Source organism: Harpia harpyja, chromosome 7, assembly GCF_026419915.1.
Source record: "Harpia harpyja isolate bHarHar1 chromosome 7, bHarHar1 primary haplotype, whole genome shotgun sequence".
Taxonomy (NCBI): Eukaryota; Metazoa; Chordata; class Aves; order Accipitriformes; family Accipitridae; genus Harpia; species Harpia harpyja.
The window spans coordinates 16,029,110-16,130,792 of NC_068946.1; the positions used below are offsets into that span (position 1 = coordinate 16,029,110).

At 45.0% G+C, this 101,683-nt stretch overlaps 1 protein-coding gene and 1 long non-coding RNA gene across 2 annotated transcripts; both read left to right on the forward strand.

The window, feature by feature from the left end:
* Window positions 1-46,511: 46,511 nt before the first annotated feature.
* LOC128144584 (uncharacterized) lies at window positions 46,512-55,805 on the forward strand. Its single transcript, XR_008236123.1, has 3 exons — window positions 46,512-46,657; window positions 54,889-54,996; window positions 55,698-55,805. It is a non-coding gene; the product is annotated as an uncharacterized LOC128144584 (long non-coding RNA).
* A 7,503-nt stretch (window positions 55,806-63,308) lies between these two features.
* On the forward strand, window positions 63,309-75,037 carry COPS8 (COP9 signalosome subunit 8). Its single transcript, XM_052792784.1, has 8 exons — window positions 63,309-63,490; window positions 66,164-66,234; window positions 67,754-67,802; window positions 69,334-69,466; window positions 70,414-70,521; window positions 71,008-71,070; window positions 72,233-72,274; window positions 73,582-75,037. Exons 1-8 carry the CDS (start codon window positions 63,413-63,415, stop codon window positions 73,659-73,661), a joined length of 624 nt encoding a protein of 207 aa, XP_052648744.1. The 5' UTR covers window positions 63,309-63,412; the 3' UTR covers window positions 73,662-75,037.
* Window positions 75,038-101,683: the final 26,646 nt, after the last annotated feature.

Genomic DNA, 101,683 nt, shown 5'->3' on the forward strand with positions numbered 1-101,683 from the left:
GAGCTTCATACACCTGACACCTAAGCAATTGCATCCCTGGCATTTTGCCACTCCATTCTCAAGGGCCAAATTTTGAAGGAGAACATTGATGCATCAACTTTGCTGCAGTGATGCTGCTTTCCCTTGTGTGGGATGTGCCCCGCTTCTCTATGAGGGAGCAGAGAAACCCTGAGGCGAAGCAATCTGTAACATCCACAGCCATGGCAGGACACCCACCAAATCAGTGCAATCCTTCCCCCTCTTTCAGTGGCTGGTCAAAGAGGAGAAACTCTGGTCCAGGCTGAGCAGAAAAAACACTTTTTGGTCTTGGTGGAGGTTTGAAGGAGATGCTTGTGCCAGGGACAGTGATGCCAGCTCAGGGGGACAGGGGAAGGTAAGCTGGGAAGTGATGTTCTCCGTGTCCCGTGGAGGGGCAGTAAAACATGGCACTGAAACTACAGTGGCAAATGTGTCAGAGGCTTTTTTCTCTTTTACAGAGATTGTCCACCTTCTTGGGCCCTTTTGGGTTGGAAAAGTGGTATAATCAGAGGGTTTCTGTAATAAAGGCTGTTGGAGACCTCTCCAGCACCACTGCATATCCTAAAAAGAAAAGGAGGGATGAATTTTTTTCACTAATCAAATCCATGGCTCTTCTGGGCAGTTTCCTGCAGGGGGGAGCAAGAGGAGTTGGGGGCCATTTATCCCCAGAGCCTCCATCAGCCCCCCTCCTGGGGGGGCACCTGCTTTGCCACGGGGAAGTTCAGCCCTTGGGACACAGTGGTGGCTCTTTCCACCTGGCAAGGGGCCCTGAGTCCCAGAGGGTTTTCCAGGCATGACACTTGAAAAACACATCCCAGGGCTGGATTAACCCTGTCCAACATGGAGATGCTTTATAAGCAGTTTTCATAAACCAGGGAAGTTTTATAACTAGCCAACGAGCTGATGGGACAGCTCTGGACAAAGCAAACAAATAGCATCATCAGACAAATTTAAGTGATTTTGGCCAGACTCTTCTCCTGGACAAAACCAGGTTGGGTCTGTTTATTCTGGTCCTGATTTTCACCCGTTTCAATGAGGGGAGAAACAGAGGTTTCCACTAAACCATTAAGAAAGTGGTGATTTCAAAACAGCCAGGCAGATCTGACCATGCTCATTTCAATGGGCTTTTAGTAACCTTCAGAGACTGGCAATTCGGGTGGTAAACCGACTTTATGATCTGTTATTACCTGTGCTCTGCTCAGAGGCAGCAAAACTCATTACGGACGTAAACAGCCAGAGCGCTCCCGTGTACCCGTGCAGGCAACCTTTAATGCTCTCCCTTTTCCAGCTTCTCAGCGATAAAAATACATTATTGGTAAAAAACAAAAGCCGCAGACTTAGCTGCCGGTTTGCTTAGTGGTCAGGTTTCCGTGCTTGAGGTTTTATTTCGTTGCTGATGTCTTATGGATGACTGTAGAAAATGCACTTACTTTTTAGGAAGTCAGCCAGTATGGTACGCTTTCTGTTTTTTATTTAACTGCACATTAAATGTTCCCCTTTGCCCCGGGTTTTATTAAGGAGAAATTAAAGAAAGCCTCGTTAAGCCAGAAACACAGAAGGAAAGCAGTCCATCCCGCTGGGCCAAAGAAACAGCCTCAGGATCAGCCCTATAACATTAGCCCAATTCTCCAGACCCGATATAATTATGAACATTGCAGTCTGCAAAGGGCAGAGGAACTGCAGACATTCCCCTTGCAGAAAATTGGGGAGAAATGAAGGCTGAAGGGGACCTCGGAGTTCATCAAAACTCACAGCTGGTGGATGTCGGTGCAAGCTGGTAACATTGGGTGATGGAGATCCCTCCACAGCCCTGCGCAACCTCTCCCTGGTATTACAACATTTGCCCTCAAATAGAAAACGTTTCATATCTCTAGCAAGCAGAAATACCAAAGTCCACCAATGTCCCAGCCAGCTCTCTTGGCCATGGTGTACCACTCCAGAAAAACTCAAGAAACTGGTCCTGTAGAGGAGGCCTTCAAGAAACGATGCACCAGAGGGTTTCCAATGGGCTCACAGGTCCATTAGCATATGGTATGTTGTCTCCTGAGTGTCAGGGCATGCTCACATTCCCCACTGACTTTACTTCTCCCATCTCTCCCAGTGTTTTGGCTCAACACCATGGTGCAGCCAAAGGGCCATGTGTTGCATTTGGGCTTGAAGGTGCATGGTAGCACCCGTAACCCACCATCGCCTCCAGATGCTTCAAAAACATGTTTCTGGTTTTTGGACCACGTTATGCCTGGGATGAAGTCACGCAATCTGGCTGGTGCTCTAGGAAAGCACAGAAATCTGTTGCTCTCGGTGGTGTTTCTCCACACCCCACCTGTGCTGGAGTTTCTTGGTGGAAGGAAAAGGCGCAGATTAATTCAGTATTAACTAATACCGAGAGCACCATCTGGTGGGCTGCGGGGCTGGAGAATGTGGACGGTCAGAGCTGAGGATGGGCTTGGGGCCTGAAAGCAACCCAGAAGTGCATCTGGTTGGGGCCATCAAGTGGCTGCAGTCCACCTGGTCCAGCTTCCTGTAGACATCAGCTGGTAGCCTCGAGGAGAAGGTGGAAATAATCCCCATGGTGGTGATTAACAAAAAACATTTCTTCCTGCCTTTGGATGGACGGAGCTTGACGTGCTCCTTGAAGTGTGGATAAATCCCTAGCTGGGATGACTAAGGTCTTACCACAAATATCCATCCTTTCTTTGAATATGGATAAAATCTAAAAATATTGTGGCAATGAGTTCCATAGGTCTGTGATTTTATATATATATTTGTATATATATACATTTCTCTTCCATGTATATATAAAAATATATATCCATTTTAAGTTGGCTGATAGTCAGTGTTACCATCTGTAGCCTTCCCCTGTGAAAGAGGGGCTTAGCAGGGCCCGAGTTACTTGGACCAGCCACAATATTGCTGGTCCTCATGATTTTGTCCAGAGCCCTGTGATAGCCTATTAACTCTTACAAAGACCTTCAATTTCCTGTGCTGAACAAAACCCTCAGAAAACAGACCAACCCCATGCACATCATGCACCATTTTTAAAACCTCAATCTTTTCATTGACATTTCAGCATAACCCCCAAGCTCTGCATGCTTTGGGGTGGGAGACACCCTCCCAAGACATGGCTTTTGGCAGGCAGCTGATCCTCCTTTTACCCGTATGAAAGCAAGTCAAAGATGCTCCTTAGCATTGGAGCTCCTTCGTCTGTCCCGTTTGCTGCTAGCCATGAGTCTGACCGAGAGGTCCCTCTTTACTGTATCCACCACGATGAAGGATGAACTATTCCAGGCTTTTTTTTTGTGCTATTATCGCTTTGATGGATCAATATTTATACATTTCCTATATGCAAGCTGTCAGGGAACATGTCTTTCTGTGTGCTTGTGCAATTTGGTGCAAATTGGGGGCCTCAGCTTGAGGGGGGCATTCAAGCAGGGCTGCAATATGAAGGGTATGATAACAAAGATTTTGTGAGGTCTAGAGCTGTCGCCAGCCTCAGGGGGGAGAAGCTCTTGCTTCTCTGAGCTGAACTCCTGTCCCCAGACTCAGCCCATCTGATTTCCATTAAAATATCCTCCTAGCAAAGGTGAAAACAATCAGACTTAATAAGCAATTTTAGCCCAGCCTCAGCTTCCTTCTTCCCTCGCCTGTGGGGTGAATTGTTGGGCTGGCAGTGATGGGTGGGTGATGGCAGGTTTTTTTAGAAAATAAACAAAGACGTTTGCTGTGGTCTGCTCTGCTCCTGCACCTGCAAAAGGTGAAGGAGATGTTGGCAGAAGTTTGACTGGAGACATAAGTGGATATAACCCACAAATTTGTTATATCTTAATGGGATGGCATTGCTGAGCATGCACTGTGACTGTCTTTGGGGCTCTGCAGAAAAAGTTGGGTGATGTTCTGTAACACGCTTACAGTGAATTTTATTGTCATTACTTGTGTTTCTACACAGCCATCAGATACTACATGAAATCATAATTCATGTGAATTATTCGATAGTGGGGGTAGCACCTCAGCATCGGTGCTGTTTTTTGTTGCAATGAGCTTAGATCAAACATAAAGAGAAAAATTAGTACCAAGGGAGTTTGCAGCCGTGCCTCTCCAGGATACTTTCCTGTCAGTTCTCTGTGCTGGTTGGTTCCCAGGGCTTGCTGCTCCATCCTCTGTTCGTGTCCTTCTCAGCGCTTACCCTCTGTACACTCTTCTCTCGGCTGAGGCAGCATGGGACCAGTTCCCACATTTTCTCAAAAGAAAAATCTCATAAGAAAACACATGAGATTTTTCTCATAGTTTTCATAGCATAGCAGGTGGAAACGTGCAAGCAGTGTGGAAAAAAAGCCAGCTGGGTGGATCCAACTCTGTTGTCAAAGTGTCAAAAGCTAGTTAATGAACTCCTACTGTTGCTCTTCTTGAGTAAACACTCCCAAGGGCTTTGCTGCCGATAGCAAACAAGTCACGCTCGAGAAACACTTGTTAGCGGGAGCCTTGGGCAGGTTTCCCAACCAGAAGGTAGATGTGGGCTTTCCCCTTTGGGTTGAGAGTCATGGGAAGTGCTAAAAGTGCCTTGTGGAGATTTTCAAGTCTTTCCCCTCTTGCAAGCAAGGACTTGGTGGAGTCCTAACCCCTTGCACAACCCACCCCTGTGTTTGCTTTTCCAAGTGTGAGCAACTATGCAAACTTTTTCTTAGAGGTGTACCAAGGTCCTCTGTAGGACAGGGGCAAATCTCCACCTCTCCTCCTTTTCCCCAAACCCATGCCAGTGTGCTTGGGCTGCCAGCACTGTTGTAGTTGTTCTGTCCTCAAAGGCTGTGCAAAAGCTCCATGTGCATAGTGCTATCACCATATTTTCCGAGCATTAAGGCCCCATTAAGGTAAAGTGTCCCTATGCAGCCACGCTGCTGCAGATGCTGCTCAGCAGCATTCAGGTGTGCTTGCTGCAGCAGGGTGTTGACCCCGCTGTGTTTTGAAATGAATGGAGGAAATCGGAGTTGTGCTCCACACCAGTATCTCGGCCACAACCCCTTATTTTCTTCCATGCCAACAGTTTGGTATCATCAGAGATGTATGTGGCAAAATGGATGCTTTGGTTAAAATTGCTGGCTATTGATGCCAACCTGTTGCAGTTGAAGCAGGCTTTGACTTCTGATGGTGTGCCTGGGCAATGCTTCCCAGCAGTTAACGTGCCACCCTCATGGAGGAAACTAGGAATGTGGACACAACACTGCTGCGCTGCAATTTAATGAGCCAAAATAGTAAAAATCCCTCATGCAGATGAATTTTTCCCTGTGGCGTTCCCCTTCCCCCCATCTTCTGCCCTTTTCTGCAGGCTCTGAATCGCAGCACCTGCTTGTTTCAGCTGCTGTGACTAAAACTGGAAAAGAAAACGATCAGTGAGGCTTGCTTTCTTCTCCCCAAACAATACCCAAAATCTCCTGAAACTGGCATGCTCCGTACAAAAACCTCTGCATTAATAAGTGCGCCTTTGGACCCTAAGAAATGTCTTTTGTGTGGGGTTCTCCCTGCATTTTAATAAGCCTGCCTTTTTACAAAGACACCCCCCCCCCAAAAAAAAGAAAGAGACACGTGCACAAAGACAAATTTCATTAGGGTCTAATCTCCTTTCTGATGAATGTGCTCCTGCCGATCTCTAAGCCCTTTCAGCCCAGCAATGCTTTTTTTTTTAATCTTGTTGTTGTTTTGTTCCCCACCAAGATAAAACTTGTCCTGGGAGGGGACCCTGGTGCAAAACACCAGGTACCAGCATTAAGCGCAGTGATGGTGAAATGGATAATACCACTTTTTTTCCTTCTAAAAGGTGTGAAGTTGTTAATGAGGTGTCCCACATGCTAGAAACCCAACAAATCCTTTGATTAAAACCAGTCCAAGTGGTGGAGGCTGAATTATTTGTACTTGGTCCCTTTGAGGGATGGTAGTGGCGGTGGTTGAGGAGAGAGGAGAAAAAGATGAGAACATATGCTGGGCAGCGGGTTTGCTTAATTTGGCAGTGCAGTTTAAGATAATGTCAAGAAAAGGGAGGGCATTGTTAAATGGCATCAGTGCTTGATACTGTATAAATAGAGATGCTGGCAGGAGGATTTGCTTTGAAATGCAGCATTTTGGGGGGGGGGTGGGACATACACATTTAGCAGAAGATCTTAGGTTGGCATTATAGCAGCAGGATTGTGCTGCTTTCTGGCAGGACAGATTTTCTGTCAGGAAGGAGGGAGATCAGGGTGATAATCCCCACATCTGTACATTGCCTTAAGTGGTACCTCCTCCCTTGCTGCGGGTGTCCAGCAAGCACTCAGTCGCTCAGTCGTACGCGCTGCCGTGATGGGGCTGATGTGAATTCCCTCAGGAAATTGCTCCCGATGGCGCTCAGGGTCCCACCTTTGAGCTCAGATCCTGAGAGCTAAGGGTTTGGTTTTCTGTTGTCGTCTTCTATTTCAGTTAGGTCCCCAAATCCTGTGTTTTCCCAAGCTCTGAAGACTTTGGCTGTAAGGTCCCATACCTATGGTCACACCAAGGAGCAAAGGAGGGCTGAGCTTTCCCTTGGTCTCTGCTTTGCATTTGCTCACCTGCACAATACAAGCTCTTTAACTCTGTTTTATTCTCACTTTGATCACTGGCAATATGGGTCCATCACATGCATATAGGAACTGCAAAGAAGGGATGAGCACGCTTGGACTACTGAGGTGCAGAACTGAGGCAAAACCAGCATGAAAAAGAGAAATTGCAATGGAAGGAGCAAACCACCCTATTCAAACTACCTAGCACCGCATTGCCGGAGGAGTTCACGTTTTTGGCTGGCAGCCCACTGGAGCATTCCTGGCATAGCTGCTCTGGCCCGGGGGGTATTTAGTTGCTTTTGGGTCCAGGCATTTTGGCTGGCTGTGCCGGGCTCCTCTGCTTGCAAGGTCCAGGGCAGGGGGAGAAGCCAGGTTGTGGGTGTCCGGGCACTTTTGTGGGAGGCAAGATGCTCTGATCTTGAAGGCTGATGAAGAGTCGGTACCCTGTCTGGAAGGAAGTGCCAGCTGGGCACCCCGGAGCAGGCAGGGGACCATATACCCCACGCAGCTGCCAGCCTGAGACGGTCCGCGGGGATGGAGCCAGGGGAAGGAGCTAGCAATGACCAGCTGTCCAATGGGAGCAGCCAGGAAAGAAAAACAGCCCCTATTTTTCTCGCCTTTGGCTGTCGAGACTCAAACACTCTTAGCAAGTTTCCAAGCCTTAGCGGAGCTGCGGCGGGTGCCGGCAGCTGCCTGTGCTCGCGTCTCCCCCCTCGCCCACTGCATGTCAGGCTGACAAAAGCTTTCACAGGGAGCAGCAAAGGGCATGCAGGCAGACGGCTGGCAAGCAGCAACTCATCCGGCTGCCGCAGCGTCGACACTCCCATGGGTAATTGGGTGTAGCTCCGGGGTCCCCCTGGCTTGAACCCCAGCGGCTTCAGCTCCGTGTGGATAATATGGCATGTAAAGGCTATCGCGTCAGCCCTCTCTGGAGCCCAGCCATCAAAAAAAGCAGCCCCCCAGCCAGGGGAGGACAGGAAACATCGCAGCTCCAGTCCCCCCCTGCCAGGGCTGGCGTCTGTGGTCCCCAGGGTTTGGCGGAAAATGGTTTTCATGCCCTGCAAAAATATTGTAATTGCAGACAGTCTGCCCAACTCATGAGGAATTCATGGTCTGAAAAATACCCGCAACCTCTCCTGCCCAAAATGAGAGGAAAAGCGTGTCAAGGATGCACACCCCGGAGGCTGCATCGGTGCCGGGCTCCGAGCTGGCATGGCCACGAAGAGCCTGAGCGATGCCGGGGACAATAGCCGGCTGCCTGAAAAGCTGAGCAGCCGGGACGGGTGCTCAGTTCCTTTGCCATGGAGGTTAAAGCACATCTGTAGCCCCATGGGACCTTTAAATGGAGCCAAGAGCTACGCAGAGGCAGATGCTGGTTATTCCCCACTTTGATGGCATTATTCTCCTGATTAGAGAGCTGAGGGGCATAAAAACAACCAGCTTTTTGCAGTGCTTAGGAAAACAACCCTCATCGATTCACACACTGGAAAGAAACCCCCTGCACAGGGGGAGCAGGACGGCCAAGCTGCCCACCACCCTATCAGCTCTCCTCTGCACTGCCATTTTACACTCCCTCTAGCCCTGATGGAAAGGTGCAGCAAGGCTCTATCTGACCCCAAGTTACTTTTAGCATTGATTTATTTACATTAAAAAAAAAAGAAAAAGAAAAACCCAACTAGGACTGTGAGATTCCCCTGTCCTTGGGGGACAGGTTCGGAGCAGAATTGTGGGGTCCTACACCTCTTTGTGCCTCCCGGTCCGTGTCCGGAGGATGCTCCAGGCCATTCGGCAGGAGGGGAACACAGCTGCGGCTCTGCGAGGTCTTCCCAGAGGAAACTTTTTGACTACTCATGTAGAGAAAAGTTGGGAAAAAGTCTGATAATTTCAAGTATATTTGAGTGGGAACTTTTTGGGGGGAGTTTCATTGCTGCAGTAAATATTTGGTCACCTAAGAGATTTCCTGCACATAGTTTGTCTTCTGATTGAATACTCTGGCTTCGTTCCATAGCTGTTAGTACACACAGCCAGTTTTCCCTTCTGGGTCAAAAAGGCATAAAACCAGCCATGCACCTTAATATTTCTGTGCCATCTTAGAGGTGGGCTTCTGCACAAATGAAATACATCAGGACATGCAGTGAGGGGAGAGCTCTTAAAATTTGCCCCATTTGCCATAGTAGAGACTCCTTCCAATGTGACAACCGACTGCTAGCAAAAATCTTGTCTGAAATCACTTAATCACTGCAAGCAGTGTAAAGCTTGAAGGGGAACCCCCCCCCCCCCCAACCAAATAATCCAGTGATCTTTGGGCGAACAGTCAGACAGAAGACTTGCAGAAGGACTTTGGCGCTTGAAAGCTCATCTGGTTATTTTACCTAGTGACATCATTTGGGCTAATGAAAGATGTACCCCTCTCTGTAAACACTCAACGCTCAGCTATTCAGGCTATAATAACGCTGCTTTAAATGTGGAAGATAGCAAAGACTTCCAAGGAGATTATAGTGAATGCATTTGAAAAATTGCCCATTGCTTACAAACCCAAAATCTACTCTTGAGTCATCTTTAAAAAGAGAAGAAAAGCTGTTAGATACCTTCTTCCCCTCTCTGCAACCTGATAGCGTTCTCTCCTTCATGCTATACACAGCAATAGCAAATCTGTAAAATGTGAATTAAACATCCGAAATATTTTGGGAGAAAAATCCCAGCACCAAACATCTGTTCCTGGGTTTCCCGTGGCCAGAAGGGATAGGTCAGGCTTAGCTGGAGTCAAAGTGCCTTTTGCATCCTGCTCCTCCACGCAGCTCTGCACAAGCTCAGCTTTGAGCGGGCAGATAATCTGCGCTCTTCAAATTAAACACACGCAGGAGCTCTGCCAGGATCCGTGCGCAGGGGTTTGAGCTAAAGCAAATGATGGATTCTGGACCAGACCTCAAAAAGTGAATAAATAAGCTTCTGCTTTGACGGCTGTCTTTATATTTAAGGTGAAGACAATGTGCAGGAATGGCACATTACTGTGCACAACCATTGCTATCAGGAGAAAATAACTACCTGTCCTTACCCAGCTACCAGGCTCAGTTTTAATGGAGCCTCTGTGGGGAGGTCAAAGACTCCCCATCAGAGAGATTATTACAGAATAAATCAGAGCAGCTCCAAGCGATCAGCTTTTTTCCATTAGCCAGGGCACAGCAGAGAGATCAGGTATCAGGCGCTACGTCCTGCCTCGCCTGCAAGGGAGAGTGGAGGAAGAGTGCACCAAAACATGTGTCTGCTCTGGAAAACTGTAGTGGACACAGAGTTAAAAAAAAAAAAAAAAAAATTCAGCTAGATTGAAGGGAATGATTTACTGGAAAATGGGCACTGGATGTAAACTTCTCTCCCGCCCGCCCTGTCTCTAAAGTGATCTTTCACATGCTCATGTTTGGGAAGGTTTTATGAGAATATATTGCAGCCTGGGCTTTGTTCAAAAGTCCTTCACTGCAGGGCTTATCAGCATCCCTTCCTCCTCAAGAAATTCAGGGGGAAGAGAAACAACAGTTTCTCGGTCCCTGGAGAAGCTGGGGCTGTGCTGTACGTCAGTCCTAGCCCTGTGGCATTGCAGGCATTGGCAGCCCCTTTTTGAGGGGGAGCAAGGGCAGGCTGGGGTATCCTAGACAAAGCATCATGCTCAAGTGGATAGATGCCTTTTATCTTGGGGTGAATTATCCACTTTAAGGGGTCGTTTAGGCTGTGATTCAGGCAAGAGTGGATGCACTTCACTTTAGGCAGGACCGAGGTGGTCTGGTTGAAGCTGCAAAACTGGTTGCTGCTGCTGAGAGGTGCTGGTTTCCCTGGGAAATGTGGGTTTATGCCACAGTCCTTGGAAAATGTAACCTAAATTGGAAGAGGAATAAACTGGAAGAACAATAAAAGCGAGGGAACAGAGCGAAGGGTAAACAGCAAGGATCATGTGTAATGTTTCTCTGAATCTGGGTCTGAAAGGCATCTAAATATAACAAATATTGCAAACTTTAATCCCGTCCAGTATAAACAACAACAAAGTTTTTTGGTTTTTTTTCCTGCCTGGCAGAGAAATAGGAAAAAATTCCTTTTGGATCCCACAGGCAAACTGAGGACAGGACGAAACCCTGCCCCACGCGGTGGCACGGCCCTTCTTAACCTTTCAGGATGCTCGGGGCGGAAGCTGGACACGGCCTCATTGAGGTCGGCTTCCCAGTTCACACTGGTTCGCCTGGGATGCATCTGGCAACATCTGAGCATCTGCAAAACTGCTCTTGCCAACATGGCCTTGAAGAAGCACAGAACCAAACCCACCCTATATCTTTATCAGACTCTTTTACGGCTGCAGCTCAAGCCAGAGTTTTCCCCTTACTGAAGGAGCATGGGGCTGAGGAAATTTGCAGCAATAACATCTGGCTGCTCTGACCAGCTGCAAGATTTTTTAACTGTGTGTGGTTGTCCATGAGAACTGGAAGGACCCTGCCCCAAACTGCATCGGTTATAAATAAGGCTGGTTTTTTTTGGTATCTTGAGGAGAATAGTTCAAGTACAGCAGGGACCAGGAAGGGCAGCCGAAACCATGGAGGGGATGGAGCCCTTCCAGGAGGGACTGAAATGCCGGGGCTGCTCAGACTGGAGGGGATGATGGAGGTTTGCAAAATTGTGACGGCAGTGGGAAAAGTGAATGGGGGAATATTGCTTCCCTGACGGATGCAAGCAGGAGCTGGGGCTGCTGGAGGCATCCAAGGGGAAGGGCAGCAGAGAGAAGGGGGGCTCATGGACCACCCAAACTAGCATCTCCTATTGGCATGGCTGGGCTAGGTGGGCCCTTGGCCTGGCAGGGACCGGTAGGATATTTCCCATGTTGTTAAGTTCTCAAGCCTGAGACGGCCTCTATCTTTTTGATTGCTGAAGGTCAGAGGTCTTAGCACTCATTTTCCAAACTTTGCTGGTTCTTCGCGTTTCTTCATGTTTTAAAAGCCCACCATGAAGCCCTGCAAGGTATTCGTAGTACCATGCCGTGGCCAGTTAATCTCCCAGTATTATATGTGGGGAGACAGAGACAGAGGCTTTCCCAGGCCCTAATTCCCCTGAACAAAGCCTTTCTCTGCATACCCCCACTGACCCAGCTCACTAATTTTAGTAGGTCATTGGCTGGCAAAATGCCTCCCAGCCTTCATCCTCTTCCTCATCCCACCACCCCTGAGGCATTGAGCTGTTTAGTCCCAAACTCTCTGCTTTGGGGCTGGGCTCTGTGACCCCAGTCAATAACTGGGTGTAGGTCCTCCTCACGCGATCGATGACTTTGGGTACCAACGTGCAACATGTTGCCCATCTGCAGAGGGTCTGGCTGGGCAGATCCCCACGGCTGAGCCTGGTTGACTCGTGGTAAATGCAGAGGAGAGGGGGTGATTTGCAGGGAGGAATTCAGCATACAGCTAGCCCACAGTAAACATTAAACTCCTCATGCTGTGTGGTTAATAAAAACTCCCTTGATAGAGGCAATGCTTAAAAAATGAACCGGATTAGATCGCAAAGACCAAGAGCTAATGCAATACAGCAGAAATGTGGGGGTTGAGAAGAAGCTCCTAGCTGGTAAAAATGGGGGTGGAATAATAACAGTTTATACCTGAAATCTCTTTCTCCTCTCAGCAAAAAAGTTTTGGCTTTTGCAGTGGCCTTCCTCCTCTAAAGTCAAGGGTATGTGAAAGAAGGAGCTGCCAGCAGAAGCCTCTGACCTGCTGTGGACTCAGCTGGGTAAAGAAATACCTAAAACATGAATGCAGGAATTCAAGGGTCTTCTCATGTCATCTATTTCTGATGTCCCAGAGCTGATGGTGGGAACGCTACCTTGATATTTCCGGCATATCTGGAGTGGGGAGGAAAGTGTTTAGGAACAGATGAACTGCTGCTGTAAAATACAGAACATCATGAATGAATCATGTTTGTGTGGCTGTTGGCATGTTAATAATGCTGGAAGAAATTTATAATGCATGTGAACTCCTCATTCCAGTAGGATGAATTCAGGCTTGGAATAAACTACCAGGTAGAGATAAACAGCTGACAGCCAAATGGAGGCTGATCTTTGCTGTGCAATGCACAGTTAGACTGCAGATTTGTCCTGCAGTGGGCTGCATTTCAGCAGGTTGGTCGCTTAAAGTAGATTTGGCTCCTTGGTAGGAGAGAAATTCCCGCTTGCAGGCAAGAGCTAAAAGCAAGCTCCTAGGCATCAGGAAGAAACCTTCCTGGAAGAGTGGCATAAGTTGGTTTGTACCCCAAAAGTACTCATCCCCTTAGGTCCTGGTCTGAAGGAGCTGCTACTGGTGATGGTTAGAGGCAAGGGGTTTGCAGTGGCACATTTTGGGGGGAACAAAAGAGCGGTAGATGGGTGGCAAAGTGGGAGTTTTTCCAAATATGTGGCCAAGACACTAAGGATAAACAGTGTTAACAAAGCAGTGCATAAACAAAGGATGTCAATATGACCTGATTTCTATCAGTATTCACCAGTATTGAGTCAGTTCCCTGCCACGTGGCCATGGTTTCCTGTTTATACACCGCCTGCAGAAGAGATAGTCACAACAAAAACTGTAGCAATTGGCGCCTGTAATTTATCTTATTTCTAGAGCTAAAACCAGCCTCCATTTCTGCAGGTGTGATGGAGTGGTGGAGCTCTCACCGCCTGCTGTGATCGAGCATGGGTGATCGGGCTTCAGTTCTGATTCCCAGGTCCTGTCATCTAGTCACATCTTGCTAGGATCTGAAATCATTCAGTTAATCTAAACAAGGGAGTAAGTGTCATATGCTTGCAAGAAAAAAGACAAGAAATTAATTCTCTGTAATTTTTGTTGCTTCTTGTTTGACATCCGATGACAGGCGTCTCTGGAGTCAATCTTAGGAACATATGTACAAAGCTGTTTAAGGGGAAATTCTGCCTTATCATCTGTAATAATTTATACTCCCAAGGCTGCTTATCTTGTGCTGACTGGTGGGACCCCTGTGTGCAAGCTGGGCTTCTGTAATTAACCTTCTTCCAGAAGGCGGATACTTTTGGTACCTCCTTTGGTGTTCTTGACAGGAGAAACGTAGATCAACCAGTCATCGCTCCCCTCTCCCGGCACTGCATGAGGGAATCTGCACAGGTCTTTGAATTTCCCTGCGGAAAGAAAGTGAAAACCTCACGTAGTTTTGGCAGAGGAGACTTAAAAGAAAGAAAGAAGAGAGTCTTTGTGGGATTATGGTGATGTGAGGTCTCTCAGAAACACCCAGCCCCAGTCTATGCTACCCCTGCCAAGGTTGGTAGGACTTGTGGGGATGACCATGAAGGGGTGATGTTGCTTTTAAGGCATTATCCCACAAAAACATCTGCTCCGGGTCTGGTAGTTGCTCTGTATTTACTAACCCTCAGCAGAGTCCTCGTTGCATGAACCTGTCCAGACTTCACAGCGTGACCACCATGCATTGGAAGTGTTTAGTGCTGAGAGATGCAATGGGACATGTGGAGTTAGATGTTCCCCGGACGCCTCCCGGCTCTGCGGCCCGTCCGTCTTCTCCATCTGCCATTGTGCAATCCCTCCCGGTCACACCTTCCTGGGGCAGGAATGGCCAGGAGATGATTATGTGCTTATGGCTCCTCTTTTTGGCTTTTAATTTCTGGAAACTGAATGACATAGGTGATGAACCAAAGATGTTACAGAAAGGGAGTGGTCACAAAACTTGCTTTTTAAAAAAGTAAGAAGAGATTTTTGTATGGGTCCCTTTCTTGAAAATGAGAACGGCCACAAAGTTTGGCGAAGCTTTCATTGGAGGAATGAAGGGCAAAATAAGGAAAGATGAATCTTTTTTAGTTAAAAAGAATCGAGTTATTTCCATGTTTTGTTTACCTTTGTGTCAATCTAGTGAGGATTTTGACTCTATTTTAGTGGCATATAAAGAATTTCCTGTTTGTTCCTATTTTAAGGAACTTGATGAGTATTTCCATATAAAGAAGAAGGTCTGAAAGAAAGGATTTATCTCAGGAAGGAGAATGGCTTCCATTTTCCAGGGTGCCCTGAGACGATGCTATGCACTCAACCACAGAGACGTTGGCTTGTGGAAGCGCTGGTGGCCAGATATGGAGGCAGGCCAAGTGATGCTCGTTCTGCTGAAGCATCCACACTGCTGTTCATCTGAACACAAAAAGTCAAACCTTATCCCTGCCAAGTGGCTTTAATACGGTATCATCAATCCATACTGCAAACAATTAGCATTGTGGCATTGCGAGGCGTAGCTTTGACAGGGTCATTTATGAAAGTCTAAATCCAGAGAGAGGAAAGCAGCGGAGCTGTCAAGCCACCCCAGTTCCTGTTTGTTCCACAATGAGAGCCAAGGTTATGGCTTGAACAATGGATTAACTAATATATTACAGACACAGAAAGCCCTGAAAAAATGAGGGAGGAAGAGGTTTCCCTCCCACCTTAGGAACATCTGAAGTGGACCTGCTGGGCAAGGCAAGATAGGCAGAAGTCACCTTCGCCAAGGAAGGCTTTAAAAAATTGAGGAGAGCTTGTAGGAAGGCTCAACGAGAGAAAAGAAGAGCTGGAGGGATTCTCATCCTCAGCCTCGGCTGCTTTGAGAGTCACCGGTCCGTGCAGTCAGTAGGTCAAACCAAGTTCAGCAGTTAATGCCTGAACTCTTCCCAAAGTGACTCCTTGTTCTTGTGTACACGTTGGCTTATGATAATCATTTCAGTTTGGTTTTATATGGTGTAATTACTTTGCTCTGCGGAAACACGCCTGAAACAACTGCAAAAGTGCTGGAGTTAAGGTGTTTCTGGAGAGGGGGTTTCTCAATCATCTCAATAATCCCTGAATCCCAAGAGATGCACTTAGTTTTTGAGGCTCGTTCTGCTTTTGGCCCCAGGTAAGGATAACACTCAAATCCATCCCTGCTTCTGGCCCCTCAGCCAGAATCACTGCTGCATTTCACCTTGCTGAGACCAGATGCAATGGTGGGGCAAGCCTGAAAGCCAGAGCACTGCTATGAGTTAAGCTTGGGCTTAGCATCCTTGCAGCCACAAGGCTGAAGTTCAAAGGTCTCTTTCTTTGTTTGGTGTATGCTGTGTTAATTTGTCAAGTTTTATCTATTTCTGCTACCCCAGCAGCTGCAGTGTGTGTAAAATACTCCTGGCTCCGCCAGCCTTGGGCTGGAAAAGCAACAAAAGCTGAGGCCTGCAGCCTTTTTCATGTAAATGTTTGTTCGGGGCATGATTGTCTCACAAACCCAACTGAAGGCACTTAAATTGGTTTAAAGGTTTGCAGTTACATGCCTTTGACAGCTCCAGCCATACCCAGCTTGTTCTGGCATTCGTGGGCTCGTCACATGGATTTTTACTGTCAAATGGAGCTTTTTTTTTTATCACATCAGTTAATAGGCACTTAAGATGAAGTAATTTCCTTTTAATTTTCTTACTTGGTCTCTGCTGATCAATGTGGGATGAGATCACCTGAATTTTATTTGGGGGGCCAAAGGAAAAATTGGCAACATCTACCTAGGGCTTTTTCTTTTTCCCCTTCTCCTTTGAACAGGGTGGGATTTCTGCAGAACAAGTAACGTTCATTTGCTAAGTGGTTTTGCAAGCATGTTTACGAGAAATGCAAATACCCCAGGACTATGGTGGGTTTGTTTTCTACCCTTCACCTAACTTTAGCTCCTGATCCTGCAGGATTCATGTACATGTTTAAGTCTCAGCTCATGCTAAGGCAATTGAAAGACTGCATGCATGAAGCTGAATGTATCTGCAAACCTGTCTAAGGTGGAAGTGCTAAGATATAAGAGATCTCAAGCTTTTTGAAAATGCTGTTGTATCACAGCTTAAAAATAGAGGCTGTTTAGATCTCTGAAGGTGTTGTGCAAGGAAATTTTGGTTGGAGGCAAGGAGCTTGAAAATGTCACCGTCCCGATGGATAAAGTGGGTCTCTGATGTTAGCCTTCCACTAAGATAACCCAAGGAAGCTGACGCCTCTAGTACTGTATTGTTTCACATCAAACCGTCTGCTGGCAGAGCAAAGGCGATAGCAGGGGTGTTGATTTATGAAGTGGTGGCTGAGTTCCCAACCAGAAGCAGCAGAAACGTTTTTCATTTGAAATACGAAGGCTTGGAGGCATGCGGTCTGCCTGGGGTCGGTACGTGTCTTGGGTTTCTTAAGCCTGGTGAAAGTCACCCACTGATTTGGGGACATTGAATGGGTTTCTCTTGCCTCTCCCCAGCTGCCTAGTTTTTGTGTAACTTGTAGGCACAGAGTGGCACCAAGACCTCTCTCCTTCTGTTGGGTTTTGCATGAAGTTGGCCAAGACATTCAGTAATGATTAAGGGAGGACAGGCAAGTGTACATATGCTTTCCCTAGGAAATGAAGCTAAAAATGGAATTGCTCCTTCCCAACCATTTAATGACTTCAAAGAGCAAACCCGATTGAGGGCTTGAGCCATGCAGAAGATTGGCAAAGGATGGTGAGAAGGGATAAATTTAGCAGGGTGGGACAAGCCAACCTGAAGACCCCCTCCCACATCATGAATATAGCCCCTTGGGGGCATTCACTGGGAAAGTCTCTGCTTAATTGCAGCCTAATTGCTGCTCTGGGTGCAGTTCTCAGGCCTTTTGAAGATGTCTTGAGACTGGCCAGTGGAAAACTGCTTTAAAACATGTTTTTTTAAGATATCAGGCCAAGCCAAATGAAATATGCCAGGGAATCATGGGTATGATTGGAGCCTATCAAGATGTAGGGATGAGGAAATGCATATCTTGTTCTCTCAAGTGGGAAGAATTAACTGCATGTGAACATGGGTATTGCGAGTCCTGGAAATAGTCATGGGGACAGCAGCAGCAGCAAACACAGATATAATTTAACCCTTCTCCTTGTATCCTTCATACTTCAGAGCAAAGGAACTTCTGCTGCAGGGCTCACCAAGTCAGAGGCGGAATACTGGAGTAGTTTAGGAATGACCTTTCATAATACTAAAAAATATTGTTTGAAAATTAAATATTAGAAGAATATGATGCAGAAATTAGGATTTAATGCGCAGTTTTAAACTTGATACAAATGAAAAACTCATCCAGGGGACCTGGAAGAAATGATAGCTAATAATTAAATAAGAATTATGGTGGATAACTGCTTTAGCAAATCAGTGTGTCCAAAGGGAACATACAGGAGGTGGGTGAAGGCATCTTTAGTTAGTGGTTGACTCTCTGGCTTGTGGAGAAAGAGGTTCAAAGGGGGGGAGCAGCCAGGGCTACCCAAGGGAAGGGGCAAGAGGATCCCACCACGACCGCCCAAAGCACCATGTGGCCCCAGCCAGGGCTGAGGATATCGCAGCCACCGCGTGCAAGGCAACAGCTCGGGCTCCAGAGTTGGTGCATTAATAAAATCACCCTTGTTCAAGGTTACGGCATGAGTTGATTGCTTCTGATTAGGGATTTGTATTCAGTTGTGACATCCTGCAATTTTTATTACCTTTATGGTAATAATTGCAAATAATAAAATGACAAACTATTGTAATTAAACTTTAATTAATTACAAATCCATTACTTTTAAGTTTATTCATGGTAGGAACAATGATACTGAAAACAATTCATTAAAGCACTTGATATGTAAATTGTGAAGTAAAGCACTAATATCAGGGAGCTCATGTATTCACTTCCTGCGTAGCAGTAGAGATTTTTTGTTTAAGGAAAGGCAGCTCCCCTGGATGATTTTAACTGCTTGCTTTAGGGAGCAGAGAAATACTGGATACTCTCAAGCTGAAATTATTCCCAAAGTCAGGTTCTGCATCCTCTAAAGCAAAATGCTAAGCAAGCAAAAAAAGAGAGATCCCTGCCCAGGCTTGCTACTGTGCTTGGCTAATCACTTTAACAGCCATGGGGAGACGTGGCAATCCTGTAGAGAAGTGGGGAGGAGGGCAGTCCTCTTCTCCCAGTCCACATGTTTTACTCCTAATGGGTAAACCTACATAAGCAGTGCTCAGGGAGAGGGTCAGCATTGCTCTTGTAACACCAGGCAAGAAATGCGCACTTTGCTTCAGCTACAAACACCTCCCTGCCTTCACTGAAAACACTAACTTTCTATCCTACCAACCCGGTGCTTCTCCAGCAGGGCAGCAAACCAGGCTCTCTAAACTGAAATAATCTCATTTGCGATGGTGTATTTGTCTTCAGATCTTGCTGACTTAATTCAATGTAATGAGCCGAGCTGGACTCTGCTTTCCCTGGATAACCTGAGCAGAGATCGCTGCATGTCACCGCAGTAAAAAATGGTCCATGTCGGGTACAGGATGCTACTCACATGCCTGTATCATGCCGTTCACGCTCAGAAAACCTTGTCCTTGGCCCTAGAGGAGCATCTTCTGCAGCAAAAGTGCCTGATGCAACATCTCCATGGTGGCTCCTTATCCCCCGGCAATGGGGACGAGCTGTTGCTGCTGGGTCAGGCCACGTGCTGCAATCAAATGGCGCATGGGTATTTTATTCACCTTCTCTGCTCCGTGGGAATCAGCTGCAGTCCTAACACAGAAAAGTAAAAGGATTGAGAAATGCCCAGAAAAATGCCCAGGGCCAGCCAGCCCTGGAAGGTGCAGGCTGCAAAATGCAAGGTGTGCCAGAGGGATGCGTTTCTGCTGAGAGCATCCTTTCCTGGTATTGCTTTTTTTTCCACCATCTCTCACATTTAGCAGCTTTGACCACCTCCTTCCAACAGCCTGGGGCACACTGGCCTGGTGAAGGTCAGCACAAAGTGTTTTATTTTTTTCCTCTAATGCTATTTTCAGGTAGAGGCATCAGTGCTGTGCTGGGAAGCACAAAATATTTGCCTTCTGCTGAAGGGAGCCGGCATTTTACTGCAGCACCCTCTGTGCTCCCAGTTGTCTGCAGTCCATGTGTAATTTTATCTCGCTTTTGCAAGCTAGTGAAAGAAGCAGCTTTTCTGTCAAGGGGGAAGGCATGAATAAAGGGGAGACATGATCAGACAGAAAGGCACCTCCAGCTCGGACAAGGAGAGCCTAAAGCAGGGAGGCACACCCAAGGTTAATAACATGTTGCTCCACCAGCTTCTATCTAATCTTGGAAAACGTCCTCTGCTGCAAAGAAAAATGGGAAAGTGATTATGTGACTTGAAATAAGGTCTTGCTCTACTGTCTAGACAGCTTTAAAAAACATCAAGCTAGGGTGTTCCTATTTATGAAAAATGCAGCTGTACTTCTGCCTTCCTCAAGCAAGAGAAGAAAGCGGTGCACTTGAGGTCATTTGGCTGCAATGCACTCACTGAGCCTGTCCATGGGAATTTATTCCTCTCTCTTTCTTTCTTTATTTGTTTTATTCCTCTTGCTGCACGGCTTGTGCTTCCAACCTGCCATCTCCAGCCCTCTCAGCCACTGGGGTCTGTCCTCAAAGGGGCCAAGGGGGGCTGCCTGTACCCCGCTGCCAGCCCAGCGGGGCTGCCTCTACCCTGCTGCCAGCCCAGCTGGGCTGCCTGCACTGGGACAGCCTGCCGAACGAGCATTCCTGCAAGGGTCCACAAGCCAGAATGGCTGCTGGGTGCTAAGCTGGGCTTTTTTGTTACCATAATATTGCAGTAGGGATGACTGCCCAGAGCAAAACCGCAGGCAGCCTCCAGGTCCTTAATAGAGTCTCTTATAGACTCTCTCTTAAATTGGAAGAATTTCTTTTGCCCTAAATGCAACCTTGGCAATTCCCTTCTCCTTGATTTTTTCCATAGTAAATTATTCATAAGGTTTGACCTTTCTTTCTGGTGGAATCTAGGCAGGTGGAATCTGATGCCCAAATCGGCTGGGCAGGATTTTCAGCAGTGCCCAGCACCAGCAGGAGCCCCACTGCTCAGCATTCCCTGCTAATCAGACACAGCACCACATCGCTGCTAAGGTTCAACCCTGGATGGTCTGAAAAAAACCCCTATTGATCATGGGGTTGTGTCCTACAAAAGGGAGAAATGGGTCAGCAGATATGTTAATCCCAGCTTGATCTAAAGTCTTCGGGACAGGTGGCAACCTTCATTTAATGGAACAATGAGATCATTAGGAATTCGTAATGAACTGTACCGCAGCCATGAAAGTAAGTAGGTCACCCTTACCCCAGGAACACTTCAAAATGAGTCTGTCCCCATTCATGTGCAGCAGCAGAGATGGCCAGGGGCAGACTGACAGCTCTATCTTGGGATTTGCTAACCAGATGATTTTAGGAACAAAAGGAAGCAAACGCTATGGACATAAAATGAGTTATAATATTCCAAGTAATAAGATGACTTAAAAAGGGGGCTGATTCAGTTTTAGGCATCGAGTCTCACTGGCCACTGGCTGTAGCCCTTCTGTCCTGGATGAGCCAGGAGGGTGGTCGGTTTGGGAAGAACCAGAGTCCCAGGCCAGGAATGGTTTTCACCTGGGTGGAAAAGGGAGGAGATCCTTCCCCAGTCCTCAAGGGAAGCTTTGTCCACCTCTGGACATCACATAGGTAATCCTATTTCCATGTCCTGAGAGCTGCTTAAAAGGTCTCTCCTCCCTGTGGCACTCTCCAGCTAGAGATGGTACCTTCATCACTGAGCTTGAGCCTTTCGAATGCTTTCTTTGCTACCTTCAGGGCTGAAGTTTGGATGCTTCTGGGGTTGATGTGGTACTTCTCCCATGTTGGGACAACTGTGTAGCTAGCCCAGACCCAAGGTAAAAAAGAAATGACCCCTTGGCCCTTCTGTTATGATGTCCAACCCAATCCCAACACAGACCTGGCTGATAACTGGCAGAGTTACAGAAAGCAGAGGTCTCCTGTGCTCAGGACACCCAGAGCAACCCTTCAGTCCTGCCCAAGGCCCCAAGCCTTGCAAGTCAAATATGCTGCATGTCAGTAAACTGCCAATGAACTTTTTCCTTCTCCCATTGACCCCTGTGGATGAAAACTAAGTGCTCATGACAGGACTACAGATTTGAAAAGTTTCTTTTCTTCCCTCCACCTACTTTTGCCTCCAAATCCTGACATTCCTGCAGTCCTATGTAACTTCATCAACCACCAAGCAAGCTGCTGCCCTGCAGGAGGAGAACAGGCAGGCTGGGGTACGGGGAGGAGGAAGGTTTGCTTAGCTAGTGAAAGCCCCAGGGCTGAAGATAGGAAAGGTTAAGAAAATATTTTGCTAAAGATGCAATAAGTGGTAGTGGGGTTTGGAAAGTTATTTAATTTTAATTTTTTTTTAAAAGGGGTATTTGAAGCAAGCATTTTATAAATATTTATACACAAGAAACTGTGCTAAAATAACACCTAGGGGCTGGTTTGAACCCCTCCAGGAAATTGAGGCAGTGCACAGTCACCATGTGGACCTCGTGTTGCTACCAAGGATCCTTATGTTGTGCTGCATTTCCAGAAACAGGGTTCAGCCGTTGTCCATATTAACTACAGCTTTTGCCATTGCACGACCATGGTTGTGTGATGCTGGGTGGTGGTGGGTGCTTGAGTGACCAGCCTTCCCCAGCTCTGCCCAGTGTGCCCCGGGCACCTGGTGGGCTGCTCACCCCGACCTGCCCAACCCATCAGTGCTTCCCAGCATGGACCTTTAGGCAGGGCTCTGTGCAACATGCTGGGACACCCTGAAAATGCAGCAAAAATCCCTCTTTTCCATGCACACCAGCACTGCCAGTTCATGCCCAGTCCAGAGCACAATAGGGAGAGGAGCTGACAAGTGCCTGCATTAGTAAGCATTGCTTACAGGGAGAGGGGACCTAATGATCCTGACATTCCCCCTAATTCAGGAAAGAGCAGCCTATTTCCCCTCCTAATTGTTTTTTCAGATTCACTATTTCCGCTCCAGCTTGTCTGCACCTGAGATGTTAGTCCCATAAATTTAGCAGAAGGCCCCGTAGTCTTGACTCGCAGCCCCACAAGAGGCTATTTAAAAACCAACCCACACCACTGAAGACTGTCATCACTCCCTGTGAGCACATCAAGGGACCAGGCATGCCATGACTGGCCACTGAGCCAAAAGAACAGGTCTCCTTCCGTTCCCCTGCACTGGGAAATGCTCCACAAACCCTCCCTTCCCTCCACAGCTGGAGGTCGTTTTCTATGTCCTCTCCTGGGCACAGGTGTCCGTAGTCTTTGTCAACGCATGGAGCTTCAGCAGCCAGGAGGGGAGGGCTCCTTCCTCTCCCCTCCCGTTTTTGCTGTTTTCACTCATATTTTTCATGCCTCTCCTCTTCTGCACACAGCTCTAGGCTTTCTTTCTGTACGTGCTCCGGCGTTATCTGAGTTTCTTCACGAGGACTTTCTGTTCACACCCTGCCAGATGTAATCTGGAGATAATTTGCTGGAGGAATGGGAAATAAACCAGCAAATGCTTCAGGTCATCTTCTCCCCTTCCACCTCCCTGCAAAAATCAGCTCTAGAGGATGACCTTGTGGAGGACCACAAAGATCTGTGGTCCTAGTGGGGCTTGGTGAGGGGGAGCATCTCTTGAGAAGGTAAGCAGAGGGGCTGAACCAGTCCACCAGCGGCATACCCAGCCAGGCTCTCTTATCTCGAGTGAGCTGGCTTTGGGGGGAAAAAGGGGCACTGGCTGGTAAAATGTTCTGGGGTAACATATGGGGATGAAAAGGAAAATGAGTTTGGGAACTGTTAAAGAGGGAGGGATGCAATTCCCCTCATTAGAATGGCCTGATTTCTTTGTATTACTTGGGAAGGGGCGGCCTGAATGGGTACCCAGTCCAGCCATGGTTCCTGTGTGGCTGAGTTACTAAAAAAAAAGTCTTTCTTTTGGAGAAGTCTAGAGAAGCTCCCGTGTGTGTGTTCTTGGCTGTGGCCAAGGAAGGAAGACTGCCCTGTGATAATGCCGGTCCTTTGGCCCCAGTCCTTCCTCTCCACTCTCACAGTTTTGAGGACTTAAAATGCAATATCCATCTTGCTACGTAATGCAAACATTACACCATGCCAGGCAGCTGATAAGAAATCACCTCTTACTTCTAATGAGGAAACTTGACATAACCTTGCAGAGTGTGCAGGAAAAAGGAAAACATTTCAAAGAGTGCCTGCAATGGAACATTTCTGGTACTTGAAAAGGCACAAAGCAAGTATGGTTCATGTCAGTAAATGTTTTCAGCTTCCTTTAAAATAAAAAGTGTAACAACTGTAAAAATTAAAGCAAAAGATAAAAACTTTCTGTAAATCTACAATGACTTAAAGAGCGGTTTGGTCTTGAAAAAAGTTTTTGTCCACTTTACCAGCAAAGCAAGAGTAAGGTTTTGGAGTTTTTCCCTCATGATTTAGCTTTATATATCCTGAGTGATCAAAAGCAACAAGCCCTCAGTAGTGTTTCACCCGGTCCAAGGAGAGCTGGTGACATTGCAGTGGTTCTTTGAGGGCCAGCCAGAAATGCAGGTTCTGATGTTTGATGGACTTCAGCTGGATGCTAGTCATGCTTCAAGTCAACCCTTGTATTGTTGGATTCTTTCCCACTTTTTTCAACAAACTGTGTGCCCTGCTAGGACAACAGCATTGTTGGATTGTTTAGAGATCTTCTCTTGAATTTCTGATGTCTAAATGGAGATTTTTATTGAAAGGAGAGATTAAAACGCCTGCTCTGGCACCAGAATACCAGGGTTTCATGGGAGCTCTCCAAGGTCTTCCTTGAGAGATTGGGTCCAATTTTTTACCACCTCTTAGAATCATAGAATGGTTTGGGTTGGAAGGGACCTTTAAAGGTCGTCTAGTCCAGCCATGAGGTTGGACTTGATCACGAGGCCTGAGAGCCTCACTGGTGCCTCTCGAATACACGAAGAGCTTATAGCTAATAGCAGTAGAACGATGCCAGTGTGCTATTCTTAGCTTTAAAATTGTGTTTTTAAAAAGGAAATAAAACTGGAGGATATTTTTACAAATATGATAAATATACAGCATTGATTCCCTGTGCCTTTCTGCCAGAGTCTTCAGAAACATCTGATTTTTGTCCTATCCTGGTAATAGTGTCTCACAGTGATAAACCTTACACCTCCAGGGAGTCAAACAGATCGTGGTGGCCTTGTTGGTGGATCAGAAGGTCTGGATTCGTATCACACCCTGCTAGAAACCTCCTGTGTGGTCCTCAGGAGAAATCTCTTACCTTCCTCTTGCTTTCTTCACCCGGACAGACAAATTAGTGTTGCTTCATTTTCAGTGAGGATCCCCAAGACACACGGAGGAGACAAGCTGTTGTTCCACAGCTTTGCCACTCATGGTGGTTGGAAAGATGATAAAACCCCAGTCATACAAAACTTGAGTAAGGTGGGAAGAGTTTTCTAACAGACAATGCTGATATGTGTAGTGCTAAAGCTGCTTCCAAAACATGCATAGAGGAGGGTAACTCTGCTTATTTATCTTATGTGAAATTGGCAGGTTCTTAGTATTGTTGCTGAAGTGTGTTTCCTCTTTGCAGGCACACAGAGACTTTGAGCGATGCTATCTTACCTTCTTTTGCATTCTGGCAGTTCTCCTGCTACCTCAGCCGCTTTATAAAGATAAAAATTGGCAGCAAACTCCAACAGCTAGTATGCTGGTATGGCAAGTGTGGGGGTTCGAGGCTGTGTTTTCTCATTCCTGTTTGGTTGCCTCAGACTTAGTGTAACCCCCTGCAATCACTTGGACTCTCTCCTCTGACTTGAGAGGGTGTTGTGTTATGCCCATTTTCCTTGATCTAAATGGTTTCCTATTGTTTATCTCAGTCATTTATTCTAATGTTAATTATGGGTAAAACCCCTCTTCATGGGAAGAACTGTAGGAGGTGTTGGCAGAGCTGAACTTAGCATTCACTGGAGAGATGGATGTAGTGGACCACCTGGGTAGGTGGCCAAGCCAAACTGGAAATTCCTTGGTTTCTTTGCAAGAAAAGGAGAAAGACAAGAACCTTTCCTTTAAGTAAGTCACTCAAAACATCTGTGCAACCTGGAGTAAACAATTTTCCTTTGATGTTAGGGTTAATTAGTCCTTCCTTTTGAGTTTTATTTTAATAGTATGTCAGTTTGGGAAGAAAAAAGACTTTTGAAAAAATAACCAATAGTGTTTCCACTTCCCCGAGAATGTGTTTCCCTTGGTCACAAATAACTGGTTGACAATTTCAACTCAAATGCATAAATAGATTCCATCTCCAAAGCAGAATTTTCCAGCAAAGTTACCATTTTCTGAAAATAACTTGCCTTATGCCTTATTTTTCACATAGGCTATATATTTCAGAAGCCAGCTTCTCCAATAGCCTCTAGATTTCATCAGGCACTGAGCAGTGTACTATATGTTCTGGCAGTAGATCCTGGTTATATTTCTGCACAGATAGCAGGGAGATTTAATATAAATTCATACTTTATAGGACAGACAGATAGGACATTTTGTGGTTCTGTTCAGTGCTTTTGATGTTAGTGGGAATTCTTCCTCCATGGGCATTCTGGATGAAAATCTTAAAAAAAATGCATTTTTAAAAAAAGTATTTCTAAATCTTTACATCTGGGGACATGTAGTCAAATCTAGCTTAGATGCATGTTTTATTAACCAGATGGTAACGTCTTATTTACATTTCCCATATAAAACCATCTGTGCTTGAACGGGGGAGATGCTGTCTCTTGCTACAGTTGGGAGTTTGGCTGCAGGGGGTGTAGCGTTGCTTTTGTTAGTTTCCTCTCTCATCAGAACTGAATATGTAACACTAGTTTTATTTAACCTTGTTTTAATTAAAGGGTTACAGAACTGCAGTTCACTCTTTCTGTATCAGTTAGCTGGCACTCTGGATTTTGCTGCCTTTGAACAAAACTGAAATTTCTTGCCTTGTTTTCCCTTGATACTGAACTTGCAGTCTACCTCCTCTATTTTCATCCCACGGGTCCTGCATCTAGCCTTCTCCACCACTAAATGATTCCTCTTCCTCCTTCGTGTGAAGGAGGCTGGCTCCACTGAAGTCAATGAAAGACTTGACATCAGCATCAACAAGGTCAGGATTTCTCCCTGGGTGTTTATTTTCTTTAAGCACTCATAGCCTGTTACTCTGTCCAACCTTTCCTTGAGCCAAGTTCAACACCTCCATCTCCACCATCTCTGTCGCTCTTCTATGAACTCCCTCCAAATTATAGTGTTGGGTGCCCAGAAAAGACCATGCTATTTCAGGTGTTGTCTAACCAGTAACCTCATGGAAATACTATATTTTTGCTATTAGCATCACTAGTTTTTTTGGTTTGTTCGTTGGTTGTTTTGTTTTTTTGGTTTTTTTTACTCTTTTTTCCTTGTTTTACTGGCATATCGTGTTGCATTTTCATGTCATTAATAAAGATGTAAAAAAATATCAGACCTAACACTGACCTCCCGATGGAATCCACCAGCTCTGCCAACAGTATACTCTGTTGGTTGCCTTTTTGCTTTTTCTCCCATCTAGCTCTTAGCCTTCACGGACTGTTCCCATCCAAGCCAATTTGAATTAATCTTGTGTGATGTGAAGAGACACCATACTGAAGGCTTCATCATGGTAAAAATCAGATACATGTGGGAACCAGATGTTGTCTTCTATGAAAATTTTCATAATTTGAAAAGGAATTTGAAGGAAAACTAAGGACTATGAAATTTGCCCACAAAATGATTTTTTTTTTCAATGAGAAAAAATCATTCACTGATTAAAAATTATCTGAACTACATTTTTATGTTAATTTGAATTATCTAAGCTTATGCAAAACTTAAATACTTAAAAGGTAAAATACTCGGATAAAATCAAGCCCGTAAACTCTGATAAAATCAAGCAGTATTGCACAGTGCTCTCAAAAAGCAAGGTAGCTCCACAGAACATCATTTCCCAGCAGAAAACTTTCTGATGAGAACAATATTGACTAGCATCGGTAGCCTACGATATGTAAATTCTTCCCTCAACCCAACGAGTACTTCTCATTTCCTGGAAAAAACATGTTTGCAGAGTTGTGTAGCATTTCTCATCTTAAGGATTTTGTTCTTTTCAAGACTGCTACAGAAAATATGAGTGTCTTCAGGAAGGAGGGGGTACAAACCCGGCTACAGCTGTCTGATGATCAACACAGAGCATGCTTTCTTGGGGCTTTCCCATCTCATGGACTTTATTTGTATTTCAGCATAATTCAAGGTTCATCAGGGCTTGCTTGGAGAGGGTTGTGCTGGGAATCTCAGTCGGGGTCAAAGCAGCCCGTTTGCTTTGGCAAGCGTGGCGTGAATGTAGTTAGATGAGCAGCTGACCACAGCCTTCGCTCCGTGTATGGACAGTCCTGGCCATTTACCTTGGATGATGGCCAGCAGTTCCTGCTAGACTCATGTTACAGGGCCATGTTTGAACTCATCTCCGTCATCCCAGGCATCCATATGTGTGACAGACACACACATGCACCATGCTACAGATGCTCTATATTGACTGCAGCTGAGATAAATATTATTTCTATATCATGATGAGGATGAAATAATATCTCTGGAAGATTTGGAAGAGAGATGGAGGAGACCCAGTTTGCGTGGTCTGCCCTTGGGCTCCTTTTCTTTTTTCTTTCCTGAAAACAGAAGAAAACCCAGCCTGCTAACAAAGAGGATTTCGACTCTCACTCGGACACTGGTCAGGAAAACAGAGTACATTGTTTGTGATGGCAGTCTCCACCAAAACGGCTTAGGGGCCAAGTTAAGGCTAAGGAGGAAATGCAGCCTCTCCAAAGATGAAAGGTCTGCATGCTTTCTTCCCTTGCCTCTGCTGGTTCCCATGCATGCCTTGCTCTGCTTGCTGCGGCCACATCATCTGCAATGCAAGGAGAGGTTCCAGGGCTGGTCACCATCAGTGGTTTGGTAATGAGCTGTTTAGTACTGATGACAAAATGTCCTTTAGTGGACACGCAGGTTGGGTATGTGTTTTGGTGAGTGCTCCCAAGGAGAGGACCTAACATGGGACGTGACAAGGCTGAGCGAGGTATGAGCCCAGAGAGATGTGAGGAAGCTGGTCAGTGGTGCTGATGACCACAGAGCTGCTCTGAGGAGTGGTTTGCCAGGCTGGGTGGCATGGGGCAGAGGGACAGAGAACATGAAGATAAATTGGAGCCATCAACAGTGGACCTTGGGAGGGCTGGGCTTGGATCGGCTTTGCAGCCCAGGCATCTTTGCAGGCCCTGAGCCTTATTCAACATGGCAAAGTGATAGCAGCACAGCCGTGATGCTTTAATTCAGCCAGTGTGGGGAACCCCTACTTTAGTGACCAAAAAGCCTGTGACGTACGTGATGCGAACTCTTGTTCCCTCTGCTAGGAAACAAAAACCAGGCTGAGCACGTGACCATGTTATAGTCACTTTTGCTGGCCAAGCAGGTAGGTGCATCCCCTGCCTCTCTGTCTCTCTCTGCTGCGATGGTCCCTTCAGGACAGCACAGTCACCAAACAGCTTAAGGTCTGGGGAAGAGGGAGGGAAGCAGGCAGGGATGCTGTTTCTCAGCAGCCAGCTTAAGACACACTCCTCCAGCTCTTGGAGCCTGCATAGCCCTGTGTCAGCTCAAGTCAATGGCCCTGTGTATTACCTGAATTACCTGTCTCCCTACCCTGCAACCTTTGAAAAGCACCCCAGCATTATCCCCTCAGGAGGACGTGGGACTGCAGGCACCCCAGGCGCTTACAGGAGAGGCAAGTAGCTACTTGTGCACCAAAGCTCGTTCTTGAATCCTACCCAGCTGCTAATCCCCCCAGCTCCAAACTGGGATAACATTTCCCTTCTCTCACCCTTTACTTCCCTTCACTATTAGGACGGCTGCTTACCCCGCTTCACGGAGTTTACAGCCTCTCAGCCGCAGTTTACACAGAGCCTGACACCGGGGGTCCTCAGCCTGGAGGAGAGAGCAGGAAAATACAGACTAATTTAATTGGTAAAACCCCTTCCCTAAATTAAAAGTTCAGGTTCTCAGCTCATGTTTTTAAACTCTAAGTACATCTGGTTTCTCTGCTAAAGAGTCTCGCTCTAGTAGGAGATCTATAATAATGTCAAAATCCTATTTAATATGGAAAAAAAGAGAACACGTGGCAGAAGCGAGGTAGGTTTTGATCATATTTCTTGCCCTGTACCTGGCACCATGTGATGTCAAACCACACTGCAGGAAGGCAATGCTGCCAGGCTCCCCGTCGCTGCTCTTGGATTGCCCATTGCCCCCAGCTCTGCCCAGCGCACAATTGCCCTCTGCCCCATACACAGCCTGGGGCATCCCAGCCCTGTGGTCATGGGCAAGATGACATGTCGTAGCGTAGATGGTGAAGGATCGATACCCACTGCAATGACTGTGCTGGCAGGCTCCCTTCCACTCTCCTTCCTTCGTGTAAACGTAGTAAATTATGTGTGACATCCTACACCAGGTTTGTAAATAGGGTTTTCTGAAAAAGAGAGGGAGGTTTACCATGCAGCAAAGGCAGCCAGGGTGGAGGGGTGGGTGTTTTGTGGTTTCCCCCAGCCAGATGCGCTCTTCTCCTCTTTCCAGTGTGTCCCTTCTGTGTTAAGTTACCAGGGGTGAGTAATACTACTCCTCACCCACAGCTTTCCAGAAAAAAAAGAAAAGAAACCTTCCTAGGCTGCTCCTAGACATGCCTGCCCTTTAAATAAAGGAAGAGCAAGTCAAATCGCTGTGCTTTGACTCCTTGCTCCTATTTACATCCATACTACTGAAGCTGGGGTGTTTAGTGCCAAATGTCTTTCCCAGTCCAGGTGGTAAAGCATCCTTGCTTGCACCCTCTCTTTCCTAAACCTCTAATGCACAGGGGAGGCTTTTCCATACCATTTCCCAGGAGTGACAGCTTTGTGCTTCAGGGAGGAAGCATTTCTTTGGAGACTTTCCCTTCCAGCAAGATTAAGTTTTTATGATGAGCTGGCAAAGCTCGACACGCTGCGTACTCGTGCAGGTGGGCAAGCGGTGCTCGGTGGGACCCTCTCCCAACCCCTCTCATCTGATGGCTTGATATACATTTTTTTATTTGAAAATATTCTGTTTTGGGGAACTTTTCCATTCTTCTATTTGAAAGCTTGCACAAGTCTTGAAAGAGCTCAAAAATCAGTTTCAAAACTGAGCTGGAAACCCCCTTTTTGGGCAGATATGGTTCCCAGCTTGTTTACTAAAGTTAATCTGTGCTTTGCTAGCCCTGATCTTAAAACCTCAGGCAATTTGAGATATCATGTTTCAACATGAACCCAAACTGGAAATGGAAGTAACCAGGCACTTCCCATCAAAATGATGGCTGCTGGAAAAATTTCACTGTCATAATATTCTGCCTGTAAATGTTGTTTTTCCCTTTTTAGGTCCCATACCCCTTTCTGTTTCAAAGGGGTTGGTAGTACAAACAGTCTCTCATCCTCAAAGTGAACATCTCAAGGGCTGGAAGGCTGAAAAGCCCTTCTCTGAACTGTGAGGGCATCCTATCTAGCTTGGGAATTGCTCACAGGCAAAGCGATTTTCCCTGCGTCCATCAGAAAACCAAATGCAGACTAGATGTCCTAAATGCTGCTTAGGGATAAGGCAGCAACAGGCAGAAATCAGCTTCAGTGGGCAGGGTCCTGGGAGCTGCTATGATGTCCCACCCCAGAGAAACCAGCAGAGCCACCCCCGTGAGGTCCCCTCCAGCTCTGAGATCATCTATTTTGCTGGCGTCCAAAGCTGACTCAGTGCTAACACGTGCTGCTTCTTGGCCTTATTTATTACTGTTACATGATATCCAAAATAAACAATGCCTGAGGTCCTTCTACCCCTTACCCTGCATGGTGCTTCAAATAGGAGCTGTGCTTGTGCCTGGGGGGACTTATACTCCCCAGGCCCCATAGATGATGATAAATCACCTGGCATGGGCAATGTCTTTCAGCTGAGCCCTAACCTGGTTGGCAGCTCCGGTTTAAACACTGTGACCGAGGCGTCCCCCATCCTCCTCCGCCAATAAATCACAGTTCAAAGGAGCTGGCGTCGCAGCAGCTGGGATATTCGACCAGAGGACGGGCGTGTGTTTCCAACCCATCCCTCACCCCTCTTAAAACACAGAAGGGGAGCGGAGAAGCCATCATAAGTGGGTCTCAGCCCTGGGTGGGTGTAGGGCAGGGCTCGCCTGGCAGCCATGGGTGCAGGGGGATGGAGGAAAGGCAGGAATAGGAAAAGCCATGGGACCACGACTCCAGTTTGCTGGGTTTTATGTCACAAATCTATCCCAAAGGGCAGCTTGATAGATTTCATTTATGGCTATTCCTGCCCTACATAATCTCTGAGAAGTGCCACTTTCAGTTTGTATATGTCTTTCACTGACATGTATATTTAGCACTCATTAACCACTTCGCTTGGGCTAATAACTCAACTTTTGTTCCAAACTCCAAATTTCCTCATTTCCGTGAGTTCTTGGAGCCAAAGAGAACATTTATGAAAGTTTCATTTTAACTTTGTCTGAAGGTTCGCTATAGCCTTTTAGTTTATTTGAACAATATTTTCCATGGTCTTTTTAAAAGACATAGAAGTCATAGTGAAAACATCTCATTGCTTTAAACCTGTAAACGATGCTTACTCATTTCAGGTAAAAGCAAATTCAGAACACTGGTTGCTTTTTACAAGGAAAAAAAAAAGAATCATTATATCTAGGTGTTTAGCCAAGCTGACTGCAATTAACATTGCTGTTTCTGACCAAATTCTTTCCTGCTCTGATTTCTAGGTGCTTTCATTGTTTTGTTCTAGAGTCAATGGCCTGATGGTTTATTTTCCATCTATTTAACCTTTGTCAGCACATAAACTCCCACAATTGACAGGACCTGGAATGTGTAGTCCTTGCACAATATCTTTTTTTTGTTATTGCTTTAACTCAAGAGCACTTAAGCACACACTTAAACCTGACTTCAGTGTGATCTAAGCCTGTGTGTCAATTAAATGCAGACAGGATTAGGACTGTTTCCTGCAAAAGCACCTGAGACAGGAGGGGTTATGAGCGTGGCGCAGTCGTGGTGGGGAATACCCAAGCATCCGTGTTCAACTCTGCTTCGCCATGATTTCCTGCCTACGCAGAAACTAAAATTGATGCAACGAGTCAAAGCAAATGCAGACTGAACCACTGGGGTTTTCCCCCCAATAAACGGAAAATTAATTCAAAGAGGATCACAGCCAAACAACCTGGTTCTCAGCTGAACCCAAACCAGAACCAACCTTTGAAGCACAGTAGTTAAAAAAGAGTTTAAATTGCTTCACAGTGCCAAGATCTGGTGCAGTCCCCAGATCTCCTTGGATGAGAAGCCACAGAGCTCATGACATGCACGGTCCCCAGGAGGGGACCTGGCATCTCCCCTTCTTGGCTGCTGGGCAGGTGCCACCAGGTCATTTGGGCAGGAATCTGCCTGGGCTCTGTCAAAGTTTCATCATCCCACCTTGGGGGAATGTTTTGATTTCAGCAGATCAGCAAATTTCTCCAAGAAGTGCTTTGCTGTTGGGTTTAGTGGTTGGGGTTTTTTATTGTTATTATTTCTGCTGTTCAGCTGTAGAATGAGGGATGTTGCACATGTACAAGAAATCCTCCATGGACTGCAGGAAAACAATAAGCAGCCCAGGCTGAGTAGGAAGTGGGTGGAAACCCAACCCAGAAAAATGAGAAGTGAAGCATTCAGCCTTGGCTTGATGCTGCGCCCAGTGATGCTGATAGCTGGGCTGTCACCAACTGCAGCAGGCTTAAGCCAGTCCTGGGAGCTTCTGAGAAACCCAGTCCTAGAGCAATGCAGGGCTTATTCAAGCCCTTTCCTCCCACCCCCCATTTTTTTTTCATTAACCCCATTTTTTTCCAGGCAAATTCCACCCGTAATGTCACATAACTCCCATTTTAAATAGCTGTGCCTGTGCCTCCAACCAAGGACTTCTCATACAGTTCAAAGGCTTTTTGACCTCCTTTACTAGGATCTCAGTGGCATACAAGAACATCCCAAAGGCATGGGATGAAGATCTTTTCAAAGTCATCAGATGCAATAAAAATAACAAAAATATTTTTATTTTGTCTATGCAGCAGTGGAACATAACACAGCGCTGGAGCAAGTGAAGGAGGAGGGAAGATTTCTCCCTCTGGTGTAGGTTATTGCCTTTGGCAGAGCCGGCACAGGGGAGGAGAAAAGCTGGAAGCAAAGCTCCCCAACCTCTGGGACTGGAGACACTCAGAATCAGCTTGCTGGGCTGCTCCGCTCCAGCTTCTGCTGCAAAGCTCACCCCCAGGCTGCACGAACACTGCTACCGCCGGGATCCTGCCTGTAGAGCGTGTTTTCGAGTTGTGTCGTGCTAATTTGTGGTTTTCAGGAGAAACTGCTGGAAAAGAGAGTAGCAGCATGAATCCAAGCCAAACTTGCTAATTTTGGCTGGTCTTCCTTTTTCTGGATTCCAATTGCTGTTACATTTTTGGTATTTTCACTTAAAAACACGGAAACTCAGAAATAAGAAAAAACTGAATTAGATTATGAAGATTTCCATTCACTACTATGACTGAATTTAATTCAGTATTGCATAGCTCTGCAAGGACAGGATACCCCCCTCCTCCTTGCATTTTTTCTGATACTGAATTATGTATCATAGTGATACTGGATTGAAGAGTAAAAATAAAACCTGAGTATTGGACACCTCAAAATTTTAGTTTAGTCAAATTAAGCCTAAGACTAGTTTCACATTTTACATGTTCAAAAGCAACCTCTACCTGAGGTCAGCTGCCTCCTCACAGGAGAAACCTCAGCATTTTTAAACTCACTTTACATTGACACAGGGCAGGAAAATATTATTTTTTATTTTTGGTGTTGATATAGCCCCTGTTAAATATAATAATGGCAATCCTCGTAAGCTTTGAGGTGTTTATGAGAGCTGGGGAACTCATGCTCGACCCATCCTTTTTTTGGATATAAGTTACTGATTTTGGTGCAGACTCAGATGCAAAGCTTCCCTTGCCTGGAGCATGGACTGCTGGATGGATGTCCCAGGTGGTAGGCACCTTGGCCAAGCCGTGGTGGGTAGATACCCATGGTGTGGTGCCCAGTGGCACAGGCACCAAGACACAAGCTCTGCTGCAAAAACACAGCAGCTGAGTGTAGCATTTGATGGACTCGAGGTTAAGGCTGCATCTGCTCACTGAAAACAGATTTAAGAAGCAGATGAAGGATGCAGTGAGGTGGCAGGAATATCAAATCTGTTTGCTCAGGGAAGGGTCATTTTCCATAACACCTGCTTGTTATTGTCTTCTGCTCAGCGTGGAGTCCTTTTACGACCTTGCGTTTAGGGAGCTTGGCTGGGCTGCCAAAAAAAACAGAGGGAATCACTCTTTTATGAGCCATCCCTTCCTCCCTTTTATGTTGTTAGGAATTTCCCCGTGTGTCTCTCTTTCACAAATTCCTTTTAATTATGTTGCATCCAAGCGAAAGTAATCCATCCCAGTTTGGCTTCTCCAACGCTAAGCAAATGGAGATCTTGGTCTCCTCTTCTCTCTCGTCTTCCTTTTAGGGTTTCCAATACATCAGCCCAATGGCCTGCAGAAGAAAAATGATCTCAGGCGGGAATCAATTATCACCGCTGCCCGTTCTGGCTGGAAGGAAATGTTTACCTTGAATTCCACTTAGTCGTGGGGTTTCGATTAGGAAACAGCAGCACATCTGCTGAAACTCGCACATGACAACATGGGTGAAGTGTTATTGCACCCAGCCTAGGTTAAAGACCATCTTCACAGCTAAGGCAGCAGGGATGTAGGTCTACGGGTAAGATAAGGGGTCAACCCAGCAGTGACTTGAAAGTATAACCCTGGCATCTCAGCACTGTGTTGCTGCATCTGAGATTGCAGTAAACGCAGAGCTGAGGAAAAAAAGAAGTGGTTGCACGCTTTCCAAGGGAATGATTTCCTCCCCTCCCTGTGGTAAACTCCCCTTTGTCAAAATGAAAACTTTCCAGGAGAAAAATCAGCTTACAAAGATTTTGGTCGAGTCTTTCATTTGTTTGTTTCCAAATGTCTTTTTAATGAAGTCGTAGTGCCATATCAGATTTTGTAAAAGTCAGAATGAAAACAAGATGTATCCATTTCACCATTAAAAACAGAGCTGGAAAAGAAGATTATACAGCCCATTCCCCTGACCGTACACGGGATTGAATATTTTCAGGATATGGACAAACCACGAAATGTTGACGTTCCTTTTGCTTTGCTTTCATCCCCTTCCCCAAACTGCAATCTCCCTTTTCACATCAATTTGCTACTGCACATTACATGCCCTTTGCTCCCTCTGGATTTTAGCTGACCTGAATTAGCACGATTATAAATCTGCATTAGAGTATCCCATCCCGGAGCACAGCCCCTTGCACAAGATACCATCCCATGGTTTTCCCTTGGTCCCTGCCCGGCCTCCTGCCCTGCTCCGGTCCTGATTCCATGCAAGATCCTGCCACGACCTTCCCCTGTCCTCTTTGTCACCCCCTTTCTAACCAGGGAGTGCCAGTCGACCTAGGATGTATTCTACAGCAATGCTGGAGAAACTCCTTTGTATCTATTAGATGTTCAAACCAAACCCACACTGCTGCTACTATTGGATCTGGCCAAAAATGGCAATTTAATGAAATCCAAACATTCTGGGACAATGTATCAATTTCACCTACAGTTTCAACAGGAAATTATGGAAACATTTCCATCCCATATAGTCAAAATGTTTCCTTTTGACCACTGCATTGGCTGTTTTTCTACCACGACTATAACAGGCAGAGAAGTTGATGTTCAGGTTTCTATCTGATGTTTTTCAGTGTGAAAGTCAAACCAAATCAAACATTTCAGCTTCATTAGTAATTTGCTCTCATTTGTATTTGGAAAAAAGAAAGTCACATATCCAAATGCTTGCTTCCGTCAAGACAAATGCTTTTGAGAGTGCTTTTTCCTAACTTTAAAAGTGTCAAGGAAATCTGAGTCACTTGCCTGCTTTGAATTGTAAAGAATAAATGGACTTCTCAACCCCTTGGGCTGTTTCAAAATCCCAGCCAGAGGTCTCTATTAATAACCCGGCAAGCTCTTGTATGACACTTTCTTATCCCCACCTCGCAGATGGGAACACAGCGTGAAGGCGATTCTCCAAGGTCACCCAACAGCAGCCGTGGCCAGAGCCCAGTCCTTCTTCTGCTGCCCATTGACCTACTTGAACCAGATAAAATGCATCATCCTCTTACACAACAGCTTTTCCATTAACACACATCCGAAAACTAGGGATTTTTTCAACGAAATTTCCATGGGAAACCCTCACTTTCCTGGTCAGAAGTTTCTGTCTTGGGAAATCCTGCTTTTTCTGTAAGGAAGTTTGAAAATGCAGGGCAGTGGGGGTTACCTTCCAGTTCTCCTCCTCCCCCACATTTCCCAGTTAGAGAGGAAATCTGTACAAGCAGAGCTAACCATGCAGCTCCAGCAATTTGATAATAGATGATTTCTGCAAATATATGAGCCAAGGCTCAAGACTTATTTGCATGCTGGCAGCACGGACTAATGCTAGCTGTGCCAAGGGAGTGCTAGTAAAATCTTCAGGCTACACCCAATTATCATGTGTTGTTGCAAATGCCATGGCAAGTCCTGCTTCATGGTTTGAGAATTACAAAAAGCCCAATGAAGTCATCCTTTCAAACAACCCTGCCTGAGAAGTCTGGCACATTAGCCTTCACAGACCCAGTCCCCAAAGTCACAGAGGCATAACGAAGAAAACATCATCATCATCACGCTTGAGAAACAAAGAGCTCCAAACCCCTTTCTGATCTATCATGATCAGATTTATGTCTGATTTCTCTCTGTTGGCTGTTGGAAGATGCAAGTTTGCAATGTGGTGGTGAGTGCTACCTGATTCATAGGGAAGGTGGGAGGGAGATGACTCTGAAGGATTTCTGTTACTGCTTTTTGAGCAGCTGCTTTGGGTGTGCTGTGTTGGACTGAGCAGCTGGGGTGGCAAATAGGACCAGCCCGTTACTGATCAAGCCCCGTTTTGGCTGCGTGTTTGATCTCATTAACCCAACATGAGGGTGGTACCAGCTCACAGTCTCTCTGCAGAGCTGAGCATGGCCAATGCAAAGGCCATGGGTCAAGAGAGCTGTAGGGAAAAGGTGGAAGCTGGATAGAGAGTCGAAGGGAAAGCCTGGCTTTTCAGAGCACCAGGACAGCCTCATGGCTATTGAATTATTATTAATTAAAGGAAGAAATCTCATTCTTCCAATGTGTGCATTTTGCAGTGACAGCAGATGCAACAAACCCAGTGGGCCAGTGACACTGGTGTGACTGTGGCCTCTGAGTGTGATGGGACCCCATGAACAGGGACATTCTTGCTTCTTTCCAGCTGACCAGTCTCTTGGTGGCCATGAAAGGACTTTGTTTCATGGAGCAGAAAGCAGTGGCAAAAGCAACAAAAAGACAGTTGTGAATGTGCTTGAGCATAAGACTGCCAAACAAGCCCCTGGGAGACCGGTGATAGCTGTCCTGTAGAAACTCTGGCATGAGCAGGGCTCTTAGGTGGCTGTCTGACTCAGCAAACCCTATGACAGCAGCAAGGGAAGAGGTGGCTGCACCTCACCCAGGTGCTCAGCATGAAGGCAGGGCTGGGCAGACCCAATTAGGCAGCAGCAGCTGCCTATTAAAGCCTGGCTGGGCAGACAAGATGGCTGGCTGGTTGGATAAACAAGTGGGCAAGGAGGTCGGTCGGTCAAGCTCAGAGCAGTGATTTTCTACTGGATTTTCTGCCATTCTGTTTTATGAAAAACTGCTAGGCAGGATGCTGGCCTGAGCTGAGGCTTGACCAGGTGAGGGTACTTTTCTACTGGCAGAGCTTTTTGGGACCTTGCAACACATGCTTAGGGTGGTGAGCCTCCTGGGGGTGGTTGGAGGCTATTTAATGTATAGGCTGCTTACTGCTACTTAGTAACTGAGCAGGCAGCCTGTGCTGTGGGCTAGTAGTTAGTGAGGTATCTTCTGGTGTGAATGGAAAAAGCCTGCTCTTGATGCAAAGTGCTGTCTCATCACTTCTTCAGCAAATGTGAAGAATAGAGCGGTCTTTTCCAGGGAGCAGGTAGGACTTTGGTCTCTTGCATTAGGGATATAAACTAGAAGGGAGAGCACTTTTTCTGTGTTTTAAAGAGTTAAACCTGAGTGAGTGATAGGTCGGGTGCTGACCTGAGCTTGATTTTGCAGAAGATGGGAGGGAAACAAGTGGTGATCAAAACAGGCATGTTACCTTATATCATTGGTGCTGGACACCCAGGGATGGTCCCTGGGCTATGAATCAGTGTAGCATATTTTCCTCACCAAAAGTAGACCTCTTTCCTCTGTTATGCTGGTAGCTAACCCAGGCATATTGCATGAGTGGAGTCCCACAGGGGAATGCTCATTCCAGGATAGGAATAGGGACCTATTTTAAACTCCTCCAAACTGAGATCATCTGTATGAAAATAGGTACTTGTACACCAGGATAAAAGTGTCCATGTGGCAAGTTACACTAGTACATGCGGATGACCAAGAACTTGCATCCTAGATCCATTTAGCTAATCCATATAGACAACTACACAGAGATGACACCCCATGCACTCTGTTGTACATTGAGTGAGGCTACCTGTATTTGAAAAACAATGTCTTATGGCTCCTCTTCTTGTTACTGGTTGCTTATATCGTTCTAAATAACAGTAATACCCTACTTGGCAGCCTGTGGGACCAATGTATGATTCTTACAGTGTTGCCATCAAGTGATCTACATAGTCTTCTCAAGGCTGTGGGTCTAGTTAAATAATATAAAACAGTCTCTGTTCCAAGACTCCCATGGTTTTTTGCTCCTTGCATCACATCTTGTCTTTCTGTGTCATTTAGCAATTAGGAAATTGGGAGCCTCAGGGCCATTGCTCAGGGTTTAATAGGCTCCTTTGTATCCCCAGGCTGTAGCAGTGAAGGGCTTGCAAACCTGACTAAATATCCCCTATACCTCAGATTCCTGGGATATACTGTGTTTGTCCTAATTCATGAGCACCCCAGGTAAACAGGGCTATGGAAGTTATCATGGGAAATGAACCCAACCTGAATAACAGCTCATGAATGGCACCACAGCAAAATTTTTGCAGATTCTGGTTAATGCCAAATGGATGAAACTTGGCATCTCGGTTCAACTTCACAAGCTGTGGGGCTTTTATCCCAAGGAAACTGAACTGAAATTAAATATTGCTTGGCTTGTGGGGTTTTTTGTTGTTTGCTCCCAAGGGAAAAAGGACTCTCCAAAATGGTTTCCCCGCAGAAAATTCAAAGTTTGCAGAAATTGTACTTGCCTGCCCGAAAGAGCTATTTCAGTGGAAAACTCTCAGCCAGCTCTGAAGCTCAGTTATTTAGGGGCGAGCCTATGTAGAGATGTCAGCGATGCAGCCAACTATTAGCTAAGTTAGCTGCAGAATTTGATCTCTTACATGTTTCTCTTTAATAGAAACAGAACCAGGGGTTATTTGTGTTTCAGATAACTGCCCTCCGTTTGGGGAAAACCATCGTTGTTCCCTTATGCCCAAGGAATGATTTCTTTAATGCAATAATCTCTCCATCTGATAACAACCATAAAATAATCTGTTGAGGTGGCAGGGGCTGTATCTGTGTCTTATGAGCCCTCTCCTCACTGTGCTGTGGGACGCAGCCCTAAATCATGGCTGTTTGGGCACAGCATGGGGCAGGACGTGGACAGCCACCCACCCATGCTGTCCAGGCTGCTCTCCTGCCCCCATGCTGCCTCTCCTCAAATTCCCCAGTGATGAACTTACCGAAGCTATTTCCATGCCTTTAAATCACCTTGCCCGTGTGAGGTGATGCTGTTAATTATGTCATGCGAAGACAAATTTACAACGTGGAGCAACAGTAAAAAATATTCCTACTTGAAGTGATGTGACATCTACACTCAGCGGGCTGTCTATAAATCACAGCCAGCTCCATGCACTGGGCTGATGGGCTCTTCCCACCCACCAGCAAACTTGTGGTTATTGGTGCTGATGGGCCAGAAGTGAGTGCTCAGCCCCTGCGAGCCAGAGCCTGAAAACTAACCTACGTCGCTCCAAGTGGATGAAAAAAGCCTGTTTGTAGATACCAAAGTGTTGAGCGACCTGATTTTCTATGTTGGTGGCACCGTAGTTTCTGGTGGGGAAAAAAGTGATCTTCTGCTAGCACCTGAAAACATTACTTGTCTGGGAGGGAATTTGCCTGGGATGCATTGGCTGGGGATAGACCAATGACTTGGGTGCACAGTGGTCTCTAGCTCACCATCCGTGTCCCTCTGCTCCTCCAGGTTTTCGTCTGCCTTTAGTCATCCCTTGTCTGGAGAGGACCAGGACAAGTGCCAAGGCCAAGTGCCGGGTCCTGCACTTTGGTCACGGCAACTCCATGCAGCGCTACAGGCTTGGGGAAGAGTGGCTGGAAAGCTGCCTGGCAGAGAAAGACCGGGGGGTGCTGGTTGACAGCCGGCTGAATATGAGTCAGCAGTGTGCCCAGGTGGCCAAGAAGGCCAATCGCATCCTGGCCTGTATCAGGAACAGTGTGGCCAGCAGGTGCAGGGAGGTGGTTGTTCCCCTGTACTCGGCACTGGTGAGGCCGCACCTCGAGTACTGTGTTCAGTTTTGGGCCCCTCACTACAGGAAGGACATGGAGGTGCTGGAGCGTGTCCAGAGAAGGGCAACCAAATTGGTGAGGGGCCTGGAGCACAAGTCTTATGAGGAGCGGCTGAGGGATCTGGGGTTGTTCAGTCTAGAAAAGAGGAGGCTGAGGGGAGACCTTATCGCTCTCTACAACTACCTGAAAGGGGGTTGTAGTGAGGTGGGTGTTGGTCTCCTCTGTCAGGTGTCTGGAGATAGGACAAGAGGAAATGGCCTCAAGTTGAGGCAAGGGAGATTTAGGTTAGATATTAGAAAAAATTTTTTTACTGAGAGGGTTGTCAAACATTGGAATGGGCTGCCCAGGGAAGTGGTTGATTCACCATCCCTGGAGGTATTCAAAAAGCGAGTGGACAGGGTACTCCAGGGCATGGTTTAGGGGGCATGGTTAATGGTTGGACTTGATGATCTTGAAGGTCTTTTCCAACCGAAATGATTCTATGATTAAGTGATGGTGCTGTGGCTCAGACACCTGTGGGTCACCCCAGAGCTATTTAACACTGAGCCAGAGTATTTCAGCCTGCATTTCCCATACCAGTCTCATTTCTTTCCAAAGAAAAGGCAGACTGACCTGACAGATCTCCTAGGGCATCACCAGAGCTGAGCTGGATTATCACTGTTTCCAGCTATTGGCTTTCCCCTCCCTGTTCCTACCACTGACCTTTGCAGTTTGGCTAGAAGAAAAGCCAAAGCAAAGTTTCCAGCTGAGGCGATGTCAGCCACATGCAGGGGCATCCTGCTGGGTCATGCCCAGTAGTTGGGCTACCCTTGCCCCGAGGAGGAAAGTCCAAGTTCAGCTGTCCAGGAGCTTCTTATGTCTAAGAGACACTCAGTGTGAGCTCCCACGCTGAAATTTGGGAACATCTTCAGCCCTTTCTGTAAACATCTTTTGCAATCAATGCTCTCAGTAAGCAGTAAGTCTGGGTTGGGTGCCAGGGAAGTGCTGCTAAAGCAAAACCAACAGTTCATGAATGATAGGTTTAAACAACAAACAAGTGAAATGCCCACCTTGGCATACAGTCATTTTTCCATTTCCTGGCTTTCCAGTAATTTCCAAGGCTGTTGCTGTGTAAATCCACTGAGCAAACATCTCATGTTACCACCCACTTGCTCACTGTGTGGCGTCCAGGAGTCTGGACATCCAGCTCTGCTGGCTAACCCACCTATATGGATTTTCAGTACAGAGTAAGCATCCCTCACAAAAATTTATGGCAATTCATCTGTTGGCTGTATTCAGTGTAGTCCTATGTTTTTCTCAGGACAGGAAAGAGCATCCATGACACCCACAGGCAGCACACCAGTGGGCAAAAGGCATGCCAGAAAGGGCTGATCCTTTTTCTCTTCTCCTTCATCTCCCTGAGAAATTGTGGCAGTGCTTACTAACGTGAGCCTCCTTCCACTGGTCTCTTGCTAAAACTATTTCTAGCTGACTCGGTTGACTTTCAGCACAAGAATTTCACTGCTTTTTCCAGGTGACCAAAAAAAGCTGGGTCTGCTTCAGTGGGGCTATCTGCCTTACCGTATGGTGCTGCTGGGTGGGCATTCTTTCAGCAAAGTGCTGTGCCCTTGCTGCAGAGCAAGGGCAGGTTTCATGGCCAGGAGGTGGTGGGGACATGTTGGGGACCACCGCTTCCAGGTCAGAGGAGCCCAAAGGACTTGCCTGCATGCAGCAGTTGCTCCTGGAGCTGCTTTGTAGGTGGAAACCTTTGGCTTTGGAGGGCTCCCATGGCTTCTCCAAGGCAGGGCAAGTCCAGAGAGTGGTCAAAGCCCTTGTCACCATAATAAAACTTGCTCTGACAACCCCAGGGCAGTCAGGCAAATGCCTGGAGCCATGCTTGGTGCTTTCATGGCAGCTGTGGACTGTGCAGGCTCCAAAACCCTCTGGGTGCTGAGGGCATCCCTTCTTTGCTGTGGATGCACATGATGCCCCCAAGTGTGGTCCCACAGGTGGTGGGAGGACCTGCTGTGTCCCAAGTCCTCACACACCCCCTGTCTCACTGCTTTGCCAGGGTATGGCATCCCCAAAATCAGAGCTGCCTGACATCAGCTTGGCCATGGTGGGCTCTTGTGACTATCTCCCTTCTTGTGCTCCTTTGCATGCCCGATGAGACAGCCCCAGTTAAAATTACCCTGGTATAATGCCTTGGGGCTTTTATTTTTTGACACTGCATATGGAAGGCAGCTGTCAATTAGCAGCTGAAAAAATAGCCTACAGTGCTAATGAGAGCAAATCTAATAGAGACCTCTTCCAAATTGTTTCCATCCATTTTTCAGGGCTTTTAATTGCTGTCATATTAGAAGGATGCCAGAAGGAAAAACACAAGGGAAAAGCCCCATTCGGAGGTAGATTCCTCTCTGCCAGGATTGACTCAGAGGCAGCTTTATTCCCTGAATTTCATTTGCAGGAGTTTCTCAAGTCATTTCCAAAGTTACATTTGGAGCTGGGCCCCGGCCAGCTCCTGCAATCCCTTTTTCCCCGCAGCGAGGACAGGACTGGGATGTTATACCAGCCGCCACAGCCGGATTGAAGGCTGGGGCAAGATGCTGTCTCCCACCCACCCGCGGTGCTTGATTTTTGACCTTTTTTTTTTTTTTGAAGAAATGTAGTCAAAAAGGGAATATTAGGTACTGAAACAACAATGGTAACATGCTTAATATTTCTAAATTCTTTCCAAAGAAAAGGCTTCCTAATTATTATTATGTTGGTGAAGGCAGCGCTGGAGCTGCACTGCAGGCAGAAAGTGAGAGGAAAACAAGGCAATGAATGAAACATGGAGAGGGCAGCAAGAACAAGGAAACAAAGTGATTTATGAAACTTTTACATATAGACAGAGAGACTTACCTTTAATCCCTACATGTATTTACACATATCCAGCTGTCCATTTCTGGCAGTGGATATATTTACCTGAGGGGCTTTTCTTAGGCTCACCCTTTGAAATGAGGGATGAATGGCTGCTGTCTCACGGTTACAGCTGCTTTTTTTGTGGTGGGATTGGTGCTCCTTAGGATGTGGGCAGCCTAAGATGTATTGTGTCACCCAGCGTTCACTTTCTTCCTCTCAAAAACTTGTGGCTCTGTAAATATTATTATCTATCTGCTTTTCTACCTGCATCACCATCCTGGTTCAAAGGTATCTGTCATCTGAGGATCTGCTCCTGCAGTGTCTGGCCTTGTACAGTTGTTTGCTTCTGTATCTGAGCTGTGGTGGATGCGCTTTGTCCAGCCCTTAGCTAATACAAATGCTACAGGACCGTGGAGGGCAGAAAAACATAGGCACTTGACGATACTCAAGAAATAAGGATGCTACATGGAGATAAGGGTTGTACTCACTCCTGGTGTTACACTCGGTAGGCTGTAGGAGGTGCTCGACTTGGTAAATAGGTTGGTTAAAAGACAAATAATGCAGGGGCTGTCAGAGAAGGCACCTGGCTGGCCTTTTGGGCTGATACCTGCTTGTTCTTATTAGTCTTTTGCACAGTTAATAAGGTACCCAAGAGTTTGGTATAGGCACACTTGAGGAGAGGACCAAGGCTTTGTCTGGATGAAGCCCTATGCACAGGGTTTATAAATATATGCCACCAATAAAATCTTGATTCAAAAAGGTAGCTTTTGCAAAAGGTTGGGCTAAGGGTGAGCCAGTCCAGAGCATCCCAACGCAGCCATTAAAAACACATAAAATATGACCTCGTGGGTTCATGACGGCAGCCACAAGACCATGCACTGCGGTGGCCCCGGCACCGGGAGCTTCCTGCTGCCGGTGGCAGATAAGGAAGCCCCAAACAAACAAATTCATCTCCTTGCCAGCGCCATGAGTGCAATGCCTCTGCAAGGTCTCAGCCACCCCTGGGGTCACTTGCGAGCCCTGAGTGATGTTGCAACCAGTAAAGGGGTTTCCCAGGGTGGATTGTGTTTTCATCAGCCTCACTGTAAATCACTCGGCGGGAAGGGGACAGGAAGGGAGGGGATGCTGTTTCCTGATGCTTTGGAGCCTCCTGGGATCAAGTTACTTTAATTAAAGCCTGATGCATGATTTTAATCTGTGGGCCAGTGCATACTGGTGCCAGGGGCTGAAACACCAACCAGGAAGGCTGCTGCCATGAATTTCCCAGCATGGCGCTTGTGAGGCTGCCCCTTCCTGGGGACGTGGGGCCAAGCCATCCATGCAGCAGGGCACAGCCCCTGCAATTGCCTCCCTTGGGGTGCTGGGATAGGTGCCGGCGGCAAGGATGCAGATGATGGGTCTAAGATGCAGCAGCCCTCAGGCCAAAGGGGCAGCGCATCTTTTTGAGGCTTGCTTAGCAAATAAAAGGTATTTCCTCCTGGCTTTGCCGTGATTCTTGGCCTATCCTGTGTTTCACCAGCATGGCTTAAATAGGGGCTAATGCACCAAGTGTGCCTTTAATAACCTTGGGACAGTAGCAGCTTAACAAAATAAACTTTTCCCCAGCTGCACCGGTCTGGAAACAAGCCTGCTCAGCTGCTTCCCGTGCTGGCCTCTCTTTCTGGACCTGCCTCATGAATCTGGGCCAGATTGGGCCAAACTAGGGATGACCCTGAGCCAGGGAACATGCTGTCCGGGGAACACTGGCTCCTGCCTGCCGGGGCCTGGGGGGGCTGCAGGGAGAGTGCAGGGTGAGCGGTTTTGTCTTAGCACACCTGCCCTGGCGCCAGCACGGAGAGCTGCTCGGCACAGCCAAGGGTCAGGCTGGGAAGCTGTCCTGGTTTCAGCTGGGATAGAGTTAACTGTCTTCCTAGTAGCTGGTACAGTGCTATGTTTTGAGTTCAGTATGTGAAGAATGTTGATAACACTGATGTTTTCAGTTGTTGCTCAGTAGTGTTTAGACTAATGTCAAGGATTTTTCAGCTTCTCATGCCCAGCCAGTGAGAAAGCTGGAGGGGCACAAGAAGTTGGCACAGGACACAGCCAGGGCACCTGACCCAAACTGGCCAACGGTGTATTCCATACCATGTGACGTCCCATCCAGTTTAGGAACGGGGAAGTGGAGGGGGGCAGGGATTCACCGCTCGGGGACTGGCTGGGTGTCGGTCGGCGGGTGGTGAGCAATTGCACTGTGCATCATTTGTACATTCCAATCCTTTCATTATTGCTGTTGTCATTTTATTAGTGTTATCATTATCATTATTAGTTTCTTCTTTTCTGTTCTATTAAACCGTTCTTATCTCAACCCACGGGTTTTGCTGCTTTTCCCGATTTTCTCCCCCATCCCACTGGGTGGGGGGGAGTGAGTGAGCGGCTGCGTGGTGTTTAGTTGCTGGCTGGGGTTAAACCACAACAGAAGCCCTGGACAGCTGGCCTGAGGATGGATTTTTGCCTGGCTGCAGTCAAATGTGCTTGCAATGGGAGCACAAGCTCAACAGCAAAGGGATAGGGGAGAGGAAAACCAGAGGAGGCTGCCACCCATGAACCTGGTGCTCTCCAGGACCACCGTAAGTACCTTCACCTTCTCCTCTGCCCTTGCTGGAGTCTCTTCCAGTGTCCGGACACTGATGACTTTCAGTGCAGGTGTGAAACATCCTGGCTGAAACTCTTGCCTTCACTTAAAATAAAGCTGCAGCATGGTGGCTGGTTGCTTCACCTATAAGTCCTCGCAAGATGAAGGCCTTTTTCCCCCCAGATTCATTGAGTACTGAATGCTTAGCCACTGGCATGTGTGAGGCGGGTGGACCTGAAGCGTTTAGCCCATCCATCCATCAATCCCTCTTGTTTCCCTGGACCGCGTTTACCCAGACCATCTGCGAGGTCGTGAACCCCCAGCACTGCTGCAAGCCCACATGTGCAGGGGAATGGTGGGGATGGAGTGGTCTGAGCGCTGAGCCAGCCATCTGTTTCATTAAATGCCACGTGTGCTCTCTGTTTTGAAAAGGGAATGGGGCAAAACAACACCTCATGAGATAACAGCTTGCAAAATCCCATGGAGTCGGCTCCTTCACTGCAGCATGTCTGACGGCTGGTCCTGGAAGTCAGCTCTGCAGAGCCGAGGAGAGCCGGGCACAGAAAAATGGGCTCTGTTTGCCTTTCCAGGACAGGCACATCCCTGGATGAGAAGGGAAACAGCACGAGGGGGCTCCCAGCTTCATTTATGTTCAATAAGTGCCAAGGAGAAGCAGGGAACAGAAACCCAGGGATGGGGTCGGTTCAGGCAGGCAGTGCTCAGGGACAGGGACACGAGACTCAGGGAAACCCTAGGAGACAGCTGGGAGTGGAGAAAGGTTTTGGGTATACACTGATGTTTTGTTTTCCTTTGCATGTGGTTGCGGAGGGTTTTTTGCAACTGTATTTCCGGATTTGTGCTCAGCCATCTGCTTTGTGAGGATTTATACCTACGCGTGGTCAGTGTTTTAAGGTGGACTCAGGTGGCACCAATGAGCTAGAGGAGGGGAAATGTTGTCCCTTGGTGCCAGTAAGCAGCAGGACAGGTCCTGGAGCAGCAGGACCCCTTCCTGGTGCAAAGAGGGGACACCCAGGACATTGCATCCCAAAGGGCAGGCCTCACCTGGACTCAAAACCTACATGGGTACACCCAGAGGTGCCCACATTTGCACAGAGAGCCAAGACTAGCAAGAGGACGCACAGTAGTTGATTAGGTCTGTCCATCCATCCACCCATTTCCGAAAGCAGCTGGTGTGTCAGCCCTGTTAAGGACTCAGTACATTTTTCTGACTCTTTCCTGATGAAGATGGGGCTGAATTTAAATCTGAGGTGAAGGCTTCTCACTCCTATTAAACACAGTGTCTAAATCCTTTTTTTTTTTTTTTTTCTCTCAAACTGAGATATAAGACATTTTCTCTACAGCTGAGCTCTTGGCAGCTTTCCTGGGGGCAGCTGGTCAGAGACAACAGTGTCAGCTCTTACAGTCCTCCTCTACACGCAGTCCCCTTGCCTGAAGAGCTGGAAAACAAGGCAATTATTTCCTTCCCTTGGCTGCCTCACCTTTGGTTGATGGGATGCAAGGGAGCTCAGGCCCCCTGGTCACGCTCTGCCTTTACATAGAGGACTGACTTCAGGGTAGAAACATCTTGTGGTGGGTGCAAACGAAGGCATTCCTGTGATGCTTGGGGACTGACGCAGTCCGGAGGGCACCAGGACTCACAGCAACTGGGAGAGGCAGCATCAATGATGCTTTTTCACTGATACATAAAGACATACCCATCTTCTTGCCTTCCCTCCTGGGGATTTCTGACCTGTGTCTAAATCAGCCTCAGGCTTGGACTAAGCCTAACCCAGCACTCATCTGCAGGCTGAGCTTCCGAGGACTTAATAAACCCTTAACCTTGCTGGCAAATGTGGAGGAATGGACAACCATTCCAACCCCATGGAGAAGTCAACTGAGGCACCGCTGGTCCCCTGCAAAAACAAGTACATTGGCAGGCTTGTTTGAGGCAAACAAGGTTTCAGTGTGTGGGGAACGTGGGCTGGGTGAGCTGCCCCTCAGATTTGCATCAGGGCTGTCGCTGGTCCCATTGGAGCAGCCCCTGGTCTCCCATAATTGCCACCACCCATGAGAGCAGTTTCCTCCAGAAGTGCTGGAGAAGGCATCTGCCCAGCTTTTTTTTGATCTTTTTTTTGGACAGGTGTCCTCCGGGAGATGATGATCTTCCATCATCTGAGAGACCTTCCTCTGCCTTTTAAGATTATTCTCTAAAGACGACTGCTCAATATCAGCCTCAGGTAGTTTCAGAGGTGATGGCGAAGACTGTAAAAAGACCTGCCGGTGGCTTAAGCCCATAGCAAAAATTACGATGTGTTGGAGAAACGCCTGCGCAGGGAGCGGGACTTGTTGGGAGATGGCCGTGCTGTGATCTCAGGCATGCTCCATCCTCCCCTCTGCCCAGGAATGGCACAAGGTGTTCATCCCTCCACCCGTCCTCCAGGCTGAGGCCTCTGCAGGTGTTAAAGACATCAACTGACCACCCTCCTGCTGATGTTTTTCCATCTGCCTGCACTCAACAGCTCATATTTTTTGAGCTGTAGGATGGGTGTGAAGAGTAACGGGGCATTGCTGGGGCACCTGGAAGCCCAAATAATCCACAGGTGGGATGAAGCGAGGTCTGGGACTTTGCAGTGCTGGGATCTTCCAAGGCATGGGCTTGAAAGTGACAACTCCAATGATGTTAAGCAGGAGGAAAAAACGCAGCAAGCCCTCCAGGCTTATGTCAGGGGAGCAGCAGGAGAAAAAGTGATTTCTTCCAAGAAACCTCCCTTAAGCCTCCAGTCCAAAATACTTTCTGTGTCTTTGTTGCTCAACAGCAGACCAACATTCTCCAGGAGAAATGGTTTTCTTCCCAAGAAACACAGTGGTTTCAGAGGGAAGGGAGAGGTGTTGGCGACAGCCAGGTTTTGGGGCCCTTTGCTAAGGGGCAGGAGTCTGTATCCCAGCCTGAAATCTAGAAATCTCTTTATCTCATCCTACACAAAATAGCCTCCCATCGCCTATCCCAGGTGCCCTCAAGCTTGTCAGGACCCTGATGAAAATGATGTCAGGGAGATAACAGTTTCTTGCACCACGTCCAGGCTCCTGGGCACCCTCACCTCAATCTTACCCATGCAGCAAGTGCCTTTACATCTGAGCCCAGATCCAGGCTTGCATGGGCATACCTGTATTCAAAAAGCACATGGTCATGGATCTAAACCCCCTGCACTTCATTAAGGGTTAGGCAGGTGCTTAAAGCCAGACGATGCTGGATGTTCTCCACCTCCTGCCATGCCTTTTCCCTGCTGGAGAAGGCTCCTTTTGTCAACGAGTTCTTCTGGAAGTGTGTTGGCCTTAGGTCATCTCCCTCGCCTCCTCTGCGGGTGTAAACTGGCACAACCTTGTTGACTTGAGGGAGCCCTTGGTGCTGGATGCACTTCTATAATCAGCTCTATAAATAAAAGAAGAGGGAAAATGATAAGTGAGATGCAAAGTTATCCAGCTAGCCAGGGTAGGTTACTCACAGGCACTGTGCATAAGTGACCTTGAAAATAAATTCCGGCTAAATTCTTTAAAAAACTTTAAGGGGGCAGAGGGGGAGGTGGAATAAACAGCTTAAAATTAACACTCCCAGGCTTTCCAACTCCTGTCCAGCAGAAAAAGGATAAATTGGTCCCATGTGTCCCCTGGGAAAGAGCAGGACATGATGTCAATAATCAATATGTATAACCTGCAAGGGCTTCCAAAAGCAATCAGGGCTCACCAGCTCTTGGAGGGTGTTTTGCAGCCATTTGGAGGGAAACTGGAGCAGATACAAGGGCTTTGAAAATCCAGTTCTAGAAATGTGCTTCATCAGGACAAAGCAGAACTTAATTAGGGCTGGCTGGAAGGTTTTTTCTCTGCAAAGTTCCTCTCGTGCAAAACAGATCCTTGGTCAGAATGGGAAGATTATTAGGGATTTTAGAAACGAGGTGGATGCTGTCATCTGAAATGCGTTCTTCAAAAAAAATGCTCCTCTGGGGCCTTTGAAGTGATTCGGTTATTTATTCATTTGACTGTCAATGAAACATTTTTTTACAGAAAACTGCTCTGGAAATGGAAGATTTCCAGGCTTGGTGGGGTGATGGATAGATATTTTGTATGAAAATCAGTTAAAATTTTTCAGCCTTCCATTCAAATGGGAGACTTCAATTGCTGGCACAGCAGTTGATCAATTCACCCTCATGCTTTAAACTGAAGAACCTCCAGTAACCTAATAAAGATATATTTTAAATATATATATTACTTGTTATATGTAGTTTAACAAATATATTCCTCCTGCTCCTTTGCCTTATTTCCACAGAAGACATTTTAACAGCTTGAGTGATGTTGCTTTTATGATGCACAAGTCATTTTACTAAACAGCATGATAAAAGTTTGTTCAGGCAGGAATTTCATTAACTTCAGGGTCCTTCTTGCACTTAGCAGCATTGGGCTTGGCATGCAGGAATAATGGGTTCCAGGGCCTGAAATTTCTATTATTTTCCATCCAGTTTATTTAAAAATCATTGGATGGATTATAAAAGGCTGCTAAACAATGAACGTGCCGTTGTTTCTTATTATTTGTTGCTGTGCCCAGATGTTTGGTGTTTCAGGGTTCCCTAAGAGCACTTTGGGGTGCCATAGAGGGAAATACATCCTGTAATACAATTCCTAAATCTTCATTTTGTCCTCATAAAGCAAAATGATGAGTATTTACAAATGGGATGAAACAGCAGCAAGTTTCTGCCAGAGCCAATGGTGCTGCTGAGCATTTGGTGAGCATTTGCATCATGTCTTTTTGTCTATGTGGCTCTGCGCAAAGCAGGACCATCCCTCTTTGCGGAGGGGGAAACTGATGCATGGCGAGGAAACCTGACATCCCGCAGTGCCACACAAACCCAAACACGGGATCGACCCTTCTTTTCGATCCCCAAGCCGGTGTTTTCCACGTGCCTACGACTGGATCCCTCCTGAGGGATGTCCATCACTGAGATGTGCCTGCATCTCTTCTCCTCCAGCTTTGCACACCCTGTGGCAAGAAGGTGATGGGGACCGGTGATGCGGTGTCACCAGCTCTATGCCTCTGAGCTAGCTCCCACCCGTGGGACATACATTAAAAAAAGACCCACCTAAACCAGATTTGCTCCCAGACCACGTCCATCTGGGCCATCCAGAGCGTACGTTTATGGGGGAGGGATGCATAGGACCTTATAATGGCCACGGGCTGGCTCTACTCTGCTCGCTGGCCTTTTTATGGGTCCCTGCTCCATGGTTAGTGTAAATTGGACATGGCTCCAAAATAAATAGCCTCCTCCTATGCTCGCCAGCAGGTCATGCATGTGGGGAATGCCACGTACTGTAAATAAATGGCTAATAAAAGCACAGTGTTTTTACAGAATGAATAGCTCCATGGCTTAAATTAAATAGTTATGCTATTAGGGTGTATCCCAAAAATAACCTCCCTGAGAAGAGCTCCCAGAGGGTCCCATCCTGACCGGTGGTGGGGCTGGTCTTCCCTGCCGTGTTCCCCCCCAGCCCTCTGGAAATGATGGATGTGCTCATAGGGCAGTTTCAGCTTAGTTTTGGACACCTTTTTGATGAAGAAATTCCCCGATCAGAGCATTTAAGTGCCAGTTACTGTGAAGGGAAGGGTGTGAAGAGGGAGGAGAGCGGGATGGGAGGTGCAGAAAGCAATCTCCATCAGGGGAGCGCTCACGTCTTTAATGGTGGCGGCTTCATTGCCATCTCCAAATGGGCTTCGTCAGAATTAAGGTCCGATGGGTATGACATTGCTAGGGTAAACTACATCAGAGTGGCAAAACAGACTAACACATGGAAAGCCTTTCCCAACAATAGTGACATTCAAAGAAGCTGGGAATGTAGGGATTTAGCAATCATTTGCTAAGCTTATACAAAGGAGGGGAAAGAGAACATCTTTCTGTTTCATTTTGAGTGGCTATTTTTCCGCTGGCATTCCTCTCCGGAAGCTCTTACAAGCCAAGAAAAACCCCAAAGCATCAGCAGAAATGCTTGCATCGAAAGGTAGTTCTGCTTGCAATGTTTGGCAGGTGAAGAAAGGATTTCATTTCTCAGCTGGCCTTGCTGACGACTGGGAGACATCTCTTGTGACAAAGCGGAGGCTCAGATGGAGTTAGCTGTTTTTTTCCAAGGGCAGATGGACTTTTGCATTCAGTTTTTCTGGAGGTTAGGCCTTTCCACAGAGCTCGTGCAATGTTGCGTGCCAGTTCAAAGGCAGAAATGAAAGCTGAGTTTAGGGATCTTGTTTATTGGTCTCCAGCTCCAGCCATTAGTCTGGAAACAATTCAAGGAAAATCTATCAATTAATTATATTCTTGATGCTGTTGTTGCTGTAAACTTTTCCAGTTCCTCATTTATGGAGTGTGCATGTCTCTTTTTTTAGAAAATCACTTCAATGTTGACTGATATTGCTTCAGTCTTTTAAATAACCATCTTTCCTTCATTGATTATTATATTCCTTTAAAATTTGATGGCCCAGCCTGTGCTAAAAGCCCATCTCCACGTTACTGCTGTAAAAGGGGCTGTTTCCAGCAAGAAGCAGAGCGCGGGACCAGGGTTGGTACTCCCAAAACCCTATACGCACATCCTCCCATCAGGCCAATTAGGAAATTATTAAGGAAAGCAAAGTCCCGACTTTGGACCAAGCTGACCCGGTGGCTGTGCCTCTATTTCCCTTCTGTCGAAGGGCAGTGATGGCAGCAGCCTATTTGACCCCGAGGCAGTGCTGTGCACCCAGACTTGGCTGTGTCGGTACAGACGATGTGTACGAGCGATGCTAATTGCCTGGCGAGCTTTTACTCAGCGCTCTGGGGATTTTTTTTCCAGCTGGCTATGTCTAGCCTTATCATTTCTGACATGGAGGCAGATTTACAAGGGGGATTACACTGGCTGCAGCTCATTACCACCCCTTGCCAGCTTTCTGCAAACAGCTCCTGCAGGGTGTCCCGGGCTCATGTCTGTCTAGTGATGGGAAACCCACCCTTAAAGACCTATATTTAACCTCCTTTTTAATCCCTTTGCTCCTCATCCACACCTAGCGATGCTTAGTCCATAGACGCATCTGACAATGCTTAGTACATGTATGAACTGGACTTATGCAGGCTCAACCTCCTCTTTAAGGCTCAGGTTTTACGCTCCTCAAGTGACTTGTTTTAGAGCTGGTTTTTTTTGCGTCAGAGCCCTGCACTGTGACGGCCAGCAGCGGGAAGCGGCTGCAGTGAATGGTAGCAATTGCCTCCCTGCTTGCACAGAGCTGCAGGTGAGATCCTCTGCAGCCCCCGACATCCCTCCTGCATCCCACCGCACCCGGGATGGGTCCTCTCTGTTGGCCACCTTGGCAGCAACACTATTATTCTGGGTAATTAGCTGAGAGACTGGTGCTCACTGGCATAGCAGCACAGAATGGATGAGCTCTGGAGATGTCCAGCTTGGTCAGGATTCTCTTGATGATTATTATTTTTTTTGGCACATCCTGTGCCACAACGAAAATCCTGTAGAAGCCTATGATCTTGAGAAACTGTCAGGAGGAGGTGGAGGGATGGTCCTGCATCACCGGCATCAAGGATGCTCCCACATCAAGGAATGCTCCTGCACCATCGGCATCGACTTGTAGAGCAACATCTCCAGCCCTGCTGAGGTGGCTTTGGTCCTGGTGCATGTCCCCTGGTGCAGGGTCTGCCCAGCTCGTGGTCTCTGTGTCTGCACCTTTTCCTTTCACTCTCCTTCATCTGTTTTTTACCAAGAAAATGTCATTTTACACAAAAATCATGATCTCGCCCAGGACCAGCTGGCTGGCCTGTCCTTCCCAGGAGAAATTAATAAAGAATAAAACCCGATTGTGCCACAGATAAAGGCACATCCACAAAAATCAACAGCATTTCCAGCTTTGAGGGGGCGATTTGCACTTGCCTGAGATATTGCAGAGAGCAATGAAAAATTCCTAGCTCAGCACACAAAACATGGCCCCAAAGGGCGAGGCGGCTCAGGGAGATTTTCAGCTCGCACCCCCATCCCTTGTAATGGGCAAAGATCCCCTGCGGTTGATGGAAGACTTGCTTTTCAGCTAAACAAAACCTCTCCCGGAGCGTGTTTGCCCTCCTTGAGATACAAAATATTTATAAAAATGTATGAAGTTTGTTATAAATCCCAAAACTTCTCTAATGAAAAACTTTTGCTCTCCTCCCGCAGCCAGCAAGGAATGTCACCCCGGGTAAGGGCAGGAGGATGGGACGTGCAGGGAGGAGATCCCACCCTTCTTCTGCACCAGGTGCCCAGTGAAAATCATGTTGGATAATGGTAAGAAGCGTGGTTTTTTTCCCATGAGTTGAAGGTGTCTTTGTCTTTCCTTCTTGGATTCCCTTTCTTCTGGGTTTTTCCATAAAAATAAAAGAAAAAAAAAAGAGAATGGGTTTTGGTTTTTTACCTGGGAAGCACTACCTGAAGCAAACTTCAGGGACAATCTGAGCAAACCATGAGCCATGTGAGAGAGCGGTGGTGGGCTGCAAAGGTCTCCTGGCCACAACCCGTCCCCTGTCCCGTTGGAGACATGCAGTGTGGCAGGTCTGATCCTCATCCCCATGTCCCCATGGAGGTGACAGACCCCCACCAGCAAGGAAACGAGGTAGGACCCTCTCCAGACCAGTGCAGGCGCTGGGGAACAGAAGGAGGACCTCCCATCATGCACATCCAGGTTCAAAGCAAAGATGCTGCAAAATTATGGTCTTTGAGGCATGTAGGCTCTTCAAGACCTCATCATTGCAGAGCACAGGGATGTGTTCTGTGCAAGATGGAAGGTGAGCACTGGGGACATCCTCTCCTCCCAGTGCAGGAAGCCACCGAGTGGTGGGAAGCGACCTCTCCATCACAGGGGCTCGGACCGAAAGCCTGGGGTCCACCTGCCTGTGCTGTGAAATATTTATTCCATGTGGCATGCTTGATTTCTTTTCCAAGTTTTTTTTCCCCCCTCTTGTTTTATATCCATCTCTCTCCCTTTTCAGACCCACCTTACTCCAGTATTTATGGGAAATACAAGGCAAAAGACCAGAAGGGCTTTTTTCCCCCCCGTCCTTGTTGTAAGAAGTACTTCCCCTCACCGTCCTGCCGACAAAGACCCGTGGAAATTAGGGATGGAAAGGACCTGTGAGGCTGAGTTTTGTGCTCCTGCCAAGGTGAGACTTTCCGGAGCGATGCAATCTCTAGCACTTCGGTTATTTGAGGTTTAACAGACCCAGGTGTATTGCTGATGCAGAGAAAAAGCTCAGGCTTTCCAGGACAGGTGAGGGGAGAGACAAGCATGTCTTCTCCTAAAGGCAACCTGGTGGCCTGGGCTTGGCTTTGGGCTGTCATTCCCTGGCTCCTTGGGGAACACAGTGGCCACCAGCAGGGCTGGCTCAGGCTGAAAGTGAACACGGGGAGCCACAACCTTCCCCCAAAACTAAATTCTGCTTTACTGATGCTGGTGTAAAGCCAGGGAAAGTCTCTTTGGATGAAAAATCAAATATCTTGTCCCGCCATGTCCCCCTCCAGCTCTCAGCTTGCAGAACAGAAGTTGGGGGCCACCCCAACTCTGCTGCTAAACACACTAAATATGACTTTAATTTCAGCTCTGCTTTCTTGTCACAGGCTTTGAAAGGGCAGCTGCTTGCAGCCCAGGACAGTGCATCCTTGGATGTGGAGATGGTATAGTTAATAGGGGAATAAGAAGTCTTTGGCATGATGCATGGTCCCCATGGTGGCCCAGCTGCAAGGCAGGGGCTGCCTCGGGATGCTGTGGTGACAGCCTGGGGTGTTTGGGGGGGGCTAAGAGCCCAAGGGGCTGCAATATAACTATATAACCTTGGAAAGGCTTAGAGGGAAAAGCTAACATTGAAAACTGCTGGGTGCAGCAAGGTGTCAGCATCTCACTCTTGCTTCTTCCATACCCAGAGGTACCCAGGGTCTGATCTAACAATTTCTATGGCCCCTGGAAGTCATGGTACCATTTTCTGGCTTTTTGATCCTGCTCATAGGATGCAGATTTGAGCTGATCCTTGGAAACTAAAGAGCAAACAAGCAACACATTTTCTCTTCCAGTCTCACAAAAGCATCTCGCAGGAAGAAGCTTTAATCCTTGATCTCTCCTGGGCCAGCTCTTTAGCTGACAGCATCCTTGCACGGGATGTGGATCGGATGGAGCGGGGGCTCTTCTCCCTGTGCAGAATGGAAAGTATTCCTCCCTTGGTGTTCCCAGGGACGTGCACAGGGGGTCCCGTGTGACAACCCGCATCCCGGCTGCCTCCCCGCTCCCTCGCCTGCATCCCGGCACAGCTGGATGGAGAACCCAGCTGTTGGCAGGCAGGGCTGTGGGAACAAAGGGGGCATTGCAGCGCAGACTTTGAGTAATCGAGAGCAAAGCCCGGCAGCTCTCAGCAAGCGTCGGGGCCGTGAAATCCGATTCGTGCCCCTCCGCTAGCAGCGATGGGGAAGGGATCCCAAAGGCAGTGTGCTTGGGCGGCGGGGAAGGACAGGTGGCCACGGACTGGGAAGAAGGACCGTAACGAGGCGTCGCGGACACAAGATCTTCTTTGTTAGGATGTTACCGAAGTAGAAGAGTGACTGCGGGAGAGGTTTTAGCACAGCTGCCTGAACTCCTTACCTCCTGGAGATCAAAGCCCGCCTTTCTAATTGCGTCTTTTATTACACTCACCCAAACCCTCACCCACTATCCTGGTGGCTTTGCGGGGGGAACAGGTGTTTTTTAACACCCGTGCGATTACAGGAGATTAACAGATTTAAAAGCATGCCCCGGGAGACATGGCAATGCATCATGCTCCTGTTATGATGGGGGATGCTGAGCCGGGCAGGGAGGTTTCTGCAGGAGCATCTCCCTCCCTGGCATGGGAGGCTTATCCCACCTCGCAGGCAGCCGATGCCATGGTGCAGCTTGGGGCAGAGGTGTGGCCCCAGCCAGCCCCAGTGCAAACTGGGAGGCCATGAGTCCTCGAGGAAGCCCCCAGGCTCACAGTGCGAGCAGCACCCCTGGGATGCCTTGTGTATCCCAGCCTGCTGATAAGGGCATTGGTTGGAGAGGGTCTGCAGCCTGCTGAGGGGTTCCTGCACAGGGATGCTCCATCCCTCCAGTGCCCCAGCTGGACCAGAGATCCCCCACTCCATCCCCCAAATGCTCCTTACTGCACAGGGGACCCCCCTAATTCATATCCCCAAACAGCCCACGTTGGACCAGGCCACCCCCCTGCTCCATCCCCCAAATGCCCCATACTGGACCAGGGATACTCCACTCCATCCCCCCAAATGTCCCATGCTGGATGCTTGATCCCCCAAACACCCTTCACTGAACCAGGAATCCCCCCCTTTATCCCCCCATATTTGGGGGATTTCAGGGATTTCCAAGCGAGGGAGCAGCGTGGTGGGAGATGCAGCGAGGAGAAGAGCTGCTACATTGCTCAAAGATACCGAAGGTCTTTGCAGTAGAGGATGAAAATATGCAGAGACCAAGAACTGCTGGCCCAGGAGCCAGGGAGGGGACAAAAACTTGGCTGAGGATCCCATAGAACAAAGCAAAAAGAGGAAAATGCACAGACATGCCTAGAAAGTCATAAAAACAAAGTTTAGGTTAAATACACACAGGGTCTCTTTTCCACTTGGCAGGTTAAGAAAGGGCAATCTCTGCCTCCAAAGCTGCTGGCAGAAGCCATCGCTCTTGCTTGTTCCTGGGAAAAACAAGAGGACGTGGATGGAGGTGTTCAGAGTGGACAGAAAGGGGCTCAGCCGACCCCCAAATCTTAGCTCAGGGGGAGATTTGCTCCGGAGCAGCAGCAGAAGGACACACAGCCTGATAGGCAAGGACACCTGGGTGGACAACCCTCAGCACCTCATAGCACACCAGTCACTTTGCCGTGGCCTCTGTGGTCTCCCATGCATCCTCCAAGCTCCCTGATTTAGGGATTTTCCTTCAATTATACCACCATGCTGTAGTAAACACCCATATAACTGAGACCTCAGGCTGGAATTGATAAAACAAGGAAAAAAAAAAAAGTAATATCCCAGAGAGCTTCTTGTTTATTGGAGTCAAAACCAACCCCCCTATCAAAATGAAACGATAAAAAAAAATTGTTTGGGAAAAAGAAATTATAATTTCCCATCCGTCGCTCACTGTTTCCTTTCTGCTGGGCGCAGCCCCTAAAAATGAGGCATTTGTCCCCTTTGATGGCTGGTGTAAAACGAGCTTTGATGTCATGGAAGGAAACAATGTATTAGATGCAGCCTTTGCTCAGATCAGGCACAGCTAATATAAATCAGGGTACTCAGGGAATTGGGAAGGGTGTGGACAGGTTCAACTTGACCCTTTAGCACCATTTTCTTTAACTTTCACATTAAGTTAACTTTCCTATTGTTCCATATCACCTCGTTACATCTTATTTTCCTCATCATGATTCTTTTGTTCCCCTGCAAAGCTTTTGAAGCAGATGAGAAAGGGAAACCTCTTGCAATCGACTTTCCAGAGGGTACCTCCAGATCACAGGCAGCACATGGGAATGACTGGGAAAATAAAGCCCTGCCACGACATCCCTGCTAATCTTTCTTGGAAATGCCTTGGTATTACTTTGAAAACAACCGATGGCTCATTGGGACTGTCCAGGATGGCAGAACCGGCATCCATTTCTGTTGCTGCATTAAAATTCATACACGGCACAAACGAGTTGCTGAGATTTTCATGCCATCGTCACCAGGAGCTGAATAAAAATCACATTAAATTTACTTTACACTTCTGCAACAGCTGGCGGCCACATCTTAAAGTGATTTTCAATCCCATGGGCCAAAGAAAAATCAGGATCCTTTCAAGTCAAGTTTTCCTGTTAATTTAACGTGGTTGGCTTTGCCAGTGGGACAGATTTTCCAATGTGCGCAGCTGTTTTCTGAGTCTGGCCTCTTTTTTTGGTGCCTAAAAGGAAGGGAAGCTCCTGAATAAAATAAATGATGCCGTGATTTCCCAGGATGTTAGCTTGGCCAGTCTTGGTCACTGTCTGGAGGTGCTGGATGATGCCACCATAGAGGGGCCAAGCTCATCCTGCACAGGCTCCAGACAACACCAGGAACAGCATCCAAACCTCCCAGATTTATAATAATTGTGGAAATACACCAGATCTGTTGTATTTAGTTTTGGTGATGCAAAAAGCCTCAAAGACGCAAAAAAAAGCATATTCCCTTCTAGCATATCCCCTCCCTGAAAATGTCATCACAGTCTTAAGCAGCTTTGGAAAAGGGGAAAAAGAGAGAGGGAAGATGCAGCATGTTCATGCAAAAGGGCAGGTTTGGCCTGAATTCATCATTTTTCAAGAAACTTTTTACTTCAACAGAAGCTGTTCTCTACAGGATAAAAGTGGTGCCAGCAGGGCAATGGGTCATCAGCCTGAGCTACATGGCTTGATGATTTCTGCTTGTGAAGGGCTGTACTCTTATCTGCAGGAAAATTACTCAGGAGGGGGTAATGCAATGATGTCGGGGTGCTGGTGCAGTGTTTTTATGTACACTTTCTGGTCCTGAAGCCTGATGTGCTCTAGGCTTTGTAAATCCATGCAAAGGGGTCTGCAGGTGGGATGGACGGAGCGGTTCCACGCTGTCTTTGAGAGCTGGTCCCTGCAGGAGCGAGCAGCCACAGTTCGCCCAGGTACCCAGGAGTTTCCTTCTTTGCAAAGGGCTGGTTTCCTTGTAAGTTGAGTCTTTACTCTTTTAATTTGTCAGAATTAAAATACACTCAGACTTCTTGGCCCATGACCAAAACGCAAACCTCCACGGTGAAACTGGTCTTAATAAAATCAGCTCCTAACACCAAAACCAACCTGCTGGTGACACCTCTCCAGGTACGGCTGTGCCACCTCACCTTGCAGTGGCTGGGGATCTGGGCCTCTGGTACCTCTTCCGGGTACTTCCCCTCTCAAAGCAAATATTTGGGCTCTTTGGACATCCCCAGCAGACGGCATCTCCTGGCCCACTGCTGAGACGCTGGTTAAAGCCCTCTGCAACCAGCCTCTGCCCCAGAAACTGTGTCGGTGATGGTGTGGAAATTGCTCTTGCTCAAGACAGGAAGGCAAGAGAGGCCATTAGAGCATCTTGCTTGAAGGGTTGATGTCCCAGCCATGATGCTCAGTTTCCTCTTTGCTTATGGGGCAAGGAAGGGGTCTGAAGACCCTGCCTAGCTGCTCTGGCAGCATCCCCAGCTCCTATAGTCACAGGATTTGCAGCTCATGCATGTGCAGGAAACAAAATACCATGGGAAGCCAACGCGGGGCACAGAGCACAATTGGTGGCACAGAGCACATTTCCATCAGCGGAGGGATTTTTCGGCTTGGTAGGAGACCCCAGGGGGAAGTGCATCCCCCTCGGCGGCCGAAGCACGTGGCGTGGCTTGGCGCATCGTGCTGGCCAAGCCGGAGCGTGCACAGAGCACAGTGAGCACAGCACTACGGGCTCGCAGGGAGATGTTCGCTGGGGTGTTAAAGAAAGGTGAGCGGAGAGGGATGGAAGGAAGAATAGCAAAATAGAGAGGAAACAGCTTTTCCGGCTGACCCTACGCTGAGGCATTGCTTCCAGAGAGGTCCTGGTGGCTTTGGGAGGCTGAGCTAACCAAACTGGAAAGCAACGCTTCCTTCGTTGTCCCAAAACTTAATGAAATCCTGCAAATAAAAATATATAAAAAAGCCTGGCTGCCCCCAAATGGAAAGTTTCTCACATGAAAGGGACAGTGGGATGGTTGGCGGCAGCCACGGCCCCGCTCCAGTTTTCTTGGACTTTTTATGCAGTTTCTCTTGCAGCTAGTGCCCTCTCGCGGAAACCTCTCATCTGCTCCATTTTTACTGCTTTTTTTTCCCCCCTAAAATTAAATGATTGCGCCGCAGAGAGAAGGAGCACGCACAGAGGCTGTGGTTCTCCCCAGGCCCAGCATGGCCAACAGTGCCGGCAACCGGCTCGTGCCTTCCCACCCAGCACCGGGAAGGATGATCGCATCGGGATGGAGGATCGCAACCCCATGACATCCCACCATGAGATGAAGCCTTCCCAAACCAGTGTGCTCCATGGTGGCAATCCAAGATGCTCTGACCCCAACCCCGCTGGTGCTAAGGGAAGGCCTCCCACTGGCACCATCACAAGCTGACGCCCGCTTTGCTCACCCTCCTGCTTTGCCTCCCAAAAAGCAAGAGATAATTGGGAATGAGAGCAAAAGGCGAGGACAAGGTTCCCCTCAGATGTCCGAATGTCAAAGCGACGCTGGCACGGAGCTGGGGGCAACAAAGAGCCGGTGGGATCGATGTGACCAGCGGGGATGAGAGCGGGATGCGAGGTCAGTTGCTGGGAAAAGCGATACCTGAGCCGGCAGAGCAGCAGTGCCATCGCCTGGAAACCTCCACCAAGATGCTCTCCTCCGGGCAAATCCCAAAGTGGACACAAACACACCTTATATTATCGAGAGGCTAAGCAGCCCTATTCTTTCCTTTTTTCAACCTGAAAGCGTGGGCAACACCTCTGGGTCCCACCCACCACACACCGTGGGTCAGGCTTGCACAGGGCACCCTAATTTTGCATCAAGGTGGTGCAGCTCTTGAGCATGGCTGGGGGAAAGTCTCTTGTAAAGGGCTGGAGGGGTCCCTGCCAAATATGAAGAATAAATGGTTTGGGGGACGGCATTTGGGGCAGCGCTGGGGATGGAAGTTGGCGGGGGAACCACTGGGGTCAGACTTTGTTCAAGGAATACAGGACTGCACGTGGTGGTGGAAAGCGAATTCATTGTATTGGAAAGCGAGGGTTTGCAGAAAATGATGCCCCCAGGTTAATTTTACCCTAAAAAATAAGAGTTTCCATCTGTGGCCCTGATAATTGCAAAAATCTGGTGACAATCCTGCCATTTTCCACTGATTTGTGTTGCCTCAACCCAGGGCTGTGCTCCACACTGCAAATGTGTTCAGATCCCATCCAAGTCATAAATACAGCTCCTGAGCCCAGTTCTGGGGAAAGGTGGGCAGGACTTGGAGGGGGGGGTCCCGGTACTATCCTGCAGATGGGACCTTGCTGAGGATGGCATCCAGAGCCACAGAAAGGCCATGGCGGAGGGGTGGTCCTGCCTATAAAATAACATATATGCTGTTATATGCCATTTTAGCATAGTGTGTGCTGTTTTGGCATATGTGCCATTTTAGAGGAGATAAATGTATACATATAGATACTATAGTATATTGTATATGTAATGTGTGATAAAGGATTAGGGTATATATCTTATACATCACGTAATCGGCGATATATACAAATAAAAAATTAAGCCTAAATCTGTTTATTGCACGCAAACATAGGGAAATAATGGGGGAAAAAAAGGCGTAATCTGCCCGTTCCTTAAAAACCTGCGGGTCTGACACGTGTGCTGCCTGACGCCCCCCCACCCCGCCGCAAGCCTTGGCGCGCCGCGCTCGTAACCCCGCCCCCGGCTCATCCTGGCCACGCCCCCAGGTCTTGACCACGCCCCCCCCCCGCCCGGACGCTCCGGACGCCCCGCCCCGCAGTCCTCCAGAGCATTAAAAAACCCGGGGCTAGACCGGCTGGCGTGCCTTAGGCGGCGGGCGGAAGTGTGTGTGTTGCTCGCGACGGAAGTGACGTCGAGGCGCGGCCGCTTCCTGAGGGGAGGCGGTTCTGGCTGGCGGCGGCGGCGGGACGCCGTGCGGGGAAGATGCCCGTGGCGGTGATGGCAGAGAACTCTTTCAGCTTCAAGAAGCTCCTGGAGCAGTGCGAGACCCAGGAGCTTGAGGTACCGCGGCGCGGGGGGGTGGGGGTGTGCGCTACTGGGACAGGCCCGGGGGTGCCGGGGGCCTGGCTGAGGCCCCGTGTGTCCCAGCGAGGCTTCGGGACTCGGTGCCGCTCCGCAGCGCTGGTGGTTGTGGACACAAGCGTTTCTGGCGGTGAGGATTAGAGACAACGGTAACGTCGGTCTCGGTAAGTGCGGATTTTTGCCTGAAAGTGCTGTTTTGAGAGTCTAACCTGATCTTGCAAGGAGGGGTATTCGTGGCTCTCTGCCTCCGTCTGTGTTTGTGAGGTTGGTGAGGGTTCAGTGTTTAAACTTGCCGCTTGTGCAAAATCCCGCCAAAAAGCATTTCAGAAACTTGTGAGCTGCAGACAGACGAGTGCATTTTAGTATAATCGTTAGGGTCTTTTGGGGGGGGGAAGTGTGCGAGAGAGAAGTTCATATGTCTCCATGTTTCACATGGTTGAGAAAAAGAAGATATTGAAAAGGGGAGTGGAGCACTGAACGACGCTTGGAGAATGACTCTTTAGATCAATGGTGCCCTTATGATGGGAACTCGCACTGGAGGCTTCCTCTGTGCTGTTTTAAATTCTGTTGCTTGGCGAGTTTTCAAGTTTGACTGTGTGCACTGTTAGTGTACCGGATTCCAGCCTGTGGTAAATCCAAGTGGTGCCATTTTAATGCTAAAAGTTCTTCCTGCATAATAGCCATAAACCCTTTCTCATCTTGCAAAGTTTCCAGTGCTTTTCTAAATGTGAATCTCGTGCATCCCACTGTAGCAATTTGAAAGAAGGGAAAAATTTGGATTTTCCTCTTTCCTGCACTCTTTAGTGATTCTGATTTTTAGATCTTGCTACCCTAGCAATTGAAGGGAGAGAGTTGGTCCTGTATGCGATTGCTCGCAACCACAGAACTTTGGTGTTGACAAACCACGCAGTTTTGCAGTGGAAAATACAATCCTTAAATGGAAGGGTGTGCATCATCAAGCTTCAGTTGGTGTTTCTGTGCACTATTTCTGGGCTGAGCCCAGGTGCCTCTCGTGTTCTCAGCATGGTGCTGCAGCTTCTTGGTATGGCCTGAGTTCTGAGTGTTACGGAACTGGAGGGAGGTTGTGCTGAACACATGAGCTACCTGCTGCCTCGAGTGATGGGCATGTAAGCATAGAGAAGCAGAAAAGTGCCCTTGTACTGCCATGTGGGAGAGCTGAGTGTGGTTACCCCTTCCTGCTGGGCAATCCCATCTGAACCTGACTTGCGATGGCTTTGGCTGCCTTTTTGGTGTCTGTGGAGTGCTGGGGGGGTTGTGTCAGGGATGGAGCCCAGCAGGCTTTGGCCTTTGCTTCTGCAGCCTTCGGAGGAAGTTTAACATATCCTTGTCACTTCCTCGCTGCAGAGCATGTGATGGTGGACCTCTGTGGGTCCCCGGGAGCTGTTGCAAAACCACTGAACTTAGACTGTGCTCTGCTCAAGGTTTCTGTGGAGCCTGTCAACAGCCTCCTAGAGTAAATAGCAACAGATGCACCCCAGGCAAACTGTTCCCAAATGCTTTGATGAAGCTGGTAAGTTATTTGCTGTGCGTGTCTGCATCCACGTCAAGATTCTTGCGGGCACACTATATCTGCTGACAGCCTTTGTGTTTCAGCTCATGAGTTAAGTAAACTGATTTTTTGCAGGATAGATGCAGCCACAGAGCTTCCTTCAGTAAGACTGTAGATTGTAAATCTAGTTGTTTTGGTGGCAGTTAGCTTTCCCTTCTGTTCCATTAGTCTTCTGGCTGAGAAACTAATGAATTCTCTTTTTAGTACAGAGACACACCAAAGGTGACCTTGCATAGTTCAAACAGGTGGTATTAATTGACTGGGCTTTGTTTTACTGGGCATGATCCAAGGAATGGTTGCAGAAGCTCTTGTGTTTTTATGTAGATGATGAGCACTGGGAACAGGGTGGGAATGGCTGGGGACAATGATATCTGCTCAATGACACAGCTAATCACCTGCTTTTGGCTTAGATGAGTCTATAAATCACATGTCTAATTAAATCAAATAGCTGCATAATTGGCTTCCTGTGAGTGCTTGCTGCACTATCTTTTGATAAATTGCTAAAACCTTATTGGAAATTTTTTCAGCTTTTAAATGATTATAGACTTTCAAAATTTTATAACTTTATTATAATATTTTTTTTCTACTTATATGATTTGTGAGGTCTGCTGAAGTGTGGCAAGTGTCAAAGCTTAGTTTGGGTTTTTAAGAAGGGCTGTTCAAGTCAGCAAAAACTTTACTCTGCTGGAGTGCCCTGAGTTGAGCTGAAGTTCAGCTCAAATGAAATTGAGTGCCTAAAAACAGCTCTTTGTGAGGAACTGTAAAGCCAGATGGTTACCACTTTCATGAACATAAGCTAGAACATTAGACTAATGGAAGATGTAACCTTTATTCATGCAGCAAAACAAAGTTTTCTAAGTAAAACTTCTGACGTGCAAGTTAACTCTTCATCATAAGATACAACTGCATTGATACAACATAGCAACTCTGACAATTTGTCCTGAGCTATTATGTGATGTGAAAAAAAAAAAAAATTCAGTTGTCTTGGAGTGTTAAGTTTTCATTAAACTTGGCTTCTTGCTGTATTTTGTGAGATATTGCTCTTAAAATATGTAACCAAATTATTTGTACTTGTGTTTTAGGCCCCTGGAGGAATTGCAACACCCCTTGTTTATGGCCAACTTCTAGCTTTATACCTGTTGCATAATGACATGTAAGTGACTTGTCTTAATCTTTAACTTCAGGTACTTAATTTGTCCCTATTAGCTTGAGCTGCAGTTGCCAGCATATCAGTAATCGGTTGTGTGACTAACAAAATGCATGTAGGCAGTGCTGTGTTTTTAGAAAAACAGAATTCATGGCATTAAGTCTCTTTTACCCCTTGTTCTGTCAAGAAAATTATTCTCCTTTGTTTGCTCTTGCCCACCCTTTTGAACTGTAGGGAAGCAGATTGGGTTTAGGAATAAAGTTCCTTAAATAGTGAAAATGGCTTCTTTGGAGTGTTGAATGCTTCAGTGTTTTGATTTGTAGCTTAAGGCTGCATTTGTTTTGAGTAAGATTTCGCGCTGCTTCTTGTGTTTAAATTACAGCAGGATAACTCTAAACTGTCGATGTTAAAAGTGAGGGATACTGTTGGCTTGAATGAGCTAAATCTGCATGAGGCAGTAATGCTTTGAATTTGGTCTGGTGGATTATTACCATGTCCCTGTGTGAACTTGATTTGCTCTGTTTAGGGTTTTCTTGAAAAATTGCTGATTATTCAGGCAGAATAAATGACACTGCCATGTATGATTAGCGAGCCAATGTAAGCATTGGTGTGGGGGTTCGAAGATTTGTGTTTTCTTGCATCGTAGATGTCTATTCTTTCAGAGCAAGTTCCCTGAAAGTGGATAGGTATTAGGTTTAATGCAGATAACCTTGGTTCAAATGAATTTGAAGTTTTAGAATTGTGCTGTAATGAAAAGCAGTGAGTCTTTTTCTCTATTTTGCATTTTAAATCTTTCTGAGAATTTGTAGCCATTTCAGTTTGACTTCTGTGCTCTGAAGATCAATGACTAAATATTTCAATGTGTACATTCTGAAGATTTGGATGTGACAAAGCTGGGTTGGGGAGAACATGCACAAAACGGTCCAAATCATTGGTATGCAAAGTGGGGTGTGGGCACATGAAGAAAGTATTTTTGTACTATTAAGTAAAATAAAAATATCTTTAAATGGTGTTTATTTCATCCTTTTTAACTTCTATATTTGTATGCTTTATAATGTACATAATGTATTAATACAGTAGTACATTTATAAATACATATGTGTATACTGGGGGTGCATGCTCAAAAATGTTTTCCTGCTAGAGGTGCATAATAAAAGTTTGGAGACTATTGATCTAAGTGACTACTGACACTGTGAAAAGTTACTATGTACATGTGTTTATCAAAGATGCAGCTATTCCAAAAATAAAACTGCAAACCTAACTTCTATGAAAAGCTGCCTAGGGTGAATAAATGAAAAAACTTTTCTAAACTGGTGTTAAATAAGGCAGTTAATGAACTATTTCGTGTATTATGGTGGTCATGTTGTCTACTTGAGAATAACTTTTTCTACTTTAGCAGACTTAGAAGGAATATTTTAAAGCACTGAGACTGTGTTAATTATAGCATCCAAACAAACCTTTTGGTGTCTCCTAGTAGCAAACATTTGGTTACTGAGAAGTATTTTTAACTTAATTTTTTTTTTAGGAATAATGCACGATATCTTTGGAAAAGAATCCCTCCTGCTATCAAATCGGTAAGTACTTCATAAAATGCCATTTGATACTAAAACAGTTTCATATAAGCTTGCAGATAATGACTTTTTTCTGCCAAGGATTCTGTTTGGTGAGTAGCCTTGGGCTCAGTTCTGTGCCGTGAACTGCTTGCCCAGCAGGTGGCATATTGGTCTTTAAGATCTAGTTGCTCATCTGTTATCTCTTCTCCTTCATAAATAATCTGGTGCAATAGAATTCAGTAAATCTGTAGACTTTTTAGTAGAAAGCCCCATGATAGAGTAGTCAGCTGGAGGAAAGCAATGAATCTGACTCTGGGATGGGGCTGCATTCCACATGAGGGTGCAGAATACCTTGTGCAGTGAAAAGTGACTTAAGGTGAGATGCCTCTTCAAATTGATTAACTTTCTGAAGAAACTTGTTTTGCACTGCATTTGGATCAAAGATGCATTTTGAGGATTCAGCTAAATACAATACCAGAAATGCTTCCAGACTTTACTGTTAGGTTTTTAGTTTGAGATCTTTTTACAAGGAAACAAGCGTTCCGTAGTCTTGTATTAAGCAACCTTTCAGTCAAGATGGGACCTGTCAGATGGTTCTGAAATAATTTTCTTTCTCTATCAAGAAAAAAAGTAGTTACATCAGTAAAGTCAGTAGTCATCTGGACCAAATTTTACTTGGCCTTTTTCTGAAACCGGCTGTACTTGCTGTGCAGCAATATTCTGTGAATAATCTGGCTTTTTTGCTGTAACTTGCATTTCATGTGAAGCATCATTCTTGGTGGGGGAAAGTCATTGCATGAATTATTTTTGGGAATGTTGCACCTCAAAACATAGTATTTTCTTATGTGTATATGTTGATGAATCTTCTGCTAATGGAACCAAGTAATAATTAGTATGAGTCTTAACTTCAGAAACAAATCAGTTCTCCTTACAGTTGAAAATACTACTTTATTGCCCAGTTTGCTGTTTGGGTGCTGTTCTGACAGGATGTTCTGGAGTCTAGTTGACCAAATGATGATGTGTAACACAGTAAAAGTAGCCCTTAAAACCAGTAGTAGGAGAGCAGTTGTAGTGAGTATGGCACCATATTAAGTGTGACCTATTGTCAAGGTTGCAAGACTTCTGAGTTGAAAATTGCCTTCACTGTGCAAACAGCCTCTGCACTTTGTAAAGCCTCTACTGAAGAGACAAGCATCTCTCTAAGCAGAAAATAAGCTGTGCCTGTCTTTTTGCAACTCCAGTCAGTAGCCTGAGTGCGGATTATTCTCCATGATTGTTTTAGCTGATGTGTCAGCCTGGATTGGTGTAACTGACATGTGAGCAGACTTTGCTTATGTGGGTGATAAAGTTTTGGCAGAGGATGGATCAGGGAGCTTGCAGTGATACCTGCTAGAACAAGATTTCCCAGTGTTTGTATGTTCATCTTTACAGGTGTTGTGATACACTCTTGCAATGGGAAAGGGAGGGGAGTGGAAGAGGGTTTATACAGTATGGTCGCTGTAGAGAATATACTGTTCTGGATTAACTGTTTGGGGTGTTTTTGTCACAACAGGCAAATGCGGAACTTGGTGCAGTTTGGTCAGTAGGACAAAGAATCTGGCAGAGAGACTTTCCAGGAATCTATACAACAATCAGTGCACATCAGTGGTCCGAGACTATTCAACCAATCATGGAAGCGCTTAGAGGTACAAACTGAACTTCTGTAGGTAGCATGGAATTATATGTTGCCTTAAATTATTTCTGTGTGCTCAAACACAAATAGGCAAGTAGACAAATGACTACTTATTATGAAAATTCAGAATTGGTCAGGAAGATTGTTGCCAAGTTTTTGTAGGTTTTACTTAAAGGATTTTAGGTATCAGGTGTAAATAAAAAGCTCACTACAAAAACTTGTAAAAACAAACTAAACTGTTTTTATTAGGATTGGAACTTCATATACCGTATGTTTTGTTATGTAATAGCAAAATAGACCATTAGTTTTATCAGACTTTTAACCAGTAATCTAGGGAACTTGGCTTGGCATTTCAGAACCTTGTGACACTTAAGGCTTTTCTTTTTAAATGTGGCTTCATGCAAATGTTTTATAGACTTTAGAACTGTAACATGCAAAGTCTTGCTACTAGAGGGCAGTACAGACTGCTAAAAAGCCTTCCAAGGTATTTTGCAATAACAAATTCTCTGTAGCTTTAGAAAGAACTGATTTTTTTAGATGCCTCGGTATCAAAGCAGATGTGGTGAAAAAGGCATGAATAGTTTAACTGTTTTTTTCTTTTTTTTTTTCTGATTCTGAGCTACTTGACACACAAACTTATTGCAAATGGAGAATGCCATCAGAAGCAGAGTTCCCTAAACTGGTTTACATACTGGTGGTAGTATGCAAGATGCTGCAAACTGCATTTGGAAGTTAAATGTGGTCTCTGAGGGGTTTTGTCCTGGTATAGAGCAAGCTGTTGTCTCTGACTGCTGACTGTGGTACTTCAGTGAATCGTGGGAAGGGAGGGGGAACTTCTTAAGTGCTAGCTTTAAGGGTGGTGGTGGTTTTCGAAATGTGTTAGAATTGGAAAAATTTTCTTGGCTCTCCTAGTTATGGAGATTAGTCTACTGTCTGCTTACAGTGTTTATCTTTTCTTAGATGCAACTAGGAGACGAGCCTTTGGACTGGTTTCACAGGCATATACCTCAATAGTTGCAGATGACTTCGCAGCCTTTGTTGGGCTTCCTGTAGAAGAAGCTGTGAAAGGTACTTTGCATTTATTCACTGAATAGTTTTTCTACAGGTGGTTGAGATCAGAGAGCTGTAAGTGATGGTAAATAAAAACATGTGTGCAAATTTGGAGACTGCCCCATCACTTCTCTTTATAACAGTGAAGAGAGGAAAATCTCCTGGTTCTGGATAAGTGTGTGATTTTTTTTTTTATTTGCCACTGGTTACCATTGGTTATCCTCCCCTTCCATATGTCGAAATGATAAAGCAATTCAGTGGTGAGGGAAGAGTGAAGGCAGTGGATTCATCTAGTTCCATGTGCTATTACTTTCATGATGTTATTTGTTGAACTACATGTCTAAGCATTAACATTTTTATAAGAAATATGTCTTGGAGTTATGGCATACAGGCAGTGAACTGAGGGACTTTTTTTTTTCACTGGCCTTGATGTGCATGTTTATTTTGCATTTCTAGCAGTCATTTAAGATGTTTGTTCTTACAAATGTAAAAATGCCTTTTCAGGTGTATTAGAACAGGGCTGGCAAGCAGACTTTTCAACTCGTATGGTAATGCCTAAAAAGCCAGGTAGGTGGAGCTGTTATTTCATTACACATTGAGTTTAGCATTTTCTAGTAATTAGGTGTTAGTTTTTAATTAAAATTTTGCACAATATTCTCTTAGATATTTTTTATGGGGGCTTATGCTGCTTATAAGCATTGAATGTTTATAAAATGTAGGAAGTACAAAGTAGCGGGTGTGGTTTGGGGTTCCAAGTAGTTTGGATTAAACTACATCCTCAAATTAACTTTTTTAAACAAAAGCAGACAGGATATGCTGTGATTTGTCGTGTCTTCCTCTGCTGCTGGCTCTGACTCAGTGGAACATAAGTTGGATGACCTCAAATGACATGTCTTAATCTAAGAAAGATGAGTAAAAAATATACCATTTTGAACCTGAGAATTTTTTCAGGAGAAGTAGAACTTTTTTGGGCAGGGATCTAGTGCATCTCTGTGTTCTGAGGAGCTCCAGTTGTTGATATAATTTCCTTTGCTTTTTAAAATTTGACTGGATCTTTTCTTCACTGTCATGGTGTTGATAACAGAATATCTGTTCCTGCAAAGCTCAGTCTGCAGAAGTACTTGGCTTTTTTTTGCTAAAGCTGTATCTATGGCTGGCTGAGGCAAAAATAAAAGTTAAGCTATGAAGGCAGGATAAAATGACTGCTCTTAAACTGCAGAGTGCAGCTCTGGAAGAAGGAGCCAAATTACAGCGTATCTGAAAGGGCAACATCTATTAGACTAAGAAAATATACTGTTTGTATGGCCAGAACTTTTAGGTGTTCAGAGCCCAGAACATTATAATAAACATATGCCAGGCAAGGTGTTGAAATTTATCCCTTGGGGCACATAACCAACCAGAGCCCTGAGCTTTTGTATGTGATCAGTTTTTTATGAACGGGTTGCAAAATACACAGTGCTTACAAGTACTAGGAACTAGTTACATGTGGCTCTTTTCCAAAAGTGAGTGCAAGAACTATTGAGGCAAAAGAAAGAGGCAGGAGATTGTAATCTATTTTGAAGCTGCATGTCTAACCAGCTAAGCCTTGGGTATTCTGCTTTTTAGCTATGAAGTAAAACATGATAAATGAACAGGTTTAACTTTAATTACCTTTTCATCTAGTTTTGGCTTGCTGTATGAACTATTTAAAATCAGTCTGCTGGACTGACTTCTATGTGTTTTTCTTCAGGTGTGCTGGAAGCTTCCTTTAACAGATTTATTCCTTCATCAGGTACTCTCTCTTTATATATAATCTACTTGCATATAGCTAAACTTGTGTGATTAATATAAACACAATTTCACCAGCACCACAAAATGGGAATTGAGTCCTAGAGAAGTGAGTGTCATCATTTCCCCCCCCTCAAAAAAACCCACCCCAATCAGGTGCTATGTAAACATGTTTCTCTTTCTTCTGTCTTCTCTTCCCTCACATTTTAAGGAGTGCCTGAGATTCCCACTTCCATAGCTGAAGTAGGGAGCAGATTCTGAAGCAGGGGTGGACAGCCCTTGCAAAACAAAACTATTTTGGCTAAAACTTCTGACTTAGAGGCAACTGCTTCACAAAGCAACTCTGAATAGGTTTCATTGCTTTTGTGTGATGTGGGATTTCTGAAGTCTTCCCTGTAGAAGAAAGCAATGCTCTAGTTTTCCTTAGAGCTCAACTGTAGATTGAGGTGTAATGTGTTATGTCATGCCAATTCTCAAAACACTGTTGTGTCTATTGTTCACAAGATAGTGATAGCAGATCTGAATTGGTGGCTTGCTGTGTCTTAACAGTTGCCGAAAGTCTTAAATTTACGGGTTTAATTCCAAGGCAATTTCAAGAGCTGGGGTCTTGCTTTTTGAAAACATTCTTTTGTCAGCCTCCTCTATCACATACTGCAGCCCTAGGCAGGATGTCTACTTTGACTATATCCTGAATGCTAGTCTGTTAACTCTTCAGGAAGAGTAAATGCAAAGTTTTCTGCTGTTTTTTTATTTATTTTTAATTCCTAACTTATCTCCCTGGCTTTAGTCACTTGTCTTCCAACCTATTGTTAAACTGTAATCTTAGGTTAACTAGCATTTATATAAGGATTTGCATGTGCACTGCATTCCACTGCAACTCATGCAGTACTTTGCTGTGTTTTGTTAGTCAGATAACCCAGGAGATTTATTTGATATCTTCACTATGGCAACTTGTAAGGAAAGGAGCAACTTTAGAGCTCTAGGAGTGTTTTTGTCAAGTGGAAGTACTCTTAGTCTTCGTTATTCAGACTCCAGTATATGCAAAAAAAATTCTGGAGACTGCTGACAACTGAAACTTATTACAGCATCTTTGCTGTTAGTAACTCTTGGACTACTTAGTGTTGCAGATAACAGAAAAGTAATGTCAGCTTAAAGCTGCATAGGCAGGAGATACAGTTAAGATATGCCCCCGTAAGACTGTTTAACAGTCTGATGTGCATTTAATTTTTTCCTTACTGTTGCGATGGATGGTAATGTGGATGGATTTGCTTTCTTAATTTCATTAATGATGCATTTGTTTTATCTTTGTAGAACCTGCTCCAGTTCCACCAATTCCAAATGAACAGCAGTTGGCCAGATTGACTGACTATGTGGCTTTCCTTGAAAATTGATTACCCTGCTCCTGTATTCAGAACAACTTGGGAATCCTGTGTACTGACAGTTTTAGAAATCTAAGATCATTTTATTTCTTATCTGTTAAATGTTGCAGCATCCCCTACTCAAATGTATGAAGTATACAGTGTATGTTAGCCCAATTTGTGCTTTGCCAAAGCCATGCTAGCAATTGAAACAATCCTTTAACTCCTGTCATATTTATTCAGTAGGTACACAGCAGTATTACATAGTAAGGTTTTTTTATTGACTCATAGCAGAGAGAGGCAGAACTTTTTTCAGGTATATTAGAAACAGAGAAGAAAAAATGAGTAATGAAGCAGGTTAACTGTGTCAGGGGATTTATGCTAGTAGGTTATGTGCTTCTATAGTGAGTACTGCAGTGCTTATCACAGATCAATTGCATGTTGAACTGAAGTACAAAGAGTGGAAAACTGCCCATCCCATATCTGCAGAGAGGAAATATTTTGAAATGGTAACTTAAAGAAGAAAACAATTTACAGTAACTCTTTTGCAAGTATATTTGTGGCATATTTATAATTGATCTTTTTTCTTGTTGGTATTTCTAGATTGTTAAATCTTGTTTTGATAAGAAATTTTGCATCAGGAATATTTTTACAGCAGAGTAATAGGAGTTGTTTAAGAAAGGCGAATCTTCACTTTGAGGAGGAATTTTTACTTTTGGAAGATTTTGAGTGACGTAGGACACCAGGTATTTTGCTGGGTAACCATACACCTTCTTGAGGCCTGTCATGTCTTGGTTCTTTTCAGTACACTGGGCCAGGATCTACAAGAAACAACAACTCATACCTGTCTAAGCTTTCTGGATTACCTCTGCGGTTATTGGAGAGGAATTTAAAAATTAGAGTAGGTGTCCCTGAGTAGAGACCAACTGGGATGGGGATGATATGTTATGCTGCAATATCAGTTTGAGGAATATATTTTCTATATCAGAGCACTGCTGTGTTAATCTTTGAGTTGAGAGTGGACTTTAGAAGCAGAAAGATGACTTGTATTCCCAGGCTTCTTATTTGTATTATGCTGGTAAAAAGGCTATGGGAAAATAGTGGTGCTTTAAAGGGCAGTGCATGCCTTTATTTGCTTCTCCCCCCTTGTCAACATCATATTCAGTGGTTTCATCAAAGATGGCAAGTGTGCCATATGTTGTGATTGTTTTTTCCAGTGTGCACTACCTACTGTACATTCTCTTGCTGGGGATGTGTTAGCAGGGAGGAATTATAAACTGTGCACTGCTGCTTTGAGAGCTCCCTTTATATGTAAACACTTACACAAAATGATTATTTATTTGAAACCCACCTGAGACTTGTATTTCTAAATTTATCTCCAGTGAAATTAAAGAACATGTTTACACTGACCATGTGTACTTGATTTTTTTTTGATTTTCCTTAGAGTACAGTTGTTTTGGCTTGGCTAGTTTTTTAATGAATTCTTACTGGTCTCATTTGGGTAGGGCTAGTTAAAGATTAGTGCAATACATTATGCCTAGACAGGTATTTTGAACAGCTTTGTGTGCAGCAGTTGTATGGGTTTATTAAAAAAAACCCCACTGGTACCCTTCAGATGCCTTTTAAAATATTCAAAGGTGTAAAGTACTTAAAGAGCTAAGTGAAAATTTCCTCTTCTTTTGTGTGTATTGTGCAGTTGTTCCTAGCACACAAGGACAACGCTGCCTGCAGCAATGAAAATTAGACATAATTAAAGGATTACTAACCACTTGCACTTAATAAATGGTAGTAGGAGAGGAGCAACATGGACACTGGTAATCTGTGTCTATCTCAAATCTACTATCAAATCTGTGCCAAATACAGCAAGTTTGACCCTTCTCTGTCCAGTTCTAACAAGTTCGTAATTTTGAGATCTCCGGTCTGCTCTAAAATTTAAGCTGGCTTTTAGCTTTGGGTATGGCATTAACTCATAATTTGCCTTAAGTACTGTGCTCCCAGCCATGCTTTTTTGTTTGTACTTCTTTGGAATCCAAGCTATTTCAGATCTTTTTCATCTTCATTGCCCTTTATCGTGGTTTCTGGTTCACAAATATCCTTTTTTTCAGGTGGTCTGTTTGTTGCTACTCTTACTAGTCATGTAGTGGACATAGCATGGCTTGTAACCACAGCAGAATATTTTCTATTTGTTCCTGATCCTTTCCAAGAGTGGCTCTGTTCTAACATCCTCTTGAGCGCTGCCCTGTTCTCAGTGAGTAATGACAATGACTTGAGTATCTTTCATCAGCAGTGATAACTAGGTTGGTATGCATCATGTCATGTCCTTACTTAGGGTTTTACCCTCTGGTTAGTGCAGTGCATGCATGGATAACAAATGGGCAGTGAAACAGTAGGTGAAATTTCAGTATTGTAAGACACTTCTGGTCTTCACAATCAGACTTGCTTTTGACTTCTTGAATAACTTTAAAATCTTGGAGTTGTTGGCTTGCTAACCTAAAGAACTCTTATCAGTGTTGAACATAAGAGGTGTAACAGTGAAAACTGACTGAAAACTTCCTGTTCCGCTGTGAAAACTGACTACCTGCTACATACCCTTAGCCAGTACTTTCCCCTTAAGTCTCCTAGTTTGTGTAGTTTTGGAAAAATCTGTTGTGTATGAAGTAGACCACTTAATCCACATTTGTTGATTCTTTATAGAAAAAGTCAGTAGATTTGAAGCTGCCTACAAAACCAAACCACACTTCCTCAAGTACTCTTCTATGTTTTTTTTAGTATTTGTCCTTTTTAGTAATGAAAACACTGCATGATGCCCTTGTCTAGATACTCATCTTGGGTTTTTTAGGTTTTAAATGGGCAGGTGAGGAGCAGGCAGAGTTTAAGACTTGATAAAGGAGCTAGAGGTATTAAATGTTAGAGAAGTAGGGGTATTACAGCCAAGTGGAATGCTGTGCTTTGTGTCTGGGAAAGGTAAGTGGGACAAGTTGCTTTATTGATGTTAATTTGAAGTAACACTGGAATAGGTCTTAATCTACTGCCAATGGTATGGTTTCATACAAATGGCTTTGAGGGATGTTAACTTTTGTGAGACCTTTAATGGACTTGTCTGGTATGTATTGAGATAATAAAGTCAAATTTTTACTTTTCAAACATGTTCTTAAAACTAGTGAATGATTTTATCCTGCAACAGGCTTTCAGCTGGTTCACAGTACCTATTAATAGGAAATTACATCTGGTGGCAAGTTTATTGTAGTTCTTTGTGGAGTTTGTGATACATTGTCATGATCAATTTGGTTCCTGAACTGCAGTGTGCCATGGAGCCTCAAAATGGGAATGAGGGCCACCTCAAAGTACTATGAAATGATGTGCTTCTGTTTAAAAATACTGGATCAGAAAGTTTGGAGTTACAGTAGGTCACTAATGAAATTCAACTGGATTTAATGGCTGAAGACAAACGCAGCTTTTCCATATCAGCAGAGGTTGCTAGATAGAAAGACAGATGTTATTGATAGCATAGTTTGTTTAAGGAGATGAAGATGACTTAACCAGTATCTGAAATGTAGAGAGAAATCTGTCCATAGAGCTGTGGTTACCCTAACAAGCAAAGATATAAGATAAGCTTGATAGAAAAGGTAGGAGATGTTAGGTTCTTTTGAAGGCAGTGAGTAATGTCAGTCTGGTAGCTATTTTTAGGCTTGCTCTAATTCGTACTATGGTCTTCACTTGAGTGTGCTTTGATACTATGGAAAAGTGTAAACAACTTTGACACATGGCTTTACAAAAGCCAAAATCGGACATATTTGTAGAAGTTTTTCTTTTTTGGCTTGGGCCTATCTTGTGCTAAAATATCGCAGTCTCAAAGGGGTCAGTAACAATTCTGCTGAGCGGAAATGTTAGTCCATTTGTTAGACATGATCTGTGTTAAAGCATTTCAGTTTACACTTTCACTGCTCTGGCAAGCCTAGCATAGCTTTGTGCTTCCCTGTCCACAGCCCTCTCTTGGTAAACAGGTTGTGTTAATTATTTCTTAAAGTGAGATCTTTCAGCATTTGAATACTTAACCTGGGCTGCTTTAACCCTGTGCTTTCAACTCAATGAAGAGGAAGTATTTTTGTGGTCATATCTGCTTTTTTAATTGAAGCAACTGTTGTGGCTTTTGGAGTTCTTCCAAATGCTTTTCCGTCAGCAGTGCTGGAACAGTGCTGGACTGGGAGGACCTTTGGGTAAAGAAACCATTAAGAATTCAGTTGGGAGCAGAGGTTCATGAAGGATTTGAAAAAAGAAATTCCACTTCAGTTTAGTGTTTTCCATTTTCATCTGTATCCCATGTGTAATTGACCATTGTTTCTTTGCATTTTATTAGCCTCTCCTATATAGGTCAGTGATGCTCATTTAGCTGCAGTTTCAGTCTCTGTAGAAAAAGCTGTTTCAGTTCGAAGGTGGTTAAAAAAGGAGAGACTGGGTGTGGAGGCAGAACAGTAGAGTATGCCTCCCGGCTGAAGATCCTCATGGAAACCTTCCATAGGCTTTAATAACAAAGCCTAGCAAGTTTTCCATGATCTGATCAGAGCTGTCAGTAACTCAATTAAGAAAATGAAAGCAGAATGCATGTGTAGAAAAACATCTCAGTGCATTGCAGAACAGTGCTGATGTTGCTGTAATGCATTTTGATTGATCCTGCTGCAGATACTGTGTTTAGATAATATTGTTTCTTGCTTTAGTAATCTGGATTCATTCTGAAATCCAGTGGATGTTCTTCTGGATTGCTAATCTATAAAGTATGTGCAGAAACTGGGCCAGTCCAGTTTCTGAGCATTTGAGAAGCTCCTTTTAAGGGTGAAAAGGGCATCAGCTCAGCCTGGTGCTAATTATTCCTCTGGTGGCCTGAGTTCATTCTGGTGACTGGCTATGGTAGTAGCAGGCACAAGATATAAACCACCGTGCTTTGTACATCTTGTTAGCTTCTTTTCCTCTCACCATAAATATCTTGCAGGGCCTCCAAAATGAATGCTGCAGATTGATTATGCAAGTTGGTCATAAGAGTTCTGTCTAGGCAAGGAGAGAGCTAATAGTGTTGTCATTTAACTCTGTATTCAAGCAACCTGGTGTATGTGCAATAAAACACTGTGTAAAACAGTAGGGGAAATCTGGAAAAAGATCTTGGGTGAGTGGTTTGTTCTGCCTGTGTCCTACCCTGCTGGAGTTGGCTGGGCCATCATCCAGACAGCATGTTGGTGTGCTCTTACTTCTAGGAAGGACTATCTGGGCTGGCTGGCTTGGCCCTTCTGGTTCCAGAGCCACAAGCAATTCAAAGCATCTGCTTCCCAGAGCCTGGCTTTTCCTGCATTGAGAGAAGCAGTCCCGAAGCCTTTGTAAGGTGTCTGAAAGTATTTATTAATGTGTTTGATAATGTCCAAGAGTGACTAAAATAATAGTAAAAAGGAAGGGTTCACAAGATTTTACTCTGAATAAGCTTAGTTTTGTGAAGACTAGGGCTTGTAAGACATTGTGCAAGTCCACAGTGAAGCTTTCTTCTTCAGGTCCCCGTCGATGTTACGAATCTGTTCCCATTTACTTTCTTAAATGCTCATTTCTAATATGTAATCTCTTGGAATTTTTTTGTAATGTAGTAAATGATTGGCAATCTTCCTGCAGACTATTTATGAAAGCTAAAATCAAAGCCTAGGCTTATTTGTTATAATTTGTTGTATTTGTCAGATGCAGTGGAAACAAAGTAAATGGTTATTCTACCAAGATACCTCAAAGGACCTAAATATTGAAGTAATACCCTACTGTACCTTGACACCAGCTATCTTAAATCTGAGGAATACTACTGAGTGCTGGTGGGCCTTATGTATTTTGGAGCTGGTGTGCTGGGAAATGATGCAAGTTATGATTAGCCACCTTGCTGCTTTGTCAGTTGAGTGTACTGAGGTTTTGTAGTTTCATGTGGTTAGCTGTGGACACTTCTTTAAAACAAAAAAACCCCTTGCCTCTGTCAAGTGTCGAACAGCTGTCAAAATACAGTTTTGCAGTCAACTGCCAATGGACTGTGACAAGTGAAAGGCAAGTAAGTTGCTGGTTTGTGATGGGAAGCAAACTTACAAATATTTTACATTTTCAGATCTTACCAATTAGCTTGGGAAGTTTGCTACATTTTTAATCTACTTGTGTTGATCAATGGAAAGTAACATGTATTCCTGGTTTCCTGTTTTTAGGGTTGATTATTAAATGCCAGATTCTTCTGTGCTTTCACAGCAAGGAACTCCAGGTGGGATACTAGGGCTGTGTGGCACAACTCAATGTAAATAAAGTGAGAGAACATGTTACTGAACATTAGTAATTGGGATGCTTACAATCAGTTCCAAAGCATTGCAGTAAATATGGATATCTTTCTCCTGAGCGTGTTCTTAGGATGATTAAAAGTAAGAGACTAGGAAGAAATGAAGATTATTTTTTTTTTTAGAAGTAGGAACTGAATTTGTTTCTTCCATGTGAGCCTTCTGCTTTGCTAGGATAAGTTGATAGAGCGACCAGTGCTGAATTAACAGTACTGAATCATGAATAGCATCTTTGTGTATTACAACAGCCCATCAAAGCTGAGTTTGGTGTAAAACTGTGATGAGAATCTGTCTGAGGTGACAAGACTTGTAGATCACTGACTGCACTGAGAACAGGACTTGGCTTCTGATTCACAAGGTAGGGCACACTCTTATAGGTGTTCAAAATCTGACATGTCTGAGGTATGAAACCTGTTTTATTGCTTTGTTGTTTTATGTGGACTTGAGTCTGTCTGAAGTAGAGCATACCAGCTCTGACAGCAGTCCTGAGGTTTACAAACTCAGGATAGGAAGATGACACACTGTGCTTTCTTGTGCTAATTGGAATCTGGTTTTAGACTGAGTTTATGAATAAACATGTGGGACTTAAGTACCATACACAGTGAAAGTCTTACTTTGTAACTTAATCCTACAGCAAACAAAGGGAACTGTATTTAGTTCAAGCATTTTACTGTAGTTCCAACTCACACGTGTTGCATTTTCAGCCTGCCAGTACAGTGTAGCCGATAGAAGCTAAATGCAGTATTCAGCTTACCCTGTCCTTAAAAGAGCTAGTATTTGGAAATAATTGATACCTTTGGGTTTTATATATTTTTACAAACTGGTTAGCTGCATAAATACTAACTGCTCCCAGATATTTAATGCTTAATGCTGTTTCTGTGGTAAATCACAATGGCAAATGTGTTCAGCCTTGATCTGATGCATCTGGGAAGATCAGCAGTGCTTGATCTTTCAGAGTTGGGCTCTTGGGACTTAGCTAACTTAAATACTATGGAGCTTCTTATGTATTTGGTCTTCCAGGCTGGCATGTGCTAAACTTTAGAAGTGTGGAAAACACTGGAGATTGACTTGTCTCCTGTTGTGTGGAAGAGCACATCCTTGTGACTAACACAGTTTACACAAAGGACATTGTTAAGCAAACAGCATCACTACAGTGAAAACAGAAGGCAAATCAGACCACCTGCAGTATCAGTTGACTGGCACATGAATTTTGAGTGATGGAGCAGCATCAACACTTGCAAGTGCTTTTATACCAGGTGGAAAACCTGAGAAAGACAGGATAACTAATCTGCTGGATGTTGAGCAATCACCCTGACATAGCATGCCAAAATAATTGTAGTAGTGTTACCAGGCTGCAAACCTTACAGGACAAAGTGGGATGTGCAGGTGGGATACAAACTATATCAGTGTAAAATACTGGCTGTGTGTTGGGGTTGGGCTTGCCATGAAATCTTCCTAGTTGGAAGTCCTGTAATGCATTTTTCTTGCCAGGACATTACAATAGTATCCTTCTCAAGATTGGAGCAGTGTATGATTGGAACAGTAGTAATAGTGGGAGTTTTTAGCTACTTCATGTAAACAGATCCAAAAGCCTGACTGGGGTGAGATGTAGAGAGAACTTGAATGTGATGGTAGTTGCTGCCTAGAACAACTACTGGTAGACAAGAAAAGACTCTTGACTTATTTTTCAGTGCTGCCTGGGACAGGTGTTAGCTGGAGAACTACTCTGGCTGTCACAATATGATTAGGTTTCATGTGTGGTTGGAGAGAACAGACCAGATAAAATCTCTATATGGAAATTCTATTTTAGGAAAGGGATCCATGCAAAAAATGAAGCAGTTTGTTCCTTTTGCAGTTTTTTGTTTTTAAACTATCAAAGCAAGATGCCTACAATGCCTATGTACGACCTGGAGACTTACACCTACTGTTCTAGAAGCCTGGATGAAACATGCCTCACTGCAAGTAAAAGCCTAACAACTTTGCAGTGGCTCCATGCAAGAGCTGAGGGGGTGTTCTAGAGAAAAGAGTGGCACTTAAAGCAGAAAGCACTTGTGCAAACAAAGAGAATAGAAAAGCATGTAAAACATAGAAGATCAAATGTAAACAGGAAATGAAAAGGACAAAACTGGACTCAAGCAGTGTGTTGCAAAGGGTAGTCAAACTGATGGGTCATAGTTACTTAAATGTATTGCAAGTGGGAAGTCAGGAAGAGAATTGGTAGGAATTGTTCTTGACCATGGAGAAAATGGCAGATGCACAATGATTTTTGCATCAGTCTTCACTGTTGCAGACACTGGGCAGATTCCCACCCCAACATGTTCTTTGTGATGGATAGCGCAGGGTACCTAGATCAATTTGCAGTAAATACACAGGAAACATCAGACTGTATATGCCAGTGAGATACCAGGAAACTGCCAAGACAACAGTATTTATCAGAGTCCTGAAAGAACTCTGATATTAAACTACAAAGTTGCAGGTAAATGGTTGTCGTGGTTTAACCCCAGCCAGCAACTAAGCACCATGCAGCTGCTCACTCACTCCCCCCCACCCAGTAGGATGGGGGAGAAAATCGGGGAAAAAAGAAGCAAAACCCACGGGTTGAGATAAGAATGGTTTAATAGAACAGAGAAGAAGAAACTAATAATGATAATAACGCTAATAAAATGACAACAGCAATAATGAAAGGATTGGAATGTACAAATGATGCGCAGTGCAATTGCTCACTACCTACTGACCAACACCCAGCTAGTCCCTGAGCGGCGATTCCCTGCCTCCACTTCCCAGTTCCTATACTAGCTGGGACGTCCCATGGTATGGAATACCCCGTTGGCCAGTTTGGGTCAGGTGCCCTGGCTGTGTCCTGTGCCAACTTCTTGTGCCCCTCCAGCTTTCTCGCTGGCTGGGCATGAGAAGCTGAAAAATCCTTGACATTAGACTAAACACTACTGAGCAACAACTGAAAACATCAGTGTTATCAACATTCTTCACATACTCAACTCAAAACATAGCACTGTACCAGCTACTAGGAAGACAGTTAACTCTATCCCAGCTGAAACTAGGACAATGGTGTCTAACCTTCTATTGCAAAAAATTACTGTGCTGGAGGCCTGTGTGTGGTCAGTGTAACTCTTTCACATAAATGTCTCTAGGAAGAGCCTGGGAGCTACAAAATGTCAGGCATCTTCCTAGGAAAAAATAGTGGTGAAGATGATGAACCACTGAACATATAGATAAAACAGTCTGTTTGGTAAGAAAAGATATGGCTTCTGTAAAAAAAAAATCTTACCTTGGGTGGAACTCTGTCAGTATGTCTTCAGACATGTGGATAAAGGGGATCTAGTGAATGTAATAGATTTTATGATGCCCCACACAAAACACTGAGGAAATAATATTACTGCAAGATCAGAGGAAAGCTCCTTTAAGGCCTGAAGGCTGGTTAAAGGGTAGAAAGCAAAGCGTAGGGCTTACTGGCTACTTCTGCAGTAAAGATGGCTCAGCTTTGGGGCCCCAGGAATAAATGCATTCATTATTTTTATTGACCAACGCAATCAATATTTTTATCGGTATCCCAGAGGAGGGCATGTGCAACAATCTCCCAGTTTGTTGATGGTAGGAATCTCTTTCAGGTAGTCATTGCAGAACTGATGGCAACAAAACCTGGAAGAATGTCCCAAAACTGACTGGGTGGACAAAGTGGTAGCAGGTGAGTTTCAGGTAAAGGTAGGACAGTGCATATAGGGGAAAAATAATCTACAGGTGTGTTTATGTGATGGTGAACTTGAAACTGGCATTTACAGCTCTGGAAAGAGATTGGAGAGTCTCTATCAATAGCTGTCCAAAATCATTATCAATGTGTGAGAGTGGAAAAAGCTAACAGTGCTAAGCATCATGAAGGAGGGTACTGAGATCAAGACAGAGTAATTTTCTTGTTATATAAAATTTCAGTGCACTTGCACAAAAATTTGCTTGAGTATTACAGTTCTGACTTCTACCTTTCCAGAATGAGTGGAGTTAGAGAAGATGCAGAAAAGGACCTGCAAAATTATGAAAGGGATAGAGCAGCTGCCTTCTAGGTAGAGAATGAAAATGCTGGGACCCTCCAGTTTAGAGAGAGTGTATAGGGGAGGTATGTCTGAGCCTTGTGAAATCATGAAGGCAGTAGATAAGCTTTGCATTCAGCTTATTTGATAAATACCACAATTCTAGAGGTAGGGCACGCTTGGACATTGGTTTAAAGCAGGTGAAGGAGCATACTTCTGTATAGCATATAGTGAGCTTCTGGAACTTGTTACTGCAGAAGGAAGTAGAGGCAGAGTGTATTTGCATACTCACAAAGGGATTGCAAATTCACAGGTGTCCTGGTTTCAGCTGGGATAGAGTTAACTGTCTTCCTAGTAGCTGGTACAGTGCTATGTTTTGAGTTCAGAGCAAAGAATGTTGATAACACTGATGTTTTCAGTTGTTGCTCAGTAGTGTTTAGACTAATGTCAAGGATTTTTCAGCTTCTCATGCCCAGCCAGTGAGAAAGCTGGAGGGGCACAAGAAGTTGGCACAGGACACAGCCAGGGCACCTGACCCAAACTGGCCAACGGTGTATTCCATACCATGTGACGTCCCATGCAGTATAGGAATGGGGAAGTGGGGGGGCAGGGATTCGCCGCTCGGGGACTGGCTGGGTGTCAGTCGGCGGGTGGTGAGCAATTGCACTGCGCATCATTTGTACATTCCAATCCTTTCATTATTGCTGTTGTCATTTTATTAGTGTTATCATTATCATTATTAGTTTCTTCTTTTCTGTTCTATTAAACCGTTCTTATCTCAACCCACGGGTTTTGCTGCTTTTCCCGATTTTCTCCCCCATCCCACTGGGTGGGGGGGAGTGAGTGAGCGGCTGCGTGGTGTTTAGTTGCTGGCTGGGGTTAAACCACGACAACAGGTAACAGGTCTTAAATAGGTAATAGAAAGAATAGGTGAAGATGTGCCTTCTAACATCCTTGCTGTAGCGGATGCAGGAAGAGTCTTGAGGAAAGAAAGGATTATTGAAAAGAGCCAGGCCTAAATAGCATTTCCAGTTGCCACCATGCTAGGCAGGCTATTGGGCTACATTGACCTTTGTTCTGACCCAGTGTAGTATTTTGCATATTCCTAAGTTTGAGTCCCTTTCTCACAGGTAGTATGTTCATTTTCTCATCTTCTACTGTCTTCCAAATGTTGTTTGACACTTTACTTGGATGACATGGTTAAGGGCCTGTGAATTTTTCGGTATAATTATGAAAGAACTGGTATTGAAATATGAGTTGTGAATTTTTAATGTCTTTGGGGATATTGCATGTAATGAAGTGTGCACTTACATTCTGTCAGATCTGAGAACCTCCTTTGTTTTCTAAGCAGAATGGGGATTATTTTCTAAATGTTAGGCAAAAAGCATCGTCTTGCTGTATGTTCAAGCAGTCAGTGGATGAAAAGCTTAGTTTAGAACATTCAGACCCAAAGGACGTGTATGCTTCCTGATTTGTGTGGCACATCTTAGCTCAGCATTTTATTTGCCTCCTACGGCCCTCACATGTTCATGGCCCTTTAACATCTGGTGAGTAAAGCTCAGGATTAGTAAATGCTCCCATGAGGTCTTGAAGAGCAAATTCTGCTTTCATGCTAAAATAGTAGCTGATTTGATTACAAGAAAAATGTCTAATTATGAGGCAAGATCCTACTCCTATTAACAGACTGGATCTATGCTGAAGGTCTTGCCTTGGTTTAAATTTCCAGCCCAGTCTCATTACTGCTGACTACTTTGTGTAACTTCAAGTACAGTCAGTGTGAGAACCTTTTTTATGTTCCTTTGGATACTTGGAGAGGAAAACTTAGGTCAAAGGGAACTGCTCGGATACCATCCAAAGGTTTGGAGTGTCTCTGTTAAGTCCTAGCATTGAGGAAAACTCTCTCTGACCACAGGAAGGTATTTAACCTTTTAACACACAAGTTTTTGGGCTGTCAGAGGTTACCAGTTCCTCCTTACTCTTGCTTTCCCCCGCTCCTCTTTTTTACCACGTCCACTGGGAATGGGCCATCTTACATGTACAGTGTCTAGCAAGATGTAATTGACTCCTGGGCTGCTTAGGTTCCAATTAACATTTTAGAAAAGGTGAGGAAGCATGTGGGAGTGGAATTGGGAGTGGGAAGAATTGCCTGCTGTGCCAAAAATATCTGATTTTTTTTTTTTTTTCCCCTACTGCTCAGTGACTTATCCAAACCATGTGTTGCATGTCCAGTTGTTACTTGATTTTGCAATAGTTGATTTCCATGGGATAGCCTTCTTAAATGCTAATCACCTGAGGATGGGGTTATCTAGCCTCATTCTTTCATGCTTTTTGGCTGCCTGTCCAGGTCTGGGCTGGTTTAAGGATTTAACAGAGCACAGCTGAGCCGTTAATTGATTGTGATGAGATTTCTTTGGATGCTGGAGGTGAGCATGCCTTTGGGAATAGAAGAGTTTTATTTTTTTAATGTACAAAGGCTAGCTTGGAGATTGCAGTAGGAATGACCTGAGGGCTGGATAGATGATGTGTGATTTTGAAACTTAACTGTCAACTAACTGGTGGTCTGAGGTTGCCTGAAGTAGGATGAAGTGGGGAGGTAATTTTGTGCTCTTTCAGAACTTTGAGGGAAGACTTGTTTCTCCTTCAACAAGAATGGGATTTGTCTTACTGCCTTTAGGTATGTGCCAGAAAAGCTGCTAAGACCACCAGCAGCACTAGAACTGAGTGAAAGTTTTAGGTCTCTGATTTGGAGAATAAATCTTGGAGGGTTATTAACATGGATAAGCCTGGTGGCAGGTATTTTTGATCTGTCTTTCAGTTCAGATACATCCTTGCTACCTAGAGAGGGAGAGATGCATTCACCTTAGGTGGGTACTGGGTGGTTTAATCTTCTCCAAATTTCAGTCACAGTGATGTTTATCTACCTTAAGATGCATGCCTTATCACTGTAGTATCTCCTAACTAGCACCTTGGGCCCAACTTGGAGTTTAAAAGATGCTGAAATCAGCCAACCAGCAGGGAAGAGGAGGATGATAGTAAAGATAGCTTGCTATTATGAGCACTTGAGCAGTTCGTTGGAAGTCTGTAACCTGGGGAGGGAGATTTGCCTTACTGATCTCTGGAAGGTGAGAGGCCTAGGCTGAAACTTGATTCAGTTGAAGGCAGCATCTGTGGTTTTGCACAGCTTTGGTTATGGAGTGCAGAAAGAATATTTATGACTTTTCTTCTTCTGTTAGCATTATCAATTCTCAGCCAGGGAAGAAGAGGGGAGAGCTGTACTTTATTGGCCAGTCAGGTATCTTTGTACCAGAGGGAAGATTAATGATTTTGCAATATACTTATTTCAGTTTGGGGTGCTTTTGTACCACTGAGTGAACTTCCACCCCTTGAGAGCTTTTTCCCTTAACAGAATTTGTGATTAAAACCAGTTTGCAAACCAAACACTGCCAAGTTTTGCCTGATTTGGAGGTTAAAATAACACAAAACAGGTAGCTCTTCCTATCTTCATGACTTGCCCAAGTACCATAATTCAGCCAAGGTTTTCAAAACTCAGCAAACTTCAGTCTGAATTTGTGAATCTGAAAGATGGATGATCTTCAGTGCTTGTTGTGAAAGACTGAAAAAGCTCAAGTTCTTGGCTGACAGGTAAACCTGGTAGGGTTGCATTAAGTGGTATCCTTTCAGATTGCCCTGTCAGGCAAAGGTCAGTGCCTGTGACTGCAAAGCCTGGGGAAAGGAAAAAAATCAGTACTCTTCTAGTAGCTGGTGAGCCTGTGTGGTCTGCAAATAAATCCACAGGCTCCAAAGAAGTGACAGGTGATGTTACCAACAGCTTTCTGAGTATACCCTCTTGAGGCTTTTACCCTTGCCCATTTTTTTAGGTGGTGAGAACATGCTATTTCTTACTCACAGAAGGGCTAGCTGTAGAGTGGTTAACGACCTGCCTTGATGGATCACTCCCAGATGGCCTTGGAGAGTCTGTCTATGTGCATGTGATACCAAAAAGCCGGTTGAAGAAACTCTCTTAAGACTCGTTTTGGAGTTTTAGAAAGCAGGCATTCTTTATTGCAGCGCTGAATGCACAGGGGATAATTCCACCTAGCGTGCATGCCACAGCTTCAGCACAAACAGGTTATATGGAGTAACTATTACATATTAATCAGATTAGTATACATATACATAAAAATTATTGTAACTGATTATCATAGTACTGGCTACATCCGATCATGCGCAATGAAGAATTCATTTGAGTCGAAGGGCTGCTTTTACAACCACCAACCCATTTGAGATTCTGTTGGCTGTCCTTGAAGTCTTTGTTCTTGTCCTTGTTCTTTGATCTTGAAACTTAATGCAGTTTCAATCACATGTGGTCAGTTTCAACATTGTTCTCATCTAGTGTACAGGAACATCTAGTCATAAGAGCAAAGAACTGCAAAACTTATGAGTAATTACTAGTTAATCACTTGACTATGCTTTTGTAATTACCTCCCTGGCTACACTTTGTTTATTGTTTCAATTGTAATGTTAATATATGATCATTTATCAAATCTTATACAGTTATCTAGCAGCAAACCAGTTTTCATAGCAGGTACGAAATATTAAAACCATCAAAATATTTAGACATCCCATACAGAATGTATGGACATATGCTATCACATAAAGCAAATGGACATTATGTGCCTTAACTGCTCTCCCATGTCTTTCTGTGGCATGCTACCCCTTGCACAAAGGGTTTCCCCTTCCTTGATTTGTGGGAGGTTGCAGACGTGTGCCAGCTAAGGGCTATAAATAACATCAGCTAGTCTGCTGCTCTTTCAAGGGAACTTCAGGCTTTCTCTTGAATCAACATCACCTTTAAGCAGCATTTCCTTGAATTTGCAGAGTACATATGCAGACATCTTAGGGTGGGGCTGGATTATTTTAAGCTATGTTGAGGCAAGGTCTGCACAGCATGGTGTGGTAGAGTGATGCAAACCATGGCTTGCAAAGTTTATTTGTTACCACCTGCTTCCTTTTCAAAGGAGTAAGAGCTGAAGGGTGGGGAAAGGAGAAATGGAATAAGTTTAGGTTCTTTGCAGCTGATGAACTGCAGGTGCTCATGATGGGATAGAAGGTCCTGCCCTCCTGAGTGTTACAGAGATGATGTGGTATGTTCTTCCTGGAAGGCAACAGAATAAAGGAAGAGGAACTTGGGCAACAGCACTATTTGTGTTGGAGGGTATCTAGTAACCTGAAGATGTGAGTTCTGCAGCCTCACTAAGTTTGGTGTAGTTAGTTGATTCATTAGTAAGTTGGCTTTTAAAACAAAAACCAAAACTGTGGGTTTTGAGTATGTACCTGAAGATGACATCAGTGAATGTTTGGCTTAGCCTAGTAGCCAAGGGAACAAGCAGATCTAATTCCTGGAAGCAGGCTAGAGATCAAATGTGCTTCATGGGGCTTCTTCCCCTTAGGCAGTTGTCCTGGTTTCAGCTGGGATAGAGTTAACTGTCTTCCTAGTAGCTGGTACAGTGCTATGTTTTGAGTTCAGAGCAAAGAATGTTGATAACACTGATGTTTTCAGTTGTTGCTCAGTAGTGTTTAGACTAATGTCAAGGATTTTTCAGCTTCTCATGCCCAGCCAGTGAGAAAGCTGGAGGGGCACAAGAAGTTGGCACAGGACACAGCCAGGGCACCTGACCCAAACTGGCCAAAGGTGTATTCCATACCATGTGACGTCCCATCTAGTATAGGAACGGGGAAGTGGGGGCGGGGAATCGCCGCTCGGGGACTGGCTGGGTGTCGGTCGGCGGGTGGTGAGCAATTGCACTGCGCATCATTTGTACATTCCAATCCTTTCATTATTGCTGTTGTCATTTTATTAGTGTTATCATTATCATTATTAGTTTCTTCTTTTCTGTTCTATTAAACCGTTCTTATCTCAACCCACGGGTTTTGCTGCTTTTCCCGATTTTCTCCCCCATCCCACTGGGTGGGGGGGAGTGAGTGAGCGGCTGCGTGGTGTTTAGTTGCTGGCTGGGGTTAAACCACGACAGCAGTGAAGTCTAGTGAGAACTTATTTTAGTGGTAGAACTGTAACTGCCTGTTCTGTAGATGTGCTGTGATACAGCCAGTGCTGTTGGACTTGGTGTGGAAAATGGTGCATGCCAGAAGAAGAGACAGGCTCTTGGCTGTGTGATTACTTTTTTTTTTTTTATCTCGAGCAGTTTATACCTCCTCAGTATAACAGCATAACTGTCTTCTTACCTTTGAGATCTGAGTGAGTGTAGGTGCTTGCATAATCAGAAACCACAGATGATTCGCCAGTGCTGTGCTATCACCTCTGCAAATGAGTATTGCTCCAAAATCAAGAAAAGTATCTTTGGGTAATAATGTGTTCACACCACTAGCATTAAAACTGTTGTTCAGAAGGTCACAGTCTAAATTTGGTTTCCTCAAGTACTGGCTTATACTAGATGTTTCTGAGTGTAGTCTTAGCAGGTGTTTATCCATGTGCTTGTGGAAGTGAAAATGTACACTCACTACTCATTTTCCCCTTCCTGGTAATGATCAAAGTTGGGGTTTTTTGATTGTTGTGTTCAGTAGTTTTATAGTTGTCTCTTTTTTTTTTTTTTTTTTTGCCATCAAGTCTAGTGCTTATTCCTGCTTGATGTACAAGCAGGACATCAGAGAAGGTTCTGTGGTGGCTCTTTGCCACACAAGCAGTGATTTTTGTGTGGACTGAGAGGATTGCTATCAGGAGCCGAAATCACTCTTGCTAAATATCTCTGAAGACAAGCTGTCAGGGAGTATTGTTCTCTCTTTTTGGACTCTTTCTTTCCTGACAGAACATACTGGGTGATCATAATGAGAGTGTAAGCACCACAGCAGACCCTTTTCTAATCTTGTTAGTTCCTGGATGTGCAGACTTGGATGGAAAGGATGTGCAGAAAAGGCACGGGTGGGAGTTGCAAGCTGACAAGACTATTTCTGGAGCAGCTCCAATGTAAAAGAGCCAAGATAGGATTAGAATCAGAAGAAGAAATTTCACAGTGGTAAATAGTTCATTGTTTCAATCTAGATGCTGCTAAAGGAGAAAAGTTGTGGTACAGTCGGTGAATGAGAAAGGGAAATCGTGATAAGAGTCTGTATACTCATGGACAGGGAGGGACTGAATTTAATCTATTGTCTTGTTCAAAATTCTGTCCATTCCCTCAAGCAGCCCTTTTTGGAGTAGTTATGTTCAGCTCAGTGGAGGACAGGTACCCAGGTATTTGTCTAGGGAAGAAGTCAGTTCTGAACCCTCAGCTGGATGATGGAGAGTTTACCGCAAGGACTTGACTTACTCTTCCCTCTGAGAAATTTTAGGGGCAGCCAGATCTTTGAGTCCTCATCCATCCTGCAGCCTGTACATTCACACCGCAAGAAGAGATGTTGATGTAAAAAACCATGCCCAGCTTGAGGAAACAGAGGGATACCTGGCCTTGAATGAGAAATTAAAATATGTTGTTGAGTAGAAAGACTGAGCAGCAAATCAGTGAATTACAGTGTGGTTCTGGGAATGCAGTTAATTTTTAGAAACATGACCTAGCTTGGTTACATTCAGAGCAACCTAGTTCTATGTAGAGATTTTTCTCCTCTATGTTCATGTAGGAAAATGTCATTTGCTCAGATTCTCCCTGTTCCTGTGCAGATAGGAAGGCAGGGTCCTGTGAGAATATATTATATGCTTTGTGAGATTCAGATCAGTAGAGTTAATATGCAATCTTTCTGGACTTTGGAGAGCAGCTTCATGTGTTTGCCTTGTTCAGAGTTAGCATGTTGAGTTAGCTTGTTTTTCTTGAGAAATGGGAAAGATTTGTGTTCTCAGAACTGCATGCTCACATGGCTTTTACTTCCATTTTGAGAAATCCCTTAATATTTACTTGGCGATTTTTGTTGTCACTGTGTTGATGGAAACCCTCCATTTTTTTGTTCTCGTAAGCTTAGAAGTCTTTGAATTTTTCTGATAATTCCCCACAATGTAATGCAAGTGCTGAGTGGATGTTTGAGAGGTTTGCCAGACATGCTGCAAAATACAAGTCTTCATTTCTCCTGTACTATTAGCTGAAGCTGGAAATACTCTGTAGTGATAGCAAAAAGTCAGTAGGATATTTCAACTGAGCTAATGTCTGGGGGAGGAATGGAAGTCTTTTGCTGTCTTAGATCCATGTTTGTTTTAAATCTTTTGGCTTCAGCAAAAGGCTGAAAGAGAACAATGTGTTTCTGTAGTTTCCTAGGACTGTCTCGCCTTGGGGGCAAGAGGTCTCTCTTTAAAAACCGTTTCCCGTTCAGTTTATCTCTGAAGGGTTTCATCCAGTTCCCACTGTAGTCGGTTACAAGTCTTCTGACTTCAGTACAAGTTGATTTGGATCAAGATGTTCGATTTTAACAATGTGGAGGAGTTTAGTAGAACTAATTAACACTTCAAAACAAGGGCCATGAGGGCTTTGCTGCTGCAAGTAAAATGGAATTTTGTTCTTCCAGCTGCTGCAAACATGAGCAGTAATGTTAACTCAAACATTTAAGTTTCACTGTTGGCATTTGATTATCATTAGAAGTGACAGATGATCAGATTCTCAATATTTGGTTTAGTCCACTGGGAAACTAATAATTTCCCTGTTGTTTTTTTTTTTTTCCATAGAAGGGTATAAATTGTTACTACAATGCTCTCTTTTTTTTTTTTTTTTTTTTTTTAATAAGCAGCTTCACTGCTTTACGTTCTTTAGGAAAAAACATTTCAGGGTGAGTTGAATGATCCCACTATGAGCCACTGCTCCAGAGCTGACAAGCTAGGAAGTATGTGGGACTCTGGTCAAGCTGAGAGAAGTTTTTTCTGTTTTAGAAAATTCTTACTGTAACTTGTACTCACCCAATTTTCAGCTATTTGTTGGTATCTGAAGAGCTTTTAATGAAACCATAACTGATTCTTCACTGGAACATGACTCTTTGCAGCATTTGCAAAAATGTTTTTACAGTCTCAAGAAAAAGCCATTTAGAAAGAATTTCCAGTTTATTTTAAATTTATCCACCTTCCATAGTTAGTACTCAGAACACCAGACTGTAGTAAGGTCACTGCCATAGCTGATCTATCTGAAGAAGGTGGGAAAGCCTTGGGAAGTGTTGTAGGATGTCTGGTGAAATACTTTGAAGGCAAGGTGTTTCCCTGTTAGCAGCGTCCCCAGAGAGGGTCTCTAAGACCAGCTAATAATGTATATCTCTGATTCTACATTTGTGCCTGCTTCTCTGTATCCATCAGCACTGAAAAACATCCTTTCTCTTTTCTAGCATTCACCTATAAGCTTTAACTTGTATGCCACTAAGTGGTAAAGTATGCAAAGCTGCCAGACACTTGTATTGCAGGGTGGCTGTGGATTCACTAGAGGGTAGCTGGATGATATGTAGATCTCAAGCCAGTGTGCTCTGGGTACATGGCTCCTGCATTGGGCTCCAATGTCCTGCTCTTCAGCTGTTCCAGAGGTTGCTGTGCCTCTGTCTTGAGGCCAGAATGACACAGTTATGGTGGGAGTGCACTGCATCTAGCAAGGGGTTATGTTTAAAAGAATTCAAAGAGGAAGGCCTGCTTATAAGCTGTGACCCCAAGTGTGCCCTAGTGCCTTTCCTGGAAGGCACTGAGGTACCTTGGTTGCAATGCCTGTACCAGATGGGTGGGCATTCCCCACCTCCCCAGGTGACCTAAGGCTGCTTTGATTTCACAGTACCACCCTGGTAAAGAAAAGGAATGACAGTGGCACCAGTCCTAGCTATGCAGCCTGTCTACAAGCAGAGAAGTGCACTTACGTGTACGCTGAGGTCTTCAGAAAGTGAAGCAGAGCAGATGGGAATCTACAAAAGAGGGGGAAAGTACAATAAAGTGATTAGTCTTACCCAGTTTCTTCCAACATCTTTGCAAATATTGACAATGAGTCATTCTGAAGCCTTGTCATTTTTCCTGTGGTTAAGAGCTCCCAGACTTTTGTAAGATGTGTCCTGTTAGAAGCATGGATCTACTCCAGACTCTTTTACAGTGATCTAGGCTATTATAAATAAAAGTCAAGAAACCTTAGCTCAAAGCTTTTGAAAAAAAAAAAAACAAACCACCCAAACCTTGCATTAACACAGTCAAGGTAAGTGTAAGGGGCAGCGTCCTGATTTATGCATGGATATAAACCAAATCCTATTCTTCCTAGACAGGAATTAAGGAATATATATTTAGCTATTTGGATACCCAGCATCAATGCTTTAGAAAAACGATCCAATGCTTACTTATGCTATGATGTTTGTAATAGATGTGCTTTATTGTGCTCCTCTTTTTGGGAAGACAATAGGAATTGGGAGTTGGCTTCACCATTTGTATTTTGAGACCCAACTAGATAGTAGGAACAATACATCTTCGAGAGCATGTGAGACACAAGGTGGAGTCCTGTTCCTACTGAAGCCCATGGGAAATCTCCCACTGACTTTAGGGAGGACAAGGATCCCACCTCAAGTCTAGCACAACATCTAGAGAACACATCTGGCCAGATGTCAAGAGAACTGTGGTAAGGAACTTCGCACGCTCTGCTTGGAAGCCATTGAGAACAAGACTGCCTAAAGCATAGAAAGCAGCAGAGAGGGGGAAGGAAAAATAGAGAGATATGGACATGTTTAACCTTTGATTCAAATTTCCCTCATATGAAAGATACTGAAAAATAGAGAAATAAAAGGTGGTGCTGCTTTCCCCTTTGTCTCTGAATTTCATGCTGTCTTTAGGCACCTAGTACAGAACTTATATTCTACCAGAGGAGTAAATTTTCCAGATATAGGCACAAAAATATTAAGTGGGGGAGGCTGAACTCCAGAAATACTGGCATATCTAGAGTCTGATCAATTTAATAGCACACCACAGGACCACTTCCCTGTTGTATCCAACACAGTGGCAAATGATGTTTTTCCCAGTAATAGCCTTCTTGGGCAGCAGTCATGCAGTGGGAGGGGTGACTCAAAAAAAAAAAAGCTCTTGACTCCAAGAAAAGTCTTCCTACTCAGAGTTATTGGAGGACTCTCCTTGTATGTCACAGATGCAGTTGGCAAATGCTAAACAACTCTTAGCTTCTTGTCCCTGTGGCATTTATAATAAGAGTTTGACATGCTGCTCTGATATCCTTCAACATGCATGTTTGAAACCTACTGGTTTTTAGCAGTTTGTGTTCTCCTGTGTTTGGTGGTGGACCTGATATCAGCCCTTGCCACTGCAGCGTTTGTGTTGTCATGTGTGGAGTGGTCAGCTCTATGGTAGCAAAATCAGTCAGTAGGAGGAATAACTGCAGAAATTCAAGTCATCACATTGAAAGCATTATAGTTTTAGTATTTTGGCCTGGCAAATTGCTTATTGAGGTAGGCCAAATTGACTAAAATTCATAAAACGTAATAATAGTTGCAGACAAAGGCAAAGAGATTGGGACTTTGAGGATGAGTTATGTTATTTAGTAGTATATTCACAATGTAAGTATATGATTGGGGGAAAGAAGAGGCAGAAAGGGAAATGTTAAGAAATCCCATAGTTTAGAGCACTACCCTCACATTCCGCTCTCCCCCCCACCTCCCCTGCTTTTTTTAATGTGATATGTCACATTTTTGTGTGCCTAATTGCTCTGGACCCTATGGAAGGATGCACCTGAGCTGATAGGCAAGATGGATTTATCCAAAAGATCCTGTGAAAGGAGCTTAGAATTGGAAAGAAGGTAAGACAGCATGGATCCAAAAATCTCTTGGCAAGGTTATTAACTCAGCAAAGGCTTGCATTCAGTTTGAGATTTGGTTTAGAGCTGGTTCCGTTTTTTTTTTTTTTTTTTTTTTTTTTACTACCTCATGAGGATCTCTGCAGTTTTGCAACCCTCCCAGGTGCACATTGTAGACCAAATAGAAACCCTTGCAGTTTAGCAGCTCAGGGATATTTCTCCATGTTTGCAACACATGAAGAAACATGAAAGGCAACCTTGTTCAAACCATGTTCAGAACTCTAGATTGTGCTTGTGTTCAAGTAGAGAGAAGGCTGCCTGTAGCCTGTATGCTGAATTTGTTTGGTTACCTATGGCATCCTGGTGTCTGTGTAGCCTAGTAGTGTGTTGGGGAATGAATCAGTGGGGAGAAGAGCTGTAACAGATCATGGTGGACAATGTTTACCCAATGCAATACAGAATAGCTCTTTCAACTGTTTTGGAGCTGTGTTGACTCATGCCAGGAGGAGACCTTTCTCTAGTTTCCCCTGACTGTCTCTTGGGCTGATTTGTTTTTGTTATAGTGGTGGTTTATGCTGTATGAACTACAAGTAGAGAGCAGTCTTCCTCTGACGCATCTCTGCCTTGCACCCCTCCTCCTCCTGGAGACCGCCACTGGCACAAACGCCTCCTTGAAGAGGTTAATGAAATGGCTGAATTGGATACATTGCAGGATGGGGCTGGTAGGAAATTGAGTGGTGTGCAGTGCCAAACCCATGATGTGTGTGCTCTTTCCATTGGGAACACTGAGTCATAAAACGAAATAAAAAGCTGTTACATTTCTGCATGATGAAAAAAACGGGCCCCAGTCTAGCCTCTCTTATGCATTCACACAATCTCTGTTCAGTGAATGCTCTCCCTATTATAGGTTATGAAACCTGGCTCCCCTTGGTAGAAATTAAATTTATTTCAGCTGAAAAGAATTGGGCGTCACCTTGGATAGGCCTTCTCCCTCACCCCCAGTCAGGGCCAAGCACTAGTCTTGTGACTTTCTAAATACAATCCATGTTACTTATTTGCTGTTATTTTAATTCAGCTGAGAAGAGCTTGGCAATGTCTGCATTTGGTTGTGTTGTCAGCTGGTTGCATTGCTAATCAGTTGTCCAAGGTATGCTTAGTAGAAACTAGAGAAGGAAGCACTTCTAATAGCCATGGTTGCCACTTCTAATTCCTGCTTCAGCTGCAGAGCAAGAGTGTAACATATCAACAGGAGAAGTAGTATCAGATAATTAGAAGCAAGGAAGCTTAGGAGAGGACATGAGTATTCTCACTTTCTGTGTCCAGCATAAGGCGCGCTAGTTAAGTACCAGGTTTTATTGCATGGTCAGTTACAAAGTGAATTCGATGTAGGTTTAGGTCTGCAGTTTTCTTAAGTAGGTAAACCTTAGGAAAAAAAAAAATCTAATTATTGCCAATTATGGACTGAGATACACAATTAAGTTACAGCTTATATTACTGTGACCATAGATGAGCTGTGGTTTCAAACTACCTGAGACTTTAGCAAATGCCTCTGTTGCCTCAAATATGAACAAATGCAGTATAATTCAAATTGTGTGACAGAGAGCTCAAACTGCCTTTTGCAGAAGCAGCATAGTAAGAGTAAAAGGTGAATGGACAATCTGACAAGAACAAATAAGGAATGTTTTGCTTTATGTTAGGGCATGGATGCAGCTAAAGGAATTGCTGCTGCTTGTGCACACCGTAACAGTTGATAATTGTCTTAAGTTGTCCTGTGCTTTAGCTGAAACCTGTTACTTGTGTTTTGTGCAGTCTGGGCACGGATGCTCAGCTACTGTGGTTTTGCTGGTGGGGAGGTAAGTTGTTGGGATATGGCAACTTGATTATTTGCACACTGAATAGTAGGATGTCCTGAGTGATGCCATTTTGATGAGGTAGAAGCATGACCTAGTTATACAGTAGCTAACTAGCTGGAATACTTGAAGTCTAACTACTGTCTGTCAGAAGGTTTCATGTCAGGAATAACTCTGTGGATGCATACTTGCAAAGAAGGCTTTCATGCTTCAGAGGATGCTGGTTTTGCTTAGGCTAATACTGCTGAAGCTTGTGGGTGAGCAGGAATGCCCACTTCACAACCCTGTCTCCTTGGCCCATGCAGAAAGTCAAAAGAGCAGCCAGCTCCATAGCTGAGAAGATAATATGGGGAGCCTGGGTGGTAGTGCCATACTCTGGCTACTGGCTCATAGTTAGGTATTACCCTTGTGTGTTTGCACCCTGCTTGTATTAGCCAGATGATGTGGACATGAGGCATGGCAAAGTCCTTCCTTGTCTGAATCCAAAGTATTGGTGGCAATCGGGTGCTTGCTTCATTTTGTGCTGTTGGTTCTCACCGCCAGGAAAACTGCCTGCATGCATTTTGCATATATTGTGAGCTAATGGAGGTGAAATCTAGGTGATGTGAGGATGGCATTGCTGTTTGGCAAGGATGATTCTTCCAAGCAATGTCTCCTGTGATGTGTGTGCTTAGGGGGAGTTCTGCTATTCTGCCCTCCAGTGGGATGTATGAGCAAGACTAGCGTTACTTCATGGCAACTGGATTCCTCTCCAATGTCCTGCTGGGGCCACTAAATTCACTTCTAGCTAGCTTAAGTTGTGCTAGTGAAAAAACTCTTGTTGCTTTGATAGGACTTGACTCGCTTTACCCAGTGTGTTTTTCATGTGTTCTGGGAATGCATCCTTGCTTTTCAGTTCAGCGTTCTGGATAAAATGCTGAAGTTATCAGTGCGTGTGAATTTCTGGAGGCAGGGTGGTTTCCTGCTTGCAGTGGGAACAGAGTTAAGAGCCAGGAATTCTGTTTAAATCCTTTTGTTATTAGCAGAGTGCACTGTGGCCTTTGGCATTGCCTAATTCTGCTTCTCTATCTGCAAACTGAAGGTAATTATGGTACTACCTACCATTTGCGGGTCTGTGGAGGATTACTTGAGATGTATGCAGCCTCTTTAAAAATGTAAAGTGATACATCTGTTGAGTATTAATGGTTTGTTAAATTTATTGAGTGATTTGGGATTGTTGAATGAAAGACCTTATATAAACGGCACTTAATTATTGTTATTACTAGAGAAGGGCTAGCACAAAAGCAGCAGTTATCTGGGAATCCATGAAACAAAGGTCTGGAGCGTACTGCCAACATCTGGTACCACTTAAAACTTCAACCCACTTACAACGTGAGGCACTGTAACTTGGAGACACGCACAGAAGAGTAGTTTTGCGATCACTGAGTTGGGGCAATCCTTCGGTCAGGCTGTTCATATGCTGAATGTATTCTGTACACCTTATTCTGTGGGAAGTGCTCTGCCCTGGTAGGATTGTCACAGGTATTGCCTGATACTGTAATCACAAGTCTGCTTTTAAACATTGCTTTTTCCTTCCTCACAGAATTGAGCAGAAACGTGCACTGACACTTTTCATTCATGACCTGAAGTGTCCTCAAACATAGGCAGGACTGTACTGTAGAGCACAGAGCAAAGTTTTCCAAGGCAGGTAATGAAGCTTTTTATTTCTAGGAGCTCTAACAGCTCCTTCAAACTCTTGGGTTTCAGCATGTGGAAAAATCCATTAGTGTGTGGTGTTTGGCTCTGGGTACACAAACTGCTTTGCTTCTGGAGGAGTGGGAAGCTCTACTGCTCAGTTTGAAGAGAAACTGATAACTTTGCAACACCAGTCTACTGTGAGGCATCCACCCAGTAGCTTTAGAAGAGAGAGGATGAAAGCTTCTACCTGTAATGTTGATTACCAATGACTGCGGCAGCCTTATTAGGCCCATTTCCTAGCAATTTCACTGATACTATGATGACTTCACTCACAAGCTTGCTTGCTTTTAGCCCGTTCTGTGGGGTGAGAACAGCAGAGGAAACATGGCAGGGCAAAGGGATTTGTTTTAATGGTCCTATATATGTTTATCTTGGGGACCAATAAACTGTCGACTGGCTTGTGACTGAGCAAAGCTGTTGGTCATGAGGAGCAGGTAGTGTAAATGACTGGTGGAGAAGTTTTGTCTGGTGACTGAACTGAAATAAATTCCTCCCACAACAGCTAAAACGGATCACTTAGCCATTCTGCGAGTATATTCAGCTAAAAACAAAGCCCATCATTCATGAGAGAAGGTGCCACTGCTCTTTTTAACCTACTAGTTAAATATAATCCAAATCTTGTTCTGATAGCTATTTATGGATTTTTATATTGTATAGGGCCAGGAGCTGTAGAAAGAGGCCGCAGTGAGAATATCAGACGTGTGAGCAGCCCTTCTAGGACATGCAAGATCCAACTTGAAGTTTAGTTTTATATCAGGTTGAGGAGGAGTTTGCAACTCAGAGGTCTCCCATGTCACATGTACTTCCTAATCGCAAGAGGAGGAGAAGGAAGGGCTCCACATCCATCCCCTCTCTGGTCTCTCAACCACCCTCAAATTCCCTAGGACGCTTCATTTAGATCCATCTGCTGTACTTTTTCTGGCATTTTAACTCTGTTTTATACATAAAAACTTTTATTATTCAGCAAAACCTTTTGTTAGTGGTTGGGAGGGAAGAAGAGGACAGATGCTAAAATCTATAGGCTCTTTTTCTATGAGATCTTTCTTCTGGCTTTAGCAGCTTAACTACAAATGGAGGGGAAAAAATAGAAGTAATGAATAATCTAAGTACTTTTACTCCTGTTTCATCTTCCCTGCTCGTATGACACTTTTGTTGCTTCCACCCTGCATAGATGTAGACGAATGTTTCCTCCAGCATCTGCCCACCCATAAATCAATACCAACAAAGGCTTGTGGTTGCTCAACACACTTGCATTAGTAATATTTTGGCTAAGAGTAGCGCCAGTCACAGGAGTGCCCTGCGCTCAGGACACATCTGTGATTGCTCTTGCACTTGCTTTGCCAGAATACTAGGAAGGAAGATTGCCTCAATAGTTCATAGCTTCATGGCTCAGGAAAGCGTGGTACCATTCCATTTTCTTAGACCCATCTTTTGTGCAGCAAAAGCTGTGCAACCTTACTTCGCTCTACAACAGAGAGCCTTGCAGGAGTAATGTATGCCAAAGATTAATTGGTTCCCAGATAATTTCATGGTGACAGGAGCTGTAGTTTCCACAGATAAATCTGTGGGTTCTGGTTTTGACCATGAGTTTGTGGCTTTCCCACTTGTGTGCTGGACTGTAAGAGTGCACAGTAGGGGAAATGTTAATTTGGGCATGGAAGGTTAGTCCTTTTGCCAGTGGCTCAGGAGAATGTAACTTAATATTTGTGCATCTGTGTGAATTCTTGTTTTGCAGGAGTCTTGTTTCTTTATAGAGTAGTGGATACATATTCCCTTCCAAAGGCAAGCAAGAGAACATTGCACTTATGACTTGTCTGTATTTGACTAGACTTTGAGAACTAACTACACTTCAAATTGTGCTAAGTAGTGCATATCATGTATCATTCCCAATTCAAACTGCTTGGTTTTACTGCTCATGATCTGCTCTACACAGTTATTGACGTTTAATGGGATAATTCCCTCAGTTAAGACAGAACTAATTTTTTTGCTTCCTAGTCTTGAAGTTTCCCCTTAGGAACAATTAAAACTGACTCCTGATGCTTTAACTTTGATATTGTCTTTAATACTTTTCTCATCAGAGAAGGTCTTAAGTGTTGTTGGTCCCAAGTGGTTTAGAAACCATAAGTCAGAACTTCAAAGACTGAAAAAATTAAAACAAAATTCCTTTTCTACATCTTCTGTTTTTAAATCTTTTAGGGCTTGTTAGTTCCCATTCCCAAGGCCTTCCTGAACTGTAACTGCTAAACTGGGTTTTTATGACAAAATAAGATGACTGCCAGAGCAGCATCTTGGATAAGACATTAAGTATTGCAAAAGTTGACAATGTTGATTGTGTGGGGTGTTGTTTTATCGTTCCCT

Excerpts from the sequence above, each read along its gene's own strand:
- COPS8 (XM_052792784.1), top strand. The coding sequence starts at position 63,413 with ATGCCCGTGGCGGTGATGGCAGAGAACTCTTTCAGCTTCAAGAAGCTC. Across the intron at positions 71,071-72,232 it reads GGTAATGCCTAAAAAGCCAG|GTGTGCTGGAAGCTTCCTTT; the intron begins GTAGGTGGAGCT and ends GTTTTTCTTCAG. Across the intron at positions 72,275-73,581 it reads CAGATTTATTCCTTCATCAG|AACCTGCTCCAGTTCCACCA; the intron begins GTACTCTCTCTT and ends TTATCTTTGTAG.